The 144,179-nt window shown below is 39.0% G+C and overlaps 1 long non-coding RNA gene across 1 annotated transcript; it reads right to left on the reverse strand.

Annotated features, from left to right (window-relative positions):
- Nucleotides 1–54,069: 54,069 nt before the first annotated feature.
- LOC143679091 (uncharacterized) lies at nt 54,070–119,764 on the reverse strand. Its single transcript, XR_013173549.1, has 3 exons — nt 119,692–119,764; nt 83,520–83,666; nt 54,070–54,163 (listed from the first exon to the last, which is right to left on the reverse strand). It is a non-coding gene; the product is annotated as an uncharacterized LOC143679091 (long non-coding RNA).
- Between the last annotated feature and the right edge of the window lie 24,415 nt (nt 119,765–144,179).

Genomic DNA, 144,179 nt, shown 5'->3' on the forward strand with positions numbered 1-144,179 from the left:
TTTCTATTTTGTCGTTAGCAAAAACTTCTTATATTTATTCTTTTTCTTTGAAAGAAAATACTAAAAAATACAATATGCAGAAGAAGGTCTCAATCTAGATTTAATTTGCTGCATAAAAACAGCAACCACAATAATTTTGGTTTCTTTCTACTGTTAATTTCATTCAACGATTGCTAAGTATGAGCCACATAGCCAATTCTTGTGTATGGTTTGTAAGCCTTCTATGTAGCACCATCCAAACTCAATGGTGCCTGTCATTTGAAGGATTGAAATATGTAAAGCTTATATTGTCCCTTCACAGAATGGTTCCAAGCCACTCTGCTGTTTAAATGTGAGCATTTCCAGCCAGGCAGGGTAATTCCTTTAAAAGCAATTGAGATATGAAGGACTTCAACTGACATAGTCATCCCATGAATCAACTTTTATTGAGATCCAAGTATATGCACACTTTCGAAGCAATAAATAGCCCGTGATGTGATTTATGTCAATAAAGAGATTACAATTAAGTTGAGAACAATTAAGTTGATCGCATGTTTGTGGATCACACAAATGCTACATGAGCTGGAAGGCCACGGTCGCTTCATGTAGTCAGAAAATAAGAGCAAGGGAAGAGAAGATAAATTTTAAGAAGTTTAGAATTTTGGGGTACAAGAAATACATTCTCAATGTTGGGTGCCGCTTGAGAAAGAAATGGACACCAGCAATGCCAACCCCAAAGATGATTGATTAATGGCCCAAAAGGCTCAGAGTTTGATTTGTATTAAAAATGTCAGTGATCACCAACGCCACACATTTTCTTCCCACCTTCTAAAGAACCATCGGCACTCAGCCTGACGACCCACCCCCCCACCCAGCCGCAACTGATTGACTAAGGGCATGCAGCACCCAAACTGAGCCTATCTGATTTCGGTCCCTGAAGTTAGAGCAAAGGCTAAGAATTGGAGTTAGACACTTGATGGGGAGGGTCATGGGAACTTAGAAATTGGAGCTTCAGAACAAGTAGAATGAAGCAACAGTTCAGAAAGAGACAGAAAGACAGAGAAGGAGAAAGGGAGAGGAGAAGGAAGGAGGGAAAGAGAAGGAGAGTAGGATCTAGAGAGAGAGAGAGGGAGAAATGGAGCAAGTAGTTGCCTAATGACTTTTCAGTTACTGCGAAATCTTGCTGTATTTCCTTAATTTTACTTCCTTAAACTAGGCTAGCTTAAGTGTTGTGCTTTTTCTTTTTTTTTTTAAACCTTGCCCTGGATAATCCCTAAAGCAATACTTCTTTTCTAAGAACACTCTTATTTTTCACTGGCTTCACTCATTATATCTAATCTCTGCCATTATTTCAGCTATCACCTCCGTTCTTTATAAATTTCTTTTTTTAATCCCCCCTTTTCTTTATTTCTTCTCTTTCCTCTCTGGCACTTCTACAATGTTATCAGCATTGTTACTAATAAGGTAACAATGTAGTCAGAAAATAAGAGCAAGGGAACAGAAGATAAATTTTAAGAAGGGTTAGAAATTTTGGGGTACAAGAAATACATTCTCAATGTTGGGTGCCGCTTGAGAAAGAAATGGACACCAGCAATGCCAACCCCAAAGATGACTGATTAATGGCCCATTACTTACCTTATAATAGCCTTATTAGTAGCCTTACTTAACTAGGACGGGACTATTTGCCTTTGATCAAGGAATTGACTAATCACATCATCCTGTCAGTAATTTGCTTATCTTTGCACTTGGTTATTTTCATCATTGCTTAATATTAGAGTATTTTTTACTTTCTTTGAATCTATAATTATTTCAAAGTCCTAAAATTATTGGACATTCATTAACAATTTTTGTTGTTATGAATGAATAACAAATTTCATTATTTTTCTTAAGTTATCAAGAAAATTTAATATTTATCCTAATACAAATAATGTAGATAGAAAGAAGTGTGAATTATTTTTTACTAAAAATAAATAACATAGAATGAGCTCATTACCTTTAAAGCTGTTTAATTCTAGACCTTCCATTTCTACCACTAGACATTCATATTATTAGTGGAAAAAGAAGACGGAAAACAGACACAAGTTTGAAGTTATAGAAACCCGTTTTGTGTAAAAATAAAAGCATGCAAAAGGTGGTTTTGCTAATATTTTCATTAACTCATTCTTTCTTTCAATAAACAGGTGTATATTGAGGGCTTCCCATGTGCCAGGTAACAGTCTAGATTTTGAGCATATAGTAATGACTAAAACAGACAATCCGGGTGGGCCATGGTGGCTCAGCAGGCTGAGTCCTTGCCTGCCATGCTGGAGCCCTGGGTTCGATTCCCGGTGCATGCTAGTGCAGAAAACACAACACAACAACAACAACAGAAAACAAACACACAATCTTTTCATGGAGCTTAAATCATAATGACGGCAGAGAGAAAATAAATAAACAAACAAATGTATAATTTAACCAGTGATAATGGATGCTATAAAAAAATAAAGTAGGTTAGGGGATAGAGAGTGCTGGTCCTCTAGCACTACTTTCAACAAGGTAGAGAAAGAACCTCCTGATACACTGACCTTAAAACATAGATCGCTGGAGAGGGAGTCAGAAGTTCCTTTTTGGGACATTTTCTAAATGTATTTTCTAAAAATCCTTGTCGATCATTTGAGGAATCTTGGCAATGCATATTTTGTATTAGTCTCATGGAAGGGGTTTTATCAAGGCTCTATTGTGTAGGGTGGTGTGAGCCAAGAGAAAGCATTGAAAAGGTTATGCTAGATAGTCTGGAAATACACGCGCACTCATCCATACAACCATCAGCCCCAGAGCAACAATTGATTTTCTTTTATGTGGATAGTTGAGGATGTGTGAAAACACAACTCTTTAGGTGAGAACCACTGGAAATCTCAGGGTCACTCTTTCCTTGTGCTCATGTAGCAGACACTGTGGGCCACTATTGGGCCTTTCCTGGTTTGCCTCTCCTTACCACACACCAAGAGATATCTGGGTTGATAACATACGATTTTATCAGTGATGTTGAAGTACCATCTCTGTCCTTGCTACATCCACTCACACATACTTATCTAAGAAGCCAGGTGTTTGTCCTTCCTTGGAGATGCTCTGTGCAACTATGCTGCAGTGAGTGTTGTTTTCCAATGATGATTCCTTTCAGAACCTGGGTGCTGGCTTTCCCAAATGGTTCAGAATGGTAGGAGTTAGTTCTCCTCTAGGGAAAAAAGGAGATGAGGTTTACACCCTGAAAACATCCAGATGTTGTAAGACAGTGGACAAGGAGGAGAACTTATTGACACCAGTCAATGGTGATTCACCATAGTCAGGTTCTCTGTGCAAAAGCTGATGCCGAGGGAGTTCCTTTTTCTAGTGAGCATATGCCTTTCCGAGGCAATAGATTTCATATGTTGATGCTGCAATTAGGCCATCATGTAATTCAAGTCAGTAGAATTTCCCAGAGACTTTGATAATCTTGAATCTTTTCTACCTTCAATGAGGACAGGTCAATTCCATGGATTTTTGTCCCTCTGTTTAGGGCAATGTGATAGATTGTACCCCTGCTTGACATCTATGCCCTTTGCCATGTTACCTGGTAGTTCCTCCCTCTAGTAGAGAGAGAGTTTCCACTCCACTGATATATATATATATATATATATATATATATATATTTTTTTTTTTTTTTTGGCATTGGCAGGCACTGGAAATGGAACCCGGGTCTCCGGCATGGCAGCCGAGAAGTTTGCCTGCTGAACCACCGTGGCCCACCTTTCCACTGATATTTCAATTGAACATTGGCCCTACTTTAGTTAGTTGAATGTTGGCAGATTTGACAATTTTTAATTTGAGTCTAAGCCTTAGGGGGCCTCTTATGTTTCAGTTTACCTCTCTTGTGCTTCTGTCATCACTACGAGAAAAACATACCACAGCTAGCGATGGTCCAAAGATGAAAGACACATAAAAAAAGAAGTCCTAAACCCAAACTGCAGATTGGAATCAATCTTAGCAGAGCCCAGCCTAGAGAACTCAACTCCCAGCTGATACAAAAATGCATGAATGAGAATAAAAAATAGTTTTAAGCCACCGACTTTTTGGCTTTTCTGTTTTGCAGCATTATTGTGACAATAACTGATTATTACAATTGCGTTCTTATGAGAGAGATATTTTATAGAAAATAAACAAATTCATCATAGGTGAATTGCTCACGGTCATGGGGAGTGCATCTAGTCTTCTAGAAGAAAGCAATGACCAGCGGGTGGGGTTACTTTTCTGATGGTGGTGAGCTTGGTTATATAAATCACTCATCATCTCCAAGCTTCTTTTTCTTCGTTCATCAACTAACTTCCTCTCATCCCAGCATAGTTTGGAGAGTAAAATGTAAAGAAATCCTTTGAAATGTCTTAAGGGTCATATAAATATATAGTAATTAATCATTATAATCATCATAATTTTATTTTATACATTACTGATCACACTGATATTGTGATGGAAAAGAACACGATGGTGTTAATCAACTTTAAGTTTAAGTAACAGGAATTTGTAATAACGTCGATAAATTAGAAGTAATATTTGGGTTTATATTTTCCCCCTAAGTTTCTTATTTCAGTTTAATATTTTCCTTTAAGATTCCTGGGCAATTCTACATATAGGAAGATGAAACAACCTGATAAAAGAATGAGTTCACTAGAAAGAGATAAGCATAGGTAGTCCTTATCTGTAAAATGCCATAACTATTTCTATAAACAGAAAGTGATTATATTTCAAAAACTAAAGTTTACTTCTGAAGCAAATGTTTATATGTCCAGCAGTTTGCTTGAAACCATTATTATTAGAATAAGAATTTCTCTTAATGGCCCTTATGGCTTTGAAGTCTGTAGTTTTTATGAGTGATCTTTCAGAAGGCTCTTGGATTCTGACTACAATGGAAACATGATAGATCTATTATTTAGGTACCAGGGCAGAGCTGAGGAATTTCAGGCCTGGTGTTGGGGAAGAATCTTCCAAGCTTATCACATGGTATTATGGCTGAATTTTGTTTACTAATTCGTCCAACAGCTCTTTGTGAGCCTTCAGTTTGTGGAAGTTTCTATGGTAGGCCCTGAGATCAGTCTTGCCATGAATGACTTGGGATAGGTACGTGTCTTGTGATTATGACACTCAAAGTCATCTGCCTCTGCAAAGAGGAGCCCACTAGTCAGAACGGTTCTGATTTGCAAATCTTTTCTGAGGATCCTGACCCTGACCACTTTCTTATCTTCCAGTGATATTAGAAAATTAATGTATATATTTTCAGCACCAGTTACAATATAGGAGCAACTCAGTGGAAAGAGCAGAGTTCCCTTGATGTGTAAAGTGTGTGAGCATGTGGAACAAATCACATGGCTCTTTATTTTCGCTTCCCTTCCCCTAATTCTGGCCTGTGGATATGAGTGGGGATTTACATGAACAATATAACATCCCTGGAAAAATTTGCAGTGTACTGAAGGAGGCAGCAAAGCATTTAGCTGAATGGATTTGGGAGCTTTCTGAGCCAGGAAGAGATAACACCTAATATTTATGGGACCATTTAACGCCCATGTTATTTGGATTTATGAATCCAGAGCAATGTCATCAGACCATCAACCCAAGGCTCTTGAGTGGCATTTATCAAAGTCATGGTCCCTTCCAAACATGGACAATGGGACAGAACCAGAGTTCACCCTGGACTAGACCAGCATAACTCTTCCTGCTTCCTAGATGAAAGGATGTATTTCTCCAAGGGGGATGGATGGTTACTTTTATTTATTTATTTTTAATAAAAATCTTGCATTTGCTCATTGCCCAAGCAACTTTTAGAAGTCTTAAGATCTCTGAGGCCGGAGGCCCCCAACATAGACTTGCTGGGAAACAGCTGTGCAAGTGGCTTCATCCACTGCAGTATTACTCAAGTCAACAAGAGCAACTGTGGGAAAGCAGAACAAAGCTTATCTTCAAAATACTAGACTCTGAACCCAATTTACCACTTGGTAACTTTTTAACCTTGTTAATCTCATTCCACAGTCTGCATTCTTTCTATGTGCCAAGTGCAGTGCTGTACTCTAGGTGTATAATGGCGGGCAAAGCCCTCTTCGTTCCTGGTCTCATAGAGCTCATGGTTGGTGGGAGGAGAAAGACTGCACACATGTAATACATGTGGTGAGGTTGTGAAGAAAAATTCCTTGATATTGGGATGTTGGGAAGCCACGCCCAGGGAAGCGCTTGCATGGCAAAGCAGGGCAGAGATGAGAAGAGTGCATGTCATTCACAACACGCGGTTGTATGGAGATGAAATGAAAAACCGCATTTAGAAACTGTCAGGGGATTCTTGCCAAGGACCATCAGGTTTTCTCCAGAGCCACGAAAGGGACCCTGGAAGAGACTCCATTCACATAAACGCAGATGTATTTTTTTCAATTCACGCTGCTAAATTGTGAGTTTCATTTCTGGGATGGAGAGACAATCGAAGCCTGGGGAGTAATCACAGTGGGACTAAAACTGTGTCCTTCCCTGTCTCCAATATCCTGGCCTGAAAAGGTCACCATCAAAGGCATGAGTGATGGCCTCAGTTGCCTTACCTTTGTCTAGAGGTCCCCAGGGACTCTGATTTGCTCTCTTCCTCCTCAAGCTCCTAAGTGGCTCTTACCCTTCACCCACAGCTTGGGAGGTGTCCCTGCTGCTGCCACTGTTTCCTTCTCCCTCGCCTCTGTTGGCAACTCCAGTTTCTGCCTGATTTTCCCAACCCCAGTCGGTTTTCTGGTCCTCCCACCCTAATTTTCAGATTGTTCCAAGGAAGGGAAGGGTTCTCTCTACCTGTTTACAGCTTTTCATCAGCAACTTTCCAGATGAACTGTTTGTTTATTTTCCTCCATTCTTTTCCACTGCAGTCTATCAAATATATTGATACTTTGCCCTTCTGCCATTTACTAACCAGACTCCTAAGGCCAGACACAGTCTTCTAGCCTGTGTCATGCAGGGTGAGTGCTCTGTCTGCAGGTGCACCCCACCAAGTTCAGTGGTCTTTGGCCATCACTGAGAGTATTAGGCCCTAAGCCCAGTCTCACAAGCCTCTTCTCTGCATCCCCTAGGACCTTGTGGATTATTAGCCATGAATACCTGGGCAGTGGCCTTGATGGGGGTGAAATGAACTCACCTTTGCTCAGAGCCATGGTAGAAATTACAAAACACCATTTTTGGAAATCACATGAGGGATGTTTTCTGGTCTAGCTAGCTAACTCATCAGGTTGGGCTAGCTAGACAGAAAGACAGATAAAGATATAGATAGTTAAGAGACCAAATAGTAAATATTTTAAGCTTTGCAATCCATGTATGATCACTGTCCCACTGTCACATATTATTTTGTTTTTTAATTTTTTTGCAAAAAATTTTAAAAAGAAAAAACTATTCCTAGTTTAGCTGTACAAAAACTGGCAGCAAGCTGGTTTTGGTCTATGGCCTATAGTTTGCCAACCCCTAATCTAGATAAAGTTGCCTCAGGGCTAGCCCAACCTGATGAGCTTACCCTCCTTAACATCAACAATTGTCAAAAGAATACTGCTTCTCTAATAGGGAATATTTATTTTTCTATTTATCCAGGACAACAGGTCCCTTCCTCAAAATTTTGTTTGAGGATAACGTCAATAACTGTGAAGGGTCTGAGATTTTACCTTACTTGAAAGCTAGCAAGTTTGCCTGCCACAAGTTTCAGAAATCCTTCAGACTCTTGGGTCAGAGAGAAAAGCAGTTTATTACTTTTTGCCAATAATAGTAGCCCAAGGATCAGCACTCCTGTGTGTGCTGTTGCCTCAAACACCAATTCCTTTAGGGTGACTCAAAGGATCAGCTGACTCCTGCCCGTGCAGTGGGGTGCTTGCAGGAGAGGGACCCCTAAATTGAGGGAACCATAATTTTCATTATGGGCAGGAAGCGTACTAGATTTTTTGCTCCAGAGGAAACAAAATGTTTGTCTCCCCAGACTGGCAGCAAACCTGTGTTCTGGAAGGAAGCACTTCCTCTACCTTTCAAGGCTGCTCACCAGACAAACATCCTGGAGAAGATGGTCCAGAAATGAATGTAATCAGCACCTTACTTGAAGACAGACACACAAGAGATCCATGCAAAATTGTCTTTCAACAGATGACAGCGAGTATCTGTTTATGCTAAAGTGAGAGTTAATTAATTTTGGAGAAATAAAACATCAAATTAAACCATTTCTGATTGGAAGAGTCCTTTACCTCATGGCCTGTGTTTATGTGTCATTTAAGGACAGACCTAACATCCAATTTCAAGATTATATAGTTCTAGGATAACTAATCACTTTGACAGGGATTTTTCACTCCAATATCAAAGGAAGGGAATTACAAAAAAAAAAAAAAAAAAAGAATGGCTAAATTTGGTTAATTTTCAGGATAGTTGGAATTTGAAGGGGAATCAGAAGTACTCTTTAAATAAGAGAAACTAAATGATAACTTCCTTTAATAGGCAGCCCATTTTTCTTTCCACTGCGCCCCAAGAGATAAACAATTAGGCAGGATTAAGACAGGAAAGCAGTGGCAAGACCAGATGCTGTCCATGATTCCAGGGACGAGACTATTAGAGGGCGGTCAGGCAGGACCACAAGCAGTTAAATAGGAGCCACCAAGAGGTCCTCAGGGCTGTGCAGACAGTGGAAGGGAAATGTTAGTTATGGACAGAGTAAAGGCAGTTGGCAAATGAAGATGTCCACTAGGGACATCTAGGGAACAGCACTAGGGGTGTCCAGATTGATGACTCTCTGGCCCAAAGAAGTTTTGATTTTCTGTCCTCTGTTCTCTTAGCTACTTTGCTGTGTGCCTTTTAAAGATGTTGCCTCATGTAGAGCAGCTTTCCAAGTCCTGAGAATTAATGTGTCCGTTGAAGCTTTGGTCATTAAATACAATTTTTTCCATGGTCACGTTTCTGTTTCAGTGATGCTTAATCTTCATTTTATCAGGTTATCTTTCTTATTATTGAGGCTTAGCACATCAGAAGCCCCAGGCCCTTAAATCCTGATTCACAAATGCTGTCTCTAAACAAAAAGGAGGGCAAGACCCTACTTAAATTGTGAGAGGCAAAACCATGTTTGCAATATGAAAATAACAATTAATGAAACAAAGTAAAATGGATTTCTTCAATACTAATGCAATTTTTGTATTCTTACAATCATAATAAATGGTGGCTATAAAAGGAAATAGTAAACATCCAATCTCTTTATTGGAAATGAGGCTTCTCCCCTGATGTCATGGAGCAATGTGTATGCCTGAAATAATCCGAAGTAGAGAAGCAGTACTGTGTGGGTTTAGACAGCAGATTCCAGAAACAGAATATACTGGTTTGTGAAATAAATTTTTTATCTGTACCTCATAAAGTTATAAGACTGTATTAAGATAATGATTGCAAAGTGTTTGGAACTGTGCCTGATGCATAGTAACTATTGAACATTTAGAACATTTAATGACATAGGCCAATAATTATAATATAATGTTAAATTAAAAAGGAGGGAATAAAATGTTATAGATCAGATGTTCCCCACGCTTCAATCCACAGACATTCCAGATGATAGTATCTTCTAGAGAGAATTCACGTTACCTTCTATAAAGCAGCTAGGTTAGAGCAGATTGTCTTGTTCCTATCAGGTATTGGGCGGATTTGGGTCTGGGTTATAGATGTTACAAGGGTACTTCTACTGCTGGTTTGCCCTCCACTTGGAATTTAGTGGTCATGGTGCCAGGTAAGAGCCTGGGGTGTTTACTAGGAGCCATGTCATCTGGCACGTCTGAACTCCAATTGCATTTCTAACTCTTCACTGCTTTTCAATTGCTTTTAGCCTCTTGCCTTGAACAGCTTAAAAATCTGGCAAAAGCCTCAAGGGAGAGCTCCTTGATGATGCACTAACTTCTTTTCATCTGCCTTTTCTTAACCTCCCAAATCTCACCACCTTGGAAACTACAAAATGGCAATTTCTGTTTCATCATCCCCAAGAAATTACCGAAAGCTCTGTTGGTTTTTTGTCTCTTAGCAGCTTCCCTCTGCCTAGCTTCACAAGTGCACCCTTTTCTTGCTAAAAATTGACAAATGCCTATGAAGAAAAATGTCATGCAAAATGTTGGATTGACTGTAATAAGCTGTTCTTTCGGGGATCTTGGCATTTTAAGACATGATTGTCTTCCTATATCTCCAAAGCCTTCAAATATTTTTCTTTGAAGGGGGGCATATTTTAGCCAGTTTTTCTAGTTTTTTCAGTGGGATCATTGTTTTACTGTAAGCTACCCCATCATAGCTGGAAGTATAAGGGAGAAGACCAGGCAGATGTTGCTTTTGACTCTCTATACCCATTTTCTCTTCTTCTAACAAAAACACATACATTTTCTTATAGAAGTACCCCTGCTGATTAGCCATAGTCTTGGAGGGATAGCTAATCAAAGTGTCCCACCCTTTTCCCACCAAACAATGAGCAGTGACTCCAAACGAGATCTCAATTATAGCCTCTCTTCCTAGAATGTGAAGTCTGTGAGGAGGGGCGTCTCCCGGAGCTGATTTGTCGAGGCAGGGATGCTCTGAAGCTTTCTCACATGGGACGGTTTCCATAGCTGCTCTGGTTCAACTTCCACAAAGCCGAATACTCAGTCTTTCCTTCAATAAATTACTGGTAATCAAAATCGTTGATGGCTTATTAGTTACTGTCTCTTCATTGTGAGTAAGTTTAAGATATTTTCAATATATACATTCACATTGATATTTAAATCTATTTCTGTATGTATGTTTATATCTACCTACCTACCTACCGTGACAGTCTGCCTATCTACCTATTATCTATCTATCTATCTAATCTATCATCTGTCTGTGAAAGAGTTCAAGAAGTTTGGGGAATATTGAAAAGATATGAAACATGGGTAGAAATAATTTTTTTTAACAAGGAAGCTGAAACTTGTGTCACCTGCTGCTACTTGCCGCTGAGGATTTAGTAAATATGAAAAATATCTTGGTCTTTCTAGCTGATGCTTAAATAGCACATGCAGTTCTGCAGGTTGTCCCATTATTTATTGATCTTCTTGAGGAAGAGGTTCAGTTCTATCTGGGAAGCATAACTGACTCAGGGCTCTGCCAGAGGGCAACTGTGCCTGGTTTATTTTATTTTTTGTGATTTTTTTTGGCATAATCCTAGTCTCATTGCTGTCCAATAGAATTATTTGGGACAGTGAAAATGTTCTATCCAGCCAGATGACCACTAGGCATGTGTGGCCATTAAGCACCTAAAATCACGCTAGGGCAGCTGAGGAATGGAATTTCTAATTTTATTTAATTCTAATTAATTTAAGTGCAAATAACTACATGCAGCTATCAGCTACCCAACTGGACAATGTAGCTTGAGACCATAATTTTAGGTACACCCTTTGACAATTTCCATCCAACTAGAAAGAATGTGATATATACTGATTAGATCACTGAAGGGTTGATTTTTGTCTTGTAAGGCAACCTCTATGTGACAGCTTTCCTTGACTTAGAAGGGACTCAGTGAGGTAGCAGTATCCTTAACAAGATCAAGAGAGGCCAGTGGGCCTGTGGCAATAAAAGAGGTTGGGAACAGAAGAGTGAAGGGAATACATTTTCCCCATCTTCAGGGCTCTCCCTTCTCTCATTTACTTTCTTGCTGAAGTCTTACAAAGGGCCCATGGAAGTCAGCATGCAATGTTTTCATACCTTCTTGCTATTATTGTGGTTTAAGTGGCATAGTTTTTGTTAAACTAAGACTTTCATGAAACCTCAATATATTAAACAGGTAAAATCAGAGATACAGTAAACAATATTACACTCCACTTTCCCTATCTCCCCTTCAGGACGCTGAAAGAAAACCATGAGTCTAACAGACTGCTGAAACTCTACTGACAGTAAACTGGAGCCCAGAGTAATAGCTCCAGTCACTCGGCAGCTAAAATAAAAGGGATTAACTAATATTCAGTTTCCTGTCTCACAGCTCAGTATTCTTCATGATGTTTCTTCTGCATGAAGCTTTTCTAAATTCATCTCTCTTTTGACTATCTTTAAAAATAGAAGAGAACATAAATAAAATTTACAAAAAAGGAAAGGGCAGGCCACAGTAGCTCAGCAGGCAAAGTTCTCGCCTGCCATGCCGGAAGAGACCTGGGTTCAATTCTTGGTACCTGCTCATGCAAAAAAATAAAAAATAAAAAAAATAATAGGTGTAGTCTATGACATGTAACAGCAGATTATCTAAGTACTTTCCAGGGTTGTTCACTAATGTCTGCTGTGCATTTCTTTTGCTTCCTAACCCAGATTGCAAGTTTCTTGAAATCAGGAACTGTGCTATCCACTTCTGTTTGAGCCACAGCACACCTGGCAGAATGTAAATAAGCCTTCAGTCAATATCCATTTGAACAACGATGCTTCCTGCAAGTTGCTTTATTGAAAGCTCACTGGATGCCCAAAAATGTGCAGGTACCTTGGGTAAATATGAAATATAGAAAACAGGTTTTCCCCTTAGGAAGCTTAGGCCTAGATGGAGAAATAAGACAGCCCAAAAGGAGTAACTACAATGGTGTCTCCATGTGTGATCTCCATAGAATACTTGCATCAGAACTACTTGAAGAACTTATACAAATTTCACACTCCTGAATCTCATACTCAGAAATTCAGATTAGGAAAGACCAGGAGTTATCATTTATCACAAATGCCTCAGTTGATTTTGTGCAGTTAGAATTTTGAAAACCATTGAATGGAGAATATAAGTAAGTAAGTGATCATTTATAGTCGTCATGACTATCTAGATTGATGGTGGTATTAGAAAACTTTGACAATCTAAGGAGAGGATTCAGGCTCTTTTATGTTGATGAGGGGGTTGAGAAGTGGGAGAGAAGCTTCTCACCCTCTGTTGAAGCTGCCACTCTAAACCCCAAAGCATTAGGGCCACTGACCCCTGAGACGCAGCATGCTCTGTCCTGAAGGATGATGATGGGAGGTCCTTTGGTATTCTTAATTGCTTGCATTCCAGATAAACCAGATACCCACCCACTCAGGAAGGCAGAGTCTTACATTGAGGCTGCACTTTTGGACAGCTCATGTGGAGGAAAGCAGAGCATATGATTAGCGTGGGCATGGATTTGTCAGTTGTCATATTCGGTATCTAAGGATACATAAAAAATTGCCCCCAAAATTAACACCTTAAAACAACAAACGTTTATTATCTTACATAATTTCTGAGGGTCAAGAATTTGGGAGCAGCTCAGGGTCTCTTATGAAGTTGCAGTTAAGATGTTGACCAGGGCTGTAGTCATTTGAAGGCTTGACTGGGACTGGAGGATATGCTTCCAAGTTCTCTCATGTGGCTCATGGTGGGAGGCCTCAGTTCCTCACTGCCCACAGGACTGCTCATGATTGGCAGCAGGCTTCCTTAGCACAGGTAAGCCAGGAGAGAGAGAGAAACCAAGATGGAAGCTACAGTGGCTTTCATAATCTAATCTTAGACAGGACGTGGCATCACTTCTGCTGCATGCTATTGATCACACAAACCCACTCTGATACAATGTGGGAAGGGGATTACACAAGGATGTGAGCATCAAGAGCTGAGGATCATTGGGAATCATTTGGAGGGGCTATGACAGGAGTATTTCAGGAAAACGTGACTCCTACAACAGCTTCAGAAGTGCAGCCTATGTCCTCAAATTAACCCAAGTGTAAATCTTGCTTTATAATCTCCAGCTAGTGATGACTTCCCACTCATGCACAGATGGAAATCCCTGACACCTGTTCTTATCCCAAATTCAATCCCCATCACTTTCTGTTCCCCAACACTCAGTTCCAAAAACTTTCTCTATGCCCACTCTTACCCTGGCCTCACTGGACTGACAATGAGAAGAGTGTTTCTTTGAGGGAACCAGTTTTCCTTGTTACATTGTTTGATTTCTCTCTCAATTAGAAAACAATGAAAATTGTGTTGTAGTGCATCCTTACAAGAACATGCAACTAATATACATGCACGTGTTCCTTGGGCCATTTAGTGGTGAGAATTATTTCCAGAAAAACTGTCCCAGAGCAGTTCACATAACTGTAATGTGCCAGAGTTCCTTATTTGTTAAACAACTGCTGTTGTTGGTTACATACTGGAGTGTTGCATCATAAATTATATTTGAATAGAATAACTTGCAAGACCTACTTTATCCTGAAATATTGCCCTTTGCTAAGATGTTAGAGATTTGATGATCTCAGAAACATCTCAGGAGGCCAAGTTACTGCCATAATGCTTAGACTAAAATGTACAGATAATTTTTCCCTCCTCCTTCTTTGGAAGCAGGATTTTGAGGATTAACCCAGACATCTGTAAAATGTCCTCTTCTGCTTGGAATGCACAGACTCTGCAAGCCTTGAGACATTCAACACAGAGAGTAATTTATGCCACACTAACTATTCCTAACAGATGGGGTAAAAACACGAGGCAGATGGCGAAGAGATCCTGGAACCCAGAAAAGAGCAAGGAATATATAGGTGGGAGAAGAGTCCCTTCAAGCCTAGAGGTATAACAGCTTCTAACGCTGTTAGTCTCTTCTTCCTTAAATACATTTGTTAGTTCCCTTGGCCCTGTTTCCATTAAACACTCTGGAGACTTGTTTCCTGCCTGGGCACTGACTGATGTTATAGCAGCCGAAAGAAACATCCTCACTTGCTCCCGACATAACCCCGACCTAAATCAGCTTCATCCTGTCCTATCCTATGTCTTTCCCCATATTAAGTTCCTAATTCTGCCTGCGTTCTGGGTCCTAGACTCACCTGCCCTTTCAAGCACCTCACTCTAACAGTCATGCTGTGTCTCCTAGACCTTCTCTCTAGTTTACACAGTTTGAGTTCATAAAGTACCCAAGATGCTCCCACATTAAAAATAAAAACCAAACAAAATAAAAAATCAAATTCATTCTTCATCCACTCCATGGCCCCTACTTTCTCTCCATCATTCACAGAAAGTTTTCTTCAAAGATCTGTTTACCCTGTTTTCTCTAACCTAGTTCCTCATCTGCCATCCGTGCAGTCTGGTTTCTACACCGACCAATCCCCCAAACTGTTGACAATGGATAATTTTTTCATCATCACTTGCAGCTTGCAACATTTTTTTTTAGTGTTCATTCTTTTTTTTTTTTTTTCTCGGAAATACTTCCCTTCCTTGGCTTCCACGACTTCCTAGTTTTCTGGTTTTCCTCCTGCCTCTACACATTCCTGCTTAGTTTTATTTTTTGAATTATTTCCTCTTGAACCACCTCTTAAATGTTGGAATTTCTTTGGATTATTCTGGGGCCTATTTTGTTTCTCCTTCCCCACAGACTTCTAGAAGATCTCTTCTCCTTGCACTTCAGTTCATCCTACCTACAGATGACTCTCAAGTCTGGAGGTCCAGTCAGGACCCTCATGTCAGCGTGGCCAGAGCTGAAATGATCATCCCTCCTGCTTATCCAGCCCCATATCTCACCCTTCATGGATCTTTATCTCACTAAATAAATCACTAACTGCCCCAGGCAGAGTCCTTGGAGTCGTTCTTGACTTCCCCCTTCCAGTTAATCACCAAGTCCCATAAACTCCAGCCCTTAAAATCTCTCAAACCCTCTGTCGCCCATCTCTACTAACCTTACGTTCGTCTGAGCCACCATCAATATGCCATCAGCCTTGGTTTCCTACTAGAAAACTGCACAGTGTGGCTCCTAAGGCCCTGCTAACCTCTCCAGCCTTCCCTGCACTACCAATCCAATTCTACACTCTGGCTCTAATGGATGACTTCAAACTGCTCAAGCCCTTGTGTCTCTTTCCCTTGCCTCCAGCCATATCCTATTTCTTCTGCTGGAAACACTCTTCCCTTTGCTCATCCCCTTTACCTGAATAAACTCTATTTCATTTTCAGCTCTTGATTTAAAAATCACTTTATCCAGGAGTCTCCTCTGGACAGTTTAGACTTGCTCAGGTCCTCTCTCTTCCTGCTGTCTACTCCCAAGGCATGCTGTCCTTCCCCTACTATAGGTTAATGTATTATGCTTCTTTTACAATTAATAATCCATCTTTTCCATATTTATCTCTGGGTTCCCAAATACCTGGCACATAGTGGTTGCTCAAGTTGACTGCTGAAGGAAAATTAGGAGAGGTTTCCCAAGTATACGAGGATCACCTATCTAAAGCAAGTTTTGGGGCATTCAATTTGTACCTGGTTTGACCTAGGGCCAGAAAGATCCCATATTTGAAGTTGAGACTCTTAAAGAAAACAATATACATGTTTTTAATCCAGAAGGTGTTAAGGGATTGGTTTGCAGGTAGAAGAGAGGGGGTCACAAGCACAGAATCTGCCTCATTGTTGCTCCCGTCTCATCTCCTTTCACCTCTGTCTGGAAATGGGCAAGCTAACCCAGCCTTAGTTGTTTTATACCAGGATAAACCGACCTCAGGGCCAGGGATGATGAGGAAGAAGTTAGGGACCAAGGCAACTCATAATTAGGTTGCCCCAAGCACCAGCACACCTCCCTCACTGGCTCTGATTTTCTGTTTGCTTCTTTAGCCAAGTCTTTAGGTCCCTTTCACAAACTCCTTGAACTCTGCCCACCTCTTGTTTTTATGTTGTCTCCAAGATGTTGTCCACTTATCCTTTCACTCTCCACACTTGCCCTCTGTGACTACATTTGTGCCCATGATTTCAACTTCCATTTACATGCTGTTGACACCCAAATCTTCATCTCTAGCCCACAATACTCTCCAGAGTGCCAGAGCTGCCTGATCAACTGCCTACGAAGGATTTCCAGTGGGGCATCCACAAAGCACCTTAACATGTCCAAAAATAAATTCTTTAATTTTCCTTGCATATCTGCTTCCTTTTATGTTTTGTTCTATGCTTTCCAAATAGAAACTTTAGAGTCATGAAAATAACAATGGCACACATTTATTTAATGTCAACTATATGCCAGGCACTGTACATGTATGGACTCACTTAATTCTTAGAATAATAGGTACTATCACAATTCTGTTTTATACCTGGGGTGAAAAAAATGCAGAGGCATAAAGTTATCATTTTTTAATTAGAGAAATTGTGGGTTTATAAAACAATCACGTGTAAAATACAGGCTTCCCATATATCACCCTATTATTAACACCTTGAGGTATTGTGGTAAATTTGTTACAATTGATGAAAGCACATTTTTGCAATTGTATTATTAACTATAGTCCATGGTTTTCAACCTACGGTTCATTGTATAGTTCTCATGCAATTTGTTTTCTTTTAGGTAAAGTAACTTCATCCATGTCTAAGTGGCAAAGCTAGGATTTTAACCAAGAGACTTTGACTCCAAAGTCTGGACACATAATCCACTCTACCATATTCCTCCATAAGTATCATAAATTTTATAATGTTTCCTCCATAAGTATCATAAATTTTATAATGTTTCCTATCACCAGTAAGCAAGATTCTGGAGGAGTGAGTTCCTAACTTAATTAACTTTAGACTTCCAGCACCTGGCTCCATGCCTGGTATGTAGTAATATTTTCTGAATAAATGAAGGGAGTGGTGATTAGAAGGGATACTCTTAGGAACAGCAGAAAATATTTGCAAAGTAACCACAATACTAACCAGAAGTCCAATAAAATTTACTCACAGTCCTACTTCCTCTGCATTGCTCCTTATACTCAGGTATTTGCAGAACCTTCATAACTAGAAGGCAGTCTATAAAACACCATAAAAAGTAGGTGGGGTGGGGGAGAATGGAGAAAAGATAAAACATGAAAAAAAAAAAACAAGAAAAAGCATCTTCGCTTTTCTTATAGCAAGACCTTCTCCTTACTCAGGCTGTTATTGGTCAATTCAAACCAGTGTCTGTATTTTCATTGTTTTAGAAGGATAGCCAATCATTAATATCAAGAGGAATAACATATAGGCATGGGATTTGATCTGACCACAGTAGAATCAATAATAATAATCACTGTTTTTCATTGAACAAATTGTAAGGTACCAGATTCTGTCCAGGGCTGTTTCCAAGCTTATGGGTACTGTTGTCAGTTCCCATAGAGACAAATGGGGGCACCAAGGCAAAGATAAACGATGAGTGATTTGTCCAGGACAACCGAGCAAATATGTGGAGGATAGGGATTTGAACCCAGGCTGTTGCCTGCAGAGCCTTTGCCTTTAACCTCCAGATACTGGACAGTAGCTTCCCATGTAAACAGGCTTTTAAGGAATCTCAACACTGATGAGTTGAGGTAGGAGTTAATCCATAAGTGACAATATTTACCCATTTAATGAGGGGTTGCAAGAAGAATTATTTCTTGATTCCATGGCAGCATTTTTCCATTCACTTTGTTCTGGCCGGCATCAGCATGCAACATGGGGTGGCAAGAGGAAGAAAAAGCAGTTATGAAAAAATAAAAGCAAAGCCTAAAGAAAAGCCTGTTCAATCAGCTGCAGCTGTAATTAATTTCAATAAATATCCAATTAAATTCCTTGACAGACAGCTCATGAATCTTGGAGAGAAGTGGATCACTTCAAAGACTCTCATGTTAATATTAATTTTAATTTTCTGAATAGACTCTGGATAATTTGGAAAATCTCTGGGATTTGGTTTACAGGTTACCTCTCCCTTTAAAAGGGTGAAAAGTGAAAAAGCAGGGTTGATTAAAATATACTTTCCTTATAAACACACTGGCAGAAAATCTTTCCTTACTCATGACTACAAACATCTGAATACTCACTTATATCTGTGATCAGGCATTGCTTTGGGTTTAAGCAGATGCCTTGTGACGGTCTACGTCACTGCAGATTAGTCAATCTGGGCAAAGGGTTAATGGAACGTCTACCCATTTTCTCCAACTTTAATACCAAAGTCATGTCAGGATCAAATATACTTACAACTGTTTTACTAAACATTTACTTCTGTGCTTCGCTCAACAGACACCAGAAAAACAGCAGTCTTTGTCTATTTTAACATTCATTTTAAGAATTTCTGTTGCTGTGTCAGTTTACCAGGCTGCTATGAAAACACCACACACCAGTTTTAGCGTAATGACAGGAATTTATTGACTCACGGTTTAGAGGCCAGGAGGTTTGCTTCCTCTCAGGGTGGTGGAGCTGGCAATCCTTGGAGTCCCTGGTTTTACCTCCCCTTTCTCTTCTGGGTTCCCGCTGGCTTCTGGCTTCTGGCTCCTCCCTGTGGCTTCCTATCACTATGCCTGGATTGCTTCTGCTTAGAAAGGACACCAGTAATCCAGTTGTAGGCCCACCCTCATTCAGTTGGGCCACACCTTGACTAAAATAATATCCTCAAAGGATCTATTTACAATGGGTTCACACCACAGCTACGTGGCCCGAGATCAAGAATCTGTCAAAATCACAGTACATAATTCCATTCACTACACTCCATCGTAGCAAAACGTATCCGGGCAATGGAGGAATACTTAACTTTCTAATTATGATCTCTCACTGCACCTATGATTTAATTTTTTCCCCCAGTTTTCTAAAACCTTATTAGCATTCTAAGAACACTTTATAGTGCAAGCTCATATCGTAATCACATTACTTTCAAAGTAGCCAAAAACATGCAAATGTAGAAATGGTCGTATAAACTCAGTCTGCTACTACTTACTTTGGTTCGTCCTCAGGTCCGCTATTCTTCTGTGTAAATTAGTCTCTGTTTGGGGCTTCTTCCACTTGTACTCCACAAACCCATTTTGCTGAGCAGTGAGTTTTAGATTATTGGGTTAAGTCTGCTTTCATGTCATCACTTTGACTTTTAAAAGTCATATAAAAAAAAGTCACAAAACAAAATAAACTACCCTTAGTTAAGGCAATTACTTGTGCTTCTCCTCTTCTTGATATTTATTTACTGAAGATTTAGAGAAGAATCAAAATGACATGTTTGGTTAAAAATGTAACAATTACGAGGAAGGTGTATTTTGCTGGATTATTTTTTCTTGATACTCAGCATTATCCCCTTTTTCAGCTTTAACATGTAGGAGAGCGGCTTAAAGGCTAGAAACTACATTTCCCAGATGGCTTTACCAATAGAGACTTTAGATAAATTCTACCAATGAGAAGTGTTTACATAAAATATAGGACATGGAAGAGAAGAAGCTATTGTCCTAGAAGGGCTGCTATGGGCAGATGCAGGAGGGATTGGCAGCTGCTTTTCAAGAGGCCTTCTGAGAATCACTGATTTTGGTGCAATGGGCAGCTGTGATAATCAGCTTCCTCACTTGGTGTCCTGAGAATCCCCCACTTTGATGGTGCAGAAGGCTGAGACACTGGTAGCGACTTACCTGCTATCCTGACACTTCCATTTATCTGGAAAGCCATCCTCTTGGCCTTTACTCCAGTCCTCAAACCAGTACGTACACTTCTAACATGCAGTGTTAAACTTCTTCCATCTCTAAACACCTAGCATTATTCTGTTGTTGTTGACCAAACCTTCACTTACGTCAGGCTGATTTCTTAATAGATGAAAGAGAACTCATTACGAGGTAATACTTTAGAAAGAGAAACAGCTATTCAGGTCTCACAAAAAGGAACACGAAGTACTTTGTTTTGCACAAGTGAAATGATGTGAAAATTAACAGTGGATTGCTAAAACAGAAGTTTTTCAGGCTACAATTTCAAAATTGACATTGCATGTCGTATATAGGGTAGATACATGACTTGACGTGGATTGAGTTCTTGCTCTGTGTCAAGGTATTTTATCTTTTCCTGAGTTACCCTGCTTTCTCTACTTTTTGTTGTTATTATTGTTCAAATATTTCCTCTGGCTAGCTTATTACATGGCACTATAGTAGTTGCATAGTAAATGTTTATTGAATGAAGAAGTAAAATGAATGAATGTAGGAATAAAAGTTGATATGCTTCAAGTGCTAAAAGCATTTAAAATTTCTTCTAGTTTTTACAGTCTTCTTCGTTGACTTAAAATTCTGTCTTGGAAAGTCTAGGGATATCTAGCCAGCATGGGGATTGATTGTAACTTCTCATCTTCAGTTGGAAAACCTCCATATATTCTTCCCTTAATTCATCCATTCATTCCTATATTTATTTATTAAGCACACTTTCATTATGCACTGATAATGCCCATGCCTTGGACAGCGTAAAGGAAATAAAGTGAGAATGAGGTATAGTTCCTGTCCTTGAGGACTTTGGTAAACTCTAATATGGGGAATATAGTACAATTGAGCACACAGTGGCATGCAGTCCAATCCAGAGGTGTAATTCCTTACCCAACGCTCTTGTTAGACTAAGAATAGGCTTGAGTCTGCAGGATTTTTCAGATTGAGGAAGATAACCTGGAAACTATAAATGTATATTTTGTATTGCTTCTCACAGTGGGGTGAAAGGCAGCACTCCTAAGCCACACATATCAATTTTTCTGCAGCAAAATACATGACTATTGTCACCAAATGGGATGAGTAAAAGCTATGAATGATCTTATATCCATTCAGGTCAGGATTTCCTGACAAATTAATCTGTACTTAACCTAACAACTAAAATATCTGGTTTTCAGAGTTTTTTGTATTTTATGGTTGTGAATACAGTATTTTGGCATCTTCATGACTCATCATGATGTAATGCAAAGAACACAAGAAGGAAACAAATTGCTTGGGGACAGGGTATGTGTACTATGGATGAGGGATAATCCAATCTTAGTGGCAGGGAAAAGGCTTCCCAGAGCCCACAATCCTATCTAGGAATTGATCAGGTGAAGGGAAGGGGTGGTACTAGGGTAGAGAAAGATGCTCCCAGTAGAAGCAACATGACGTGTTAGGACATAAAATGGTTAATAAGGTGCCATGGAAAGCAAGAGCATTCATGGTAAGTGATATGGTAAATACAAAGCTGGGAGTATGAAGTAATGAGACTCCATCCTCCCCAGTAGGAGAAGTTAAGTGCAAAAAGTGCTAGATCTCATTCCTAAGAGAACTCCCTCTGACCTGGCAAAATTCCATCTTCTCAGCAATTGATCAGAGAAACTTTGCTCTTATCTAAATTGCAAACAAGCTGCCTCCCAATACCAGGTTGGCATTGCTATGAGCTAGAGGCATAGCCTTTCTTGACGACAAACTTTTCAGACTCAACACTGCATTGCAAACTCCTTCTTCTGCCTTCTTTCCCAACTGGTTATGTGCATAACAACCAGGCTCTGAGGTGGTCTTGTAATTTCAAGGTCCTAAATATTGAACATTCTAATTCATCCACTGCAATTTAGAACTATTGATGTATATGATTCAGTTCTTTAATCATCTTTTCTATTTTAATCATAGAGTTAGATTGTTCCATTTTTCCATCTATCCCATTCGCTTTGTGCCAGGAACTGCCTGTATAAGTCCAAGCCTTGTCCCATCTGCAGATAGAATTTCCACCCCAAATTCTATTTTTGTTTTCAACCTTCTTCTGCCACCTTTTGATTCATTATTGATAATTGAAGCTGATACCATTTTTGGTGTTTGAAACTGGGTCAAACATATATTTTACACTTAGAGACTGCAACATTAAACAAATTATTTATCCTCTTAGATTATTTCTTTGTTTTTACAATGGTAGCATGAAAAGATGGGATGCATCTCATTTGAGTTGTTATTAAGATGATGTATGTTAAGTGCGTGACATATGCTGGTACTCATCAGTGACAAGGATTTTTTATAATATCGCTTTACTTATCTTTTGAGTATAAATTGTATGGTTGTTATGCTCATCTTGTCTCATTGGGGTCATGGAATTAAGAGTCTTCTGAATTGAACATTCCTTGTGTCACTCATTTTGGGACAAATTAATTCCTCAGATAAGAAAATAGAACTTGGAAGACAGGATCTGTGTGAGAAGATATAGAAATTCTCATTTTGGTCTGGTTCTCATTCTCCGGAATTTGAACCTGTTGAAGTATCAAATTTCTGAGGGTCAGTCCCAAGTGAATGGGTTTTATGATAGCACATGAGGCAGATCAGGTAGATGGGACAGGGCTGATAAGAAAGCCATGTCTCTTAAGCGAGATGATCTAATCCTGAGTTCTGCTCATTGTGCCTCCTCTGAGGAGTGCTATTGTCATCAGTGCTTATGTGTGGGCGCCCTCTGAAGCTGAAACTGTGCACAGCTTCTGTAGCCATCATGTGGCAGTCCTGCCTCCATTTCTACTTTTGATTTATCCTCAAGACTTTGTATGGTCTTGGTTCATTGTTCCAGCCTTGGTTTGGCTGTGCTATAGGGAAGAAAAGGAAAGGCCAAGGAGTTGAATAAGAAATAGTCTTCCTTACAGTACCTCTTGAAGACAGGTAGATGGGAGCAGAGTGAATTAGTGAAAACAACAAACAAAACACATGAAGAGAAGGAGACTATGAATCTTGAAGCGCAATTAGAACCATGAGATGGGGCTGCTTCTTCCCACACAGAGACCCTCCCACCTGTTGGAGTTTTGTTCTTATTAGAGTGAAAGTGCTTTCCTCTTACACATCCTGTTCCCCAACTTTGCTCCTTTAGTTCTGTGAGTACTTCCCATCGGGAACCTCACCTACTTCTCACAAAAATCCTGCACAACTTCTTTGAGGGAAGTGGAGTTTTGTTTTTTGGATGGAGATAATTTCTATTTCAGGGTGTTAGAGCTTTTGAAAGGGGTAAGCAACTATGTCATGATTTGTACCAAGTCTTTGTTCTTTCCTCAGCTCTTATTTGAGTTTATTGTAGTCTTGCAATGGCTGCTTCTGTTTTTATGCTTTAGGGAATATAAAATCTTGAGAAATGACTAACTAGACTATGGCTATTCTCAGTGCAGTTTGGGTCCTTCTCTAAGTAGACTCTTTTCTTCCAGTTTCTAATGTGTGGAAGTATTTTAAGGGGAGATTTGGAGAAGATTTCCTCTTCCTCAAGGGCACTGTGAACATTACTGGCATTTTTTAGGTGATTCTCTCAGTAACATAGAGTTTTATTCATTAGAGGCTTCCGCTTGGAATATCCCTTACTCTCCTCCCTTTCCTTTTTGTGCTTCCTACAGCAGTGGTGTGTATCTTACAGCCACCCCAATATATGCACAAAATGAGAAATAATAACATTTATTCAGAATGCGTATTATTTTTCATGCACTATGTTGAGAGTTTTACATGCATTATTTTATTTAATACAAGCATCCTATGAAGTATGGATTCTTACTATCCCCAGTTCAGAGATCAGTGTTACATAAGTTAATTAACTTACAAAGTTTGTAGGAGGTTGAAGAGGAGTTCAATCACACATCTAATTGAATCAAACCCATCCTCCTAAGCCCTGTATTATTCTGCCTCTAAATATAGTGAATGAACAAAAATGATATGAATTTAAATTTCCCTGTTTATAATTGCATCCAATTGCATTTGTTTATATGACTGCCATGGCATTTAACAACATTAAAACCTCCAAATGAAGCTCACCCATGTGGATTCCATATCCCTGCTGTTTGTAGAATGAGTCCACCTTCTACCACCACCCAATATTTTAAAACTTGACCCTTCCCTTCTGGGGCAGTGCTCTGAGTCCTGTATTCCTTTTCCTTTACTCCGTTGTCTAAGCCTCATTTGTCTCTCTGCCTCTGGTTTTCTGGCACATGTGTAGCAGGTTTCCTAGCGTGGGCGATTATGGCGATGCACTGTGGATTCCGATATATCTGATGCCTCCTTGTGGAGGTGGTGGGGGCTCTTGTATATCTGTAAGAGGAACCAAGGAAAATCTTTGGGGAATAAAACTCATGGTGAGAGAAGAGAGCACCAGGACTTCAAACCTGTCCCAGTAACACTGCCTCAGTTATTGAAGAAAGATGGCGGGAGAGGGTGTGTGTACCAACTCTGAGAACTGCGAGGTATTCCATCACTCACTTCATCCTTTGACTCAGTCTTATGGAGTCCAGGGCAAGTGTGGGGAGTGTGGGGTAGATTCAGGCTCTGCAGGTGGCAAAGTCCATACAGATTGCTTTCACTCATATTTGTGAGGCCTGGAGTCCAAAGCACCATGGTTTTTGATACTCAGGGACAACATATAGGGAAAGAGAAATGCCCTCCCACTGCTTGGCTTTGCTGTATGGATGATTCCAGAGACCACAGGGCTGCTTTGTCCATGATAACCCTGACTCTTGGCAGCATACAAGGGATCTGGGGTGGCAGGGTCTGGCTGAGGCAACCGTGGCACAAGGTGCAGTACTGGCAAAGGCTGGTGTGAGTGATGGTGATTCTCGGTGCACCAAGGCGGGAACTGGATGAATAGTGTTGGTGGAAGTGGGTCCTTTGCACTCCCACATAGCTTTGCTGGCAGGAAAGGTGAGGGCGCTTTACCTGAGTATTGCTGAGACACAGGAATAAATGATGGACTTGGAGAAAGACTGAATGTTTGGTGGGACCTGGGAGATGCAGGAGCAATATCTGATAGAGTCATGTAATAATTATTTGCATAATTATTTCTCTTTGATCTTTACAGGTACTTTCTGAAATTTGGGTTGTTTTTTCCATTTTGTTTATGAAGGGTCCCAGACTAAGTAAATTGTTCACCATCTAATAGCTGGTAAATAATAGAAAGGAGAGCAAAACTCACATCCTCTCACTTCCCATCTTTTTCTGTATCCTTCCCACTTTTTGTAATCTCATGAGAACTGTCTGTCTTGAATATACATATGTCCCCTTTCACCAGCTAATTAGGCATATGTAATTATACTTTCCCCTCTTTGCACTGGCTGTTAGAAATCTGAGTCAAACATATTTATTTGATTAACAATATTAATAGAGACAATATATTTACCACATTTTTTTCTTTTAAACGGTTTTAGATTTTTTTTTTATACCTTTTGTTATTTTTCGCTTTTGTAGTAAATCATTTAAATCCTTCCTGGGAGCAAATGGAATTTATCTTTAATTAAATAAATTAAAACCTAGAGACTAAAATTGCTACTTAAAGAATGTGAATAAGGTTAATCATACCCAAGGAATAAACGGATTCCAGTTCGCCCATAAACTTTGATTTTTTTTTCTCAGTAGTGAATTTTGTTGATTTCCTTACATTCTTACATAATCTCTCCCTTTTATCAATATTAACTATTTGAGAGAATTTTGGCAGGGTTTAGGACCAAGCTTTGGCCAAAGAATAGAGAAAAGAATGTCTAATGGTCTAATGAATGCATAGAAATAAAATATATAGCATATAGCCCAATCAAAATTTGAAATACTAAAATGTGCTGCAGAAACACAGTTGAACTGAGTAAATTATATGCTTCTTTAACTTAATGAAAATTAGTCAGCAAGTATCTACTGTATGAGTTTTTAAAGGCATGCTTATGGGTGAGGAAAATAGCATTCACCAAGAAAAAGAAAGAGAAATAAACAAGTTATGCATGTGTGAAGAGCAGGAGTTGTTCCCAACTAGAGTTGAGAATGTGTTCCAAGAAGAAATAGGGCTGAAGACAATGAGGTAGTTAGAAGTTTCTGTGAAAGAGAAGAAGGTGAGAAAACTAAGACTTTGAAGTGCTTGTGAGAAAAGTGAACTCAAAATAAAAAACCTGAGAATGGGAATGCCATGTAGGAACATTATACTACCTCATGCAAGAAAGATGATTGGGAGGGGGGAAACTATTGAACCAGGAGCATTGTCTACTAATGAACATATCATTTAACCCTCAGAAGAAATCTTGGTGAAAATACATACCAGGCTAGGTAGGGTGAAAATACATATCAGGGTAGGCAGTGTTTTGCATTGAAGCTGTTTTCTGTGAGAGAGAAAACGAATATTCTTTTTAAATGAAGGATTTCATCGAGATGATGACAGTGGTGGCAGCACAGATTTTGGATCTTCCTGAACCTCCACACTAAAACAACAACAAAATCTCCCCAGTAGATAGCAAGTAAGCAAACATGCAAAACACAGAAAGCATTTGCAACATAACAAAGCATCCTCCAGAATCTCAAAATATAAGCAATTGAGCACAAATGGCCAAAAACCTGAGAACTGGGTAGTATCATCCTTTGTACAGGAAAAAAGCGAAGGGAGGCAGGGATTAGACCCAGGAGGAGAATGTCAAAATAGCCAAAAGGATTTACTGGGTAGTGGGGTGGACAATGTGAAGCTGAGATGAGTTGTATCCACTCCAAAAGATGGGAAATGCTAGGGGTCTCGGTTAAATTATCAAGGGGTTGACACAGCCTCGTTCCTGTAATTCTTCTATGATAGGGCATCGGACTTAGGTAAACTACTGGGTTTGAAATTAAAATTGACCAGCATAAAGACAAAAGCAACAAAGGAAGGAGAGGATTTACATAAAAGTAGGTGGGGAACAAAGCCACCCTATTTTTAATATTTTACAGAAACAACAGAAGATGGAGGCTCTGTAAGGTATTTTTTGTTGTTGTTGTTAAGCTATCTGAAGGGAGAGAGCCTAAAAATGCAAATAAATTAACTTCACAAGAAAATAAACAACAAAAAATTATCACAAGTAAATACCACACAAAGTATATTTTAAAAAAGAGAGAGAGAGAGAGAAAATAGGAAGCAGAATAACACCCCTAGAGGAAATGAAAGCAAAACAGAAAGATATGTTACAAAACCAGATTACACTATAATATAGATTTCAAAATAACTACAGGGATAAGAAAAGTATACAAACACGAATGACATGAATGATACTTAAGTCATAAGTAGAAAAACTCATAAATTAAGTGACAAAACTCAAGAAATACTTTAAAAATTATTTTTAGAATGTTAACTAAACAGGAAGGTATGCAGGAGCAAATAAACACACAAATAATGCCTTAGGAGAAGTAGAAAGTAAAAAGGAGGAAAACTTTAAAAATACAAAAGAATTGACGATAGCTATTAAAAGGGAGCTATTAATGTTTTTCACAAAAATATTGGAAAACAGCAAAGAAGATCTAAAATACAGAAATGGGAGTATCTGAAGAATAAAATTAAAGCAAAGAAACAGAGTAGTTACTAAAACCCATAGTTTAGTGATTATTATAAAAAATAAAAAGCCATTACGGGTGCACGGGTAGTTTACTGGTAGAATGTCCACCTTCCATAGGGGAGATGCGGGTTCAATTCCCAGACCATGCACCCCCCCAAAGAAGAAAAAAAGATATTGGCTGCATTTGGAGGGATGGGAGGGGCTGTGATTGAGATGTAATGCATAGAGGGGTTCCTATATCTATGCATTAACTGGCAAAGTTATATTTCTTGACTTGGGTGTGAGTTAAATAGGGAAAATGGCCTCTGCTCAGGAAAGAAAATGGCTCAGATCTGCTGGCCCAATCTCCTACATCCATGGCTCCCTGTTTTAAGTCCCGGTGACCACACGCTGAGATTCGGGTTCCACCCGGCCGGCCCATGGGAGGTTCGTGTCTCTTTCTCATTGGATTAGCTTTGGGGGTCAAGACGGCAAGCCCACAATGCCCCGCCGATGGGGGAGGGAGAGCAGGGGTGGGGGCAACTGCGTCTGTAATCTCTTTTACTGTGCAAAGCTGGTGAGCTCGCGTGCTTCCCCTTATCTGGTGGGTCCCCTTTCTCATGAGTCAGAAATAAAACAATGACTGTCTCTGATCTAACCTCTTGTCTTCAGAAATCTTCTTTTGGGTAAGAGACTGTTGTCCCACTCAGGTGTAGTTACAAGGGTCTTAGCCTTAAAATAATTTACTGGGCTATATATTTTTTGTGGTTTTCTATATCCATACTTTCATTTAAAATACAAACATTTGTTAAAAGAACTAAGGGAAAGAGAACTGAAGAACCAGAGAGAATGATGTCTAGCCATTTAATTATCCCTCCACCCTTAAAATGGTAAGATGTTTACTTGTGTGATGAAAAAAAGTCATTGACAGAAAAAAAAAACATTTACAAGGATTTTGACACCAAATTGAAAGAAGTCTCAAAGCCATTTGGGGATCGCTGTAGGCCAAAGATGGAATGGAAATGATCATTATGCTTAACTCTTCCTTATTAAAATGTTGACCAGGCACATTAGAAAATGCAGCAGAGAGCTTTAAGAAGAAAGTTTTAAATGTAAACAAACTACTTGAAAAGTAGGTACTCATTTATGTATTTCATATTATGCTGATTTTTAATAAAACACAAATAAAATATTTAGAAAAAGTATAACTCAGAGGTGTCCAGGATGTTACATTTGGGCTTTCCTCAAGTTTGGCATAGTTTGGGTTATGTTTTTTTTAAACATTCTCTCCCCTCGCCCTCTCACTGAGGACAGAGGGTACTCTTTTGCCCCATTGATGTTACATATGTCAATGGGATCTGCTTTGGCCAATGGAATATCAGTAGACTGGACCCAAGAAGAGGCTTCATATGTGCTTGTTCAGTTCATCTTGACTTATGTCCTCTAGTGATTCACCACGAGAAGAACATGACTGGATCAGTGCTGCCCCTTCAGCTTGGGCACTCAATAAAATACATGAGGAGAAGACCTGAACCCAATCTGCAGCTTGGAGCCATGGCCAGCCAGCCTGCAGCCTGAAGCAGGGCTACCTGACCGAGTTCAGCTTAGATCACCTGAAGCATGATACACCTGCACATTTATGTACTTGGGAACAAATGATCATTATTGAAAACCACTCAGTTTTGAGGTGGTTTGTCATACAATATTATGGTGACAAAAGCCGTAATAGATAACAAGGTCATTACGTTTTTGCTTTTAAATGAATTCACTACAACTGAAATTCTAAATAGATATTTTCTAATTCATCTCTTTTTTAATCTTTTACTCAAGTTGCTAACAAAGTCATATCATATATTTGATAGAGTATGGAATTAAAAACATGACTGCAGATTTCCACAAGGATTAATTTCTATAGGGTACAGAATATGGTATAGAAATATCTTTCAAATAAGCTTAGACATCTTTCAGGCATTTGAATAAGTGGTTTTTACTAGGAACTTTAGTTGGCTGCATGAAGGGCTTTGAAATTAAATAAGCTCACAGTCAGAAACCAATTGGTACAATGGTACTATCTATTGAATTCTGGGGAAAAGTTGAGTGGCTTCATTATTTCAGTCTTTGAATTTCTAAGAACATTTCTTCCACTTGGCTCTTGAGCTTAGGGATCTAGCAAAGAAGGGACAAAACAGCATTTAGATGGGCAACTGATGAGTGACTTAAACAAGGCCTATTGATTCATTATGATTGAAAACTCTCATATAAAATGAATAAAAATTAAGTTCCATCTTAATTGCGATCTCTGTTAATTTCACTTAATTTTGAAACAAGTTGGTAGCTGTAGTGCAAAGGCAATTGCCTCTGGAAAGGCTTTTTATTATTTTAAAATTAATTTTCCTCACTTTATTCACAGGAGGAGGGTGACAGAGCCCAACGTCATTGAACTAGCTTAGTGAACTCATGGGTGACTCTGGAACAAGTAGATTGACAGGAGGTCCGACAAGCTTAGGGAGGTGGCTAGGTCTAGTTAGTTGGCACTGGTGAATTTACAAATGTAGGGAAATGTAGAAGGAAAACTATATTATGAGCTATGGACATTCACCTTTAGTCAGATCTGTGTCACCTGAGGATGGAGTTTACAAAATGAGCTTGGGAAGCAGTAGCCTGAAGTCTGATTCATTTAAAATGAGAGAATGCTAGAGATTGAAGCCACCTGAGATGTTTGCCAGGCTAGTCTAACCCACTGCGGAAGAAAATGGAAGCCAGCCATCTACCCAAGCATGATTACATAGAAAATTCCAGAACCGGGTATTCCATTTGGATTTCCTGTGGTTCCTAATTCTGGGTATTGTCCAAGGCCCCAGGAAGAGCTGAGGAAGCATTATCTGGCTGAACAGAGGGATGGTTTATGAGGACCGTATATGTATAGGGCGTGATTTACTAGCTTTCAAGGGCAGAAGCAGTTGCGGTTTTTCCTTTGTTGTCACATCAGCACACTTTCAGGGGTCTGCTGTGTGGGAGAAGGCACAGCCACACTGTCTTTCTGATTGCTGACACCCGTCTGGAGACTTCTCTCCCTAACCCTGGTCAATTCTGGAGTCCATGTTTCCTGCATGATCTGTTCTGACAAAGCAGCCCTGGGGACCTCGGGGCATCACAGTTGTGCTTGTCGAGGTAATTTTAGCTGTTGAGGACGAGAGTGTACATCAGTGGCTCTTGGCAGATGATAGTTACATAAGTATCCTGCCAGCTACCCAAGTGGAAACGACAGCCCCAGCACTTCAGAGAGAAGAGAACATGCCGGGGGCAGTGTGGGGCTGGGGTGCAAATGTCCACATGCTCTCTGGCAGAAATCTTTTCCAGTGAAGTGATTTTTCTCATTCTCCAAGGAAACGTGAGAAAAGATGCTTTCATCTGCCAGACTCAAGGTGCCCTAAAACACATACAAACTGCTTCAATTTTGTTTGAGCTTCCAGGGGGCTGGGATTGGTTTATTTCTATACAATTATTTGTTCTTTACTCTCATTTCAAGTGGCAAGCACTTTATTCGGTTTTCTCAGTGGAGCAAGAACAGACTGAGTGGCCCTCTGGGTGTCCGGGAATGAAAGGTCATCCATCCACTCTGCAAACCCATACGCTTGGGCGGAGAAAGCCCCGACAGCCTGTGACCTGAAAAAGCTCCTCATGCAGTGCGCCCCTCAGCCAGGCCAGCTCCAAATGTCTTCCTCAGAGGACTGAGGGCCAGGAGGTCATGCATAAGGCCTTCTGGTGGGGCCAGGGCATGCACTGGGGTTTTAAACTAAAAATGGGGACAAGCTTGGAGAAGAGAGTTAATGGATAAAATTTGGAACAGAAGGGTGTTGTACTGGTTTGAAACTGTTGTGCATCCCAGAAAAGCCATGTTCTTTAATCCCGATTTAATATTGTAGGGGTGGGCTCTTTTTGATAGGTTTATGTCTATGGAAAATGTACACACCCAGTTGTGAGTGGAATCTTTTGACTGAAATGTTTCCATAGAAGTGTGATGCACCCAATTGTGGGTGTGGCCATTGGATTAGACGGAAGTGTGGCTCTGCCCATTCAAAATGGGTCTTGATTAGTTTAGTGGAGTCCTTTAGAAAGGGTGACATTTTGGAGAAGACACAGTTGTTTGGGAGCTGTTTTGGTTTGTAAAATATGCTGGAATGCAATATACGAGAAATGGAATGGCTTTTAAAAGGAGAATTTATTAAGCTGAAAGTTTACAATTCTAAGATCATGAAAATGTCCAAACTAAAGCATCCAGGAAAAGATATCTTGATTCCAGAAAGGCCGATAGTCTAGAACACCTGTGTCAGCTGGAAAGGCACATGACAACATCTGCTAGCTTTCTCTCCCGGCTTCTTCAGTGGCTTCCCTGGGGGCGATTTCTTTCATCTCCAAAGGTCTCTGGCTGTGTGGGCTCTCCTGGCTCTAAAGCTTTTTCCAAAGTGGTTCCTTCTTAAAGGACTCCAGTAAGCAACCCCATCTCAAATGGGTGGAGACACTTCTCCATGGAAACCATCTAATCAAAAATTACCACCCGCAATTGGGTGGGTCACATCTCCATGGAAACAATAACAAAGATCCCACCCAGCAGTACTGAATGAGGATTACAGAACATGGTTTTTCTGGGCTACATAATAACTTCAAGTGGCACAAGAGCCGACAAAAATGCAGGTATTTGAAGATACTTGGTGTGTTCACCATGTGCCTTCCCCTGAGATGTTAAGCCAGAACCCAGATTTATGTCCCAGCAAAGGCAGCAGATGCTTGGATAGGGAACCGCTCGCATCAGAAGCTGGAAGCAGTGGAACCAGGAACAAGGACCAGAGATACCTCCGTGCAGCAGACACTGGCCTTCCCTGAGCCAAGGTATCTTTCTCTCAAGGCCTTAGTTTGGACATTTTTATGATCTTAGAACTTTAACTTGTAACTTAATAAATTCCCTCCTTAAAAGCCATTCAATTCTGCAAGAGAGTTACTGGTTAACATAACATCATCAATATAATGAAAAAAATGAACTCTGCTGTAGCCTTCCACATTTTAAATCTTGAGCTACCAAATCATGGCAGATAACGGCACAGTAATTGTCCACTGTTGTCCTTCCCACCTGAAGGCAAGTGCAGGCTGGCTGGAGAGTTGTAAAGAAATACTAAAAAAGGCAGTGACAAGATTCAACACAAAATGAAATTGTCTTAATTGAGTGCTTATGTCCTGAAACAAAGTAACTATCTTTGCTACAGCTACAAATACAGGAGGAATTATTTTGGTAAGTGCTCTATAATCAATAGTCATCTGCAAGGCACCATCAGGCTTCTTCAGTGGTGAGAGTGGGCTAGTAAATAGGTTGTGAGTGGAGATTATAATGCCCACTCTTTCCAATTCCTTAATGGTAGCAATAATTTCTTGATGCCCCCTTAGTAACTTATATTGACTCACCACCACCATGAGCCTGGGGGTGGGTACCTTCTGCTGACCAATTAGCATATCCGCTTTGGATGGTTTTGACCACTGGCAGTGGAGATAGAATTCACCTACAGTAGTTTGCAAAGTGATATTTTGCAAAATATCAATCCCCAATACATATTCTGGAATATGAGATAAGAATCACCTTTTGAGTTGGTGTAGTAGTTAGATTCAGATGTCAACTTGGCCAAGTGATGATGCCTAGCTCTGTTGCTGTGGATTTGAATCATTAGCTTGTGAAACTCATCTATGAATGATTACATCTGCACTCCCTAAAGGGAGTGCCTTCCTCGGTGAGTGATGTTTAATTTAATTCATTGGAAGCTTAAAAAAGGGAGCACATCACAGCCAGCCCAAACAGCTTAGCATACCTCATCTCAGCACTCACAGCTCAGCCCAGACTTTGGAGATGCAGAAAGAAATCACCCCAGAAAGCTGTTGGAATCCCGAAACGTGGAGAGAAGGCCACCAGAGATCACCCTGTGACTTCCTATGTAAGAGAGAACCTCAGATGAATGTTAGCTGCCTTTTCTCTGAAGAACTATACATTTTTAACTAAATAAATCCCATTTTATTAAAAGCCAATCCATCTCTGGTGTGTTGCATTCTGGCAACTTTGGCAGACTAGAATAGTTGGTAACTGGTCAATCTGCATTGGTAGTGTTGTTGTGTTGCTTTAATACTTTGGCGCTTAGACCAGGCAATGACTAATGTAGGCCCACTGGATTGGGGCCATTTTCCATGTATTAAGATGCAGTCCACTCCAGTGTCCAAAAGTGCCAAAACTTGATGCTTATTAGTAGAGGACAAAAAGACACCATATGTGGCCTCTGATCTCCAGTATCCCCATACATAGCTCTTATTTTGGGCTCATGGCTAGTCCCCTATATGAGGGGAAAAGGACCTGGCCAGGCTTCCTCAGCAGAAGTGGAGGACTCTGTAAACTGTAGGGGTTTGTCTTTCAACCTGAGTTTCCTTCCCCATCTGCTGATCTGGTTTCAAGTTTAGTGTATCTTTGTTGTTTGGGTAAATTACTCAAGGGCCTGACAAGTATTGCATTTGGCTACCCACTAATATCTTCAATTTTGGTGCTGGCAGCTATTAGGTCAGACACATCTTGCTTGAATGATACATGGCTTGGACCATCATGTCCCCTTGAGGCATGGCCTGTAGCTCTTACTCTGGTTCCTCTGTGCCTTAGTCATTCTGACTCTGCTAAATCAGCCACAATTTGGGCAGGCTTTGGAATGGGTTGCCCTACTAGTGGGCTAAGGATGGGTACAAGAGTCCCATATCACTGATTGGGGGCATTATGCAAGATAGCATCCTTTTATGCCTTTTGTGAAGATTTTTTCATCTGGTCCAACAAAATTAACAGCATAAATGGGATGCTTAGTTCCTAGTCCCCTCGGTACACCTTGCGATTCATCTAGCATATTCCACTGGGGAGCAGCATGTGGTATGTCTCCCACATTGGGCCAAGTTTCTTTACATTGAGTTATAAGCCAATTTAACAATGGCAGCCATAGCATGTAGAGGTTGGGATGGGTGGTAATTGAGACTAATTTGCTTATTTTTTTTCCCTGAAAGTAACACTCCCTTTGCAACAGTGTCCCCAAAACAGATAACCAATTTGGCAGAACTTGTTTAGCCTTTTGTCTGTATTGATTCCCCATTTCACATAATTCAGTGGTGGTATAGCCAGCATGGTAACTAAGATCTTTTGGCCAGGAGGTAGTGCTTGGGCAGCCACAGAAGCAGTGGCACCCTCAGTGATTGGTCCCTTATCCACTTCTGTTTAGCACTTATACAAGATTCAATACTAGAAGATCACCCTCAGCATCACCTTCCCCTGCTGGGGATGTGAGGGTGATATATATGTTCTGACTTAACTTTTTGCTGGACGAGAGGATGAACAGGCATCCTTTCCTCATTTTCAATATCCCAGTCAAACCAGGGTTCATAATCATCTGAAGAGAAATCAACAGGATCCCATATTTCAGGATCGCGGTCAGGGGAAGTCAGGAAAAGCCTCATTTGCCCCCTTGGGCAGCTACGCCTTTTTACTTTAGCATACCACCGTGCCAATATGTTGAAATTCTCATCTATATGTTGTAGCCTCTCATTCAATGCATTCTTCAAGTCTGCTTGAATTATCCACAAGTCTCTCTTAAACTTAAGTTCTTAAGTTCTTCTTTTAGGCGGTGAACTTGGCTTTAGTGCCCAGGGCCTTTTCCATGATCAAACGTGCAGCTCCTAACAGGGGCCATGCAATGACCCTAGTGGCCTGACGTCTCTCCTTTTTTGATGAAATCCTAACTGCCCTGTGGCCTGCTGCAGGAATACTAACAGTCTGGCTGTATAGTCCTGGGCATCCCCATCTCCCTTGATGGTCAGCATTCAGCTAGGAGGGTAGCCACTTCTCCCCATGTAAATGCTTGCAGACCATCTCTGGATTCCACCTCAGGAGTCTCCCATTCCAGTACTGATGCCTTTTATAGGTCTCCCTTTCCAGTACTGATACCTTTTATTGCCAGTGGCTCTTTGATCTCCTGGCTGGCTCACCAAATGCAACCCAAATTAACTCCAAGACAAAGACACACCTGGCATGCAGTTATCCATGAGTTTAATTAGGAACTAATGAACAGGAGAAGATTCTTCCTGATGGCGGCCAATTGGGAAATGGAAATCAGTGTTCCACAGAACAAAGAGAGAGAGGAGTGCCACAGGAGCAGTTTATAAATGCTTAGGCCTACAGGATGTGATAATGAAGTTTCAGCAGGGTCTCATGAGATTTGATTGGGGAGGAGAGTTTTAAAAACATAGTCCCCACCCTGAGGAGTCTATTAACTTTTTTTTAACTTTTTTTATTGTATATCAAAACATATATACAAAGCAAAGAAATAAAAAATCTGTTAACTTTTAATGTTTGCCCCAGTCATGTGGGCAGCTGCGTGCAATAACTTGCTCTCATAATGCAGGAGGGGGCGGGGCCCAGGCCCTGGGTCCTCACATACAGTTAATCATCAACTGAATGGAATATATAAATTGGGATTAGAAATGGAAATGGAAGATGAATGTCTCCTAAGCCAGTGCTTCTCAAACTGTAATATGCATATGAATCACCTTGGGAGCTTCTAACAGTGTAGATTATAGCTGCATCCTGGGGTGGTTCTTCAGATTCTGCATTTCTAACAAGCTGCCTGATGATGTTGATGTCACTGGTCCTCAAACCACTTGCTGAGCAGCAAGGATTTATAGAGATGTGGGAGCGTGACCTGGGAAGCTAAGGTGCCTACCCGGCAACTAGTTCATATTTTACACCAACTAAGTATGAATCACAAAGGAGGAGAAAATGAAAAATAAAAAAGAGAGCCAAGAGAAACAAACCAATAAACCACAAAGTCCCTATTTATAAGGAGACCCCTCCCCCAATTCTCACTGATCAGGAAAACATCATCCTCACAACTACCATTACATTGCTTAGGGGAACAATATGCTTTGAGATAGCATGTGATCTTCTAGTATTGAATCTTGTATAAGTGCTAAACAGAAGTGGATAAGGGACCAATCACCATGGAGTAGGATTAGTCAGGGATCCTACTAGATCCCTGACTAATCCCATCACTAGATAAGTGATGGTCCAGCGGTATGTTATAAAGAATGACAGCAGGGAGTGGGAGTGGTGGATGGTGACAAACTCAGGAAAGGATCACCCAGTCCATACTTTTACTTCTTACTCTGTGCTGTAACACCATTACTTATGCACTCCTTCCCGAGTGTTTCCTGGTTAAGTCATCCAAGCATTTTTTGTTATAGGTTCCCCCAACTTTCCCCATACAAAGGAGATTATTTTCTCCTTATTTTTCTTGAACTTTCAGTTTATTATTAGACTAAAAGTAAACCCTTTTGCTTTTCCTGCAACAGGACAAAGCAAAATCTAGAGAAGTCAACCCCCGAAGTCACAGACTATGGAAATGTTTTTGATGTTAGAAGCATTTCAGAAAAGCAGACACAACGAGCACATTGTTCACGTGTGTTGTGTAACTCTAGGTAATGATGCTTATATTTGTATTTATAAAAATACCAGGAACGTAGGACGAACTTTGGTGAGAAAATGAAACCTGTTACGGTATCTTATACATCTGAATAGATCTTAATGCTTGTGCTTTGAATTTTCGTTCTCCCTCGGTATCGTCCCAAAGTTCCACAAAATGGTCACACACACTCATATCCAGGAAGTAAGTTGGGGGAGAAATTAGATGGTTTACTGAATCTTGGATTTATTCTGTGAACCCATGTATAGGGACAGGAAGGTCATCTTTTTTCTGAGACCAGAAGAAACAGAGGATTTAGAGAGGAGGGCCTGATTAATCCACAGGCGTAGGTCACTGGCAGAATAGAGGGCTGCCCAAATGGAACGATTTCAGAAGCATCAAGATGATTTCTTAGACTACAAAACTTCATTCTGTTTACTTATTACAGAAATACATGATATGGAACAAAGACTTTGATTTCATAATTAGATGTACTATGATCTCCTGATTTGTGAGCATTTTCACTTTTGATGGCCTCACAGCTGCTAAAAGCAACACAACTGCTAGTTTATTTTTTTAAATCACATTTTCCCCAGTATTGGCTTTTACATTATATAATGGCTTTTATATTTTATCACTATGTTGCCTCTTGTACACTGATTATTTCAGTTTTAATAATCAGTGCTTCAAAGGTCATGTTGAAAACTCCTTCAAACTCAAGTGGTTTGGATTTTGTTTTGCTGGTTGTTTATTTATTTAATCCCACTGACCACATCAGCTTGCTTGGGGGCTGGCTCCTAAAACCAAGGATCATAAACTCACTGACTAGCTCTGGCATTTGTCCTCTGCTGACCAGCCCTACCTTAAGCAATGCCAAAACCTGGCCTTTTGCCCGAGGAAATTTTAAAACAGCCATTTATTTTCAAACACAGGATTTCTAAATTTCTGATTCTTTTCAAATCACCTATTTTTTATTTTATCATTTTTCCCCAAGCAGACATGGTGTGGGGATAGAAATAGACATCCTGAAATGGGCGAGCAGTAGACTTCATCTTCTCAAGTACATTTTGTCAGTTTTATTGATGCAAACTAAATGAAAAGGAAAGTAACATTCCAAAGAAAAGGAAAAGACAATCATCCCCTGGTTTCCCAAAGGACAAGATGACTCAGATAATGGAAGCAGCACTTGGCTTGGTTTTCCCTATCCTCCCGAGTGAGAATTTGGAAAGTCAAAGACCACAAAGGTAAAGAATCAATAAACCGGCCAGATCTGGAATCTCTGTCGTCCGTTCCTCCATCTCATCACTGCTTGCTGCATCTGAGAACAAACAGGAGACAAATGAGGTCTAAGGAGTAGAGCTAACAAAGTGGAAATGATAGCTTAGGGTGGCTTCGAGACTATTTCAGCCAAGCTGGTGGGGAGTCCTTGAGCAAAGATTGCCTGTTGAAGGAGTGCAAGCACTGGCTGGGAATAGCTCGACTCTTATGGCCTCACTATGCTTAGCCGTCGGCAGCCTGAAGGAAGCCTGGCCTGGGATGAACACGGGAGTGGATCTGAAGATGCAGCAAAAGGAGGTCAGCTGACTGTGCCCCTTACAGCAGGCTCCCTGGAAGGGAAATCTGAGTGGCACACAGACATGGACCACTGATGAGCACATAACTATGCATAAATTTCATCCCTTAAGGTCAGGGAAGCATCTTCTAGAGATATCAATGTGAATCCATCTGAACAAAGCATGAGAAGATCATAAGAGCAATAGGATTTATAAAAAAGGCTACAACATGTTCAGAGGCAAAAAATCAGAAAAATGAAATCTTAAAAAATACTCAGCAGGGGAAAAAAGACAGTTTTAAAGAAATATTTGAAGCATGCATAAGAATGAGAAAACTGTAGCCCCTTTTCTTGGGAAAGAGGGAAGAAAAGTAAAGTATCCATTCACTCATTTAACGAAAATTGACTGAGTACTCCAGTAAATAATGAGAGTTTGCTGAACACCATAGATAAAGATATGAGACATTTTCCCACTTCCAGTAAATGCTGGAAGACGTCTTTGAGATTCTCATCCAGTTATAGACCAACCATAGTAAAAAGTTTAGGAGGGAGCAAGAGGAGATGCTGAGAAGTGAAGGGAAACAGGAAAAGGAGAAGAGTAGCATACAGTGAATATTCACAAAAAATTTGAATGTGATTTCAGAGAATTCATGGATACCCCACAGATTTCTGAATTTTTTAGATTATGAGATACTAATCTTAAACCTCTAACTCAAACCTGTCTTCTTTGATAAGAAAATGTTTTTTACAGACAGGAAAGAATAGCAGAAAGATACAACAGAATAAGTGAAAAAAATTGTAGGAGAATACAAGCTGCCCTTAGTATTTATGCCTAGTGGTTTTGGCAAATTTTATCTCAGGAAATTCAGAGTGTGTATATAAATAACACTGCTAAGTCACAGTTTTTTTCTTCAAAAAAACACGGAGAGTCCATGTTGGATAATTGTATCCAATGTTTTCAAAGGATAAAAATGTAACTAAATCGACAAACATATTAGTTATCCTATGTAGAATTCTAGGATGGATTGTGCACTTAGGAATGAAAAAGTGATTACTAGTCGCCAGTATGGGTTTCCTAAAAGCAGAGCTTGACAAATTGACTATATGTCCTTTTGTGACATGGTTTCACTAGAATATAGTAAATATCATGTGTTTGTAATTCAACCGAATTCATAGACCATCTCCTGTGGCCCTGTGGATTGGATAGAACAATTTAAACAGCATCATATGATTGGAAGAACATGCAAATGTTTGGGTGCCTGAACCCAAAGGATCTTTACTACAAGATTGATGTCTGCATTACTGCAAATCAGGGCGTCATCTGGGCAGTGACCAGTTCAACATTATGTCAGTGACTGTGATGAGTCCATAGACAGAATGTAGTTATGGCTGGTGAATGGCACCAAGCTAAGGGTGTAGCTAATATTTCAATGACAGATTCCGGATTTAAACCTGATGGATTGAAGCTGAGACATCTTGGTTTTGTTAAATTTAGTAACTTCTGTAGTTAGTCACCACAGAAAATGGGAAGTCATAGTGCCATTTTATGCCACATGGGTTAAGGTGAAATTTTCAATAAAGTTATGTGTGCTTCTGGTGCCATATTTTAAAAAGCATGTTTAGGGCAGTGAGACAGTGACTCAGGGGCAGAATTCTCGCCTGCCATGCCAGAGACCCAGATTCAATTCCCGATGCCTTCCTATGCAAAATAAATAAATAAAATAAAATAAAAAACATGTTTAGAGACTGAGCCTGTCCTGATGAGAAAGCTAGAATAATACAGTACCTGAAAATAACTCAGTGTGAGGGATGATTGAAGGAACTAGGGAGTGTTCGACATGGAGGAGAGGTTACTTAGGAAGTTCGACTGTTTAAATTATTCAAAAATTGCATAAATGGAAAATGACACATTCTCTGAGGCTCTGGAGGAAACAGCAGGGACAAAGGAACATGTATTGAGAAAAATATTGACTTAGCTTAAGGACAAACTTTTTAAACACTGATTTGCAGATAAAAAATGAAAGGAAAGTTTTGGAAATATGACAAGTTCTCCATTATTAGAGGTACCCAAGTAGACATCAAGTAGACATATCATAGACCGCCTGATAAAGTCTTAGGGATAAGAGCTGTGCCTCAGTATGTAGCTGGACTAAAGGTACTCTAAACTCTGTTAGGGGAGAAAGAACTCTGAGCAAAAGTGGGTGTCAGGGAACTTGGTCTTCTGTTTCCTTCCTGTAAGATTATCTCTTAGGTTCTTTCTAATTCAAGAATTCTGTCATCATGCTCTGTGACTTTTAAGTTCTTTTCTACCATTCTCTATCAGGATAAGTTAGGCTGTGCTGCAGTGACTAATGAGTCTAAAATATGAGGGACTTGAAACAACAAGGACATTTTTGTTCATACTACCCTATCATTTCAGGTTGACAGTAAACCTTAAGGATCCAAAACACCTTTTCTTGTACAGCAGGTGGAGAATGAATTAGGTAAATTGTGCACTAGCACTTCAGGTCTTCTAGCTTGGTCAGAAGTAGTACCAAGGTCATTCAAACACAAGGAACTCAGGCATTTTAGTCTTCCATGTGTTTGGAGGAAAGGAAAGTTAGTTATCAGTAAGCAGTAATGACTCTCTCAAACCAAACTGGATTTGTGCCCTCAAAACCAAAAGGAACTAAAGAAACAGAACTGATTTATATTCTGATGTCAGGTCTTGTCCCTCTCATTAACATTTTCTGAAACCCTGGGTGTACCGGTTTGAAGTTATTATGTACCCCAGAAAAGCCATGCCCTTTAACCCTCATTCAGTTTTGCTGGATGGGAGCTTTTTGATAGTTTCCACAGAGGTGTGACCCACTCAATTGTGGGTGGTAACTTTTGATTAGATGGTTTCCATGGAGATGTGTCTCCACCATTCAAGGTGGGGTTGCTTACTGGAGCCTTTAAGATTTTTGGAAAGAGCCACTAGTTCCAAATAGAGCCCAGCCATCCAGAGACCTTTGGAGATGCATAAAGAAAATGCTCCCAATGTAGCCATTGAAGAAGCCTGGAGAGAAAGCTAGCAGGTGTTGCCATATGCCTTTCCAGCTGACAGAGAAACCCTGAACATCATCAGTCTTCTTGAGCCAAGCTGTCTTTACCTGGATGTCTTAGTTTGGACATTTTTATAGGCTTGCCTTAATTTGAACATTTTCACAACCTTAGAACTGTAAACTTGTAACCTAATAAATCCCCTTTTTAAAAAATTTCTGAATTATATTGCATTCCAGCAGCTTTTACAAATACTAGGTAGGTCAAATCACCTTTATATACCTGAGTTTCTATAACACATGGAGAGGAATATCTGTCTTGCTATTTCTCAGTATTGTTGTCCCAAGACAATGAGTCCATAAATATAAACGCAACTTGAAACATATTGATAGCCATATAAATGGGATGGTTAGCTGTTAAATGCTCCATGCCCAAAACCTCACAGAAACATGAATACAGCTATGAATCCTGTATAGTGAATTAGTCTTTAATAATTTTTGAAGTTAGATGCATTTCTCCTTGTGCAGCTTAATGTTCTTTTAATTGTCATTTTTACTTACTAATGAAGTAAAAAAGTAAAAGCAGTTGCACCACTCCATGTCACAGATGGAGATAGGGACATGGGACATGGCAGAGACTCCCCTGAAGAGTCCCACAGAGTTCATTTCAGGGTCAGGAATAGAGAGCTTCCAATGCCAGTTTGTGTACTCTCCCTTCTTTGGCCTTGATCCCTCCTTTATTTCTATTTTAGTTGCTCCACACAGTCATGGCATGAGAATGGAGAATGAGGGGTACTTAGACAGTGGATGAGGAGACCTTCTCCCAGTGGCCTTCTCAAAAACAGCTCCAGCTCACTAGTGACCTGGCCTGCCCCCACAGGGAAGGACCATGAGAGAGGCTGGGCACATGACAAAGATGCTTTGGTCTGGAGACAGCCCAGATGTGCCAGGCGCCATAGTCTCCTTCCAGATGATTGAGTAATTACCAAGGCATCCAGGAATGTGGCCTCAGGCCATGTGCTTCCAACTGAGGAAATTCTCCACTCAAGAAACTGATTGTAACTTGGATGATGAATTGGAAAGTTTAGAGACTCAGGAGATGGACTAGACAGGCTGTAAGCAGACCCCGAAGCTTTACTCTTTCATCAGGATACACTGCCCTACCATAAGATAACAAAGCAATCCCAGGAGAGTTGAGAAAGTGTCATAAATTCAGGGATCTCTGCATGTCACGCAGGTTTCAGCAATCACTTGCCAAGCCAACATAAAAGGATTTACCAAAGACCCAATACGAGATCATTGAAACACAAGACAGTTATAGTCCCTGCCCTTAAAGAACTTACAAATTCATTGAGGAGAAAAGGCATGAACACATGTGACAACTAAAAAAATATTGCACGACAGTTTAGAATGCAACTGTGCCAGGATTTGAAAGGATTTATGGACCCTAGAAAGGCCATGTTTTAATCCTAATCAATCTTGTGGGAGCAACCGTTTCTTCTAATCCCTACTCAGTACTATAGGCTGGGAACTTGATTAGGTTGTCTCCTCCAAAATGTGACACACCCAATTGTCCAATTATGGGTATTACCTTTTGAATAGAAGGAGATGTGACTCCCCCATTCCAGGTGGGTCTTGATAAGTTTACTGGAATCCTTTAAAAGAGAAAGCTTTTTGGAGAGAAAGAGAGAATGACAACAGAACCATGAGATGTGAGATCCATGAAGCAGAGAGCCCATGTAGCTAGAGACCTTTGGAGATGAAGAAGGAATACATCCCCAGGGGAGCTTCATGAAGCAAGAGCCTTGGAGAGGAAGTTAGAAGATGTTGTCATGTTCACCATGTGCCTTTCCAGTTGAGAGAGGAACACCAAACTTCATCGGTCTTTCTTAAATGAAGGTCACCTCTTGTCGATGTCCTAATTTGGACATTTTTATAACTTGCTTAATTGGGACATCTTCTTGGCCTTAGAACTGTAAACTAGCAAATTGTTAAATTCCTATTTTTAAAAAGCCATTCTGTTCCTGGTATATTGCATTCTGGCAGCTAGCAAACTAGAACAACAACTAAAATAGTAAAATTCAACTGAAGTAGTGCTCAGAAGTGGGATTGAATTATTGAGGAAATTTTCATAGTATTGTTTTCATTTGTATTGTAGCCAATGCCTAAAATCTGTTCCTTCCATGCTATTTCAACTTCTTCAGTCTAATATGAACGTTTCTTCTCAACCACCTAAACAGCTTTCTCCTCCACACAAACCTGTATAGAGAAGCACCCTGTCACAGGGAATCAATTAACTACAGTGGTGTCAGATTACTTTAAAACACATATACACACCCACAGCATTAGAAAGAATTAGTGAATTTTTTCTTTAAAATTGATATTTTTCCTTTCCAATTTTCAATTGATACTAAACTGCTGCTCCATCCAACCGCTTCTCTTTCCTATGCTTTTACGTAGTAGTGAAAATAATGCTGCTAGTAGTATCATATCGGTTCAGATATGGATTATGAAAGCATGGAGATTTGGGATGTGACCCATGGAAGTTATCACTTGTATAATCTTAAAATCAGTGACTCTTTTTTTTTTTTGGTTGCTGTATGGCGGGGTCACATTTCATTATTTTTCCATGTGAGTGTCCAGTTATTGCAGCACCATTTGTTGAATTTTTGTTTGGTTTTCGTTTGTTTTCTGGGAAGGGCATGGACCAGGAATTGAACCTGGGTCTCCCTCATGCCAGGCGAGAATTCTACCACTGAACTATGCTCGCACCCCCAGTGACTCTTAACTCTAAATTAAGGATTTTGGTGTGCCTATCGCAGTAGGTGCTCAGCTAGATCCTTGCAAAGTAAACAATATTAGCATTTATTGCATACTCTGTATTCACGTTTTCCTCGAGCATACCAGAGCAAGATGCTCACCACACCCTAGATGTGAAATAGTGCTTCCTGTTTAGTTGTTCTGGTTTTAGAATTTACACCCCTTGCCCCCTGCCACCCAAGGCAACTCTTATAGGAAAAAATCTTTACTTCATGTTTGTCATGAAAATGGGATGCAGAGAACTATCAAAATGATAAGCAGAATCCTTGTCTCTAGGGAAGGTTAGCAAAATGATTTTTAAAAAGTCACAACTACCAAATGCTGGTAGGAGAGGAAAAACTCTCATGTAAAATTAACAACGAAAATTGACTGAACCATGTCTCATCCTGCAAAACGCATCCATCCTTCTCTCACTTTTTTACTTTGGGAGTTCCTTTATGATTAGGGATGCTTAAGAGAGCTTCATTTTACCATAATGATCAAATTGACTAGTTACTCTTTGAAAGAGCTCAGTACAGCTGTCAGTATAGACACAGATGAGGCCCTGTTGAGGTAGTGGTGCGTCCACTAAGTATTTACGAGGTGAACGTTTCAGCGTAGGCCACGTAGAGGGCTGTACATGAGACCTTTGTGTTCTCAATTTTATTTTTAGAGAGCATGTGTTGGACGTGGCGCTTGCACCTGTCACCAGTAGGCTCAGCAGCCAATGGCCATTTGTGCTGCTACTGTATGTGAGGCCACATGGGACAGCCAGGCTGTGGCCAAGGGTTGAGGCCATTCTGAAGGTCACTGCCGTCCAGGGCCTTTGGATAAGAGCGGTATTGGAAACAGCCACTCAAGCTGGTCCCGCTTACCTGCAGGTGCTCAGCTAAGAGTTAAACAGCAACATCCCGTGGCAATAATCACAGTTGCTTTGAAGCAAAGAAAATGAATTTATAAAAAAAAAACGAACAAAACAAGAACACACATCACAAATCTGCATTTTACAAATACATAGTCATATGCATTTACAATGTGTACTTACATTAAAAGGTTTTAAATCGTGTTTCAATTTTAACAGTTGCAACCTATAGCTAGAGAAGAATGGCATGGGAGAAGAGGAAGACATGATGAAGGAATATTTTAGATTTTACTCTATGAACCTCAGAATTTTTTGAATTTTTAACACCTAGAATGTTTCATTACCAATTGTGCGCTTTTTAAGTTTCTTGGTATAGTGACTGTTATAAAATAGCAACTTAAGAGAAGAAAGAAGGAAAGGGAATGGGGAAAAAAGGAAAAATGGAAAATGGAAAAGGGAAAAGAAAAAGTATGTGCAAATGGTCAGGAGCAAAATCCATGAGTTTTGAGTGAATGAAGAAGATAAAGTTAAATGGGGTTAATTAGGAAATGCTTTATGATACAGTTGGACTTTTTAGTAGAATTTTAAAATAATAGAACCAAAAAATTGGAGACAGTGTCTTACATTCATTGCAGAAAAATTTGGAAAACATAGATAGGGAGAAAGTCTCTTTCCTGGAGAAAGCCATTGTTGACATCGCAGTGGATTTCCTTCCACTCCTCTCTCTCTCCCATTAAAAAATTTCTTCTTAGACTCTATTTTGGAGGGTTACAGAGCAGAGAAACAGGAGGTAGGAGCGGGGACCTCGCTTTAGAGGAGACATGAAGCAGGGTTTATCTGCAACCATGAGCGGCTCTTCTATTCTCAGGCTGAGAGCTCAGTTAGCTTGTTTGGGCCAAAGAACCAAGCCAACTGCCTTTGACACTGGGGCTGGGTTCCTCCTTGCTGGAGTAATTTAGCCCTTCTGAACCTCAATTGCCTCCTCTGTAAAACGGAGATATACTCTTTATCCTATCTGCCTTGCCACTTTGTTGAATGAGTATTTTTTTAATATGAAAGGATTTTGAAATACAGAAGAGTACTGATAACAATTGCTGTTAAAGTCCCCCAGATGCAAACAAAACACACTCCAAAAGATCCTTTACAAATCCGTTGTCATTGCAGAATATTTCAGAGTAATAATATTATGCAGGTTTGTAGACTAGTTCACAAAAGCCTTTTTACCCAAAAGATGGTTGCTATGCCTTACTGTGTATTTCTAGCAGTGTGATTTTCTACTGTTCCTTCACTGGAAGTGTACCATGTTTAGTCACAGTATGTGCATGTTAATGCAGATTTTGTATATAATTCTGGGGCATATCCCAGCAACTTTATCAGAAAGAAAGGAAAATTAAAGTTCTGGAACAGGTTTCATTGTTGCTACCAGGTATCATACAGATCAATCTGGTAACCAATAGCTTGGTGCTACAATAGCTACAATAATGTGCAAAAACAGTAACGATAGCAGCTATCATTTACTGAGGGGTAATTAGGTTCCTAATGTGTTTTATAGGCATGGTTGTGTTTAATCCTCAAATTAATCCTATCATGTAGTTAAAATTATGTTTACTATTTTGCAAATGAGGAAATGAGCTACAGAAAGGCTTTTATACAAGGTCATACAACTGGTCTGAGGCAGGGCCAGCAATTTAACTCTGAGAGTCTGATTCCATAGCCCAAGCTCTCGTCAACTGCTAAGACACACACAGAAGCCAAATAGGGCAAACCTGTTTACTGTGTGTGGTCCACAATCTCTTGGAAGTTGTGCTGTACTATTTTGGAAGTCATCTCATGGGCTTGAGGTTTGCTAAACGCTACGAAGATGGTAACAGCAAAATCTAATCACTTTCCCAGGGATATTTAGTAGGCATTTGCCTGTGCTTCTCCTAAACCCCTGTGCCTAGGCAGTGTGGCATTGGAGGAATTTGCCAATCCTGTGGTCTGTGGTAGCTCTACCACTAGGGAAGTTCATTTCAGGTTCTGTGAACAAAGATTCCGGTTTTAGGATTGGAGGGGAGTGGAATTTATAATCATCCCCCTCCTGCAGGGCCCACTCTTCTGCTGGATTCATATTTCTGAATCATCTCCCAATTAGAATCAACGGCCCAGAGCACGCTCTATTTTGGAAATGTTTCCTTCGATTTTAGCCTCTACATTTGTTTTTTTCTGCTTTGCTCATATTGCTTATGATGTTTGTACAGCTGCTTTGAGAGCTAAATATGCAATCAGTGTGATGCAATCATGCTCCTTCGTTATCAGGGGCGAGAGAAAAATGCCTACTTGAATTTTAAGCAGTTTTCAAGAGCTCTGTGATGCAAAACGATAAGTTCATTTAATTGATGTGATCTTAGTTGGAATCATAAGGGAAACTGGAATGCATGTAGCATTCAGTTGTTTGTGCTGTTTGGCTGAGATTGGACCTTTATCCCTCTCTGCTTCCCAAATGCTGGAGAATTTGTGTTTCTAAAGCTTGCTGAAAATGGAATGCTGTATTACAGTATTTTTTCTAGCCATTTCTGTTAATGATGTTTCATATGAGATTTGGATTTTATGTATTATGTTTTGAGAATGAGCTACCATAAGTAGATACATATACTTATTTCTGCTCATGTTCTAGCACTTGGAAACACAAGGATAGTCATTCATGTTCATTATTATCACCTGCATTATTTATTTATTCACTTGTTTATTCAAACTTTATTCATCCAACAAATATTTATTGAACCCAAGTCATTTCCTTGGCTTTGTGATAAGCACTGGAGATGGAGAAATGAATAAGACACCATTTCAGCTCTCGAGAGCTCACCTGAGTTGGAGGGATGAACAATAAACCACGTGGTTAGTCTTCGATAGAGGTATGTACAGGGTTGTGGGAGCAGACAGAAAGATGAATCCTGGTTTGGGGATGGTAAAATGGTTTAAGATGTCAGGCTCAATTTTACCAGAGCATGAAGAATTGATGACCCCAAAAGTCAAAGAGATTTGAGAGATTTTTATAAATTTCTCTTGCCTATGTTAATCATACTTCAAGTATCTCATTGTTTTTTTTTCACCACTGATGTTCTTTCATCAATTTTTAGTGAAGGAGCTTTAAAAAAAAAAACAAACCAGTAATCTTAGGTTGTCAAGTATCAATATTGCATATTTCTACTGGGAGCACATCTGCGACAGAATCATATCATATATACTAGAACTAGGGTGTGAGGTTACCCATAGTAATGCATTCATTCAAGTCATCAACAGTGTAAGTATGAATTATACTTTGTTTCTGCCCTCTAGTTAAAATCAAGAAGGCATAGTATAATCAGTAACCCAAATTGATTTGTGTAACATTCAAGGAGACCCTTTTACAGAAATTTCAGGGCTATTCATCCGCACATAAGTTAATAGGAGAGTTTGAATACGTATGATGGCAAAGCTGTACTTTTCCAAGTGAGAGAAAGGAAGCAACGGTGAATCCTGCCTGATGTTCTGGGTTTTTCCTAGCTTCTTTTGGATGACGATGGACATTAGCCACATTCCAGAAGGAAGGAAAGGTTTAAACACTTAAATGACTGGAATATTCAGGAGATGAAACAACACTTTGATGGAAGAAAATTGGGCAAAAGTGAGCAAAACATTATATATTGGTTTTGTTCTAGCTCATCACTTCTCAGGTGACTTTGAAGAATTCCTAGAGATTTCTAATCCTCAGGTCCCTCATCTGATACATGTCAGAGTGGAATACATAATCTATCAATTCTAAAATCTAGTTTCTAGGAGAAAAACAATATATTATACAGCTCTTGATTACTTAGCCAGAGTAAGAGTTAGGATAAGGGAAATTCATTAAAAGTTCACTTGATAGACAATCAGCAGACTAGATTTCTAGTTCCAAGTCTCATATTAACTTACTTGTGTGACCTTGGATCTGTTACTTCCTTTTCAATAACTGCCTCATCTATGAAATTGTGTGGGTTGTATGGCAGGTAGAGAGTGGGGTAGGGGCAAGGACTATATGATTTCTCTGGTGCCATCTGTTCCCAATCCTCAATGCCCCCATGCTTTTGCTAATGCCATTTTGTTGAGATATGTTCACACACCATAAAATCCATCCAAGGTATACAATCAATGGTTCCCAGTAACATCACGTTGTTGTGAATTCATTACCATGATCAATTTTAGAACGTTTTCATTACTCCAGAAAAAGAAATAATTTTTTTTAAAAAGCAAAATATCCCATGTACCATATCTCATCTATTATTAACCCCTGCTATTGATGAGGTACATTTGATACTGTTGATGAAAGAATATTAAGACATTACTGTCAATTATAGTCCATAGTTTATAATAGGTATTTTTTTCCTGTATATCCCTCTATTATTAACTTCTTGTAAAAGTGTCATACATTTGTTCTAGTTCATAAAAGAGCTTTCTTATATCTTTGCACAATCACAGGCTTTGTCCAGTAGAAAATTCACTGTGCTATACCTCTCCATGTTTTAACCTTTAACTTTCTTTTTTCTCGTGGCATACATGATACTAAATTCCCCCTTCCCATCAAATTCACCCACAATTCACTACAGTTAATTATACTCACAATAATGTCTCCCTCATTTTTGCTGCTTCAAGGGCTCTGGAAGATTTTCCCAGTTTTTCTCTACTTTCCCTAAAGTAAAGTACACTTTCCTTCTCCAAAAGGGAGAAGCGCAGTGACTGTTTCCAAGTGAAATTTTCCAAGACAACGTAGATTTCCACATTTTAATACTACTGTAACTCAGCAGGACTGTTTGATTCTATTTTAGAGCTCATGGTAAACATTTTTATTTATGGGATCAGGTAGGAGGATTTTTCTTCCTTTGTCAATGATTATTTCCAAAACTACAGGGCTTCACATCCTTTGAGGATAGGTCACCTCCAGAAAGTGAACCGGTGTGTCCCACAGTTTGTTCTTCTCTGAGGGTCCTCATATTTGCAACTTAATGTGTGGAGACAGAAGACGGAGCCAATGTCCTTGCAGGCTGACTCTAAATTTCAGAAGCCTCTGCTGCAAATGGTAAACCAGTTTGATTTCCTTATTCAATGATCCGCTCGTAAGGAATGTTGGGAATAAATTGCAAATGGCTATGGAAACCTTTTGAACTTCATCTTTACTTTTATTAAGTATGCATTTCTTGTATACCTGGGCCCAAAAAGAAAAAGAAATAATTTAACAAGATTAAATTATTTAATCTTGGAATCTGGAATTAACAATAATTGCTGATATTTTTGCAGATATGATATATTTGCTAATAGTTTGCAGAGAACTTTCCTCTACATTAGCCTTTCAAAACATGCCGATTGCATGACAGCAGCCCATCGAACACATGAGAAACCCAAGGCTCAGAGCAGTAAGTGACCTGAGGACTTGCTAAGTCCAAGGACACACAGGAACGGGAGTAGGAACCCTGCTTCTGATGCCTAATCCTGTGAGGTTTCTACCAAACCTCCTGCATTTTAAGTGATGGTTAGTTTCGTCTCTGTATTTTAGTGCTCCTGCCCAAATGGGGGAGAACTCCATGGATTGGGGCCGTGACAGTAGCTTTTGCATCATGAATATAGGGATTAGTAAAATACTCTTTTTTAGCTATTACCCCCTCTAATCCCTTCTTTCTTCATCTTTGACAGGTATGTCTTTAACATGAACATCTTGAATGGAGACTGAAACTAAAGATCATCAAGCCACCTCCCTGTTACTGAACTGCTTTATAGTACTCCATTAGAATTGCTGAGTGGAAATAATTCCTTTGTGTTTTAGAATGTGAAAAAATAAGCAATGTATTTCTTCCGTCTTGTGCTGGAATCTTTGCAGTTCCATAGGCAGTGACAGGGTTTCTATTAATGCAAAGGTGTGGCTTGGATGGTTTGATATTTTTGGTTGATTTACCCACCCAGGAGTCATGACCAGAAGTGGGTTGATGTGGAACTAATCCAGTTGTATTTCAACTGATGAAAAGATAAACATAATGTGGTATAACCATAGAAGGCAATATTATTTAGCCTTAAAAAGGAATGAAATACTGATACCTGCAGTGATATGGATGTAAAATGAAAGAAGTCAATTACAGAAGACCACATATTATATTATTTCATTCATTTGGAATGTACAGAACAGGGAAATTTATAAAGCAGAAAGTAGATTAGTGACTGTTTACGGCTAGGGTGGAAGTGGGGATCGGAGGCTGGAATGCACAATAGCCAAAAGATATGGGGTTTCTTTTTGAGGTAATAAAAATATTCTAAAGTTGACTGTGGTGATGGTTGTACATATCCATAAATATGCCCCCAAATGAATGAACGTTACACTTTAAATGGTACATTGTATGGTCTGTGAATTATTAAAAAGATGATTTTCTTTAAAACAATGAAGTAGATTTATAATAAAATAACGTTCTTCTTTTGTGCCCCATACAACATGAATTTATCTGACACTCTGAAAAGTTCAGAACATGCTTTCTTACCTTTACCATACTTCTAGCCAAATGACCAATGATCATAAGCTATAGGAACTTACCGTCGAAAGACACTCCACTGTCTTTTCCTAAAATAAATAGTTCTTCCCTTGAACTCTTGTAAGCATTCAATTAGTACCTTAGTCTACTCTGTTTTTATTACAGTTATTCCTTTACTTCACAGCCTCCTATAGAGTCATGAGCTCATCGAGGGCACGGGACATTTCTTATTTGCCTTTGAATCCCTAACATCTAGCATTGTGACTTACAGCAAGTAAGTTCTCCATAAAGGGCAAGAAAAGGAAAAAGGAAAGGAGAACCAGCATCAATTCTCTTCATTTCATCAGACACCACTGAACTCCTAAACTCCTGTGGGTAGTGCGTGCTTTGGATGCAAGGCCCTGTGTGAGTTCGCACTGGTGATGGCCTCAAGCAGTATGCAATGGAGTAATGGCTTAGATGTGGGTTGAATTTATGCATAGCTATGGAAATACAACCATGCATACCATTGGAATGTCTGGATTTAAGATAAATGCAACCAGTCTTGGTCAACACTGCATATAATATTACTTTCAATTATTGTCTATATATATGGCTTACATATATGTAACTCAGTGTATTTCTCTTGATCTGCTTTGGTTATAAACTTGAGTCCAGAGACCTTAGTTCCTGCATCCTGTATATTTACCAAAGCATCTTATCAATAAATGCCTCTGAAAAAGTGACTGAATGTCATGATTAAATGAATTTTCTAGGAAATTTGATACTTCATGGCAATATTTAACAGTAAGGTTAGTTTCGTATTTTTTATCTACCATTAAGTGAGACAATGAGACTCTTCATGCAAGTTACTCCATGTATAAGTCTATATCGCAGGTTGTTTTATGATGCTAATGTAACAGAAAATATTTACATAAAAGAACTTTTGCATCTTCAATACAAGGAAATCTGGTTATAGCATCCATAATTCTTGGGAACATCAGTGACCAGGTGCAAAGAGAAACATTTTCTGTGGTGAATCTTGTGACTGCTCAGTCCCAGGAGCACCACCCCTTCCTGTCCTGGCTGCCAAACAGTTGCATGTGTGAGGAGTGAAGCACTGCTTAGCTCTTTCTGTAGTAACAGATTTGGTCCATGCCAAAAAAGTAAATCATTATCACCATTAAGCACTTATTAAATGTCTCTTATGCATGATGCCGGAAAGTGAGTTTCACAGCTAGAGTCTCTGCCTGCTGTGAGTTTATATAGCTGCTTGAGCAGGAAGCTGAGGATTGTTCTTGCTGCATATTGCAGAATTGGAAATTTGGTTGATACTAACACAGGGACATTTTTAGCAAGGACAGAAAGAGGAAAATTTGTCACATTGTCTACAGGGAACTGTTTTGGGAAATAAGCAAATTATTCAGTGAAGTGTGTGGATTTGACGGTAGAATTTTGGGGTATTGGAGCAGTCATATTAGTTCTCTACTGGGAAACCTGATCCAATGGAGACAGACTATGATGGGCTCAGGTCCAAGAATCACGGGTGCTATTTTCACTGCTTCCAACAACTCAGCAAGGCTGGTTTCACTGTCTGGGACAAAGCCAATCTCAGGGCAATGTGAGGCCACTTTTGGTGTCCTTAGGTGGCTTTATATGTGAGGAAACTCATCTCCTCTCTAAGTCCATGAATTTCTATACTGTACAGCTTGTCAGCAGACCAAACTCTAAGATCTGTGGTATATTATGGAGACATTGAGAAGAAAAGGAAACCAGCATATACAGGAATATTTGGAAGTCTATTTTTGTCCTGACTGGCTTTTCCACATCCATTCATTTGATTCAACAAATATTTATTGAGCATCTACTATATGCTAGGCATTATTCTAAATTGTGAGGTACAGTGAAAGTTCTCCTTCCTTGGGACTTACTTTCTGGTGTAGTAGATGGGAACACGTATTCAATGAGCTAGCACAGTTTGCTACATCCTCCCACGAATTGCCATTCTAGTTGGTCATTTTCCTAGCCAGAGAAATTAATAAGAGAAAGAGGGAACATAAGACAAAGAAGGTTGAAAGGGTCAAGAGAATGCTTATTTCCATGTAGCACAATTTTAAAGTCTTCATCCTGGAGCTTTAAATCTTATTCTTTAACAAGCCTTTGTGATAGAGCAGTGAGTATAGGCAGCTCCAAAAATGGACTTTCTGGGTTTGAATCCTGGCCCTGCCACTTACCAGCTGCAACATAAGTGGTAATTTACTTCAACTGTCTGCATCATGCCTTTTTAATTTGTAAAATGGGCTTAATATAAATAGCTATCTCACAGAGTTGCTGTGCCAAATAAAAGGAATAATGCAGGTAAAGTCCTGGCATATCTTACGTGTTCTTCTTTATTTTTCTGTATCACCTTATTATAGAAATGCTGGTTTAGTAAGTGTCCAAGCTGTCTCACTCTGCTGGTACTTTCAGATCTATTCCAGCTTCCTTGAGGGCAGAAGCCTTGTTTCGGACATCATTCTGCTTTCAATAGCGATCTTTTTCATGGTTCTATACATGGTATAAAATAGGAAGTGCTTGCTGACTGCTGCTGAGAAAATGAACTGGATGTCATTTCTGCCTTGGTATTTTTGAGAAAAGCATACAACATACAAAGTCACCTCATCTTCCATCTTCCTCACTTCTGCCCATGGTCTCTGTATTCTCCCAGGAAACCTAGTCTGCATCCCAATCACAGACTTCAGAAAGTATTTCCAGGTTTTTCCCTTCGTTTGTTCAAAATACCCAATTAAACTTCAATGGGAAGACTTTGTTTCTTCTATCTTTTCAATTAATATTGTTGTTTTTATTCCACTACTAGCTACCCTATCTAAACTCTTATCAATTTATGCCTTTTGTGAAGTTCTTGCACTTGGTTTAGATTATTGATATCGGATAATCAGTATTTACTCATAGCGAAGAGAAACCAGGAGCCATTTATCACAACAAATATATAATTGAGAATTCTCACTACTTATGAACCCCAAAAAAGTGTAAAAATGCATATGGAGAGAGATGATATAAGAATTGTTCTGCAATGTCTCCCTCTTTATTCCCCATAAACTAAAAAAACGAACACCACATCTTGTTCATCATCTAAAAGGAATGGATATCTACAGAATTTTGTTACACTTCCAAGTTCTTTCCCATCTGTGAATCATATTTTTGTGTAAAGCAAAAATATATATTTTTTAAAAGTCCTGTATAATTATGCTGAATTGATAAAGCTTAAGAAGATACACTTAAAACCCCTCTACAAATGAATTCTGAAGTTCTAGCCCTCTCACAGTGGTGTTTTTTTCTCACGGCTTAATCCATCTCAAGATTTATTTCTCAGTTCATTTCATTTGATTTTGTGGGCAAGTTCTTTCTGTACTTGTATACTAATAAGAAACATCTAGGAAAATTTAAATATTTTTCTTGGACTTCCAAAAAATATGGAGAATCAGGGAATAGATTTATCCTTTGTCTGCAGCAACTGAAAAGTAGAACAAAATATATTAAAAACTGGCATTCAAACTATTAGATATCAGACAATAAGGAAACAAATGAGATGAATCCTATGGTTCTTCTGAGAAAGGTCCAGGTAGTAGTGTGGGGAACCCAGGAAGAGCCCTGCAGTCTTCTTTATTGTGGATGTGAAGCTGAACCACCATAAGATTAAAGGAAAGAGTGCCTGGAGCTCATACAGGCCTGGAAATAGTGCTTGGTCCCAATAGCCAAAGGGGAAAGCATCATACTTTAGGAGAATTGGTTCGAGTACTAAGAATGGTGTTAAACTCAGTTGTGAAGGAAAATTAGTATTAGACTAAAATACAATGCTGGCCCAGCCTAATAAGTTTAAAAGTAAAACCCAAAAGTAACTTAATCATATCCTAAAACAAAATTCTAGAATAATTATAGGAATTCTAAAAAAATACAGAACCTAACAAGATAGAAATCAAAATATCTGGCATCCAATAAAAAATAACCAGGCATGCAAAGAAGCAAGAAAATACTATGAAAAATGAAGATAAAAATCAATCAATTGAAACTGAGTTAGAACCAACACAGATAATAGAGTTAGAAAACCAAGACACTAAAAGGGTTCCTATAATTTGTTCTATCAGCTCAAGAAGATAGAGAAAAATTGAACATGTTGAGTAGTGACATGGAAAATATAAAAGTCACCCAAATAGGATGAGTGGAGATGAAAACTACGTCTGAGAAAAAATACACACTGGATGGGAGTAATAGCAGATTAGACATTGCAGAAGAAAATATTAGCACTTGAAGATGCAGAAATAATAACTATATAAAATGAAACAGAAAAACACTGGAAATAAAATTAACAGGGCATCATTAAACTCAGGAATCCTTTAAGCACCCAGATATGTGTAATTAGAGCCTAGAAAAGGGATGGGGTGAGGTATCAGAAGAAATAATGGGCAAAATATTTCCAAATCTAATGAAAAGTGTAAACCTTCAGATTTGCAAAAATTGACAAACTCCAAGCCCAAGAAACTTGAAGAAAATTGACAATGTTATAAAATGATACCAAGAAAATTGTAATTAGATTGTTTAAGATAAAGGATAAAGTGAAAAACTCAAAATCAGCCACAGAGGAAAGATACATTAAGATAGAGGAACAAAGAAAAGATGATAGAAAACTTTTGGTGGGAACTATGTAAGCATGAAGACAGCAGCACAACATTTTTTAAGTATTAAAGGAAAAAAAATGATACACTAAAACTTCCTACCTAGCAAAACTTATGTTTAAAAAATGAAGGCAAAGTAAAGATTTTTTCAGGCATAGAAAAGCTGAAAGACTCACCACCAGCAGACCTGCACTACGAAAATAGTAAAGGCAGTGGTTCAGGCAGAAGGAAAACGATGCCAGATGAAAACCTAGTGTTCAACAAAGGAATGAAGAGAACTGGAAAGAGTAGCCACATGGATAACCATAAAGGTATCTTTTCATATTGTTTAATCTCTTCAAATGATAATCAGCTGTTTAAAGCAAAAATAATGTATTTTGGGGTTTATAATTATGTAAAGGGGAGTTGTGTGGAAACAGCAGCTCAGAGGTTGGAAGTGGAGAACTGGAAGTGTGCAGTTCTAGATGGTTAGGCTTTAGGTGAAGTGATGTGATGTCATTTGAATATAAACCATGATAAGTGAAGTTATGTAAACTAAAATCCCGAAAGCGACCACTAAAGTAACACAACAAATACTTGTGGTTAATAAATGAGAAAAAAATCGTCATAAAAGTGTCCAATTAATTTTAAAAAGGCAGAAAAAAGGAAAAAAGCAAACAAAGCACTGAAAAGGCAAATAGAAAACAAATAAAAGGGAGCATATTTAAATCCAACTATATTAATAGTTGCATAAAATGAGAATTTTCTTATTATCCTAATTAATAAGTTGGAGAAGAGATTAGCCCCACCAGATATTAGCAAATGCTACAACTGTTTTATAATTAAAACACTGTAGGACTCAAGTATGAGTAGATAGATGGACCAATCAAATTGAAAAACAAGTTCAGAACTAGACCCACCACAAATTAAAATCTGGTATATTATTAAAGTAGTATCACAACCACTAGAGCAAAAATAGTCTTTTTAGTTAATGATGGAAAAATAAAATTAGATACATGTCATACCATACACCAAAATAAAGTTCAAGTGAATAAGATATCTAAATGTAAAAAATGAAATAAGCAAGAACCAGAATAAAACACGATGAATTTCTCATTAATTTGAAGTCAATTAAAGAAAAGATTAATAGGGCGGGCCGCGGTGGCTCAGCGGGCAAGAGTGCTTGCCTGCCATGCCGGAGGACCCCGGTTCGATTCCCGGCCCCAGCCCATGTAAAAAAAAAAACAAACAAACAAACAAAATATAATAAAAATAAGAAAATGTTTCCCTTTCTTCCTTCCATCCTTCCTTCCTTCTCTGTCTTTCTTTCCTTCCTTTCCTCCCTCTCTCTAAAAAAAAAAAAAGAAAAGATTAATAAATTTATAAATTTGACTACATATATTTTTTAAATTTTAATGATGAAAAATTAAGCAAGGCCAAAAAGAAAATGACCAATTAGGAGGAAACATATGCAACATATATCACAGATAAAGGGCAAATATATATATATTTTTTAATTAACAAAGAAAAGGCAAGGTGGTGCAATGGTGGCTCAGTGGTAGAATTCTTACCGGCCATGCCAAAGACCTAGGTTCAATTCCTGGAGCCTGCCCATCCAAAAAATAGGAAAGAAAAGAAAATGCCAAAAATCTTACAGGAAAAGGGGCAAAGACTCTAAGCGGCAAGTTACAAAAAGAGATAAGAAAGATAGCCCATAGGCATATGAAATATACCTTCCTATACATTGCTGATGAGAATGCAATATTGATATGGAAATATCTGACAAAGCTACATAAGCATTTATTCTTTGACTCAGAGATCCCACTTCAGGAATTTAACCCAAACATAGACTTGCAATACTATGAAAATGCAGATGCACAATGTTATTCATTATGGCATTATTTGTGATGGCAAAAGACTGGAAACTACTCAAATGTCCAAGATGGGATAGTGATTGAATAAACTATATATATCTTATTTTTTAATTTTTGCTTTTTTTTTCTTCTTTTCTTAGAATAAACCATTTTGGTTTATAAACACTTTGGAGTATTATGCAGCTATAAAAAATAATGAAATAGATCTTATGCTGGTTAGGAAGGATTACGCACCCAGAAAATCATGTTTTAATCCTGATCCATCTTGTGGAGGCAGCTGTTTCTTTCAATCCCTATTGAGTACTATAGGTTGGGAACTTGATTAGATTATCTCGAAGGAGATGTGACACACCCAATTGTGGGTATTAACCTTTGATTAGAAGGAGATGTGACTTCAGCTATTCCAGGTGGGTCTTGATTAGTTTACTGGTTTTCTTTAAGATAGGAAGCATTTTGGAGAGAGCCACAAGAACCACGAGAGCCCATGCAACCAGAGATGCTTGGAGATGAAGGAAAATACCCCTGGGGGAGCTTCATGACAGAAGCTTGGAGAGAAAGCTGACAGATATTGCCATATTCACCATGTGCCTTTGCAGTTGAGAGAGAAACCCTGAACGTCCTTGTCCTTCTTTAACCAAGCTATTATTCCCTGGCTGCTTTAGACTGTACATTTCTATAGTCTTGCTTTAATTTGGGCATTTTCATGGCTTTAGAATTGTAAGCTTGAAATGTAAAACACTCGTCTTTTTAAAAGCTGCTCTGTTTCTGATATATCACCCTCTGGCAGCTAGCAAACTAGAACAGATTTTAGTACCAGAGAAATGAGGTGCTGCTGTGGTTTGCAAATACCGATCATATTGAAATGGCTTTTTATATGGATAAGGGGAAGATTTTGGAGGAGTTGTGAGGAGCTTGATAGAAAAGGCCTAAAATGCTTTGAAGAGACTGTTGGTAGAAATGTGGACTCTAAAGATACCTATGATGAGGTCTTAGAAAGAAATGAGGCATGTGTTATTGTAAACTGGAAGGAAGGCAATTCCTGTTTTAAAATGGCAGATAACCTGGCAAAATTGACTAGTGGCTTTGGCTGGAGGGCAGATTTAAAAGCCATGAACTTGAATGTTTAACAGAAGAGCTTTCCAAATTAAATATGGAAAGTACGGCCTGGTTTCTTTTTGCAGCTTATAGTGAAATGCAACGGGAAAGAGATAACCTGAGGACTGAACTCTTAGGTAAAAAGAAATCAGAAATTGATGTTCTGGAAAATTCTGGGCTTCCAAGAAGGGAGACCCCAGAGAATAGTGCCCTGTGTGAGGATTTAACTCAGTGTGGAGCTAGTCAACCATTTCAGAAAAGGCTAGGAATGGAGATGGAGTTATCCAGCAAGGATTTGTGGAAACTTCTGTCTGATGGGTACGAACCTTGTTGACTACATAGAAAGCCAACAAGAGTGCTGTGGGAACTGTGTAAATGGAACTGCTGCCAGTCTGGAGTAAAAGACTCAGTAAAGGGGCAAAGTGAAGGTAAAACATTTAGAGAGAGCCAGGAGAACCATGAGAGCCCATGCAGCCAGAGACCTTTGGAGATGAAGAAGGAATATGTTCCCGGGGGAGCTTCGTGAAACAAGAAGCCTGGAGAGAAAGCTGGTGGATGATGCCATGTTCACCATGTGCCTTTCCTGTTGAGAGAGAAACCCTGAACATCACTGGCCTTCTTTAACCAAGGTATCTTTCCCTGGATGCCTTAGATTGGACATTTCTATAGCCTTGCTTTAATTTGGACATTTTCACAGCTTTAGAACTGGATACGTGCAACTTAATAAATTTACCTTTTTAAAAGCTATTCTGTTTCTGGTATATTGCATTCTTGGATCTAGAAAAGTAGAACTGATCTCTTTAAACTTACATAGACTAATTCCAAGAAATACTGGTAAAGGAAGGAAACAAAAAGTAAATATCTTATGGAACATGCTTTTTTGTACAAGAAAGAAAGGGAAATTAGAAAACCTACACAGAGCTCATTATATCCACTAAAAGAAATGATATGAAAGAAAAACCAGAAGACAATAAGGTTGGTTGCTTACCTTTTTGAATAGTGTTTACTTTTGGAAGATGTTAATGATCCATATATTCAAAAAATAAAATTAAACCGATAAGGATGGGAATGGAGAGGAAGAACTAAAACTGAAAGCAAACTGGAAAAAAAAATTCACTTGTGTTTCAAATGAGTACCTTAACATCACTGATTGGGAAAACTATTAAAGAAAAACTAATCAAAATTATTTGAACAGCACTGGTTGGGGTTGGTGTAAAGAATTTTAAAATCCTGAACTATATTTAGTAGATTTGTTTTTTATAGTGGTCCAGTCAAGGCAATTAGGAAACCATTTAAGATGTATTAAAGGACTGAGTAAAACAGTTAATTTGGTAAAGCTGTTGAGAACAAAATTCTCACTGTGTAAGAAAAACAGGTGTTCTAGTTTGCTAGCTGCTGGAATGCAATATACCAGAAACGGAATGGCTTTTGAAAAGGGGAATTTAATGAGTTGCTAGTTTACAGTTCTAAGGCCAAGAAAATGTCCCAATTAAAACAAGTCTATAGAAATGTCCAATCAAAGGCATCCAGGGAAAAGATACCTTGGTTCAAGAAGGCCGATGAAGTTCAGGGTCTCTCTCTCAAGTGAGACGGCACATGGCGAACACAGTCAGGGCTTCTCTCTCAGCTGGAAGGGCACATGGCAAACACGGTGTCATCTGCTAGCTTTCTCTCCTGGCTTCCTATTTCATGAAGCTCCCTGGGAGGCGTCTTCCTTCTCCAAAGGTCACTGGCTGGTGGACTCTCTACTTTGTAGTGTTGCTTTCTCTGAATCCCTCATTCTCCAAAATGTTTCCTCTTTTATAGGACTTCAGAAACTAATCAAAACCCACTCAAATGGGTGGAGACATGTCATCCCGTAATCCAGTTTAACAACCATTCTTAACTAAATCACATCAACCAGGGAGATGATCTCATTACAGTTTCAAACATACAGTATTGAATAGAGATTATTCTACCTTTAAGAAATGGGATTTATATCAAAACATGACTTTTCTTAGGGGGCATGCTTCCTTTCAAACCAGCACATTCCAACTGTAAGTGTGAGGGGTGGACATGTGGTAGTTAGATTCAGTTGTCAACTTGGCCAGGTGAAAGCACCTAGTTCTGTTGCTGTGGACATCAGCCAATGGTAGGTGAATCTCATCTGTTGCTAATTACATCTGCAGTTGGCTAGGAGGCGTGTCTGCTGCAATGAGTGACGTTTAACTTAATTGGCTTGTGCTTAAATGAGAGAACGCAATGTAGCACAGCCTAGCAGCTCAGCATTCCTCATCTCAGCACTTGCAGCTCAGCCCAGGCCTTTGGAGAAGTCACCCTGGGGAAAGTTGTTGGAACCCAGGGGCCTGGAGAGAAGACCAGCAGAGACCATCCTGTGCCTTCCACGTAAGAAAAGAGCCTCAGTGGAAAGTTAGCTGCCTTTCCTCTGAAGAACCAACAAAATAAATCCCCTTTTATTAAAAGCCAATCCATCTCTGGTGTGCTGCATTCCAGCAGCTAGCAAACTAGAACAACAGGTAAATATGGAATAGGGGAAGGGAAGAAAGAATCCTGTGGGGAAGGATTAGAATTGGTGGTATCACTGTGAACTCATGATTTCTAAAATATGTGTGTACACACACATACATATATATATGTGTATACACATATGTTTGTATGAACTTGTGTGCATGTGTGTTTATGCATGAATTTCTTAGTGTTGTCCACTGAAAGGATCTTGAAATCTTACTAACCATGAGCATATCTGCCACTCAGATCTTGGGCTCTAATACTACTAAAGGAAATCAAGATTTCTAAAACAAATGGATGAATCTAGGGCTGGGCAGGGGAAAGAAAGAGGAGCCAGGAACATATTGTGGTGCCCAAAAGAAAAAATGCACTAAAAAACAGATAGGAGCATGTCTCAGGGACATAGGAACCTTAAATGGGGCTCCCGCTGGCCTGATCTGGTACTGTTTGAGCAATAAAAGTATTAAGGACAGTAATGAATTATCAAAAGAAGTCCATGAGTCTATGTGATCATGAATAGATGAGATGGATTATGATGAGGAGGAGATAGCTAGATAACTAGGTAAAGAGAGAGAAAGAGAAAGGAGAAAGGATGGTTCTCACCCTCAGTAAAATGCTATGTGCCAACTGATTAATGTGGAGAGTGCTGGAAGATCATCTTTTTGCAACCACTGTAGTAAAGATCAATTCAGAAAGAATCATCAATGGATGCCAAATATGAGAGAATTATTAATGAAGTACAAGGTACTTGCATGGTCTTAAAGCCTCTTTTAACAGACTGCTTATTGATTGTAAGGGTAAAAATAGTAACTATACAGTGGAAAAATTGGGCAAAACATCTAAGGTGTGATCTAAATTAGCAAATGCAGCAATGTGAGGCAGGTGAATGTAATGTGTCTCCAAATGTGATATCTGAGAAGGACACTACATCACTTTTGTCATATTATAGTTAGGCATATATAGATATACATGTATATATGTATATACATTCATATGTATATATATATGGATCTATTCATGAGGAAACATCAGATGAACCACATACATACACACATAAGGACTGTATCCTTCAAAAACATCAAGAATAAAAAGACCAAAAGATACTAGAAAAGTTCCACATTACAGCAACTAGTCAGTCACTACAACTACATTCAGTGAACTGACAACTGCATGCAATGCCTGACCCTAGACTGTATACTGTCTTGGGGGGAACATATACTATAAAGAGCATTATTGTATTTACTGACAAAACTGAAGTATGAATACCAGATTTGCTAAAATGATTCATCAATATTTTAAATGTACTGAAGTAGATCACCATACTGAGACTGTTAGAAAAATTTCCTTATTCTTGGAAAATATACACTGAGCTATTTATGAGAGAAGGACCAATAGATATGCAACTTACTTTCAAAAGATTCAGAAAAATATATATATAAATAGAGAGGTTAACAAAGCAATGGGATAAAATTTGGACAACAGGAGAATCTGGGTAAAGGGTTAATATTTTTTAGTACTATACTTATTCCCATAAATTTTATGTGTTTGAGATTATTTCCAAATGAAAAGTATTTTAAAAATCTTGACTACCCAAATTAAATGTTGGAATTAATTCAGCAAAATAAAATTGCACAAGGGAAGAAGAAAAACCTGCATGGGCCAAAGATGGAGGTGTAAGACAATCAGGGTGTCATTCACCCACATAACCTGTGAACAACTTATGAAAACCAGCAAAGCCGTCTTCCTCAAAACTCCAAAAACTGTTGAGGGGCTGCATTAACTTGGCGAGTGCTGAAACAAGAAAACACAGATTTATAAATATTAGGAGAAGCTTGTGGTGCCCTTGCTGGCCCCTCTACCACCCCCTCCCTGACACGGAGTAGAGCCAGTCTGCACTCCCATTGTGAGTCCATGGCTCTGGTCCCAAGGGAGCAAAGTAACCTCTATGCACATACTGGGTGTCTGTACATTAGCGACAATCTATCTGGTGGAAGCCTGAAAGTCTGAACCAGGAAAGTCATCCTCAAGTCCCCTTCCCAAAACCTGCCCTGCAGGCAGAAGCAGCTTGCCAAAAGCTAAAACATGCAAGAAAATATTAAGCCAAATCTGCCTGGAATGAAGGATTACCTACTTTAAGTCATTTAATTGAGTATTCCAGAGGAAGAGAATCTCTGTTTCAAAGAAAGTAGAGGGAACATTTGAAGTCCTGCAAAACAGGGGAATTCCAAAGACCACAGGCAAGCACAACCCCAGTACAAGGCTCAGGCTCAGAAAAGATGTGATCAGCAATCACATTCAATTTGGGCTGATATTCTTGACAGGAGGACTAATCTGGGAAGGAAGGCAGTAGCAAATGCACAGACAATTTGAAAAGACTGTAAAAGGTGTTTTTGGCATTGATTTGTTTGATTTTGATAGCTCCTGGCACTCAAAAAAATTCTCTGTCATATCACTATCTGGATGCAAGCTTAAAGAACAGATAGCTCAGCTCAGAGACTAAATCACAAAGTGAATACTTTAAAATACTAAAATGTACAATGCTTGGCAAAAGATTATAAAACAATCAAAGAAACAGGAAATGATGGCTCATCCAAAAGAGCAAGATAAAAATCAAGTAAACTTCAATGAAGAAGAGATTGTAGGGCAGGCCACGGTGGCTCAGCGGCAAGAATGCTTGCCTGCCATGCCAGAGGACCCAGGTTTGATTCCTGGTGCCTGCCCATGTTAAAAAACTAAAAAAGAAGAGGTTGTGGACATATCAGAAAAAGACTATTAAAAGATGATCCTCAATAGGCTCAAAGAAATAAAGGTAAACACCAAGAAAGAACTAAAGACATTGGGGAAAAAATGAATGCGAAATATGGGAATCTCAATAAAGAGATAGAAAATTTAAAAAGGAAACCACCAAAAATATTGGAGTTCAAGACCAAAATAACTAAAATGAAAAATTCACAAGATGGTTTCCACAGCAGATTGGAGCTGGCAGAAGAAAAAATCAGTAAATATAGAGACAAAACAATTGCAATAATTCAGGCTGTGGAGCAGAAAGAAAAAATAATTGGAAAAAAAAAAAGCAAAAACAGCCTAGGAGACCTGTAGTAACAGACACCATCAACTATACCAATATATGCTTTATGGGAGTCCCAGAAGGAGATGAAAGAGAGAAAGGATGGAACAAATATTTAAACAAATAATGGCAGAAAACTTTGCAAATTTAATGAAAAACATGAATATGCATATTTGAGAAGCCCAATGAACCTCAAACAGGGTAAACTGAAAGAGAATCACACCCAGATGTATAGTAGTCAAACTGTCAAAAACAAAGGATAAGGAGAGAATTTTAAAACCTGCAAGGAAAAAGTAACATGTTATGTACAGATGAATACAAATAAGATTTACTGTCAATTTCTCATCAGAAAAGATGGAGGCAAAAAGCAATGGAACAAAATGTCTAAAGTGCTGAAAGAAAACAATTGCCAACCAAAAAGATGGCAGGATCATCTTTCAAAATGAGAAAGACTAAGTAATTCCCAGGTAAACAAAAGCTGAAGGTGTTTGTCATCGTACAGCTTGCCCTGTAAACATACTAAAAAGAATCCTTTAGACTGAAAGAAAAGTACACTGATAGCGTATGTCATGGTCAGGTACATGTGTCAACTTGGCCAAGTGGTGGTACCTGTTTGTCTGATTGAGCAAGTGCTGGCCTGTCTGTTGTGATGAAGACATTTCATAGAATTAGATCATGATCATGTCAGCTGCATCCACAGCTGATTCCATTTGTAATCAGCCACAGGGAGTGTCTTCCACAATGAGTGATGCTTAATCTAATCACTGGGAGCTTTTTAAGGAGGATTCAGAAGAGACAGGCTCTCTTCCTACTTTGGCCAGCGAGCCACTCCTGTGGAGTTCATCCAGACTCTCCATTGGAATTGCCAGCTTCACAGCTTGCCCTGTGAATTTTGGACTCTGTGTTTCCATGGCTACATGAGACAATTTTATAAATTTTATATTTGTGAGGGTTTCCTGTTGATTCTACTTCTCTAGAGAACCCTAACTAATACACTTGGTACCAGGAGTGGTTCTTAAGAAACAGAATCTTAAAAATGGGATTTTATGAAGGGTTTTCTACTCTGACTGAACCCAAAGGCACTCAGGACTCTGATTCCCATAATCAGAATGACATTCCCAATGAATGGAGTGAGTTGGCAAAAGAGATAGTCAAAATATCACCATTCGATTCTCCTAATGCTTCAAATGCATGAAGCCAGGCCCTAGAGGATAATGTTTTTGACACCTTTATGGAGTTTTGTGGAAATAAGAGTTATAGAGATGTTGGCTGGTTGTTATTAGACACACTGGATGCATTAAGGAGTGAAAGGGATGGGTTTAAGGCTTCAAACAAGAAGCTTAAGCACCGTCTGACAGATGTAGGTATTTCTATGAGTATCCTGAAGGTAAATCTTATTTCCTGTAGCTGTACACTTCAGATATCTGAAAATCAGACTCAGAATCTTATTGTTAGAGTAGCAACTTTACAACATAAACTGAAATCTCAATGTTGCATGATGTCTGACGTTAAAGTGAGGGCATTGATTGGAAAGGAATGGGACCCTGAAAAATAGAATGGTGACATATGGATTCATAATAATGTCAGGGGTGAGGTTGGAACACTAGGTCATGCTGAGCCTTCTCTAGATAACGCTGTAATAGCCTGCCCTGAGGACATAGCCACCCCACCTCCAGCCTGCCTTGAGCCGTTGGCCATTCAACCTCCTCCTGAAGGGATTAGACCTAGACTGATTAATCCTGTTTCACCAGATGAAACTGCAAATGAATGCTCTGAAGCAAATGGCTTGGAAGATAATTCTAATTCTTTTCATGGTCCAACCCCACCACCCCTCATTTCTTCCAGACCTATAACTAGACTAAAGTCTCAACAGGCCCCTAAAGGTGACATACAAAGTATCACACATGAGGAGGTACATTATATTCCAAAAGAACTATGTGAGTTTTCCAATTTATGTAGACAGAAATCAGGGGAATATGTGTGGACATGGATTTTAAGGGTGTGGGATAATGGTGGGAGGAATATAAGGCTGGATCAGGTTGAATTTATTGATACAGGTCCACTAAGCAGAGATTCTGCATTCAATGTTATAGCTTGAGGGGTTAGAAAAGGTATTAACAGTTTGTTTGGATGGTTGGTTGAAACATAGATCAAAAGGTGGCCGACATTACCTGAGGTTGAAATGCCAGAACTACCCTGGTATAATGTAGATGAGGGGATCCAGAGGCTTAGAAATATTGGAATGTTAGAGTGGATTTATCATGCAAAACCTGCTCTTACACCCCAGGAATGTCTGGAGGATGCACCTTTCACCAGAATAGTGAGAAATAAATTTGTGAGACTAGCACCATCATCCCTGAAGAGTTCTGTAGTTGCACTTCTCTGTAGGTAAGATATTACTGTAGGAGCTGCTGTCACTGAACTGGAATCCTTAAACACAATGGGGATGACCAGATCCCAAGTTGGCAGAAGCCAGGTGGCAGCACTTAATTGCCAAAGACAGGGTAAACGTGGCTATTATAATAGACAGCAAACTCAAAGCAAGAGTCAAAATTATAGGACTCACAGGGATTTGTGGCACTGGCTAGTAAATCATGGGGTACCTGATAATATAATAGATGAGCAATCTACTAAATTATTGTTCAAGCTATATAAACAAAGGGGTTCTAGGTCAAGTGAACAGAAGTCTAATCTGAATTACAAAAAGACAGAGTCACGGCCCCTTAATCAATTTCCAGACTTGAGACAGTTTACAGACCCAGAGCTCCTTGAATGAAGGAGAGGCCAGGTCCCTTTGGGGGAGAACCCTGTTACACTGCCACAAAATTTATACTGTTAATCTTCCTCCAAGTCTTTCCCAGGGAGACCAACAGCCTTTTACCAGGTTAACTGTGCATGGGGGAAAAGGAAACAATCAGATATTTTAGGGATTATTAGACACTGGTTCAGAAAGTGACATTAACTCCAGGGGACCCAAAACATCACTCTGGTCCACCAGCCAGAGTGGGGGCTTATGGAGGCCAGGTGATCAAATGGAGTTTCAGCTCAGACCCATCTCACCGTGGATCCAGTGGGCCCTCAGACCCCTTCTGTATTTATTTCCCCAGTTCCAGAATGTATAATTGGAATAGCCATACTGAGAAACTGGCAGAATCCCTACATTGGCTCTCTAACTCATGCAGTGAGGGCTATTATGGTGGGAAAGGCCAAGTAGAAGCCACTAGAACTACCCCTACCTAGCAAAATTGTAATTCAGAAGCAATACCAGATTCCTGGAGGAATTGCAGAGATTACCGCCAGTCTTAAGGACTTGAAGGATGCAGGGGTGGTGATTCCCACCACATCCCCATTCAACTCTCCTATTTGGCCTGTAAAGAAAAAAGATGGGTCTTGGAGGATGACAATGGATTATCATAAGCTCAACCAGATGGTAACTCCAATTGCAACTGCTGTCCCAAATGTGGTATCATTGCTTGAGAAAATCAATACATCTGGTACCTGGTATGCAGCTATTGATCTGGCAAATGCTCTTTTCTCAATAGCTGTTAGTGAGGACTACCAGAAACCATTTGCTTTCAGCTGGCAAGGTCAGCAATATATTTTCACTGTCCTGCCTCAGGGGTATATCAACTCTCCAGCCCTGTGTCATAATTTTGTCCCCAGGGGACTTGATCGTTTTTCCCTCCCACAAGACATCACACTGGTCCATTATATTGATGATATCATGTTGATTGGACCTAGTGAGCAAGAAGTAACAACTATTGTAGACTTACTGGTAAGGCTTTTGTGTGTCAGAGGATGGGAGATAAATCCAACAAAAATACAGGCTCCTTCCAATTCAGTGAAATTTCTAGGTGTCCAGTGGTGTGGGGCATGCTGAAATATCCCTTCTAAGGTGAAGGATAAGTTGCTGCCTCTGGCCCCTCCTACAACCAAAAAAGAGGCACAATGCCCAGTTGGTCTCTCTGGATTTTGGCAACGACATATTCCGCATTTGGGTGTGCTACTCCAACCCATTTATTGAGTGACCAGAAAAGCTGCTAATTTTGAGTGGGGACCTGAACAATAGGAGGCTCTGCAACATATCCAGGCTGCTGTATGAACTGCTCTGCCACTTGGGCCATATGATCCAGTAGATCCAATGGTGCTGGAAGTGTCAGTGGCAAATGGAGATGCTGTCTGGAGCCTTTGGCAGGCCCCTATAGGAAAATCACAATGCAGGCCCTCAGGATTTTGGAGTAAAACCTTACCATCTGCTGCAGATAACTACTCTCTTTTTGAGAAACAGCTTTTGGCCTGCTACTAGGCCTTAGTACATACTGAATGCTTAACCATGGGCCACCAAGTTGCCATGAGATGTGAGTTGCCTATCATGAGCTGGGTGTTGTCTGACCTACCAAGCCATAAAGTTGAGGTGTGCAGCAGCACTCTATTGTAAAATGGAAATGGTATATACAAGATAGAGCCAGAGCAGGTCCTGAAGGCAAAAGTAAGTTACATAAGGAAGTGACCCAAATGCCCATCATCTCCACTCCTGCCACATTACCTTCTCTTTCTCACACCAGGGCTATGGCCTCTTGGGGAGTTCCTTACAGTGAATTGACTGAGAAAGAGAAAATTTGGGCCTGGTTTACAGATGGCTCAGCACCATATGCAGGTACCACCCGAAAGTGAACAGCTGCAACACTACAACTCCTTTCTGGGGTGTCCGTGAAGGACAGTCGTGAGGGGAAATCCTCCCAGTGGGCAGAGATTCGAGCAGTGCACCTGGTTGTTCATTTTGCTTGGAAGGAGAATTGGCCAGAGGTATGTTTGTATACTGACTCATGGGCTGTTGCTAATGGTTTGGCTGGATGGTCAGGGACTTGGAAAGACCATAATTGGAAAATTGGTGACAAGGAGGTCTGGGGAAGAACTATGTGGATAGACCTTTCTGAGTGGGCTAAAAACATGAACATATTTGTGTCCCATGTGAATGTGCACCAGAGGGTGACTTCAGCAGAGGGAGATTTTAATAATCAAGTGGATAAGATGACCCATTCTGTGGATACCAGTCAGCCTCTTTCCCCAGCAACTCCTGTCATTGCCCAGTGGGTTCATGAACAAAGTTGTCATGGTGGTAGGGATGGAGGTTATGCATGGGCTCAGAAACATGAACTTTCACTCACCAAGGTTGACTTGGTTACAGCCACTGCTCAGTGCCCAGTCTGCCAGCAGCAGAGACCCACACCCAGCCCCTGATATGGCACCATTACCCGAAGTGACCAGCCAGCTACATGGTGGCAGGTTGATTACATTGGACCACTCCCTTCATGGACAGGGCAGTGATTTGTTTTAAATGGACTAGATACATACTCTGAATATAGATTTGCTTTCCCTGCACACAATACTTCTGCCAAAACTACCTACTTCCCTGCACGCAATACTTGTGCCAACTATTCTGTGGGCTTACAGAATGCCTTATCCATCATCATGGTATTCCACCCAGAATTGCTTCTGATCAAGGAACACACTTCACGGCAAATGAAGTGTGGGAATGGACACATGCTCATGGAATTCTCTGGTCTCACCAGTTCCCCATCATTGAGAAGCAGCTGTATTGATAGAATGGTGGAATGACCTTTTGAAAACTCAATTATGGTGCTGGCAATACCTTGAAGGGCTGTGGTAATGTTCTCCAGGAAGCTGTATATGCTCTGAATCAGAGTCCTCTGTGTGGTGCTGTTTCTCCCATAGCCAGGATCCATGAGTCTAGGAACCAAGGGGTGGAAATGGGAGTGATACCACTCACTATTACCCCTAGTGATCCACTAGGAAAATTTTTGCTTCCTGTCCATGCAACCCTGAGCTTTGCTGGTCTACAGGTTTTAGTTCCAAAAGGGGGAGTGCTTCCACCAGGAGAAACAACAAAGATTCCAGTGAACTGGAAGTTAAGACTGCCACCTGGTCACTTTGGGCTACTCATGCCCCTGGATCAACAAGCCAATAAGGGGATTACATTATTGGCTGGGGTGATTGACCCTGACTATCAGGGGCAAATAGGACTGCAACTACACAATGGAGGTAAAGAAGAGTTTTCTTGGAATATAGGAGATCCCCTAGGGTGTCTTTTAATACTACCATACCTTGTGATTAAAATCAATAGAAAACTGCAACAACCCAATCCAGGCAGGAGAACCAATGGCTCTGAAACTTCAAGAACGAAGGTTTGGATTACCCCACCAGTCAAAGAACCATGGCCCACTGAAGTGCTTGCTGAGGGCAAAGGGAACACGGAATGGGTGGTGGAAGAAGGTAGCTCATAAATATGGTCATAGCTCATATATGGTACCACATGATCAGTTACAGAAATGGGGACTGTAATGCTGTTTTGTTCATATTATAGTATTCAAAAATTGCAAGATATCAAGTTTAAGAATAGCTATTACCCAAGGACTTGCACCTTATTCTGGATTTAATGTGTTTCTGGTTATATGCAGGACAGTTGAGTATTGTTAGGTAAAAGAAAAAAAGTGCATTGTATTATTTTTTTATTTAGAAATTAATTATAGTTTAAGGTGATATGTATAGCTGCCAAGTTGACAAGGGGTGGACTGTCATGGTCAGGTTCATGTGTCAACTTGGCCAAATGGTGGTACCTGTTTGTCTGGTTGAGCAAGTGCTGGCATGTCTGTTGTGATAAGGACATTTCATAGAATTAAATCATGATCATGTCAGCTGCATCCACAGCTGATTCCATTTGTAATCAGCCAAGGGGAGTGTCTTCTGCAATGAGTGATGCTTAATCTAATCACTGGAGGCTTTTTAAGGAGAATTCAGAAGAAACAGGCTCTCTTCCTGCTTTGACCAGCGAGACTCTCCTGTGGAGTTCATCCAGACCCTTCATCAGAATCGTCAGCTTCACAGCCTGCCCTGCGGATTTTGGACTATGCATTCCCACAGTTACATGTGACACTTTTATAAATTTTATATTTGCGAGTGTTTCCTATTGATTTTTGTTTCTCTAGAGAACTCTAACTAATACAGGGTATCAAAGTGGCATAAAGAAAAAGACCTCCTGGTAAATGTAACATTATGGGTAATTATAAATGCCAGTACTACTGTATTGTATTTTTTGGTCTGTAACTTCACATTTTGTTTCTTACATTTTCTAAAATTCAAATTCATAAAACAGAATGTTAAATATATAATTTTGGACATAGAATGTAAAAAGACATAATTTTGAAGAAATACCAAAAGGCAGGAGGACGGAAGTTTAAAAGAATACATATGCATATGCTACTTAAATTAAGCTAGTATCAAATCAAAAGTGATTGTTATAAATTTAGGTCGTTAAATTTAAGCCCCATAGTAACTAAAGTAAATATAAGGAGAATATTTACAGAATGATAAGAGAAGGGATTTTAAATGACAGACCACAAAAAATCAAAGAAAGTAGGTATTAGTTGAAAAACTGAGAGACAACAAAATAAGCCTTAGGAAGATCAAATAGCAAACTGGTAGAGAAAGTCCTGCATTTTCAGTAGTCATTATATATATAAATGGATTAAACTTTCCAGTAAAAAGACAGAGATACTAAGAATAGATTTTTAAAAAGCATGGCAGGAATATATGCTGTTTATAAGAGGCTCACCTCAAATACAAAGACCTAAGTAGGTTGAATGTGTAAGGGTGGGAAAAATGTCCCAGGCGAATAGTAACCAAAAGAGAGCTAAAGTATATACTAATATAAAAAAAAATAGACTTTAAAGTCAAGAACTGTTATAATGAACAAAGAGATCACTAAACACTGATAAAGGAATCGATTCAATAAGAAGAGTAAATAATTGTAAATATATATATATACATTTGATAAATATCTATCAAATGGAAAAGGCTCCCAAATTACAAAGTAAATATTGACAGATTAGAAGGAAGAAATAGACAGTTCTATATTAATAGTAAGAGAAATATTGTCCCAATTTCAATAATGGATATAACATCTAGACAGAAGATAAAGAAGAAAACAGAAGACTTGAACTAAAGTGTAAACTAAATAGATCTAACTAGTATTTATAGAACACTTCACCCAACAGAGGTCAAATACTTTTTTCTGTACTGCACATGAATTGTTCTCAAGTATAGACCATATCTTAGGTCTCAAAACAATTCTCCATATATTAAAAATATTTAAATCATACAGTGTGTCTTCTCTAATCATGATAGAATGTTTCTAGAAATAAATAACAGGGAGAACTGGAAAATTCACACATATAAGAAAATTGAACAATGCTCTCTTAAGTAACCAATGGGTCAAAGAAGAAATCATAAATGAAATTATGAAATAGCCTGAAGCAAATGAAAACACAAGCACAACATATCAAAACTTATAGGATGCAGCAAAAGCAATGCTGAGAGGAAAATTTATAACTTTAAATGCTTACATTAAAAAAGGAAAAGTCATCTCAAATCAAATACTTAATCTCTGAACTGGAGTATAAAAAAAAGAGCAAACTAAACCTAGACTGAGTGGAAGGAATGAAATGACAAAGATAAATGTAGAGATAAATGGAATAGGGAATATGAGAGAGAGAGAGAGAGAGAGAGAATAAATGAAATCAAAAGATGGTTCTTCAAAAGGAATAATAAATCAACAAACCTGAGGTAGACTGACAAGGAAAAAAACAGAGGGGACATAAATAATTAAAATCATAAGTGAAAGGGGGACATTGCTACTGACCCCTCAGAAATGAAAAAAGGATTATAAGAGGTTATCATCAATAACTATATGCCAACAAACTAGACAACCTAAAGAAAATGGACAAATTCCTTGATACCTACTAAATACTTATAAGAAACAGAAGATCTCAGCAAATCAATAACAAGTAGGAAGATGAATCATCAAAAATTTCCCCTAAAATGAAAAGCCCAAACCAGACGGCTTCACTGGTGAATTTTACCACGCATTCCAAAAAGAATTAATGCCAGTCTTGTACAACTCTTCCTAAAAATGGAAGAGTAAGGAACCACCTGTCTGGTAGTTTGAAGTTATATTAGCCTCAGAAAAATATGCTCTTAATTTAATACATTCTTGTAGTAGACCCATTGTAAACAGCACCTTTTGATGAGGCTACTTCAGTTAAGGTGTGACCTATCTCATTCAGAATGGCTCTTAATCCCATTACTGGAGTCCTTTATACATGGGATGAATACAGAGAAGAAAAAAAAGCCATGGAAACAAGAAGCTGAAATCAATGAAACCCACAAGAGAAGAGAGAAACCAGCAGATGTCATTATGTGCCTTGCCATGTGGCAGAGGAGCCCAGGATCACTGTCAGCAGTTTGGAAAGAAAGCATTGCCTTGATAACGCATTGATCTGAACTTTTTCCCAGTCTCAAAACCATGAGAGGATGAATTCCCATGTCTAAGTCAATGTATTTCATTATATTTGCTTTAAACAACCTAGAAAATAATATATTCTCTAACTCATTCTATGAGGTCAACCTCACCCTAAAACCAAAGCCAGATAAAGATTTTAAATGAAAGGAAATTACAGATCATTATCTCTCATGAAAATTGATGCTCAAATCCTCAGAAAAATACTAGGAAACCAAATCCAATAGCAAATTAAAAGAATTATACAACAAATTAATAGAACAAAGGTGAAAAACACATGTTCATCCCCATTGATGCAGTAAAGTCATTTGACAAACTCTGGCACCCCTTCTTGTATAAAAACACTTAGAAAACTAGAAATAGAAGGAAACTTCCTCAACATGGTCAAGGGCATATATGAAAACCCGCAATTAGCATTATATTCCATGGTAGAAGGTTGAAAGCTTTCCTTCTAAGATCAGGCACAAAACAAGGATGTCCACTGTCACCACTGTTATGCAAGATTTTACTGTAAGTTCCAGCCAGACATTTAGGTAAGAAAAATAAATAAAAGTTATCCAAATTGGAAAAGAAGAAGTAAAATCTTCCCCATTCCTTATATTCATTTATACAGAGAATCTTAGAACATCCACAAAAATGTGCTAGAATTAATAAACAAATTCAGCAAAATGGAAGAGTAGAAGATTAACATGAAGAAATCACTAGAGTTTATATATATCCTAATAATAAGTAACCTGAAGAGGAAATCAAGAAAACAATTCCATTAGCAACTAAAAAAATCAAATATGTAAGGATAAATCTAACCAAGGTTGTAAAGGTCTTATACACAAAAAACAACAAAGCATCGCTAAATGTAGTCAAAGAACACATAAATAAATGGAAGGACATTTCGTGTTCATGGATTGGAAAACTAAATATTATTAATATGTCAGTTCTACCTGAAGCAATTTATAGCATCATTGCAATCTTTTTTTTTAATTAATTAATGGAAAAAAAAGAAATTAACCCAATATTTAGAAATCATACCATTCTACATATGCAATCAGTAATTCTTAACATCATCACATAGATGCATGATCATTGTTTCTTAGTACATTTGCATCAGTCCAGAAGAACTAGCGACACACCAGACAAAGATATAGAATGTTAATATAAAGAAAAGAAATAAAAGTAATAATAATAGTAAAAAAAAAAAACGAACAAACAAAAACAAACAAACAAACAAACTAAACCTATAGCTCAGATGCAGCTTCATTCAGTGTTTTAACATGATTACTTTACAATTAGGTATTATTGTGCTGTCCATTTTTGAGTTTTTGTATCTAGTCCTGTTGCACAGTCTGTATCTCTTCAGCTCCAATTACCCATTATCTTACCCTGTTTCTACCTCCTGCTGGACTCTGTTACCAATGACATATTCCAAGTTTATTCTCTTAATCAAACCTCCAACAACAGTTTTTACAGAAATGGAAGAGCCAATCATCAAAAGTAAATAGCCAAATGCATCTTGAAAAAGAAAAATGAAGTTAGAGACCTCATACTTCTTGATTTTAAAACTTACTTCAAAACTACAGTGTGAAAACAGCATAGAATTGGCACAGGGACAAACATATATCAATGAAATTAAATTGATAATTGAGAAATAAATCTTCACATCTATGGCCAACCTTTTTTTCTCTTTTTATTTTGGAAATATCCATACCTCAAATTTTTATAATTTTAGTCATTTTTAAGTGTACAATTCAGTGATACGCTCTGTAATTTTCACCATTATATGCAGAATTTTTTCATCATTCCTAACAGAAACTCTATATCCGTCAAGCAATAACTGCGATCCTGTTAACCTCCCTTCTACTTTTGGTTTCTATGAATTTGCCTAGTCTAGACACCTTATATAAGTGGAACCATACAATGTTTATCCTTCTTTTGTCTTCCTTAATTCATTTAGCATAGTGCTTTTGAGGGTCATCCATGTCATAGCATGTATTAAAACATCATACTTTTTTACAGCTAAATAGCAGTCCATTGTATGGATATACCACATTTTGTTTATCCATCTGTTGATGGACAATTGGGTTTTTTCCACCTTTTGATTATTGTAAATAATGCTGTTATGAACATTGACATGCAAGTATTTGTCTGAGTTCTTGTTTTGAATTCTTTGGGTATAAACCTAGGAGTAGAATCACTGAATCATGCATTAATTCAATGTTTAACATCTTGAGGAACAGCCAAATTGTTTTCCACAGTGGTTGCAACATTTTATATCAGCAATGCACATGGGTTTATTTCTCCACATCTTTGCCAAGGCTTGTTATTTTCCATGCTTTTAATAATCTGTTTCCTAGTTGATACGAAGCGGTATCTCATTGTCCTTTTGACTTGCATTTCCTTAATTATGATGTTGAGAATCGTTTCATGTACTTATTGTCCATTTGTATATTTTCTTTTGAGAAATGTCTATCCAAATACTTTTACCATTTTTTAATTAGGTAATTTGTTTTTATGTTGTTAAGTTATAGGATACTATTCCGTTTTCAGATATATTATCTACAAATATTTTCTCCCATTCTGTGGGTTTTTTTTTCACTTGTGATAGTGTCCTTTGTTGCATAAAAAATTAATTTTGATGAAGTCCAATTTGTTACTTTTGTTGTCTTTGCTCTTGATGTCATACTTAAGAAACTATTGTGGGGCAAACTATTCCAACAAGGGTTCCATGTCCAGTCAATGAGGAAAGAATAGTGCATTTAACAAATGGTGCTGGGAAAACTGGATATGCATGTGTGAAATAATGAGGGTGGATCCTACCTCAAGCCACATATGAAATTTAACTAAAATGGATCAAGGACCTAAATATAAGAATCAAAACTACAAAACTTCTGCAAGAAAACATCAGAAGACTTCTTCAAGATCTTGTGTTAGACAATGGTTTCTTAGACTTAACACAAAAGCATGGCAACAAAAGAAAAAAAACAGATAAATGTGATTTCATCATAATTAAAAATGTTTTTAACCCAAAGGACTTTGTAATGAAAGTAAAAGAACAGCCTACAGAATGAGAGAAAATGCTTAGAAACCACATATTCAATAGGGTTTTTTCCCCCAAACTTTTTTTTTTGTATAATATAACATATATACAATGTAAAGAAAGGAAAAAAGCAATAATTTTCAAAGCACTCTTTTTTTTGCATGAACAGACCCAGGAATTGAACCTGGGTCTCTGGCATGGTAATGTGAGAAGTCTACCACTGAGCCACTGTGGCACTGCCCTCAAAACACTCTTAAAAAAGTAGTTACAGGATAGATCTCAAAGTTTGTCACGGGCTACCATACCATAATCTCAGATTTTTCCTTCTAGCTGCTCCAGAACATAGGAGGTTAGAAGAAACAAATATATACTTTTTTAAGTGATCACAATTGATTTTTTTCTCCTTTTTTGTGAAAAATACAAAGAGGCAATAAATTTGCCATAGCACAACAATTAGCTGTAAAACAGATTTCAGAGTTTGGTATGAGTTACAATTCCACAATTTTGGATTTTTACTTCTAGCTGCTGTACGATACTGAGACTAAAAGAAAGTAATTTAAGGATTCAACAATCATATTTGTTTGTTAAATCTTACCTTCTCTGTATAACTCCACCAACATCTTTGATCTTTATAATCAACTCTTTAGGAGTATTTGGTGTATGGCCATCATAACTTTTTCAGGTTGGGAGGGGCTGTCAATAATATGTGGGGTGGGAAGATAGAACTTGCTGATGCTCTGGAGAGGCTGGCCCTCTATTTTTCAGAACTTATCTGGTCCAGGGTCTCATCTGGAGGTTGTAGGTTTCTGGAAAGTCACCCTAGTACAGGGAACCTTTGTAGAATCTTATATATTGCCCTAGGTATTATTTAGGACTGGCTGGAATGGTCCTGGTTGGGGTTTGGCAGGTTATGATAGGTAGCAATGTGTAGCTGAAGCTTGCATAAGAGTGACCTCCAGAGTAGACTCTCGACTCTATTTGAACTCTCAACCACTGAATCTTCATTACTTACACTTCTTTTCCCCCCTTTTGGTCAGGATGACATTGTTGATCCCACATATACCTAGAATATATACATAAATGCTTCAACTCAACAACAAAAAGATGAAAAATCCCACTAAAAAGCATGCAAAATATTTCAATAGACATTTCTCCAAAGATGATATACAAATGGTTAAAAGCACATGAAAAGATGCTAATGATGATTAGCCATTTGGTAAATGTAAATCAAAACCACAATTAATATCATTTCACACCCACTAGTAAAAGAATAGAAAATAACAAATATTGGAGAGGATGTGGAGAAGTAGGAACACCCACTCATTGTTGCTGGGAATGTAAAAGGTAAAGCTACTATGGAAAACAATTTGGCAGTTCTGCATAAAGTGTAGAATTACCATATGATCCAGCAATCCCACCTCTAGGTATTTATTCAAAGGTATTGAAAGCAAGATCTTGAACAGATACTTACATACCAGTGTTCATAGCAGCATTATTCACATTTGCCAAAAGATAGAAGCAACCTAATTATTTATCAATGGATGAATGGATAACAAATGTGGTATATACATACAGTGAATTATTAGCCATAAAAACAATGAAGTTCCAATACATCTGACAATATACATGAATCTTGAAAACATCATGTTGAATGCAATAAACCAGACACAATAGGACAAATACTGAATGATTTCACTGCTACAAAATAATTAGAATAAGCAAACGTATAGAGTGAGACACTAAAATACAGGTTACAAGGGGCTGGGGAAAAGCAATGAATATTTAATGGATTGATACAGAGGCAAAACAAGATTATGAGAAGACAAAATCCAACAAAAGGGACCTGCTTCTGTACCCCATGAACTGCACAGACCACCCAGGCAGTGGTCTGTTTGGATCAGACATGCAGAATGCAGAGCTCTGTATTTCAGGGAACCATTCCGAAGTGTCATGTATTTTGGGGGCTTAGATCATTGCTGTTCCACTGGGGATGGGAGGGAGAATGTTTTAGCTTTTGGATTATGTCTTGCAGCTTGTAACATGTGGATTTGATCTATTTGAATGAGAACCTCTGTCTGTTTAAGCTAACATCATTTATGCAGTCTCTTTGGCACACAGGCAGTAAATTATCTCCCTTCAAATTTTCCTCTTAATTCTACAACTGGTCTATATATATTTTTTTACTGTTAATAAGATGATTTCTTCTCTTCCATAAATGAATATTTGAAGAACTGATGCTGAGGTTCAAAATTCTTCCCATATTGAGATTATCTATATGCTTAATCATTTTACTGAATTGGTTTTTGCTTTGTTTTGTTTTGAATAAATATGTTTAGATGTCTAGACCATTAGCTAGTTTGACTATTTGTCCCATTTTTATTCAGGCCTATCCAGTGTTATATGGGTAGCTTTGATGCATGTGAATGTCTATTGATCTTCCTTCTGTCACTTACTGGATGTGTGGTGGTGGACACATCATATACCACTGAAACTATCAGTCATTCCAACTGTGATTATTTCAGTTCTTACATTCTATGACCTTCAATGGTATCTGAGTACTCTAGGGGATATAGCCCTATTTCCTTTTAGTGATTATTTTATAAAAGTGTGCCAGTTGTCTATGAGAAGTCAATGCTGAGATGGAGTTAGGAGTGCAGAAGAAACTTTTGTGGAATGAGAACTGTGAAAGGAAAGAGGAGGAAACAGGATTGGAAAGTTGTTCATCAAACAAATACAGTCCTGGGCTCTGGAGCAAAGATGGTCCATTAAAACACCCTTGCATTGGGCACGTATCACTCTCCTACTTTCAGTCATAGGCCAAGAGCTCCCTCAAGAAGAGGGAACCTCAACTCAAAAGCTAAAGTGAACCTTGATAGAGTTAGTGACTGGAGATTGACAGTAATCACACTTCTTGATTGTGAACTTGGGCGACAAGTTCTTCCATGAAGAGGAAGACAAGTAGCACATCTCTGAGTCCTCAACATGCCAAATGGATCTCTTTGTATTTCATGGAAATCATGCTGTACAATCTACTTATCCACACTCTTGAGAGAGCAGTTCCTCCTTTCTTAGAAGAGGGTGGCTAGTAAACTAACTGCAGCCACTATGGCTGTCCTTGGTCTAGGGGCCATAGCTAGAATGAATGGTTTTCTTCCTCTGCTAGCCATTATAAATAACCCTCATTCTCAACTACCATCTCTTCTGGTCTCAGTGGTTTATCTGGTGGTGTCACCCAAATCAATCCTCTTTCTTGAAGGGTCTGAGCCAGGGTGTACACTTGTTCAGTCAGTTGCAGTTGGGCAAGGCATTACCAAGAGAGCCCCAAATAGGTCACCTTAGTTCCACATGTCTTCTTCTCTGCCCCTGTAGGTAATGTAGCTCCACTTCCTCATGCTGGTCAAGATCTGCTATTCCTGAGAAGATGGTGAATGTGCTTCTTACCTGCCAGGCCCTGGGCAAAAAGAGCTTGAGTAGCTAGGCCATAGAGACATATAGCTTGTAGTTTAATTAGACTCTTGCTGTGCATACTGGTGAGGATGCTACCCCTTTGGGGACAAGGACTTGCAACTCTGCACCAGCTTTCAGAAATGGGAAGCACAAGTCTCCCAGTCAATTTCAATGAATGATGATAAGGTGGTCTATTCCTTACCCACTTACCCATGCTTTTGTCCTCAAACCCATGTATTCTTTCAGTTGTGGACACCTTGCAATATAAATATTTTTAATACAATGATGCTATTGCATTCTGAAGGATGGCTGTTCTATTTTCACAAGGTATTGCCTCTGGGATGGCACTTCAGCTGTGCTTTCAGGAGGTCTTTCTATGCTTAATCAGGGTGGGAGTTTCAGGGTGGTGTGGTATGTGACACTTCTAGCAGATACCTCAATTTCAGATCCCCTCCCTATAGCTCCAGCACTCTACAGTGGGTTCTCTGTTCAAATACCATGTTTTGTGGGATTCTGTCCCCCTTGATCAAATATTATGTAAGTCCCCAGACAGTTTGTAAGTGGAGGCCATGCAGACAGAAAAGACAAACTCATACCTGAAATATGTGTCTACTCCTATGAGAATGACCCACCCACTGACTTCAAGGATGGACAGAACCTAATATAATAAAATTATTACAAAGGGGCCAGCTGGTCTCCTCAAAAAATAATGCCATACTGGGGGCTCAGACTTACTCTCTGTTGCTATTAGGGTGGGCATTCATAGGTGGTAATGGTTAAGTTGACCTCAGAATACGGGAGTGCACACACTTAGACCCATGTACAGTTTCTATCTCTGTGCCATGACCACTTTATTCATGTGTCCATTGCTCCAGCACTAGAGTGGTTGCTGACAAAGACTGATTAGCACTAATTAGACAAAATGTTTTGTTGTACGGCCTTATCCATGGCAGCTGCTTTTTAATGGGTTTTAACACATCATTGAATGTTATTAGAAAAACCTTTTCACACCTTCTGAATACAAACACACACACACACACATGCATATATATATATATATATTTTTTCTCTTCTGAATATATATTACTGGCTTACAATCTCTTTTCTTTACCCACTAGTACACCTCTGAAGATCTTCATGAATGAAGAGTTTTTTCAAATGACCCATGCAAAATGACCCTCTAGTTGGACTTATGGCCTCTTATAACATATCTATTCTAGAATGCCTATTTCCCAGAGCCTTTTAATTCCTCCCACTGTCACCTGCCAGGAAACTCAGTCACCTCAACCTCCCTCAAGATCACTTTTTTCAGGCTCTAGGAGATACAACAGCAAGTTTGTACCATTATCCAAAGTCTGGATAAATCCTGTACCCAGAAAGATTGTGCCAATGTCAATAAACTCTCTCTTATTCAGTCTAGATTTCTGGCCTCTTTGATTAAGCATATTCAGAATCCAGTCGTGTGTATGCTGACCTGGCCCCTGCCAGTACTATTCATGATAACTGTCCTGCTTTTTTCAAGACTGTAGAGTTTTAGCAGGGTGAGTCCCACATCCCAATCAATCCTGGTTCTAGCATAGTAAGTCCTCATCCTGGAAATCCTTGAATCCTGGACAAACCGGGGCATTTGGTTACCATATGATACTCACTAATTTTTGCAGCAATTTTCATGCCTCCCTTATCTGGACTAGCATGCTCCTAGATGGATTTTGCTGTGATTCAATCCTATTTATAGGCCTGGATGCCAGGAGAAGAGACGATAGGTCCTGAGAAGGGTACTATTTTTCCCTAGCTCTTATTGGAGATGGCCTGCCCATTTGTAAAGGCTCAAATTGTTCAGAGAAATCTGTGGAGTCACACTCTTCAGGGGGATCCCTCATATGCCCCTATCCCATGTGTCAGGGACTCAGGCTTTCCCAACCAGGGCCCTGACTTTGACATAACAGACTTTCCTCCAATGAGCATTCACCTGGCTTGAAGTTCAGCTACTCTGATTGTTAAATCCTGGTTTTGAGCTTCACTTTTTATGCTGACCACTGCATGGGAAGAGGGTTTTTTGTAGGCTGCCAAAGAGATTCTGTGGTTCTCATGCTTAATTTTCTATTGTTCCCATGGTTAATTGTCTTCAGAATTTCATTATCTACTTACAGGGAATCAATCAAATTAGCTATAATCAGCCAAATTCATTATCCTTATATTTATCATCACCACCACCATCCACTTCCAATGCTTAAAATTATGCCACCACCCAGTATGTATCCCTCTACTGGCACTTTCTCTCAAAATATCACCAGTGAAAGTTTTTGGAATTGGACCACCACCTTGTACCTGCTCATTTATGCTCCACTTTGTGACCAGGATGGGATCCTCCTTGCTAGTTGGGGAATGAGTGTTTCATTCTCCAAAATTACCACTTGCTTTCTTAGAACACTCCGAGTTTCAACCATGTGAGTCAGGATCTCTGGAAAGGTGTTTCTGAAATGGAGTTAAGAGTAAGATTTATGGGAGAGTATCACCTGTGAAAAGAAAAGGGAGGATGCTTGATTGGGCAGGAGAAGCTGCCAAACCATGACGCTGGCCTGACAAAGGCAGCCAGCCTGATGAGAAGCTCTGTAGCAAAAAAAAAATATTGTTCATTAGAAGAATCCCACATGGTGTTGAAATATCAAAGTCTTTGTGCAACCAGCTTGCTAACTTACTGGTGTGGAGCTGTTCTAAGAGTAGAAAGGCCTCAGCTGCCTCCACATTGTTCAGACATTGACTGAGGGTCACCTCAAAAGAGTTGATCTTGGTGTGAAAACCGAGGCAGACCCCAAAGAAGCAAACATCTGAAAGCTGTCAGCTAACCACATGCCTTACAGCTAGACAACAATTCCTTTCTGGAAGGGAAATCTGAGCAGCACTTTTCCATATACAAATTCATGGACATGTGCAACCAGAAGGAACTTTGAAGGATGGTTTTCTACATTCCTCTGCTTTTAGATGCCATTCATTGTGAGAGCATCATTATTTGTGTACCTCCACATAACAAAGAAACAAACAAACAACACCAAGTCCTAAAAGGCAACTAATTTTAATTGCATTGCAATCCAGAGGTGTTAAAATCTGGAAAAAATGCAACATAGAATCAATAAAAGATAGAACTTATTTTCATTTTGACAGCACTTCAGGGATGGAAACACCAGCACAACCCTGAATTGAAAAAGAAATCTGACTGCATTTCTCCTTTTCTGATCTCTATAGTGTAGATGGAGATTAAATAATCATATCACTTCTGAAAAATAGTCCTGATGGATCTCATGAAGTTCACACTTCTCTCCACCTTTTTCTCAAAAAAGACAACAATGAGAGGTTAAATTAAAAGAGACCAAAGGACGTAGTCAGGCTCAAAAAATGCACAAAAATTTCACCAATGAATATTCAAATTGGCCCAGTCACTTTGGAAAAATGTTTAATGGTATCTTTTAAAGATGAACATGTGCATGCTCTATGACCCTGCAGTTCTACTCCAAGGTATATAGCCAAACAAATATATGCAGATGCACACCAAAAGACATGTACAAGTATAATAAGGAAACATTATTAATTAGGTCTCTTTGATATGGATTGAATTGTGCCCCCAAAAATGTATGTTGAAGTTCTAAATTTTAGCACTTCAGAATGGAACCTTGTTTGGAAATAAGGTCATTACAGATGGAATTAGATAAATTAAAATGAGAAGTCCTCAATCCAGTACCACTGGTGTCCATATAAGAAGAGGAAATGTGGGGTGGACCATGGTGGCTCAGCAGGTAGAGCTCTTCTCTGCCATGCAGGAGATCTGAGTTCGTTTCCTGGTGCCTGCCCATGCAAAAAGAAAAAGGTAGAGTTATGCTACTGAAAACTAAATAGCCTCAAAGATTGTTGGTAACCACAAAAGGCCAGGAGAGAGGCATGGAACAAATCCTTCCATGGAGACTTCAGAGGAAGCATGGCCCAGCCGACTTTTAGAATTCAGATGTTTATCCTCCACAGCTATGAGATGATAAATCTGTTGCTTTAAGCCACCTAGTTTGAAGTGTTTTGTTATAGAAGCCCTAGCAGATGAAGAGAGTCTGCAACTAAAGCCAAATTTCCACTAACATGGACAAATTGTGAAATTGTCATATAGTGAAATATGGCCAGCAATGAGAATGAGTGAACCACTGAGAAATGAATGTGGATGAATTGCATGTAAGGCAAGAGTATATTCAGTAATATGATTCTCCTCACAAAAGCACAAAATTAGAAAACAAAATGTACTATTCACAAGTCAGGAGAGTTGTTGGTTCTGAGAGGAAGATGAAGTTGGTGGCAGGAGATATGATTGCTGTCCACCCATAGTGCAGGCAATGCTCTGGCCCCAATAGATGGGATTGTGTGGTGGGGTCCACCTTATGAGATTTCACCTGGGTGTACTCTGATGATGTCAAACTTTGCTGGAGGTATAGTTTACTTCAATAAATAGTTTATAATGAAGCAAAATAATATGAAGCACTTGTGACAAAAAAGTTAGGATTTGACAGAGCTATGGGCCTGAGTGGTATATTGTATATGACATGACCACATGACATGACAACATGACATGAAGAGATGAGATGACATAATGAGATGAGGTGATATGATGAGATGAGAGGACGAGACGAGATGAGGAGACAAGACTAGATGATGAGATGAGATGATGAGAAAAGATGGCAAGATGAGATGAGATGAGGAGATGGGATGACGAGACAGGATGATGAGATGAGATGAAGAGACGAGATGATGAGACGAGAAGATGAGATGAGATGAGACAATGAGACAAGATGACAAGACGAGATGAAGAGAAGAGACTATGAGACAAGATGACGAGATGGGATGACGAGATGGGACAACAAGACAGGACGATGAGATGAGACGAGATGACGAGACGGACGATGAGACAGGACGATGAGATGAGATGAGAGGACGAGATGAAGTTACGAGATGGGACGATGAGACAGGACGATGGAATGGGATGATGAGATGAGATGATGAGATGAAATGATGAGACAATGAGACGGGACAATGAGATGAGATGATGAGATGAGACGAGATGATGAGACAGGGAGACAAGACGGGAGGACAAGATGGAAAGATGAGAAGAGACGAGATGAAGAGATGGAAAGACGAGAAGGGATGATGAGATGAGACAAGATGATGAGACGAGGTGAGATGAGACGACGAGACAAGACAATGACATGAGACGACAAGACGGGATGATGAGATGGATGATGGGACAGGACGACGAGATGGGATGATGAGATGGGATGACGAGATGAGACGGGACAATGAGACGGGATGATGAGATGGATGATGGGACAGGACGACGAGATGGGATGATGAGATGAGATGACGAGACGAGACGAGATGAGATGATGAGACGAGATGATGAGATGAGACAATGAGACAAGACAGCGAGATGAGACAGGGAGATGAGACGGGGCGATGAGATGGGATGATGAGAAGAGACAACAAGATGAAGCACGATGATGAGACAAGATGAGATGATGAGACGATGAGACAAGACGATGAGATGAAACGACGAGATGAGATGAAGAGACAGGATGACAAGATAAGATGAGATGATGAGATGAGATGACAAGTCGGGACGATGAGATGAGACAAGATGATGAGATGGTATGATGAGACAGGACATCAAGAAGAGACAGGATGACGAGAAGAGACAAGATGACGAGAAGAGAAGGGACAAAGTGAGACGAGATGTGAAGACGAGAAGAGACGATGAGATGAGATGAAGAGACAGGATGATGAGATGAGACGAGACAACGAGATGAAATGACATGACGAGATGACTAGATGAGATGATGAGATGAGATGAGATGAGACGATGATACGAGATGAGATGATATGATGAGATGAGAGGAGACGAGACAACGAGATGAGATGACGAGACCAGATGATGAGACGGACAATGAGACGGGATGATGAGATGAGACAGGACGATGAGACAGGATGATGAAATGGGACGATGAGATGAGATGAGAAAATGAGATGAAATGACAAGATGAGACGACGAGTCAGGATGACGAGACGAGACTGGACGACGAGATGGGATGATGAGATGAGATGGGAGGATAGATGGGACGATGAGATGAGACAGGTTGACGAGACAGGATGACAAGATGGGACGATGAGATGAGATGAGACGACAATATGAGATGACGTCATGAGACAACAAGACGGGACGACGAGATGGGATGATGAGATGGGATGATGAGATGAGACGGGACAATGAGACAGATTGACAAGATGAGATGAGATGATGAGACGAGACAAGATGAGATGACGAGATGAGACAATGAGACAGGATGACGAGATGGATGATGAAACGAGACAATGATATGAGATGGGATGATGAGATGAGATGAGACGAGGAGACAGGATGATGAGATGAGATGAGATGCCAAGATGAGACAACGAGACGAGACAACGAGACAAGACAGTGAGATGAGACAGGGAGATGAGACGGGACAATGAGACGAGACTACAAGACAAGACAGGGAGAAAAGACGGGATGAAGAGATGGGATGATGAGATGAGACGAGATGACGAGATGGGACGATGAAGATGTGATGATGAGATGAGACGAGATGACAAGACGGGATGATGAGATGGGATGATGAGATGAAATGATGAGACGATGAGACAGGATGACGAGACGGGACAATGAGATGAGACGAGATGACGAGACAGAGAGACAAGAAGAGATTAGACGAGGAGATGGAATGATGAGATGGGATGACAAGATGAGACGAGATGTGGAGACAAGATGAGATGAGACAACAAGAAGAGACAACAACATGAGATGACAAGATGGGACGATGAGATGGATGATGAGATGGGAAAACGAGACGGGATGACAAGATGAGACGATGAGATGAGCCAAGATGATGAGACAGGGAAATGAGATGAGACAACACGATGGGAAGACGAGAAGAGATGAGATGAGGAGACAGGAATGATGAAATGGGATGACAAGATGAGGCGAGATGATGGGACAAGATGAGATGAGACGACAACATGAGATGATGAGATGGGATGACGAGATAGGATGATGAAATGGGAAGACGAGATGAGACGGGACAACGAGACAGAATGACGAGATGAGATGAGACGATGAGACGAGACAAGATGAGACGATGAGATGAGATGGGACGATGAGATGAGATGACGAGATGGGACGACGAAACAGGACGATGAAATGATGAGACAATGAGACAAGACGGTGGGACAAGACATGGAGACGAGACTGGAAGATGAGACGGGACAACGAGATGAGACAAGATGACGAGATGGGATGATGAGAGGAGACAACAAGATGAAGTGAGACAATGAGACGAGATGAGATGATGAGACGATGAGATAAGACAATGAGATGAAACGACGAGATGAGACTATGAGACGGGACAACGAGATGAGATGAGATGATGAGATGGGATGACAAGACGGGACAATGAGATGAGACAAGATGACGAGAAGGTACAATGAGATGGGACATCGAGAAGAGATGGGACAATGAAAAGAGAAAGGATGACGAGAAGAGAAGGGACAAGGCAAGATGAGATGTGAAGATGAGAAGAGAGGATGAGATGAGACGACAAGATGGGATGATGAGATGAGACGAGATGACGAGATGAAATGACGAGGAGAGGCAAGGAGATGACGAGACGAGACAACATGACGAGATGACGAGATGAGACAACGAGATGAGATGAGATGATGAGACGGGACGATGAGATGATATGAGATGATGATACGAGACAAGATGATATGACAAGACGAGATGAGATGACGAGATGAGACGACGAGACCAGATGATGAGACAGACAATGAGACGGGATGACGAGATAAGATGGGATGATGAGATGGGATGTTGAAATGGGACGACGAGATGAGATGAGAAGATGAGATGAAACGACAAGATGAGAGGACGAGTTGGGACGATGAGATGAGACTGGACGACGAGATGGGATGACGAGATGAGATGGGAGGACGAGATAGGACAATGAGACGGGATGACGAGATGAGACAGGTTGACGAGACAGGACAACAAGACGGGACGATGAGATGAGATGATGATATGAGACGATGTCATGAGATGACAAGATGGGACGACGAGATGGGATGATGAGATGGGATGAGGAGATGAGACAGGACAGTGAGATGGATTGACGAGATGAGATGAGACGGCGAGATGAGACGATGAGACAGGATGATGAGACGGATGATGAGACGAGACAGGGATATGAGACAGGATGACGAGATGAGATGAGATGACAAGATGAGATGAGATGAGATGAGGAGACAAGACTACAAGGTGAGACAATGAGATGAGACGACGAGACGAGACAAGGAGAAGAGACGGGATGAAGAGATAGGATGATGAGATGAGATGTGATGATGAGACGGGATGATGAGACGGGATGATGAGATGAGACGAGACGACAAGACGGGATGATGAGATGAGATGAGACGACAAGAAGGGACGATGATATGAGACAAAATGACGAGATGGGACGAGATGAGAAGACAAGACGAAATGACAAGATGAGACAACAAGACGGGACGACGAGATGAATGTGACGACAAAATGGGAAAATGAGAAGAGACGAGATGAAGAGACAGAACAATGAGAGGGAACAACGAGATGAGCTTGATGACAAGACGAGATGAGATGAAATGACGAGATGAGATGACGACAAGAGACGACGAGATGGGACAATGAGACAGACGATGAGATGGGATAACGAGATGGGATGATGAGATGGGATGACGAGATGAGACGGGACAATGAGACGGGATGACGAGATGAGATGAGACAACAAGATGAGACAATGGATGGGATGATTAGATAGAAGACGAGACGGGATGACGAGATGAGATGGGATGATGAGATGAAACTACAAGATGAGATGACATAATGAAGAGACAACACGACGAGAAGAGACGACGAGATGAGACAGCGAGGCGAGACAGGGAAAGGAGACGGGAAGACAAGAAGAGACAAAACTAGGAGACGTGATGACGAGATGAGACGACGAGATGAGATGAGATGACAAGACAGGATGACGAGTTGGGACGAGACGACAAGATGAAACTACAAGACGAGATGAAGAGATGATGAGATGAGGAGACGAGACAATGAGACGAGACAATGAAACAAGACTTCGAGACAAGACAGGGAGACAAGACAAGAAGACAAGATGGGATGATGAGATGAGACGAGAAGACGAGAAGGGACGATGAGACGGGATGATGAGATGAGATAGGACAATGAGATGGGACAATGAGATGAGATGAGATGATGAGACAAGACAAGATGAGACAATGAGATGAAATGACAAAAACAGGGGACAAGACGACAAGACAGGATGACAAGATGAGACGAGATGACGAGATGAGACAATGTGACTAGACAGGACAAAGACACAAGTCGACAAGATGAGATGAGACGATGAGACGGCTAGATGAGATGAAGAGATGAAACGAGGAAATGAGACAACGAGACGGGACGACGAGATGAGATGAGACGACGAGATGGGACGACAAGACAGGATGACGAGATAAGACAAGATGACGAGAATGGACGATGAGACGGGACGATGAAATGAGATGAGATGACGAGATGAGACGAGACAACGAGACTGGATGACAAGATGGTACAATGAGACGGAACGACGAGAAGGGATGACGAGATTAGATGAGATGACGAGATGAAACGACGAGATGAGATGAGGAGATGGGAAGATGCAATGAGAAGGGGTGACGAGTTGAGATGCAATGATGAGACGTGATGACAAGATGAGATGACGAGATGAGACGAGATGACAAGACGGGATGATGAGATGAGATGAGACAATGTGATGAAACTACGAGACGAGATGACAAGATGATGAGATGACGAGACGAGATGATGAGACGAGATGATGAGATGAGACTGCGAGATGAGACAGGGAGATGAGATGGGATGACGAGATGGGATGATGAAATGAGACAAGACGACAAGACGGGATGACAAGATGAGATGAGGCGACGAGATGAAATGACAAAAATAGAGGACAAGACAACAAGACGGGATGACGAGATGATATGAGACGATGAGATGGGTTGACGAGACGGGACGACGAGATAAGACGAGATGACGAGAAGGGATGATGAGATGAGACGAGACAATGAGATGGTATGATGAGATGGGATGACGAGAAGAGATGGGACGACAAGACGAGATCAGATGTGAAGATGAGATGAGATGACGAGAAGAGACGACGAGACAGAATGACGAGATGAGACGAGACGATGAGATGAAATGATGAGAAGAGATGACGAGATGACGAGAAGAGATGACATGACGAGACGATTAGACGAGACGACGAGGTGAGATGAGATGATGAGACGGGACGATGAGATGAGATGAGACGACGAGACAAGATGAGATGATACGACGAGATGAGAAGACAAGACCGGATGACGAGATGGACAATGAGACAGGATGACAAAATGAGATGGGATGATGAGATGGGGTGATGAAACAGGACAACGAGATGAGATGAGATGATGAGATGAAACAACGAGATGAGATGACAAGTCGGGACGACAAAACAAGACAGGACAATGAGATGGGATGACGAGATGAGATGGGACAATGAAATAGGATGATGAGATGGGACAATGAGATGAGACAAGACAATGAGGTGAAATGACAAGAAGAGATGACAAGACAATGAGACGGGATGATGAGATGAGACGAGGTGATGAGATGAAATGACGAGAGGACAAGATGACGAGACGAGACGATGAGATGAGACGAGATGATGAGATGAAACGATGAAACAAAGAGATGAGATGATGAGATGAGACAAGATGATGAGATGGGGTGACGAGATGTGATGAGACAATGAGATGGGACGAGATGAGATGACGAGACGGGATGATGAGACAGATGATGAGATGGGACGACGAGATGAGACAGGATGACGAGATGGGACAACGAGATGAGATGAGACAATGAGATGAAATGACAAGATGGGATGATGAGATGGGACGATGAGACAGGACGATGAGATGAGGTGACGAGATGAAACGACGAGACGATGAGACAGGATGACGAGATGAGACGAGATGATGAGACAGGGAGACGAGATGGGACGATAAGATGGGAAGACGAGAAGAGAGGAGATGAGGAGACGGAATGATGAGATGGGATAACTAGATGAGATGAGGGGATGAGACAAGACGAGACGAGATGATGAGATGAGATGACGACATGAGATGATGAGACGGGACGATGAGACAGAATGATGAGACAGGATGATGAGATGAGACAGAACAACAAGACGGGATGACGAGATGAGACAGGATGATGAGATGAAACTACGAGATGAGATGATGAGACGACGAGATGAGACGATGAGATGGGATGATGAGACGGATGACGAGACGGGACAATGAGATGAGACGGGATGATGAGACGGAACAACGAGATGGGACAACGAGATGAGATGAGATGACAAGATGAAACGATGAGAGGAGATGATGAGAAGGGATGACGAGACGGAACAACGAGATGAGACAACGAGATGAGATGAGATGACAAGATGAAACGATGAGAGGAGATGATGAGAAGGGATGACGAGACGAGATGGGATGACCTGGCAAGACAAGACGATGAGAAAGGACGGTGAGATGAGACAGGGAGACAAGACAGGACGATGAGATGGGACGACGAGATGAGATGAGACGACAAGATGAGATGATGAGATGAGATGACGAGATGGTGAGACGAGAGAGGGAGACAAGATGGGATGATATGTGGGATGACGAGATGAGATGAGATGACGAGATAAGACCAGATGAGATGATGAAATGGGATGACGAGACGGACGATGAGATGGGACGACAAGAGGGGACGAAGAGACAGTATGAAGAGTTGAGATGAGATGATGAGATGAAACAACGAGACGAGACATCGAGACGGGATGAGACGAGACGGGACGACAAGATGAGAGGAGACGACGAGACGTGACATTGAGATGGACTGAGACAAGACGGGACGACAAGACGAGAGGAGACAACGAGACGTGATGATGAGACGAGACAGAGAGACAAGATGGAACGACGAGACGGGACGATGAGATGAGATGAGACGACGAGATGAAACGATGAGACAAGAAAACTACATAACATTGCTAAAAGAAATCAAAAGAGATCTAAATAGGTGGAAAGACATTCCTTGCTCATGGATAGGAAGGCTAAATACACTTAAGATGTCAATTCTCCCCAAATTGATTTACAGATTCAACACAATACCAATCAAAATTCCAACAACCTACTTTGAAGATTTGGAAAAGCTAACTACCAAATTCATCTGAAAGGGAAAGAGACCCTGAATAGCTAAAAGTGTCCTAAAAAAGAAGAATGAAGTGGGAGGATTAATGGTCCCTGACTTCAAAATTTATTTTAAAGCTACAGTAGTCAAAACAGCATGGTACTGGCACAAAGACAGAAGCATTGACCAATGGAATCAAATTGAGAGTGCAGAAATACCAAATCTATGGTCAACTGATTTTTGACAAGGTCCCCAAATCCACTGAACTGGGACAAAATAGTCTTTTCAATAATTGGGCATGGAAGAACTGGATATCAATAGCTAAGAGAATGAATGAATGGAGATCCCTATCGTAGTACACCCTACACAAAAATTAGCTCAAAGTACTTCAAACACCTAAAAAAAAGCACCATAAAGCTTCTAGAAGAAAATGTAGGGGAACATCTTCAAGACCTAGTAATAGGAGGTAGCTTCCTAAACTTTATACCCAAAGCACAAGCAACAAAAGAAAAAATAGATAAATGGGGACTCCTCAAAATCAAATGCTTCTGCACCTTAAAAGACTTTGTCAAAAAGATGAAGAGGCAGCCAACTCAATGGGAGAAAATATTTGGAAATCACATATCAGACAAAGGTTTAATTTCCTCTATATACAAAGAAATCATACAACTCAACAACAAAAGAATAAAAATCCAATTGTAAAGTGGGCTAAAGATTGAATAGGCATATTTCTGAAGAGCAAATACAGATTGCTCAAAAGCTCATTTTACTGGCTATAAGTGAAATGCAGATCAAGACTACAATGAGATACCATCTCACACCTATAAGAATGGCTGCTATTAAACAAACAGGAAACTATAAATGTTAAAGAGATGTGGAGAAACTGGGACACTTATGCACTGCTGGTGCAAATGTACAATGGTGTAGCTACTCTGGAAGACTGGTGGTTCCTTAGGAAACTAAATATTGAGCTGCCCTATGACCCAGGAATAGCACTACTTGGTATATACCCAGAAGAGGTGAAAACAACAACACAAACAGACATTTGCACACTGATGTTCATAGAAACATTATTCACAATGACCAAAAGATGGAAACACACCAAATGCCCATCAACATAGGAGTGGATCAACAAAATGTGGTATATACATAACGGTGGAATATTATGCAGCAGTAAGACAAAATGACGTCCTGAAGCACGACAAGATGGATGAGCCTTGAGGACATAATGCTGAGCAAAATTAGCCAGACACAAAAAGGACAGATACTGTATGATTCCACTTTTATGACCAGCATAAAAGTATAATCAGAGACTTATAAAAGAGAATACAGGGGATCTAGAGATACACAGAAGCTAGAGATGGGTGAATCATTAGCTAATGAGGTTGAACTCTGTTCTAGTTTGCTAGCTGCTGGAATGCAACACACAAAAAACGGATTGGCTTTTAGTAAAAAGGGATTTATTTTGTTAGTTCTTCAGAGGAAAGGCAGCTAACTTTTCACTGAGCTTCTTTCTTAGGTGGGAAGGCACAGGATGGTCTCTGTCAGCCTTCTCTCCAAGCCCCTGGGTTTCAACAACTTTCCCGAAGGTGACTTCTTTCTGCATCTCCAAAAGCCTGGGCTGAGCTGCGAGTGCTGAGATGAGGAATGCCGAACTGGTTAGGCTGCGCTATATTGTGGTCTCTCATTTAAGCACCAGCCAATTAAGTCAAACAGCAGGCATGCCTCCTAACCTACTGCAGATATAAAGCAGAAACAGATGAGGTTCCTGTACCATTGACTCACGTCCGCAGCAACAAAACTAGGTACACTCACCTGGCCAAGTTGACAACTGAATCTAACTACCACAAACTCCAGTGTAATGGACTACGTAGGAGCAAAGGTGATTTTCTAGTGGGTCTAGAAGTAATATTACCATATTGAAGATGAACAAGATTGAAAAGGGCTGTATAGACCTACATGTCCCACTGACTCACACTAGAAAGATGAATGAGTTCTTGTAAGAATTACTTCAAAGATACAATTCTTGTATAAAGAGTGTTTGAGTCCAGGATACAGGGAGAAAACTGCTATTGCATGCTATGAACTATGTTCAGAAGGAAACCATCAGCACTACCACAGCAACAGCAGATGTCAATAATGGGGTGAGGGATAAGAGTTAACAGAAGTTTAGATGTACTATTTGGTGAGGATGTGTTTATTGGTTTTCTGTCTCTTGGGAACAATAACATTATCTAAAATTGAGAATGTTGATGGACTGTGGACTTTGGGCCCTCTACATGATGCCTGATGAATGCAGGTGGCTTAAGGATGCACTCACTGAGAAGTAGAATGATGAACAATGGTGTAAACTTATGAATGAAGCCTGTACTGCTACAAAAAAGGAACAATATTGTGATGCATGCAACGATGTGAAAGAACATGTGGGACATTTGGTGAGACAAAATAAGCCAGAAACAAAAAAGCAGCAATGGTTTGGTCACCTTGAGAAAATCCTTATAAGAAAACAGGGGCCTAGATTGTAAGCTTTTAGAACAGATGCATTAAGTCCGGAGTGGTGATTATTATTTCTGTATTTTGAGATGTTGTTATATATATATATAATCTGATATTTAGAGATAAGAACAAAGCTGAACAGGTTGGGGTTAAAGTAATTCAGAACATAGGGGTAAGGAAGACAGTGTCTATATTTTAGAACTACACATACTCTTTGAGACCAATGGAAGAAAGGTTTATTTGATGTGGAACTGAAAGTTTCAGTAGTGCATAATCTAATTCACCCTATCTATATAGTTCATTTGAACAATTGAAATACACGGAGTGCAGAATGAGAAAGAGGTCCTTTAATCCTGTAGAGATTATTGTAATGCCTGGAAACATCCTACAGCATATTAACCAGATAATCAAAAAGTATTGACAAAGTCCCCCGAGGGATGGGAGAAAGACTACGGAACTATTAAATCTTACCATCATAGAATCCCCTGATACTGTGTCAAACTTTAGGGACACCCAGATCAATAGGCCATACCCTCGATCATGAGACTTACTCTTGTGAAGCTTATGTAGGCAACATGAATGCTTAGCCTACATTTAGGCATGCCTAAGAGTTACTTCTGGAGGACCTATGTTGTTGCTCAGATGTAGCCTCAGTCTCTGTAAGTCCAACTCTGCAAGTGAAATCATTGCCCTCCCTGCTACGTGGGACATGACAGCCAGGGGTGAAAGTCTCCCTGGTGACATGGGAGATGACTCCCAGGGATGAATCCAGACCTAGCATCGTAGGATCAGCGATTACATCCTGACCAAATGGGGGAAAAGAAGTGTAATTAATAAAGCATCAGTAGCAGAGATAGTTCAAATAGTCGAGAGTCTACTCTGGAGGTTGCTCTTACACAAGCTTCAGGTAGATCTTACTACATATTATAACATGAAACCCCAACTAGGACCATTCCAGCCAATCTTAAAGAACACCTAGGGCAATTTATAAGATTCCACAAGGGTTCCAGGTACTAGAGTAACTTTCCAGAAACCTGTACCCTACAGATGGGTCCCTGGGCCAGATAAGTCCTGAAACCTAGCCCAGCTCTCCAAAACATCAGATAGTTCCATCTCCCTACCCCATATTAGTGACAGACCTTTCAATATCAAAAATTTAGAATTGCCATAGCCCAAACAACCCCAATGAGAGGTATGAAAAGATCAAAGGTGATGGTGGAATTGCACATAGAAGATAGGACTTAACAAATGAACATGGATGCTGAATCATTAAATTGATATCTCTTTTAGTCTCCAAGATTTTGTAGTAGTCAGAAGTAAAAACCTAAAATTGTGAAATTTGTAACTCATGTCAAAGTCTGAAATATGTTCTACAACTAATTGTTGTGCTGTGCTTGGAAATTCATAGATTTTTTGTATATATGTTATTGTTCACCAAAAAAGAAGGAAAAAAAGTCGACTGTGGTGATGATAAAGTATTTAAGCCCTCTAGTCTCCTATATTCTGGAGCAGCTAGAAAGAAAAATATGAGAGGATCACATGGCAGCCCGTGAGAAACTGTGGGATCTATCCTGTAACCACTTTTCTGAAGAGAGCTTTGAAAACTATTGCTTTTTATTTCTTTGCTTTGTATATGTTATACTATACAATAAAAAAGTTAAAAAAAAAAAAAGAGAGAGAATAGTCAAGAGAGTCTCAAAAAACAGAAGGTGTCAGCTCTTGTCCTGTGAGAGACCAAAACTTATTTTAAGCTATCATTATTAAGACATTGTTTCCCTGGCACAACAATGGATAAACAAAGGAGTGAATCAGAAGGGACATCCCAGAGATAAACTATGTATAGATGGACCTTTATTTATGACTGAAATGTTATAGAAGATAAGTAGAAAAAGATATACATTTTAACAAATGGGACATATTGCCACATTTGGGCAACCACTTGGAAATCTGAATCCGCATAGAAACATAAAATCCAGATAGAATGAAGATTTAACCTTAAAAGGCAAAAGTATAAAGCTTTTTAGAAAATAATATAGGATAATATTTTCATAACTCATGGTAGGGAAAAGATTTCTCAAAGAAGACACTGAAAACACAAACCATGTAGGAAAAATGGTAAACTTGACTACCATTAAATTAAGAACCTGTGTTAATCAAATGACAGTATTTAAAAAGTGAATATACAGGCCACAAAGAAGATATCCAAAAATATACCCCCAAAAGATAACTACCTTATATAAGAACTATGAATCAATAAGAAGACAAGTAAAATTATCAAAAAATAAGCAAAAGAATTGGATAAACACTTTGCAAAAGAGGAACTTGAAAGACAAATATACATATGAAGAAAGACTAAACATAATTAATCAGACAAATACAAATTAAACTCATAAATATATATTATGACGTACCCTCCACATTTGTAGAAATATAAATAACTGACAATATTGGCATTGGTGAGGATGTGGGAAAATTGGGAAGTCTCATCCACTGTTGGTAATTAAGGTATCTTTCCCTGGATGCTGTAGTTTGGACATTTCCATCAGTTTGGTTCTGTACATCTGTAACTTATTAAATTCCTCTTTATAAAAGCCATTCCAGTTCTGGTATATTGCATTCCAGCAGCTAGTAAACTAACACAAGTCTTAAAGGCTGTATTCTTTCTCAGAGCTTTAGCAAAAAGTTGACGGAATGCATTTCTGGGCAGGTGCCAAGACAAAAAAGTACAGCTTTGGGGTGCATGGGGAAGCTCTTGACACCTTCTTGGCTCCCCCTTCATTCTCTCCCCAGGGCAATTTAGAGCCTGCTACAGTTTTCTTGGTAGATACACGGCCTTGTTCTGGCTGGGAAAAACTGACTTAGGAAACTCCTCTCCTGCATAATGCCCCACACCCAAATTTTCCCTCCAAACAAAAGCAGCTTGAGAAACAATTGTAAGTATAATTACATGTAGGAAGCAATTGACTGGGAAGCCAGAGGTAAACACTTATTGGCTTTACGTCCTGAAGCATAACACCAGGGAAAGGGAGAAGGCCTGTCTTCTGGGAAGTAGAGGGGACAATAAAATTCCTGTAACAGGGTAATCTCTAAAACCACTAGCAAACACAAGCCCAGGAAAAGAAACAGGCACAGAAAAGAAAGTAAAGAGTCTGCACTTGGCATTTACCTTGGACAAACCTTCCTGATAGGAGGGCTGACACTCAAGAAAAATTCTATCATTTCACCAAACTCAAGGAACAGACATACCAGGATTATAAATCCCAGAATTAACATTTTAAAATATTAAAATAATCAGTGCACAAAATAGATGACAAGACAAATGAAGAAACAAGAAATAAGGATCCATTCAAAGGAAGAGGATAAAGTACAGAAAGCTTTAAAGAAGAAGCCCAGACTCTGGACATACTGGAAAAATACCTTTAAAAAAAATGACATTAAGTATGCTCAGAGAAATTTTTAAAAATGCAGAGAAAAAATTAAAGAATATCAGGAAAGCAATGAATGAAGAATATGAGAATCTCAGTAGATAAAAATTGTTAAAGGAACCAAATAGAACAATTGAAGTTGAAGACCACATAACTGAAGTGCAAAATGTTCAACAGTAGATTGGAGCTGGCAGAAGAATCAGTAAACTTGAAGACAAGACAACTGAAGTGAGTCAGGCTGAAGAACAGAAAAAAAAAACAATTATAAAAAGCAAAAATAGACCAAGAGACCTCTAGGATGCCATCAAACATACCAATGCATGCATTGTAGGGATCCCAGAAAGAAAAGAAAGAAAGAAAGGGACAGAAGGAATATTCAAAGAAATAATGATTTAAAAAACTATCCAAACTTAGCAAAAGATGTGAACATGCAACACTAAGAAGCCCAGAGAACATGAAACAGGATGACCATGAAGAAAAATTTGTCCTCTGATATACTGGTGAAGCTGTCAAATGCGAAGGACAAGGAGAAAGTTTTGAAAGCTGCAAGAAGAAAACAATGTATTATGTACAAGGGAATTCCAATTGGATTAAGTGCCCATTTCTCATCAGAAACCACAAAGCAAGAAGGTAATGGGTTGAAATACTTAAAGTGCTGAAAGGAAACAATTGTCAACCAAGAATTTTAAACCCAGTGAAGCTTTCTTTCAAAAATGAGGGAGAGTATAAGACATTCCCAGATAAACAAAAGCTGAAGTAGTACATTACAATTAGACATACCCTACAAACAATACTAAAGGGAGTTCTGCAGACTGAAAGGAAAGGACACTAGACAGTGGTTAAAAGTGGCATAAAGGCGGGCCGCGGTGGCTCAGCGGGCAAAGTGCTTGCCTGCTATGCCGGAGGACCTCGGTTCGATTCCCGGCCCCAGCCCATGTAACAAAAAAACGGAGAAACAAAATACAATAAAACAAGAAAATGTTTAAAAGATGTTTCCCTTTCTTCCTCCTTTCCTTCCTTCTATCCTTCCTTCCTTCTCTCTGTCTTTCCTTTAAAAAAAAAAAAAAAAAAAAAGTGGCATAAAGAATTAAAGAACCTCCAGGAAAGGTAACCATTTGGGTAATTATAAATGCCAGTAGTATTGTATTGCATTTTTTGGCATATAATTCCACTTCTTAGTTCTTAGATGGTAAAATGCAAATATTTTTAAAATAGTGATAAATCTACAGTTTGGGATATAAAATGTACAAAGATACAGCTTGTAATAAGGAAAAGTGTGGTGGAATGGAAGGGTATAGTAACAGTGTACATTTATGCTATTGAAGTCAAGTTGGTACTGTTATATGGTTAGGATACCAAATTTAACCCCATAGTAGTCACAAGAAAATACATTTAAACCTATTTTCAGATAGAAACGAGAAAGGACTCAATATGGTACAATTAAAAAAATCAAATAAATATGAAAGTAAGCATTAATGGAAGAATGGAGGGACAAAAAGGTATATGTCTTACAAAGACTAGACAACAAGATGGCAAAAAAAAGTCCTTCATTATCGGTAGTGACTTTAACTGTAAATGGTTTAAACTCTTCAGTCAAAAAGCAAAGATTGGATAAAAAAAAGCATGACCTAACTACATGCAGTCCTGAATTTTTATGTCTTTAAATTCAAAGATGTATTAAGGTGAAAGTAAAAGCATGGAAAAAAATATATACCATTCAGAGTAGTAACCAAAAGAGAGCTGGTGCAACGATATTACTATCAGCTAAAATAAACTTTGTCCCTTTTGCTGCAAGGGACAAAAGTGGTCATTATATACAGATAAAGGGGCTAATTCAACAAGAAGGCATAACAGTTATAAATATATATGCACCTATGAGCAGAGCCCCAAAATATATAAAACAAATACCGACAGATTTGAAGGGAGAAATTGAAGATTCTATATCAATAGTAGGAGACTTTAATAGATCATGTTCAATAATGGGCAGAACATTTAAACAGAATATCAATAAGGAAATATAGGGCTTGAATGATACTAAAAAACCATCTAGACCTAACAGACGTATATAGAACAGTTCACCCAACAACAAGAAGATATACATTCCTCTCCAGTGAACATGGATCATTCTCCAGGACAGACTATATATTGGGTCACAAAACAAGTGTCAGTAAGTTAAAAAAATATTGAAAGTATACTATATATTTTCTCCAACCACAATGGAATGAAACTAGAAATCAATAATAGAGGGAGAACTGCAAAATTCACAGATGAGTGGAAATTGAACAACATACCCTTAAAAACAGCAAATCAGTTAAAGAGGAACCCACAAATGAAATTAAGAAATATCTTGAGGCGAAGGAAAATACAGCATACCAAAGCTTACGGAATATAACAAAGGCTGTGCTGAGAAGGAAATTTATAACTCTAAATGCTTACATTAACAAAGATGAATCTGGAAGAACTAGAAAAAGAGCAAACTAAATCCCTAAATGAGCAGAAGGAAGAAAATGACAAAGATTAGAGTGGAGATAAATTAGGAAGACATAAAAATAGTTATTAAACCAAAAGTTGTTTTTTTTTTAAAAAGATCAGTAAAATAACAAACCTTCTGGCTAGAGAGAGGACACAATTAACTAAAATCAGAAATGAAAAGGGGGGCATTATTACTGACCTCACAGTAATCAGAAAGGACTATAAGAAGATACTATGAACAACTGTACACCAACAAATTAGATAACCTAGATGAAAGAGACAAATTTCTAGGAACACACAAACTACTAACACTGACTGAAGAAGAAATGGAATTTAAAAAAATCTGCCTACAAAGAAAAACCAGGACCAGTTTTGGCTTCTCCAAGCAGTCCAAAAAGAATGAACAACATTCCTGCTCAAACTCTTCTAAAAAATAGAAGAGGACAGGAACACTCCCTAATTCATTTTATGAGGTCAACATTACCTTCAGATCGAAGCTGGATAAAGATACCATAAGAACACAAAATTCCAGACCAATATCCCTTATGAATATAGATGTGGAAATCCTCCACAAAATACTAGAAGAGAGAATCAAACAGCACGTTAAAAGAATTATTCACCATGACAAACTGGGATTTTCCCAAGTATGCAAGGGGTAGTCAACATAAGAAAATCAATTAATGTAATATACCACATTAATGTAATAATGTAATATTAATGTAATATTAATTAATGTAATATTAATGTAATATACCACATGAAGGGGGAATAAAATCTCAGTTGAAGCAGAAAAAGCCCTTAACAAAATCTAGCACCTCTTGATAAAAGCCCTTGGAAAACTAGGAATAGAAAGAGACTCTCCACACAATGAAGGGCATATAGGAAAAACCAACAACTAACATCATAGTCAAAGATGAAAGCTTTTCCCCTAAGATCAGGAAGATGGCAAGGACGCCTGCTGTCATCACTGTTGTTCAACACGATGCTGGAAGTTCAATTAGAACATTAGGCAAGAAGAAGAAGTCAAAGTCATACAAATTGAAAAGGAAGAAGAAAAACTTTTCCTATTTGCAGATGACATGATCCTGTATACAGAAAATCCTGAAAAATCCACAACAAAGACCCTAGAGTTAATAAATGAACTCAGTAAAGTGAAGGGGTACAAGACCAATACCCAAAAATCAGCAGGGTTTCTATGCACTTACTTATAATGAACAATCAGCAGAAGAAATCAAGAATAAAATTCAATTTACACTAACAGCGAAAAGAAACAAATATCTAGGAATATATCTAACCAAAGATGTAAAGGATTTGTATACAGAAAACTGTCATCCTATTTTTGCGGGGGTGAAAAATCATATACAATATAATAAAGTCTATACTAAGACCTAAAGGAATATAAACCAGTATTATAGTGATTATTTTGGGGTGATAAGATTATGGGTAATTTTTACATTAATTTTGTCTGTCTGTATTTTCCTATTTTTCTACAGTAAATTCTTACTTATTTTGCAAATCAAGAAGGTAGTATAGTTAATTAAACTCTAATAAAATGTATATGTAGCTGGATGAAAAGTTTAGAAAGATATACAGCAAAAACTGTACAGCAATTATATCTGGTTATAAGATTGTGAGTTAAATTTATTTTCTTTCCACTTGAATGCATTTCTAATTTAATGCAAGAATCTCATATTACTTCTGTAATAAGAAAAATCCATAAAAGTCCATTAAATTTTAATAAAATGTATATAATTGCATAGAAAAAAATTGGAAAAGTATAAAGTAAAACATAAATAGCCATTATTTGTCTCCAGGTGTAACCTTAAGGGAGTTGTATATTTTCTTCTTTTTGCTTTAATATTTTCCAAATTTTTAGAGTGAGTAAAGAGTATGTCTTTCATGAAAATTAATAAAATGTTATTAGAAGGAACTTTTTTCCTTCAAGTTACAGGGACAAAACTCTCTTAGAATAACTGTGTGCTTTTGGAGAGTCACTAGGAAAGTTCTAAGAAGTTGACTTAATGGACGATTAAGATCATAGCAGTAACTTCTCTCATAAGAACTGTTACTGAGGAAAAGAGGACAGTAAATTTATTTCAGTGTATTTATCTGAACCCAAGTCAAGTAAAATTTGTTTCCCAAACATCAGAACTACATTCATAATGCTAGCTTCCATCTATGAAAATCTGGCTTTTAGCTTGCTTTTAAAGCCACATTTTTATAGACTTGCTTTTAAATGACAGTGTTTTAGTTTGCAAACAGTTGGAATGTGATATACCAGAAATGGAATGGCTTTTAAAAGGGAGAATTTGTTAAGTTGCAAGTCCACAGTTCTAAGGCCATGAAAATGTGCAAATTAAAGCAAGTCTATAAAAATGTCCAAATTCAGGCACCAAGAAGAGATGACCTTCACTCAAGAGAGGCTGATGATGGTCGGGGTTTCTCTCTCAACAGGAAAGGCACATGGCAAACATGGCAGCATCTACTAGCTTTCTCTCCAGCCTTCTTGTTTCATGAAGCTCCGCGGGGACATATTCCTTCTTCATCTCCAAAGGTCTCTGACTGCATGGGCTCTCATGGTTCTCATGGCTCTCTCCCATGGCTCTGAAGCTTTTTCCAAAATGCTTCCTCTTTTATAGGATTCCAGTAAACTAATCAAAATCCACCTGGAATGGGTGGAATCCCATTTCCTTCTAATCAAAGATTAATACTGACAATTGGGTGAGTCACATCTCCATGGAGATAACGTAATCAAAGTTTCCTACCTACCATACTAAATGGGGATGAAAAGAAACAGCTGTTCCCACAAGATGGATCAGGATTAAAGCATGGCTTTTCTATCATATATAATCCTTTCAAACCGGCAGAGACAGTTGTCAAGGAAAAATACTTGGTATAGTTGCTTTAGGAACTCATAGCCTTACCGTCTGCTAAAAGTCAGCACGTAAACCAAACAGCAGGAAATGGAAGGCCATTGCTTTCAGCAAAAAGAGCTGTTGCAAGAGATGTTTTTGTGTTCTAAGCACATCTTCACAAATGGGAGCTAACTGAGAGAAAGCCAGTTTGAACTGGTAAAATCCTGAAATATAGAAGATTCTAAAAGAACCATAATTGTAATGCTATTTCATGCAGTAACTGCAATTAATTGTGAATCGTTACCAAGTAGGGCCTGAATCAATGAATAAAAAAAAAAAAAAACACCACCACCCTTATATTACATAACATTTAACAATATATAAAGCATTTTAATATTTGTTTATTTTATTGCAACTCCGTGAAGTAGTTAAGAAAGCCCCGGATATACAGAAATTTCCCAGTATCACGCATAGCAGCAATACCTCGGAATCATCATCGGTGACCAATACTCTTCACACCACAAAACTCTGTTTCAGTTCTAATTAATGGTAGATCGTTGACTGAAATCCATAGAGCATTTCTTTTCTTGAGTTGTCTAGATGCACATTGTGATGTCTGGTGTCATATTTCTTCTTCTTAATCCTTCTACAAGGCGAGTGCAGAGGTATATTGCTGTCCAGTCTGAGATGAATTACACATTCCTACTGAATGAAATCACACTCCATAAGGCTTTGGTGTAATTTGGAAGTTTTTTGTTGTGTTTTGTTTTCGCGATGTAAGAAACCTGAGAAGAAAAAGAAAGCTGAAAGTAGAGGGAAGTGGATGGGAACTTGAATTGCTGAAGCTGGGAGTGTGACAGGAGAGGAGGCTGGATGAATGGCTCTGATGGGAAGAGGATAATGAAGTTAGAGAAGCAGCTGATGGTGTGATGCCAACTCAGAATAACATAAAAGGCCCACATACCACAGACTCATTTGGCAGTAGCGTGAGAGCGAAGTGCATTAATCCAATTACTTTTCTTGGCACCTCAAATCACCTACCTTCAAGCTTTTAGCTACTTACATAACACCAGAACTAGGATTAAAAAAGAAAAAAAATGAGCCCCCAGAATAAACAAATCCCACATTAGGGTGGGAGGCCTTTATGACCACAGAAAGTGTTTCCTTACCGGCATGAATGGGCCCAGCTTTTAGATCTGCACTTAGGAAATTGCTTCCTCCTTTGCAACTTTGCTGTACCCAATGCCCACAGAGAATTTTGTTTTTCTATACATACAATGGTAGTTGTTGCTAATTGTGCAGACAAGGTCTCTGCTCTCCTCAGATTTGTTGATGTGTACAATGTGGATGGATAAAATCTCCAGTGACTGCATTTCTAAACTCTGTTGACTTATGGAAGGAAAATTGTTAGGCACTACACGAAGAGAAATTGAAGAGAAATACCCTAGAATTCCAGAATTGGAACAAAGAATGCTGACAAATGATGTGGTCCAGCTCCATCCTTCTTGCAGATGCGTAGTTAAAATACATGAAAATAATCTTGATCCATTATTTCAGAAACATGGGATTTTAGATTTAGAAAAGACCTAATAAGGAGATGGCAAACAGTTTGTGTTTCATTGGCTAATGCTGGTTTATAGAGACCGTTCATTTCAACATTACCATGCTGAAATGAATTATTTCTCTGGACTCAGGGGAACGTTGCCAAGGTGGATTGCTAATGGCTACCCTGTATTTCACTACTTTAAATTTTACACGCAAATAAAATCTCCAGGTGGTCACATAAAGTGACAGAACTGTAGTAACTCAAGTTCCATTTCTTCATCTTTGCAAACGCTGTGCCAACATTATTTATTTCTAATCTACTGTTCAGACTCAGTAATAAGTTACACCACAGGGGTTAGAGACATGAACTGCAGCTGAAGTGAACGCAAATGATTCTGAACCTACACAAATTTACTTTCAAAACATATATGTGTAGCTGAGTCGACAGTGGTCAGGTGCTGACTGTATAACTGGGAGTGCTCTGAAGTAACTTCCATACAGAGTTCAACATTTATAAAACCATAAATCATGAAAATTAGCTAATTTGAAGCATATGTATATATATGTTTTTAAAACAAAGCAGTAACTGCTGCAATTTTTAAAACAGACCAAAAGAAGAATTATTTTTCGGGGAGGAGCCTCACTGGCATTTGTTACAATTACCTTAATTCAGTGACATAATCAGACCAAATCTTAGTCAGTTTTATTAGTGCTGTGCTGTTTTCTATAGACTGCGCATCTCCTTATTGCCTACCTCTGCGCAGACAGCTCCCAGGACCGACCTTGGCAGGCTGCCGATGGCACCTGTGCCCAGTGTTTAACTATCCTTGATCCTCTATAATTCTTTTCATTTTATGGGCTCCAGTGAAATGTTTAAGGCAGTACAGTTAGTTCTTGTCAGAGTTTGGATTAACACTTCAATCATTGATTCACAGGCTGATCTAATTTACTGAATAATCTCTACATTTGCCTTAGAACTGCAGTGTTACCTCTGTCAAGTACTGAAAATCTCTCTAGCTATGGATCTTTTACTATGCTTCCTATTCTGTCCAGTTAGTCAACATGTCAATTTCTATGCCAACACACATCGGCTTAATCAACATGGCTCTAGAACAACCCTGGATATGGGTAGGGTAGGTCCATGGTTCTTGTTGTTTTATTTTTTTCCTTCAAAATTGTCTTGCATTTTCTTGACGGTGAGTTGTTCATGAAAAATGTGTAAATCAACCCATCTAGTTCCATGGAGAAACTTAATGGTATATTCAATGGCTTATTTAAATTTATATTTGGCAAATATTCTGGGTGAACTTAAAGGGCTTGTTTATTTTCCATTTGTTAATGTACATCCTAAACAAATGATCAAGTTTGAACTTGATAACTGTTCTGTCACATCCTTATGCATACACTGACTTGTGTCCTAGATCTCACAGTTACCTAAAAAATATATTAAAATCCCATGCTGTGATGTAGATTTGTTAATTTTTTCTTATGATTTTGATCATTTATATATGCATAAACTTTTAGTAGCTATATAAAAGCATATAAATATTTACATCTTTTAGGTAATTGAATCTTTTATCACTAGTTGGTTGTATCTCTCTTTATGTTTTGTGTTGTAATGTTTTTTGCCCCAAAGTTTATTTTTCCCAGTTTATTTTCTTTAGTTAATGTTTATCCTGTATATCTTTTTCCATTCTTGTTCTTTCAACCTTTCTGAAGAGAACTCAGTTTTCCAGGGCTGCTATAACAAATACCGCACCGTGATTGGCTTAAGTAACAGGAATTAATTGGCTCACAGTTTTGGAGGACAGGAGTCCAAGGTCAGGGTATTGGCAGGGCTTGTTTTCTCCCTGAGTCTGGAGCATCCCAGAAATCCTCCATTACACAGTGATCTCCTCTCTCTCTCTCTTTGTGTCTGATCCTGTGATGTTCTCTAACTTCTGGCCCTTTTTTTTAATGTGACTTTATTGAGATATATTCACACACCATGTAATCCTTCCAAAGCACACAATCAACGGCTCACAGTATTATTGTACAGTTGCGCATTCATCACCACAATCCATTTTAGAACATTTTCACTGCTCCTCCCCCCAAAATAAATAACAATGAAAAATAGCACACAAAACAGCACATACCTCTTATTCCTTCTGTTCTAGTTTGCAAGCTGCCAAAATGCAATATCCCAGAAATGGAATGGCTTTTAAAAAGGGGAATTTATTAAGTTGCAAGTTTACATGTTCTAAGGATGCGAAAATGTCCAAATTAAAGCAAGGCCATAAAAATGTTCAACCTTAGACATCCAGGAAAAGATATCTTGATTTAAGAAGGTGAATGAGGTTCAGGGTTTCTCTCTCAACTGTAAAGGCACATGGCAAACATGGAGACATCTGCTAGCTTTCTCTCCAGGCTTCTTGTCTCATGAAGCGCCCCTGAGGGTGTTTTCCTTCTTCATCTCCAAAGGATCTCCAGCTGTGAGGGCTTGAGATCTTTTCCCAAAATGGTTCCTTCTTAAAGGACTACAGTCAGCAATCCCATCTTGAATAGGTAGAGACACATCTCCATGGAACCCATCTAATTAAAAGTTACCACCTACAATTGGGTGAGTCACATCTCCATGGGAACAATCAAAAAGCTCCCTGCCCAGCAATATTGAATGAGGATTAAAGGACATGGCTTTTCTGGGGTCCAGAACAGATTGAAATTGGCACATTCCACCCTTTGGCCCCCCAAAAGACATGTTCTTTCCAAATGCAAAATACATTCATCATAATATCAGAAACCCTTAAGCCAACCTTCAGTAACAATACACACAAAATACAAAGTCAGAACTTGTACAAAATCTCATTAAAGTTAGTTAGAGGTATGGTCTGTTCTAAGGCAAAATTCTCCTCTGGCTCTGAACCTGTAAAACTCAGAACAAGTTATTTTCTGCCAACATACAAAGAGGGACTGTCATTAGATAAATACCAACATATTCATAGGGAAAAATTAGAAGAAACACTGGGGTCGCTGGCCCAAGCAGTTTCAAAATTCTGCCGGGCAAACTCCATTAGATTTCAAAGTCTGAGAGTCATTTATCTTCCAGGCTTTAGAAAGCAGCAGTCCCACCTTTTCCAAGGACCTACACAGTGATTGGCCTCTTTCCAAATGCAGCCTTGGGAGATATTGGGGAGACCACATTTTTCTCAGCTCCACACTCTCCAAGCATTGCGGTCCACACCAGGGCTCTCTGCCATCTCTGAGCACCACACAACCCCTCCACATGGTGGTGGCCAGGCTCTCCCCAACCCCCAAGGAATGTGCTCTTCCCTCTCCAAGGCCTGATGCAGCACAACTCTTCCACTGCAATGAGATGGTGACCCACCCTCTGCCTTCCAGGCAAACTCACTCTCTCCAAGTGCTTGGGTGGATTCATTCTCCTGGCCTGAGCTCCTAACTTCAGGCTTTAGATTCCATAGTTCTGCATCTGAAGTTATTTTACCTTCATTTTGTCCCTTTTCTTAGACTTTTAGCCCAGACTGACAGCAATTGCATTTATACAAATCCCACACCACTTTTGTTGGCTTTCTATGCAACAGGCTCCAATCATGGCTATAAGACAGAAAGAGTTTCCACAGATCCTTCCTGGATAACTCTGTTTCCAATCCTGGCTTTTTCTGAAATGAATGACTGGTTCCACATTTGGTTAAATCCTCATATGGGACACTATTCTCTGGGGTCTCCCTTCCTGGAGGCCCAGAATTTCCCAGAACATCAATTTCTGGTTTCTTTGTACCTAAGAGTTCACTTCTTAATTTATCTCTTTCCTATCACATTTTACTATAAGCTTCAAGGAGCGGCCAGACTGCATTTTCCACATTTAGTTTGGAAATTTCTTCTGCTAAATTTCCAAGTTCATTATTCTCAAATTCTGCTCTACATCTACAAAGAATCCTTTGTCCAGTTTAGAACAACACATTTATCATTTCTGACTAAAGCCTTATCAGAAATATCTTTAGAGTCCACATTTCTACCAACAGTCTCTTCAAAACATTCTAGGATTTATCTATCAAGCTCCTCACAACTCTTCCAGAATCACCCTTATCCATTTAAAAACCATTCCAACATGTTTGTTTGCAAACTGCAGCACCCCACTTCTCTGGTACCAAAATCTGTTCTAGTTTGCAAGCTGCCAGGATGTAATATCCCAGAAATGGAATGGTTTTTAAAAAGGAAGAATTTATTAAGTTGCAAGTTTACATGTTCTAAGGATGTGAAAATGTCCAAATCAAAGCGAGGCTATAGAAATGTACACTCTAAGGCATCCAGGAAAAGATACCTTGGTTCAAGAAAGCCAATGACATTCAGGGTTTCTATTTCAACTGGAGAGGCATGTGACGAACATGACAACATCTGCTAGCTTTCTCTCCAGGCTTCATATGTAATGAAACGCCCCTGGGACTATTTTCCTCCTTCATCTCCAAATATCTCTGGCTGTGAGGGCTTGCAAGTTTTTTCCAAAATGGTTGCCTCTTAGATGGCTACAGTAAGTAATCCCACCTTGAATAGGTGGAGACACATCTCCATGAAACCATCTAATAAAAAATTGCCACCCATAATTGGGTGGGTCACATCTCCATGGGAACAATCAAAAAGCTCCCACCCAGCAATATTGATTGAGAATTAAAGGACATGGTTTTCTAGAGCCCAGAACAGATTCAAACCAGCACACTTCCCTTTTATTTTTTTGTCCTTATTTTATTAGTCGTTGTGCTGGTTTGAATGGATTATGTACCCTAGAAAAGCCATGTTTTAATCTTGAGTCATCTGGTGGGAGTGGCCTTTTCTTTTAATCCCTATTCAGTACTGTAGTTTGAAACTTAATTAGATTATATCAAGGGAGATGTGACACACCCAACTGTGGGTATTAACCTTTGATTAGAGGGAGATGTGACTCCACAGATTCCAAGTGGGTCTTGATTAGTTTACTGTAATCCTTTAAAAAAGGAAGCATTTTAGAAAGAGCTTCAGAGCCACAACAGAGCCACAAGAACCACAAGAACCACAGAACACACACAGCCAGACACCTATGGAGATGAAAAAGTAATACACCCCTGGGGGAGCTTCATGAAACAAGAAGCCTGGAGAAAAAACCAACATATGTCACCATGTTCACCATGTGCCTCTCCAGTTGAGAGAGAAACCCTGAACTTCATCGGCCTTTCTTGAGTGAAAGTAACCCCTTGTTGGTGCCTTAATTTGGACATTTTTATAAACTTGCCTTAATTTGGACATTCTCAATGGCCTTAGACGTGTGGAGTTGCAACTTAATAAATCCCCCTTTTTAAATCCATTTTGTTTCTGATGTATTGCATTCTGACAGCTAGCAAACTAAAACAGTCATCTATCCATATACTGGATAAAGGCAGTGTCAATCATGAGGTGTTTGCAGTCACATGGTCACATGATAAAAGCTATATGGTTATACAATTATTATCAAAAATGAAGACTACTGGAATACATTTCAACAATTTCAGGTATTTCCTTCTAGCTATTTTAACACACTAGAAACTAAAAAGAAATATCTATGTAATGAGTCCGTGGTCATAATCATTTATAGATCCTAATTTCTCAGTTACACCTCCTCCCGCTCATTTGATCGTTCTCTCAATCTTCAGGGATATCTGGGCAATGATCATTTTAGCTTCGTCTTGCTGGAAAAGGATGTCAACTTTATGAGATGGGGAACTACTGATGTTCCTTGAAAGACCAGTACCTCTTGGTTTCAGGCTTATCTGTCATAGGAGGAGTCTTGAGGCCTTAAGTTTCTGAAAAAATAAACATACTAAGAAAATTTTTACAGAGCTTTAGGTAAAGATCTGGCCTCTTTGGAACAGCACCTTGGAGGGTTTCTCAGGAAGCTAGGGGTGGGATTGCCATATGATCCCACTGCTCAGTACATACCTGGAGGAACTGAGTGTGGGGACACAAAACACTGGTGTTTGTGGCCACAGTGTTCATGATGCACCATGCATAGGCGTGGCCAAAGGGTACAATGACTGAGGAATGGAAGGGGGAACTGTAGTGTATACATACAACTGACTTCTGAGCGGCTGCAAGAGGGAATGAAGTTGTGAGGTATGTACCAAGGTGAATGAACCTTAAGGACAGCATGTTGAATGAAATGTCAGAAACAGACAAATATTGTCATGTCTCACTCATGTTGACTAACTATAGTAAAAAAAAACTCAGTAAACTGAAGTTGAAAGCATGGGGTATCAGTTGGGGCCATTGTAAAGAGTCCTGAATTGTAAGCTCTTAAGCAGTCACATATATTCAGATGTTGTAACTATTATTTCTAAATTCTGAGATACTGAGCTGTTTGTATATAATGTGATCATTCCCAGAAACTTAGGGTATTTACCTGACACCTAGACTCAGAGTTAGAATTCTCAACTATGAAAGTGAGCACTACCCCATAGGAACTACTTAAAAAGTTGAAAAAGGGATCAGACTTCGAGTAGAGATATGAATGAAGCTAATCTGGACAGGACTGGAGTAGATCAGAATACAGGGTAAAGGATGATATCATCTATATTTTATTATAGACAATATTCTGTATGAGATATTCTGTATGAGACCAAAGGGAGATGTAATTATCTAATTTAACTTGCATGGTCAGTTTAGTTGAATACCATAAGTACATGAAATCTTCAATAGGGTGTCAGATCTTGTTGGTTTGTCCAAGTTAGTGTGATCCCAGATATATCCCAGAGTAAACAGGGCAGTGAATAAAGAAGTATTTGCAAAGTGCCCTTGGGGGACTGAGGAGAAAGGAAGACATATTCAGCTTCCCCATTTGAAGAATTTCTGATATTCTCCCAAGCAGTGGGGACAACCAAATCAATAGGCTGAATCCTCGATCTTGGGGTTCACTCCTATGAAACTTATTCTTGCAAAGGATAGGCTAAGCCTACTTATAATTATGCCTAAGAGCCACCCCCAGAGAACTTTCTTTGTTGTTCTAAGCCGACTTGGCAGATGAACTGACCACCCTCCCCACTACATGGTACATGACTCCCAGGGGTGTAACTCTCTCTGGCAACATGGGACAGAAATCCTGGGATGAGCTAAGACCCAGCATCATGGTATTGAGAAAGTCTTCTTGACAAAAGGGGGGAAGAGAGAAATGAGACAAAATACAGTTTCCGTAGCTGAGAGATTTCAAACAGAGTGGAGAGATTACCCTGGAGGTTATTCTAACGCATTATATAGATACCTCTTTTTAGTTTATAGTGTATTGGAGTGGCTGAAGGGAAGTACCTGAAACTGTTGAGCTGTGTTCCAGTAGCCTTGATTCTTGAAGACAATTGTATAATGATACAGCTTTTACAATGTGTGAAACCCTTGTGTCTGGTGCTTCTTTTTTCCAGGGTATAGACAGTGGAGCAAAAAAGAAAACTGGATTAAAAAATAAATAATAGGGTGGTAATCGAGCAGATTGAAATACTAGTGGTCAATGAGAGGGAGGGGTAAGGGTTATGGGATATATGAGTTTTTTTCTTTTTTCTCTTTATTTCTTTTTCTGGAATGATGCAAATGTCCTAAAAATGATTATGGTGATGAATACACAACTATGTGATGATATTGTGAGCCACTGATTGTACACCATGAATGGACTATATGTGAAGATTTGTCAGTAAAAATATTTTTGAAAAAAGATCTGGCCTTTTTTGAATTCTGTCTTGGTGGTAGTTAGATTCAGGTATCAACTTGGCCAGGTGAAGGTGCCTAGTTCTGTTGCTGTGGACATGAGCCAATGCATGTGAACCTCATCTGTTGCTGATTACATCTGCAGTCAGCTACCAGGCGTGCCTGCTGCAATGAGTGATGTTTGATTTAACTGGCTGGTGCTTAAATGAGAGAGCTCAACATAGCACGGCCCAAGCAGCTTGGCATATCTCATCTCGGCACTCACAGCTCAGCCCAGGCCTTTGGAGATGCAGAAAGAAATCACCCCAGGGAAAGTTGTTGGAACCCAGAGGCCTGGAGAGAAAGCCAGCAGAGATCACCCAGTGCCTTCCCAAGTAAGAAAGAACCTCATTTGAAAGTTAGCTGCCTTTCCTCTGAAGAACTATATGTTAACTAAAATAAATCCCCTTTTATTGAAAGCCAATCCATCTCCGATATGTTGCATTCCAGCAGCTAGTAAACTAGAACGGTCTTCTACTGACTTCTCTGTCCAATTTCCTTTGCTTATAAGGTTTTCAGCAATCTGAATGAAGCACCCTCCCCACCCCATTCAGTTTGGCCGTACCTTAACTAATAGTAGGATCTTTAAAGGCCCTGTTTACAACATTCACAGGGACACAATTAAGACTTTAACATGTCTTTTGTAGGGGGCATGATTCAATCTACAGCACCTGGCATCTCTTTCCATCTTTTGAATGTCAACCTTTCTGTATTCTAATGATTGAAATATTTTCCTTAAACAGTATATACCTGGGGGAGTTCAGTCCACATGCATCAAGTATTACTGACATTTTTTTTTTACCTTAGTGTGTGTTTTTGTATTTATTTTCTATTTTTGTTGTTTTGTTTAATATTATTTATTTTGCCTCCTTTCTTGCCTTCAGTCATTGATTGTACTGTGGTTGTAGTTTTCTCATTTCATGTCTAATCCTCTATTGGTTTGGAAGTTACATACTGTTTTTCTGTTATTTGAATAGTTATCCTGGAATTTTTAAAACACTAACTCAAATAAACCTAAACTTAATGTTTCTTTTCGCTCTTTTACACACAATAGGCTCTTCCAACTCATTAACTCCATTCACTACTTCCTCCAGACTTATATACTTTCTTGTCTATAATTTTAGGTTTAAGTTTTTTTATTTGGAAGTAGTGATAAATAATCTTTTATTTTGTGTTGTAAGCCATTTGTGATTTTGTACTTGTTTTAGAAAGATAGCTTTTCTGAGTAAATAATTTTAGATTTACATTTGTTTTCTCTTCGTATCTTGAAGATTCTGTTTCACTGGCTTCTGGTTTCCATAGTTGTTCTTATAAAGCATGAGTTTAATTGATATTCATTTGTAGGCCATCTAATTTTTCTCTCTGGCTCTTTTAAAATTTACTGTTTGCCTTGGGCAAAGAAACATCCACATGTCTCTCAGTGTGGATGTCATATTTATTTAGCTTGAGTTTTAGCATACTTCCTCAATCTCAGAATTAGGTTTCTTCCTACTAGCTCTAAAGCATCCTCAAACACTATCTCTTCGAATATAGCCTAGCCTTCATTCTGCCTCTCCTCTTTTTCTAAACCAAATAGGTGTATATTATCATCTCAATATTTATGTTCACTAGATCTTTTGTCTCTGTTCATTCTCCCTTCACCTGTGTCTAAACTGTTTATTCCAACCAACAAGCCTTAAATTTGCACGCACATACATATATACTAAGTCTATGTATATTTATATATAAAGAACTATATATATGCTTTTGTTTGGGTCGTTTTCAAATTTGTCATGTTAATTTCTGAACAGTCTCTTCTTTTTACTCATACTTTTGTGTGTGTGTATGTGTGTGTGCTGTATGGTGGGGGTCACTTTTCATTCTTTTTCCATGTGAATACCCCTTTGTTGCAGCACCATTTGTTGAATTTTGGGGGGTGTTGGGGGGAAGTGCATGGGCCAGGAATGGAACAGGGCCCCCCAAATGACAGGTGAGAATTCTACCACTGAACCACCTGTGACCCCCCCTTACTCATGCTTTTGATATCTTGTTTCATGACCTTATATATAATATATTTATAATATACAAATATATTAAATACTTTAATTCTATGTTCAATTATTTGATGTCTTTATAGCACTGATACTGTGGTTGTCATTTCTGCTGAGCTTCACTCATGGTGCCTTGTCTCTTGAGATGCTTTTAGATTTCTGTATTGCAAATTGCTTTGCAGCCGGAGTCAAAACAGTATTATTCCACAGAAAATATATGTTTGTTTTTTCCACAAGAATGAGGACATTACCAATCTGGCACCTCTTAAAGCAACTAATTTTCTCAGTTTTTTTGCATCATGCACTTAGTGTGAATGCAGGCCCAAACCCAAAAGCAAGGGACAGATTATTAAGAATTCTCAAAGGAGATTTTTATTTCTGCAACCAAGAACTAAGACCTAGTCAGACACGTTTTCTCCTCATATCCCTTTATTCTAGTTCCCTCCTTCACTGAGAATATACCCAGTAGTTTGCACCTGGGGGTGTTTTGGTCCTCTGTGGTTATGTGTGGTTTTATTGGTGGGGGGTTCTATTGGCATTTACCAGAGTCCAGGAAATCTAGATGCTCTACAATGTGCAGAAAAACACATTTCACAACAAAATTCATCACTCTATAGGATGGGAAAATTTTTCAGAATTCTGTGTTCCAAGTCTATGGTTCCCTAAACATATAAACCTCAAGTATTTTTCACAGTTTAGAAATATCTTGATTTCTCCCAGAAATAAAGCTATCATACAAATCACTATTTTAATTTTGTTCAGAACTTTGCCAAGAGTTGGTCATGATTTCTAAATACCCCCACCAATGGAGCAGCTGCTCCTGGAAGTAGAGTTACCTTATAAAACACTGTGTCAGCTTCAGTCATGCCTGTCCCCTACAGAGTCGACATGTAAGGGCAAGCACCGGACTACTTTCTTATGCCGTATAGTGTAGTCCGATTTATGATTTACATATTCAAATACACATTAACTGGTTATGATTTAATTTTTCTTTTATTTCTTATTTATACTTTAGTTAGGGAATTGGTTTCTTTTAATTATGTTAAGTTATATTTTGAATTTTAATCCAGAATAGCAAAGGAGAAACTATTAAATAGAGAAAACAATTGTTTTCCTGATAGCAGATTCCCATCCTTAGCTCTCACCTTTAAAATCAAAGCTCTAAGTTGCTAGTAGTAACAGAGTCACTGATTCATTCTCCTGTTTTGTTTTCCTTCCCTAAGGATTTTCCTTTAAACTTTGCCAGCTCAGACACATGCATTTTAATAGATTCATTTTTAGTATTTGCATTTGTAAATGGAGTTGCCGTACCTAACCTCCTTGCCTCACAATGTTTTTCCTTGGGCCAGACTGAATGAATATAAATGCACTTTATAAAATATGAAGTCCTAAATAAATGCAACTAATTGTTAGCCATAGTACCCGTGCTGGTTTGGAGCTGTTATGTTCCCCAGGAAAGGCCGTGTTCTTTTAATCCATCCCCGTGAGGGCAGACCTACTGTAGGTACTACCTTTTGATCAGTTGTTTCAATTGAGATGAGACCGCTGAACTCAAGGTGTGTCTTAATCCTTTACTGGAGTTCTTTATAAGTGGATAAAAGAGAAGAAGCCCAGAGAGTTCAGAGAGAAACACCCAGAGAAGTCTGGAGAGAATAGAGAGAAAAGCCCTGAAGATGTTAAGAGAGGACCCACAGAAGCTCTGAGAGGAGGCCACTGGAACCAGAAGCTGAAAGCAATAAGACAGGGGAGCTAAGGCTCAGCAGACACCAGCCATGTGCCTTGCTGTTGACAGAAGAACCCCAGCAGCCCGTCTTTAGAGTCCAGGTATCAGCCTGTTGACATTTAACTGGGACATTCTTATGGCCTTAGAACTGTAAATTTGTAAACTAATTAATTCCCATTGTAAAAGCCAGCCCATTTCTGGTATATTGCATTCTGGCAGCTCTAGCAAACCAAAACAGTACCCTCCTGGCTTAATTATATAAACAGGATCTCTAAGAAAAGAACTTGAAAAATGAAAACCTCTTAGGCAGAGTGACTCACCATTCCATGGACTCAGAGTTTCAAGCCTCTCCTGTGACCCTATCATCCTATAATCCTACATAAGTGAGGGGAACAACTGATCTGTGAATTGTTTTGAGAAGAAATAGATTATTTCATAGCAGCTAAAGGTCTTTGAATAGATAAAAACTCTTTGCTAGGAGTTGCTTTGAAGCAAATACGATTATTTCAGATTAGCAGAAGTTCTCCCAAAAATTCGGTCACTGCCATCAGGCTCAGAGCTGTCCACCTGGCCTTTTTCCAGACTAGGTAATTAAGGTTTGCCTCCTGCCTGGCTCCTCATTCCCTGCTGCCCACAGTGCCAATTGCGCACGGTAATCTCAGCAGAAGGATCTTGCATTGTTGAACAATTGCCACCTTCTGGACTTGGGGAGTGGAGATGTGCCTTTTGAGGCAGGATAGAATGCATCTAATCCTCATGTAATTCTGATCCATTATTATATGGAATCATAACCTGTTCTTTAAAAGTGGAAAGAACCTTTGAAGGTCAGTAAGACAAACCTGCATTTAGATCACCTGTTCAGTAATGATAATAGATATTATGGGTGATTACCTATAATCACCTTTGGATGGACTTCTATACCTTGAGAGCAGACATTGATAAATAGATGCATGAAACCGAAGAGAAAGTTACAAAATAGCATAGCAACGAAGACTGAAGCCACATCAAACACAGATGCTGGCAGGTCTGCATATGAGAGTGTACAACGTGGAGCAGGACTAATTCTGGAAGGATTTCTGGAAGAGATAGACTTTTCAGAAGAGTTTGATGGATAAGGGTTAACGGTTAGGAAGCTGGAGTCCTTAAAGGAAGGACAAAGAGTGGGAATTAGCAGCCACACAGGAATTAAAGAGCCTTTAGAATTAGAACCCCCCACATTCTGGTTTTTTTGAAGGAGGAAACTAAAAGCCAAGAGATAAAATAGTTTGCCCAAATTTTCACACTGACTTAGGGACAAAACTGGACCAAGAACTCAGGAGCTGGGCAAAATTCCTGGCATTTCTTCCAGGAGTATGGATGGGTAAGGAACTCTCATGATGTCTGGAAAGATGCTGCAAGTTAAAGAATCCCTTTAGCTTATTCTTCAAAGCTGATGCTGAGGCACCTCAAAACATCAGCTCCACTCCTGGGAAATTTGGTAACTGGCTGTGGGAACCTAACTTCACTGATTGCACATCTAACCATTGCTCAATAAAGTAAACCACCATTCTTGAAACTTCTCGGTTTCCATGCACATGAGACTTGAAAAACAGATTTAAGTAGATTTTGCTACTTTCTATCTGAGGTTTCTTAGTAGCATACATTAAATGTATGAAGCTGCATCTCCCTGGTTCAAAGTCACTCCAAGAATGAGAAAGTGGGCAAACAAATTTCTAAACTATAACTACATACATTGGGGGTGCACATCACAAATATAATGTTGAGAAAGCTGTCAGACACAAAAAGAAAAAGCTATCTGATTCCCTTTATATAAAGTTTTAAAAACAAAAGAAACTAACCTCTGTATTAGGAGACTGGATAGTGGTTATCCTTGCTGGTTTAGTGACTGAGAGGGAGCCAAGAGAATTTCTGGGGGTGGTTTGTAAGCTTCTGTATCCAAGTCTCAATTCCAGTTCCATGGGTGTGGTCACTTTGTAAGATTCCATCAAGCTGTAGTTTGGATCAGTCCCTTTTTATCACGTATGCTATACTCCAATGAAATTTGCCAAGAAAATGCTGTCCAACAAGGAAGTCATGCTAATAGTAATATGATCACTTCAAATTCCTACTTTCAGTTTTATCTCTTTAATTTTTGGTAAAAGGATCAGAGAAAACAAAAGAAGATAAAAGAATAGTACAAATGTAATGCATCAGAATTGGGCTTGAGTCGGTGTAACAAGTACACATGCTCTAAAATGGAAAACCCAAGCGAAGTCTTTAAAGTTGTAAGTTCAAGTTAATTCAAACCAACCCTTCAAATATGCATTGTACTCTATTATATTCATTGAACAGTATGGAAACATAGGTACATGCCCAGCCAACGAAAGAATCTATTCTCAGCTTAGCTTCTAATCAGGAAGTAACTCCATACAAAAAAGAAGGTAAAATTCTCTTCCCTTCACTGCAGGGTGGCAGCAAAGACAAAGCAAAGAAAAGGGACACAGGGAGCTCAGAAGAGAACAAAGTAACATGTCGAAGAGAGAGGTAGAAAACCAACATTCTGAAGTACCTAATGGATAAAGCAACTCTTCTTAGCAATAAAGTGATATAGACTCTACCAGAATAAGCTTTGAATAAATGCACCTTTTGAGAATAAGGGCTTCAGTTTTCAAAAACAATATCTAAGATGGTTGGAATTTGCATGCACAGTATAGGACATACAGTAGCATGTTTCATGATTCGTTTGCTACGAGTTAAAAGTACTGAGGATATGACTTAAATAAAAGAGATGAAGTCTTGCTCTTATTGAGCTTCCAGTCCCAGTGTGAGTGTTAGGAAGAGAAAGCGAATATAAATAACTAAATAAATATATAGTATGTCAAATAGTCATAAATGCGATAGAAAAAAAGAAGGCAGGGTGAGGGAGCCAGAAGGTGCTGGAAGGTTGCTATTTTATAAACAGTGATGGTAGAAACTCTTACTGCTCAAGTGTCATATGAAATGAGACTCAGAGTAAGGGAAGAAATGAGATATGTAGCTATCCAGAAAAAGAATGTTCCAGGCCAAGAAAAAAGCCAATGCAGAAGTCCTGAGTCAGGGGTGTGCTTGTTGTTCAAAGAACAACTCTGAAACAGAGTAAGAAAGCGGGAGGGTGGTAGAAGAGGGATTGGAGGCTGCAAGAGCCATGCCACAAAGGGCACTGTGAACCATTATTAGGAATTGGCTGAGTATGATGGAAAGCCATTGAAGGGCTTTAAGAAGATGTGAGACAAAATGTAATGCATAGTTTTAAGGATTCATTTGTGATGCTAGGTTGAGAATATTCTGTAGAGGAGCAAGGACAGAAGAGAAAACAATTCAGAAGCGACTGCAATAGTCCAGAGAAGAAATTGCAAGGGCTTATTTCAAGTGACAGCTGTGGAGGAAGTAAAGAATAGTTGGATTTTAGGTGCATTTTGAAGGCCAGTCTATAGGATATTCTGATGGGTTAAATATGGGTGTGAGAAAGAAGTACTAAGGAAGAGACCAAACTTTTGGAGTTCAGCAGAGAGTCCTGGGCTAGAGTATAAATTTGTGGGAAACCAAAATTTAGATTCATTTAAACTCACGGTACTAGATAAAATTACGTAAGAGTTGATATAAGTAGAAAGAGATGTGCGTTTTAGACATTATAGGAATTAGGTCAAACTACCAGTGAACATGGGTTATGTTCTAGCTTGCTAGCTGCCAGAATGCAATATACCAGAAATGGAATGGCTTTAAAAAGGGAGAATTTAATAAGTTGTTAGTTTACAGTTCTAAGGCTGAGAAAATGTCCCAATTACAAGAAGTCTATAGAAATGTCCAATCAGAGGCATCCAGGGAAAGATACCTTGGTTCAAGGAGGCTGATGAAGTTCAGGGTTTCTCTCTTAAGTGAGAAGACACATGGTGAACACAGTCAGGGCTTCTCTCAGCTGGAAAGGCACAAGGTGAACACAGCATCATCTGCTAGCTTTTTCTCCTGGCTTCCGGTTTCATGAAGCTCCCCGGGAGGCATTTTCCTTCTTCATCTCCAAAGATCACTGGTTCATGGACTCTCTGCTTCATGGTGATGCAGCATTCTCTGTACTCTCTGAATCTCTTTTATTCTCCAAAATGTTTCCTCTTTTATAGGACTCCAGAAACTAATCAAGACCCACCCAAATGGGTGGAGACATGTGGTCACCTAATCCAGTTTAACAACCACTCTTGATTAAATCACACCTCCAGGGAGATGATCTAATTACAGTTTCAAACATACAGTATTGAATAAGGATTATTCTGCCTTTAAGAAATGGAATAGTGATTAAAACTTGGCTTTTCTAGGGGACAGACATCCTTTCAAACAAGCACAGGTTGGAAGATCAAGAGACCCAAAAATCTTGCCAAAAAAATGTTTCAAGACCAAAAGATTTACCAATCCACAAAAATGCTACTTAATTGAGGACTGAGATTTAGGCATTGGGTATGGCAATTTTAAGGCCTATAATTCTTTTCATGCGCTGTTGAATTCAGTTTCCTAGTACTTTGCTGAGGGTTTCTACATCTATACTCATAAGAGATCTCTGTCTGTAATTTTCTTTTCTCATGGTATATTTATCTGGCTTTCCTAAGAGAATGATGTTGGCCTCATAGAATGTGTTAGAAAGTGCCCCACCTCCTTCAATTTTTTGGAAAGGGTTAAGCATTATTTGCATTAATTCTTCTTGGAATGTTTGGTAAAATTCACAGGTGAAACTTTCTGGTCCACACTGCCAATTTCTGCCATTTGACTGCAGATTTTATCATTTACATTTGAAGTAACCGATAATACCAGACTTTCTTCTGTTGTTTTGCTATTTTGTCTTAGTATGTGTTATACCTTTTCCACTCTTGAATTACTCAAATAAAGCATTTATTCCTACTATTGAACTGCTCTTCAGTAAAGCACATGACCAAGTGAGATTTATTCCAGTTATGCAAGAAAATCAATCAATCACATTAACAAAATGAAGGAGAAAATGCACATAATCATCTCAGCTGAGGCAGAAAAAGGCATTTGACATAGTCTAGAATCCCGTACAACACTTAGAATGAGGAATAGAAGGAAACATCTTCAACAGGATAAAGGGCATGTGTGGAAAAAACATGGTTTATATTGTACTTAATGGTGAAAGACTGAAAGCTTTGCCTCTAAGATCAGGAGCAAGACAAGGAGAGCCACTGTCACCCTGTTACTCAAAACTGTACTAGAAGTTCTAGCTTGAGCAGTTAGGCAAGAGAAAGGAAGAAGTAAAATGTCTTATTTGCAGATTACATGATCCTATATACAGAAAATCCTGAAAAATTCACAATAAAGATATTAGAGTTAATAAATGAATTCAGCAAAGTGGTAGGGTACAATATCAATACCCAAAAATCAGTGGTGTTTCTATAAAACAGTAATGAATCATTTGAAGGGGAAATCAAGAAAAAAATTCCATTTATAATAATAACTAAAAAAAGAAACAAATATCTAGACATAAATCTAGCTAAGGATGTAAAGTACCTGTGCCATAAAACTTGAATTCACAGCTAAAAGAAAACCTAAGAAATGGAAAGATAGTCCTTGTTCATGGATTGGAAGACAAAATAATTTTAAGATGTCAATTCTACCCAAACCGATGTACAGATTGAATGCAATCCGAATTCCAAAAGCCTTCAGATGCAATTTGGTCAAGATCTCCCATCCCACTAATGCAATCCATGAGTGCTCACTCTGTACTGGGCACTGCTGGAGAGAGGAGCGAGTGCGACGGGCAAGGTCCTCGCCCTCCTAGAACTCACAACATTGAATGGATAATTGGTTGGTGAACAAATGCATCTGTGATTTAAGTTGGTAAGAAGCTGCACAAGGTAGTGACCACACCTTGGCAGAGATTGGAAATTGGAAAGGAACGGTAGGGGTGATAGAAAGAGAAATTACACAACTTCAGACCACAGAGGCTTTGTGTATTACAGATGAAATAATGTAAACACATAACTGCCCAGAAGAGACGATTATCCAAGGAACTGGTAGAGACTCTGAGACAATAGCCTGATCTTCAGGCTCCTAGCCTGCTTAGCCAAGACCCATGGCCAGGCCTGAATGGCATTGGCAAGTGGGTCTCCAGAATTCCACTGGTTCTGACCCCCTGTACTGGGCCCCAGCCTAACCCAGGTGCCCCCATCCCTACCATGTCTGCATTTCCAGACTTCATGAAGGGAAACACAGAAAATTCTTGGCCACAGTCACTTTGACAAGGGAAGAAGGCAACGATGTCGAGTCTGGGGTCCGAGAGACTGGGTCCTGACCGGGCTTTGTAATTGAGAATGCCGTTCCTCTGGATGATTGAGGAAACAACTCTTAAAATTTCCCTGCTATTGCCTTGAACAAAAGATAATTTTATATCTATCCCTACTATAACTCCAGGGAATCTGTATACATCTAAATTCCTCTCTAATATAATAAGTGAAAATCTTATCTCTGCCCAGAAACCAACACCTTGGAGTTGTCTCTGAACCTTCTCTGGATAAACAGGTGAGTGAACCCAGGGAAGGCAGCTTAGTATCTTCATCCTGAGCTTTGGGCATGCCCTGTGAGAGGACACCAACAACCCATCCTACACCCCTCTGAAGTAGACACTTTTTCTTTAGGCTACAAGGGTGTTTTTCTCCAGTTCCCATCCAGCTTGGTGTTGGCACTACAGTTTTACCAGAGCCTTCGCCAGATTATTGTTTTTCTCCCCAATGCAGCATTTTAAGCTCTTCCAAAATGAGGAATGCCTCCCCTCTCTGGGACTGATCTTTATTGGTCATCTTCATTTCGGTGAGATGGAAATTCCAAGTACCAACAAATAAAATCTACAAAAAGGTTTTATTGTCCCTTTTCTTTCCAGAGCCAGGGAATGGCCTGGTATCTCTTGTCTTGCTGCTGTGCTGTGCTTGAAGCTCGAATACCTGTTATCTGAATACTTTAGGGACTGGAACGGGACAGTTTGCTTAATCTTTAGGGGTAGCAGAGAAAGGTTCCTGCTACCTGCAGCAAAGCCCCTGCCACCATGACAAGAATGCCACTTTTATCAATTGACTTTGAACAGTAATGGGGATGTCCAGTCACAGCCTTCTTTTCTTATTTGGTGTTCTGAAAAGTAAGGAGCTTTTCAATTTTTCTTTAATAGAAACATTACAAAGCAGTAAGCTTTCCAGACAAAAAGGAACTTTCCAAAGGGATGTTGCAGCCATTATAGACATTTTTTATCCCTTGTTGAAAAATACATAATTTGTCTTTTGGGAAGGGACCCAGAGATAATTGTTTGAGACAATAGACAAATGACCTTAGGCTATAAATTCTTTCAACATCCCAGGAAAAGCAAAGAAACATTATTACATAGTATTGTCAAAACTTCCATGAAAAGAGGCATCTCCTAAAAGTAACCTATAAAAATGGTGAAGGAATTATATGACAGAGCAAACTGCCTTGTCTCTCTCACTCTTCATATTTCCATATCTATCCCAGATTTAAAAAATATTCTTAGTAAACTATGATAGATTAACCTGATAAAAAGATATGCATCTGAAGACACATGCCAGCATCATAGTAGCCAATGCAATTAGACAACAGAACTAACCAAAGTCATAGATATGGAAGAGAGAGAGAAAAAGAGAGAGGTAGACTCTTACAGGTACTCATATTCCATGCCTGGAAAATCTAACAACGATAACAGAAAATACAACTTATTTAAAAAAAAATGGTTTTATTGCTTTTGTTTTTCTATTTTATTAACATCTCCATATATCCTTAGAAATATCTTCCTTTGGCCTTCCTTAGGCTTGTTATTTTGTCCTTTTTCACATTTTTTTCTAAATAAATGTGTTGGCTTTCTATTAAAATTTTAAATTTTTTTAAATACCAAAAAACACCAAATGCAAACATTCTTAACTTTTGATCATTCCATTCTACATATATAATCAGTAATTCACAATATCATCACATAGTTGCATATTCATCATCATGATCATTTCTTGGAACATTTGCATCTATTCAGAAAAAGAAATAAAAAGAAAGCAGAAAGAAATTCATATATATCATACCCCTTACCCCTCCCTTTCATTGATCACTAGCATTTCAAACTAAATTTATTTTAACATTTGTCCCCCTATTAGTTATTTTATTCCATATGTTCTACTTGTCTGTTGACAAGGTAGATAAAAGGAGCATCAGACACAAGGTTTTCATAATCACACAGTCACATTGTGAAAGCTATATCATTATACAATTATCTTCAAGAAAAATGGCTACTGGAACACAGCTCTACATTTTCAGGCAGTTCCCTCCAGCCTCTCCATTACATCTTAACTAACAAGGTGATATCTATATAATGTGTAAGAATAACCTCCAGGATAACCTCTCAACTCTGTTTGGAATCTCTCAGTCATTAACACTTTATTTTGTTTCAATTCACTTTTCCCCCTTTTGGCCCAGAATGTTTTCTCAATCCTTTGATGCTGAGTCACAGTTCATTCTAGGGTTTCTGTCCACAGAAATTTCGGGTGTTGCCAGGAAGGTCCACACCCCTGGGAGTCATGTCTCAATAGACAGGGGGAGGGTGGTGAGTTTGCTTGTTGTGTTGGCTGGAGAGAGAGACCACATCTGGGCAACAAAAGAAAGATAGATGATAAAGACTGGATGGTATAATCTAGGAATGCCTAGAGTATATAATGATAGTGACTAAATGTACAAATTTAAAAATGTTTTTGCATGAGGAAGAACAAAGGAATGTCATTACTGCAGGGTGCTGAAAATAGATGGTAATTAATATTTTAAAATTTCAACTTATGTGTGAGATTAAAGCAAAAAAAATGTTCATTTGGTACAAAATTTATATTTTGACTAGTGCATTTCCTAATATAACTTATGTAGACAGCTTGATTGAACATCATAAATACATGGAATCTTGGGTAGGACATGAGATTTTGTTGGTTTGTCCAGAATGATGTCCCGATAAATCCCAGAGTGATTTTATCAGCGAATAAAAAAGTATTTGCAAAGTCCCCTTTGGGGAATGGTGAGAACGGGGAAAATTCAACCTCCCCAAGTTGAATTCTTGATATTCTCACAAGCAGTGTGGACAACCAAAGCTATAGGCTGAGCCGCCAGCCTTGGGGTTTGTTCATATGAAACTTAACCCCACAAAGGATACGTCAAGCCTACTTAAAATTAGGCCTAAGAGTCACCCCCAAGAAAACGTTTTTCACATTTCTTAAGTAGATCACTTTGCTTTCTTCTTTATGATGTCAGTGCTTGAGTTATGAATTTTTCTATATAGAAAGCTCTTGCTGTATTCCTTAAGCTTTTTGCCACATCTCATCAATTCTGAGATGTGCATTTTTTCACATTCTAAGATCTCTGAGATAGAAATATATCTTATAATATCACTGGCATCTTATTGCCCTGGCTGGGAAGAAGCTGCAGTGAGGCTGTCATTGTACCAACTTGATCAAAGCCCTTCACACTTTTGCATCTTCACTTGCAGTACATGCATTGTTGGAAATTGCCTTTTAAAATATCTTCCAAAAGCATCTCCTATAATTTTCCATTGAAATAAAGTTATTGCATTATACAGAAATGCATGGAAATATATCAGCAGGGCACGCATTTATATAAGTGACATAAATTTTGCCATTAGAAAAAGAACTACAATTCCGTATTTTCTTGCAAAGCAGCTACCAAGTGCTTTACTGGACTAATAAAGGAATATCTCCCCACGTAGATGAAACTGTATTACATTTTAACTCTGAGATGCATGAGAAAGGATTTTCCATCTCACACTAAACAATAAAACTGAAGTTAGAAGAACTTGACAAACCTCTTGGAACTGATAAAAAGAAATATCAAAGCATTTGAGATGTCAGGCTCATCCACGCATAATGCAGGACTATTGTCAAAGCATGAAATACCAATTTGACTGAAGCTTCCTGCTGAGTTTGAATAGGATCTGCTTTACTTCTAGTTACATCTGATTCAACTGAGAAAAAAAATTATGAATTTGGTCAAATAAGAAATACTGAAAAGACACCAGTATCCTTTGACGTGCCTTTAAATTATAATGAAAATGATAAGGGTGATAAAGAGATGAATAGCATAAGCAGATGATACAAGAGCAGTAATCACTGCTTTATGATGCTTTGAATAAACTGTAGTTAGCCAAATAATAACAGAACTTACTTAGTTATAAAAACCACAGAACAATACCTGACAACGATATACTCCTCAAAGATGTTATTAGGCATGCACACACACATAAAAAATACACAACAATGTTTGAGCAAATGGAGAACTGACTAAATATCAACTAGAAAAGACAGGCAGGTCAATCTTAAAGAATACATTGAAATTTTCCAGGAGGATAAAGAAGGATTCCAGGGAAGAGCTTTACAGAGATACAGAAGACCATAAACCCATTTGGAAAAAGACACAAATCCAGTTCGAGATGAGTTTTTCATGGCAAGGGATGTGTCTGCTTGACCACACTCTTAATAGGACTGGCTGAGCCATTGCAGGTGGCAAAGAGATCTGTTTGCTCATGGAGCCCATTGGTGAGAAGATGGACTAAATCATACCTTTTAAGGTGTCGCCTGTTTCCAGTTTTATTTCTCTTTGCATCTCCCCATGCCTAGCACAATGTTTACTGATTACTGGACATTGAAGAAATACGTTTGTGTTAAAAATATTATATGATTTGTGTGGCATCAGCATTGTCCTGCAGAATGCCTCACACGCAAGGCCTCAATCCATATTGAGTGGTGACCTTATCTGCCAAAAATTGCCATGAGTTTTGCTGGCAGGATTCACTGCCCAAAATAATATGTACTGAATTTCTTTCTCCTCCTTCATACTGCTTGTTTTTCCTACTCTATAGATGTGCTCCCCCAGGGTCTTTTTGTACTGCTGCCCCATGTTCCATATTTCCATGCTACCTTGACCTCTGCCTGCTCCCTTCCTTGCCATTTTGCCCAAATTATTGCAGTATTGAGTAGCTAAAGCAGCATTGCCAAAAGAAGTATCACATTTCCTCCCAACAATAGCTCTTTGAGCATCTGCTCATTTCACCACATTTTTGAAAAAATTCCTATAACTCATCTATATAAAATGAAAAGGCATGTTTGGCAGAATGTTATTTTAGATACTTTTGTTTCTAGCAAAAGCCATTGAGATTACACTTTCTCCCCATCACTACCAAATAAATTAAATGAAAAAGTGCAGCTTAGACTTTCGTACAGGAGATAAATTGCTACTCTTCTATCAACAGAAAATAATATTTGAGTTGTGCATTACAAATATTCAAGACTGGACGATTCATATTTTCAGTTGAAAATTTTCAGTGTGTCTAACACATGATGGTCAGATGCAGGAGGGAGTGTGGTGAGTTACAGATAGTCATACAGACAGACAAATGGACATTGGCTGCTTGGTTAAGCATATTTTGTGCTTTATCTTCAAACTAAAAATCTTGATAATGCAAAATATTGGCAGAAAATTCTATTTCCACATTTTTAAGATTTAGTTTATTGTTTAGACTGTGAGTGGTGCCTTTGATTTAAAGAGAATGTCCTATTTCACAGAGCTAGGATTGATTACCAACTTGTGCCAGCCAAGTATTCAGTATACACTGAATACTGCAACCCCGATTTACCATGTCACCAACTTTGACAGTTGAGGATTACACTTAATGGAGTCAAAGAAAGATACCATTTTTAACTCTGTGTCCTCAAAGACAAAGTTTATGTCACAAATTTTAAAACTTTAATACACACTTAAGAACTGGCAATGACATTAAAAGTACCACATCCAAACCTCTCATTTTAAAGATGAGGAAAAAAAATAAATGAAGTGACTTGTCTAAGACTTTACAACAAGTTGGTGACAGGGCCAAAACTAGAACCTAAGTCTCCTGACTTTGTAAGTAATAGGCATATACCTTTCTCACTTCTTTCTTAGAGCTGACTAAATATCATTTAGAAAATAGAGGCAGGTCAATCTTAAAGAATAGGTAGGAGTTTTCTAGGAGGATAAAGAAGGATTCCATATTCTCCTCAAAATATTTTATAGACCAAGCAGTATCTGCCAGAGGCACCAGTATTACCCATGCAGTCACAGGCTGGACTTCAATAAAGTTCCAGGATGCTTAGAGTCTCTCCTTTTGCAGAAATATATTGATTTAGGATCTACATGTAAAAAGTACTAAGGTACATCTTGCTTGGAGGAATTTGTAAATAAATCTGAGAGAACAGAAGTCTTAATTACTGCATCTCATACCTGCCTGGCCAAGGTAGTTCTAAGAAAGAGGTGAGAGAAGTTTGCATGCTTTTCCCCATTTCCCAGATGCAGAAATTGAGTTATGAGAAAAACCACAAAGAGCACAGTTTCCTCTTTCCTGGGCTGCAGGATACAGCTCAAAGTTTGTGTAATTCTATAAAGCACTCAAGATTCAGCAAGGACTTCAGCCCAATCAATAAATAATATGTAAAGTTGAGAGATTGAGGTCTCTTGGCAGCTTTACCAAGATCTATTAAAAGTAATTTTAGTTCCCTTTTGAATTGCAGTGCTTTTTCTCTTAACTCTGCCAGGAGATTTTTATTTTATTTGTTCCTGCATTTTGGATAGCCTTCTTTGTTGGCTGCAGGATGGATTTGACTATCTCATTTCATTTGGTCCTTTCCAGTTGGTTTCTGTGATTGGAGTGGGTTGAAATGGATTCCAAACTTGCTGTGTTAACAGGAAGGGGGAGCTTTCCCAACATCAATGTTCCCTCTCTTCCCCAGTGGACTAGATGCCTGCATCTCCATCTTGTAGAGCCCCTATGAACCAGGAACCCACATTCTGTTCTTCCCCAGCCATGCTGTCTGCATTTTTTGGTGTGGGCTGTAGGATATCCCCAAACCTGGCAGGTATTTTTCGGACTTACTTTGTGGAGAGGAAGGCCTGTGTTTCACAGGATTCCAAATCAATTGAAAAAGCCACAAAATCTATCAGCAAATAAAATCATAACTCCTCATTGAGCAGCTCCTGTGCATCTGGCATATAGAGAAGGCACGTAACAACCCAAAAGGAAACCCTGGTTGAAGCTTTCCTTTGCTAATGCTGACTTCCCTGTTCAAGAAGGGATCGACGGCATTCCATCTTGGACAAGGAGGTTGCATTGACCAACATCATGCAACCATTTTGTGACAGAGGCTGAAATCAAAGTAAGGTATGTCTACTACACCACAGCATTTTTTTCACTTACAACCATCACCCAGGTTGTTGTGATGCTCATCTGAATGGCAGGATAGGACTTGCACTTTGTGAAACAGCACCTAATTATATCAGTGCTCTGGACTTCGAGATGGCTTGCACTTTCCCAGAAGCTGACCATGATTCCAGGGATAAGAAGGGAGGACAGAGGCATGCTTCAGAGGCGCTACAAATTGATGGTCCCCTGCTAAGCAGCCAACACTGCACTTTATTTCACAGACTTAAAGATGGGTAACATAACTAACTATTCCTGGAAGTGGCCCAACCCTGCTTACATTTTCTCCCTCAACGCAGCATGATCGAAATTGTGCTGCTCTGTTTCTTTCAGATGGCATATCCTTTTACAACCAGAGACTCTGGAAACATTCTGGCCACTCTATCAGTGGAACTTACAAGGTTGAGAGGCTCGATGCTGGATTCTCAACTGCTATTCTGACCACAGGTGGAACATTGTGTAACTAAAGCAGGGACTTGGGAAAAGCTGAGGCCAGAGGACATAGTCTGAAACTGCTGGTCTACTGGGGATGCTGGTGAGATTCCAGAAAGGGCTGACAAGAGGATTCCAGGTACTTTCACTTTAATCCTCCACCATATTCTGACTAATAAAATAAGCAAAGACTCCCGCAGACCTTCAGAGCCTCTCTCAGACCTAGTTGTGATTTATTTCTGAATAGTTAGGAATACAAGTCAACAACTGTAATAGTTATTAACTTCCTACAAGCTCAATGTGGTTCTGGAGACTGCTCAGCCTCAGGACTCTACATGTCTTATTGTAGAGCCAAGATTTATGACATTGGGGGCAATAATAGGGGATAGCCAGTGACCAAATGACAAGTTAAATGATTTCAGCAATACATCCTTGAATTTGTAAAAGAGAAACTCAATGTGGATTATTTGGGGTGGATTATTTTTGAGCAAGGGGTTATAAAGAAAAAGAACTCAACCAGGTCAAAAAGCATCAGCTAACAGAGAGGAGGGGAGGGTTGGGATCTCAAGTCTTTGGAAATGAAGAAGGCAAGGGCTGGTTGGGAATAGTGGCTGGTCAGGTCCCGCCCAAAGCCCTGGCACCAAAGGAGACAGAGAGACCTCTTAGAGAACAGCGAACTGGAGTTAGCTGCCTACAAAAGACCCTTGAGGTGTTGGACTTTCCTTCTGTCAATTAGAAGAACCTCTCGATGAAGCTAAAAACCCAGTTTAGATGAATGAAAAGAATTACATTACATGACAAATGAAAAGGAATACCCTTTTCATATACAGATGTATTACAGCCACCTTCTCCTCTTCTGCATTAATTATAATTCTATCAAAAAGCAACACTAATTAAATTTGCTCAACATTATTCTTAAATAAAACATTTATATACCTCATGAGTTACTTATTTTCTAGTTATTTATGGATTTTTTTCAGTGTAAAGGTGAACTGTTATATCAAAGAAGAGATAACAGAAGAATCTCATAGAGCTAAGCAATTAGCTATAAGAAAAAAAGGAAGATTAACTATAGCTACACAGCTATAAGAGACAGATTAGCTATACAGATATAGATATGAATTCTAACTCTTCTTATCACCAGCTGTGAGAACTTAAGCAAGCAAATTATGTTCTCTGAGCCTCTATTTCCTGGACAACTAAACAAAATCCAGTACTTGCCTCATAGAGTTTTTGGAACATTTAAGTAAAATGGCATTAAAAAATACCTGGTATATGGATATCCACTTAATAAATGGGAGCTATTATTACTTATAGCTTAATCTGTAGTAGCTATGAGTTTCCTACATTAGTGTGTATGTGTGGCAGGATATCTTATAATTCTTAATTATTTTTTATTGTCTTTATTTTGTTTTTTTTTATGCTAGGAGCAATCCAAGCAACTATCGAAACTAATCCCAAACTCCAGAGTCTTAATGTTGTGCAATCCCAATAGACTGTGAAGAGACCAAATCTAGATCAAATTAACATAGCATACGCAGGTTAGGTAAAGCCAAAATCTTCAGTTACCTTAATACAAGGGAAAACGGTTCAACTATTCGCCCCAACAATAACCAGCTAGATTGACTAAAATTTTAACTTATCAACAAGCTGAACTGAAATTGTATCATTACCACTTCACATAGGATGGCCAGAATCCGTATGTTATCAAATCATGAAGGCCAGGGAGAGTCGATTTCTATCATTTGCATCTTTCTGAACTACTTACTAACTGCCAAGTAGTCAGAAATGTGAGAAGAAATAGCTGAAGCAGGCACACGCCTGTGGATGTGCTTAGAGTCAGCACATGATTGCCAGCCAGGAAGATTATAATGTGCTTTATGCTCTATAGTTTGCATCTCAAAAATAACTCCTCACACTTCAGTGTTGGGCGGAGCCACGGTGGCTCACTGGAAGACTTCTCTCCTGCCATGTCAGAGAAACAGTTTTGATTCCCGGTGCCTGCCCATGCCAAAAAAAAAAAGTATGCATGACCAGACAACACATACTATGTTAACATTCTGATATGTGCCCCTCCTCTCTTCTCTAATGAAGATACTGCATACAGAGCATTGTGGTTGCCAAGAAAACTAATGTTGTCTTGGGCCTCTAAAATGAGGAACGCCTTGGTTTTGCCTTACTGTCTTTTGGCTGGGCCACACCTAAATCACTGTGCTCAGTATTCATTTTATTTAAAAGGAATATTGGCAAACTGGAGGGAGGAAAAAGACTCAAAATCCTGTTTGATGACAAATGATGGAAGACACTGAATTGTTTAGTTTGGCTAGGAGTGCAGTGTAAGGAGGGAGAGCTTAATTCCTACTTGTCATTAGATGAAGGTCTGCCATGCCCCTGCCAGGGAAGCGTAATGATGATGATAACTATAGTCATTTACTAAAACTGAGCACTTACTAGGGTACAGACCCTGTCCTATGCCATTACATGCTGTTCTAGTTTGCTAGCTGCTGGAATGCAATATGCCAGAAAGCAAATGGCTTTTAAAAAGGAGAACCAAACAAGTTGCTAGGTTACGGGTTCTAAGGCCAAACTAAATGTCCAATTTAAAGCAAGCCTATAGAAATGTCCAAATTAAGGCACTAACAAGAGGTTACCTTCACTCAAGAAAGGCTGATGAAGTTCAAGCTTTCTCTCTCCGCTGGAAAGGTACATGACAACGTCTGCTACCCCCGGGGGCATGCTCCTTCTTTATCTCTGAAGGTCACTGGCTGGTGGACTCTCTGCTTCTCGTGGCTATGATGTTCTCAAGCTTTTTCCAAAGTGCTTTCTCTTTTATAGTATTCCAGTTAAGTAATCAAGGCCCACCAGAAGGGGTGGAGACAGATCTCCCTCTAATTAATACACACTTGGGTGAGTCACATCTCCGTGGAGATAACCTAATCAAGTTTCCAACCCAGGGTACTGAATAGGGATTAAAAGAAGCAGTTCCTTCCACAAGATCGGATCAGGATTAAAACATGGCTTTTCTAGGGTGCATAAATCCTTTCAAACAGGCACACATGTGGTGACACATAATTCATTGAAACCTATGGAATAGGTAATATTATTGTAGCCATTTTATAGATGAGGAAATCAAGATACAAAGAGGAAATTAAGTAAATTATAAGGTAGGACTGGCCCTTAACTCCAGAATCCATATGCCTAACATGAGTTTGGTATGGCTCTGGTAGAGGAAAGGGGTAACCATTTATTGGGAATAACCACTTGGAAATTTCAGCAGGTGAATGTTGAAACACACGGGAGAAGTAGTTACAAAGCCAGTGAGCTGACATGAGTCTTCTGTGCTTTCCTCATTCGTCTTTTTTCTGTCTTCCCTATTGAGGTTGCTGGACACACTCCTTTCTTTAAGCTGCACGCTGTATAAGTGGGGAAGTAGAGTGGAGAGAGTGTGGGCCAGGTTCAGTGCTGAACTGCTGTTTCTCAGCTATGTGACTTTGGGACAAAAAGTTACTTAATCTCTTATGCCTCAGATTCTTCATCTGTAAGTGTGCTTTAAAATATCAGCCTCTCGGGGTGGGAGGGGTGCGAGGGTAGTTCAGTGGTAGAATTCTCGCCTGCCATGTGGGAGACCCAGGTTCGATCCCCGGGCCCATGCACTTCCCCAAAAAAACAACCGACAAACAAAAATTCAACAAATGGTGCTGCAAAGATGGTATACTCACGCAGATAAAAAAAGAAAGAAATATCAACCTGAAGAAGGTAAACATTAGTCCTACAGGTGTTATCAGGAGATGAATGTTCACAATTTATTCTCATTGACATAAAGCTGATTTTCCTAGCCTGAGGGGATTGGATAAAGGGAGAAAGACATTTGAAGGAGCAGCTCTGGGAAAGTGTGGGGGTTCTACTGTGAATGGAATAGGAAAGCTCCTCTCTGGATTGTTATCCTTCTCCAGTTAAAGCTATCAACCAGGATACCACGTACATTACAGACAGATAGAATTATAGATAACAGTTTTTCTCACTGCTGCAGTTCCCAAACTAAGTTATGAGAGGTGTTATCAGGTGCTGCATAAAGAAGGGGTTCCGAGGTTAAGCTCAGCTTGGAAAGGCCCCTATTCAATGTCACTCTTAAGGGATCAAAGGATCATTAGCTTATGAAAGATTCCAAGAAGCCAAAGTAAGGTAACCTACTTCACCTGGTAACTACAGAGTTTTATTTTATGATTAAGCAAGATTTATTCCAGGAAAACAAGAGGGGCTCAATATCAAGAAATCTATCTGTGTAAACCGTTCACAGAGATATATATATATATTAAATCAGACCCATTGATTCTGAAAAGCAATTTGAAATGCATAAGCCATTATTATTAAAATATTATAGGAGATAGGAATAAAGAAATATTTTATATATTACAAATATTATTTACCTGAATAGCAGCAGATATTGTGCTAAATGGAAAAATAAGAATTGTTTCAATTTAAAAGGAACTGGACAGAGACACCTGCTATCATCATTAATTTTTCTGTTTTCTTGGAGATTCTTTAAAAAATCTTAAGTACAATAAGATAACAACATAAAATAACTGATATATATATATATATATAAACATTTTATCTGTTTTTACCAATCAAAACTTAAGAAACTCTGATAAAAAGCACTAGAATACTTTTGGAAAAGTACCTGGGTGCAAGATGAAATTAAAAATCAAGAATTTTCCTTAATCAAGTGGTAGGCTCTAGAAATGCTAAAGAGAAAATTAGCTCACTTTACAACAAAATCTATAAAATACTTATGTATAAATTGAACAAGGCATAGGACTCATTTGGAAAGAGATGTAAACCCTTATTAGAAATATAAAAGATAAGATCTGAACAAAAGGAAAAGCATACTATGTTTTTGAATGCCAGTTCTCTAAAACTTAATATGTCAATTTGGTTTGATTCCAATTGGAGTTTCGGCTTTTTAAAGTTAGATAGCATCTTTTTTTTTAATTAATTAATTTTTTTAGATAGCATCTTAAAGTCAATAATTTGAACAGATTTCTAAGAAGAGCGAAGGCAACTGAATAAGAAAGGTGAGGGAAGATTTACCTCATTAAGTATCAAACCAAACCAAAAAGCATAAACAGATCAATATGATTTCGATATTAGAAAAAAACAGATTAGTAAAGAAAAATAACTAAGTGGCATATATGGTATATATAAAGCATTAAATATAATTTCAATTCAGTAGAAAAAGAATGGAATATTTTTAAGTGTCAGCAGAATTGACTCACTTGCCAAGAAAAATAGACCTCCATATAAAACCATTTTCAAAGACCAATTTCAGATAGATCAAAGTTTTAAGCATAAAAAATTAAATAATACGATTTTTGTCAGAAATATTTCAGAAACTACAAGGGCAATGAAACCTAAGTCTTGTAATCCAAAGTTATAAAAGAACAGATTGAAATATTTAACAACATAGGGAGTGCGAGGGTAGTTCTGTGGTAGAATTCACGCCTGCCATCCGGGAGACCTGGGTTCGAATCCTGGCCCATGTGCTTCCCAAACAAACAAGCAAACAAACAAACAAAAACCCAAACGAACAAAAAATTAGCAAATGGTGCTGCGATAAGGGGATACTCACATGGAAAAAGAATGAAATGTGACCCCCGCCATACAGCATACACAAAAAAAAAGAATACTTAACAATACAAAAATTAAAAATTCGTACGTCAAACTGTTTTATGGTCTTAGACCTAATGTTTAGATCTTTGATCCATTTTGAGTTAACTTTTGTATAAGGTGTGAGATGCGGGTCTTCTTTCATTCTTTTACATATGGATATCCAGTTCTCTAGGCACCATTTATTGAAGAGACTGTTCTGTCCCAGGTGAGTTGGCTTGACTGCCTTATCAAAGATCAAATGTCCATAGATGAGAGGGTCTATATCTGAGCACTCTATTCGATTCCATTGGTTAGAGGAAAATGTAGGGAGATATCTTATGAATCTTACAACTGGAGGTGGTTTTATGGACCTTAAACCTAAAGCAAGAGCACTGAAGAAAGAAAGAAATAAATGGGAGCTCCTCAAAATTAAACACTTTTGTGCATCAAAGAACTTCATCAAGAAAGTAGAAAGACAGCCTACACAATGGGAGATAATATTTGGAAATGACATATCAGATAAAGGTCTAGTATCCAGAATATATAAAGAGATTGTTCAACTCAACAACAAAAAGACAGCCAACCCAATTACAAAATGGGAAAAAGACTTGAACAGACACCTACCAGAAGAGGAAATACGGATGGCCAAGAGGCACATGGAGAGATGCTCAATGTCCCTGGCCATTAGAGAAATGCAAATCAAAACCACAATGAGATATCATCTCACACCCACCAGAATGGCCATTATCAACAAAACAGAAAATGACAAGTGCTGGAGAGGATGCAGAGAAAGAGGCACACTTATCCACTGTTGGTGGGAATGTCAAATGGTGCAACCACTGTGGAAGGCAGTTTGGCGGTTCCTCAAAAAGCTGAATATAGAATTGCCATATGACTCAGCAATACCATTGCTAGGTGTCTACTCAAAGGACTTAAGGGCAAAGACACAAACGGACATTTGCACACCAATGTTTATAGCAGCGTTATTTACAATTGCAAAGAGATGGAAACAGCCAAAATGTCCATCAACAGAAGAATGGCTAAATAAACTGTGGTATATACATACGATGGAATATTATGCAGCTTTAAGACAAGATAAACTTATGAAGCATGTAATAACATGGATGGACCTAGAGAATATTATGCTGAGTGAGTCCAGCCAAAAACTAAAGGACAAATACTGTATGGTCCCACTGATGTGAACGGACATTCGAGAATAAACTTGAAATATGTCATTGGTAACAGAGTCCAGCAGGAGTTAGAAACAGGGTAAGATAATGGGTAATTGGAGCGGAAGGGATACAGACTGTGCAACAGGACTAGATACAAAAACTCAAAAATGGACAGCCCAATAATACCTTATTGTAAAGTAATCATGTTAAAACACTGAATGAAGCTGCATCTGAGCTATAAAAAAAAAAAAAAAAATTCGTACGTCACAAAGGTCAAAGGACACCTCACAGTTGTAGGTAAAAATGATTTTGTACCATACCGTAAAAGGAGTGATATCCATACTATGGTTAAGAATTTAAAGAATGGACAAAAATATATAAATGGATAATTTGTAGAAATGCAGCCGTGTATCAAATTTATAAGTGAAAAAAATGATCAAATGGATTACTACTCAGGAAAAGGCAACTCAAAAGAAATAATGAGATATTACATCACATCTATCAGAATGCCAACAGATTTTTTTAAACTGTAAACACACGTAGTAAACTTTTCCGCTAGAATGAAAGCTCCATTAAAAGAGGAATATTTTTGTCTGTTTCATTCACAGACATATCCTTGAAAGACTAGAATAGAATTTGAAAAAGACTAGCTGCTGCTCATTCAACATTTTGGAAATGAACCATGGACGTAGCCAACAATTCTGAAGCATTTCCTATGCACCAGGCTCGATCCACCGTAACTCATGTAACCCTCCCAGCACCTCGCAGGGCAGGTGCTGTTACTCCCGCTGTGCAGACACGCAACCTGAGTGACAGGGTGGCACGGTGAACAATGGGCAGAGCTGAGCAGTGAACTCAGGTCGTCTGGCACCAGGTTTTCTGCACTTCGTGGTAAGGCTGCTTTGCCTCTGCTCACACCCACACTGCTGGCGGAGGTGGGAGAAAGGCACAGCCCATTGTGAAAAGCAGTCTGGCAGGTGCGGCCTCAGTCTCTCTAAGCCACTCTGTATGAGGCAAGTGAAATTATTGCCCTCCCTCCTACATGGGACACGACATCCAGGGGTGAATGTCTCTCTGGCAGCATAGGAGAGGACTCCCAGGGATGAGTCTAGCCCTGGCACCATGGGATCAACAATGTCATCCTGATCACAAGGGAGAAAGGAAGTGTAAGGTATCAGTGGCTGAGAGAGATCAAATAGAGTCAAGAGGCTACCCTGGAGGTTGTGCTTATGCAAGCCTCAGGTAGACCTTGCTACCTATCATAACCTGCCAACCCCAACCAGGACCATTCCAGCCAATCCTAAAGAACACCTAGGGCAATACATGAGATTCTACAAAGGTTCCATGTACTAGGGTAACTTTCCAGAAACCTACAACCTCCAGATGGGTCCCTGGACCAGGTGAGTCCTGAAACCTAGAGGACCTAGCCTCTCCAGCACATCAGGTAGTCCCACCTCCTTACCCCAATTAGTGACAGATCTTTCCAACATGAAAAAGTTAGAACGGGCATAGCTCAAACACCCATAAAGAGTGGGACAGAAAGATCAAAGGTGACGGTGGGGTTATACAGAGAAGGTAGGGTTTAACAATAGAGTATGATTGCTGAATCATTATATTGATATTTCTTTTGGTCTCCAATATCATAGTGCAGCTAGAAGTAAAAGCCTAAAATTGTGGAATTGTAATCCATACTAAACTCTGAAATCTTTTCTATAACTAATTGTTGTGCTGTGCTTTGAAATTCATTGCTTTTTTTGTCTATATGTTATATTTCGCAAAAAATAAGAAAAAAGTCGATTGTGATGATAAAAAAAATATTCTTTCTAGCTTCCAGTATTCTGGAACAGCTAGAAGGAAAAATCTGAGCTGATGGTATGGTAGCCCAGGACAAACTCTGGGATCTGTCCTGTAACTACTTCTTGAAGAGTGCTTTGAAAACTATTGCTTTTTTTCTTTCTTTGCTTCGTATATATGTTATATTATATAATCAAAAAGTCAAATAAATAAATAAATGATCGTTAAAAAAAAGCAATCTGGCAGGATTCCTAAAAATACAAATACCAAAAAAGTAAGGATATTTATTAAAAATATTTTAAAGAAATGAATGGGCAGTGAGTGCAACGGTGGCTCAGTGGCAGAATCCGATCCTCACCTGCCATGCCAGAGACCTGGGTTTGACTTCCAGATCCTGCTCATGCCGGAAAAAAAGGAATGGATGAATAATTTACAGTAAATAGAAATGGTATTCAGTTAGAAAAAGAAGAAATGTAAAAAAGCAAGATGCAAAGATTTAAATATTAAATATTAAATATATTATATATATATTTTTTCAGTTAAAAATGTTAAAAACCTCGTCTTTGGGGAGTGGGTGTCTTTACATGATTAGCAGAGAAATACTTCTAGGTTCTTATCATGGGTAACCAGAGCATTAGTGCAGGTACTGATGCAAGTGGGGCAAGGAGAAGGATGTGCAAACCAAGCAAAATGAGGAAAAATAAAGATTGCGCTTTAAAAAAATATGCATGATCACATTTACGCAACTTGTATAAAATTATATATGATGAAAATAAACTTAAAGTTTGTTCAAGCTTGTCTTTTTCTTTTCAAAGTAAGTGAACTTTCTTCTTTTTGAATCATAAAAGTTGTTTATATATTCTGGGCACACGTCTTTTATCAAATGTGTTTATTGAAAATATTGTCTCACAATATCTGTGGCTTGCCTTTTAATTTAATCCATGCTGTCTTTTGAAGAGCAGAATATTTAAATTTTGATAAATTTATCAATTTCTTTCTTTCTTGGTTAAGTGCCTACACTCAAGGCCACAACAATTTTTTTCCAATTGTTCTTCTAAAAGTTTTATAGTTTTGCTTTTTTATATTTCATCTATAATCCATTTCAAGTTAATTTTTATGCATAGTTTGAGGTAGGGGCCAATGCTGTTCAAAGTGTCTAGTCATCCTCGAAATGGAAATTAGCATCACAATGATAAAATACTACGTATCCACCAAAATGACTAAAATAAGAAAGATGGGCAATGCAAGTGTTGACGAGGGTAGCTTAGCAACTGGAATGCTCATACAATATTGGTGGGATTAAGAGTGTCCCATCTACTTTGGAAAGCAATTTGACAATTTATTACAAAGTTAAACATACTTCTACTGATGTAATGGGTTGAACTATATCCTCCCCCCACCTCCCAAAAGTAGGTTTAAATCCTAATGCCTGGTACCTGTGACTGTGACATTTGGAAATAAGGTCTTTGCAGAGTTAATCAAGTTAAGAGAAGGTCATACTGGATTACGATGGGTCCTAAATTCAAGGACTGATGCTTTATAAGAGAAAGGAGGGGAAGATTTGGATAAAGAGACACAGAGGAGATGCACAAAAAGGCCTTGAGACAAAGGAAGCAGAGACTGGCGTGATGCAGCTACAAGTCATGGAAAGCCAAGAGTTGCTAGAAGCTACCAGAAGCTAAGAAGAGGCGGGGAAGTTTTCTTCTTCAGAGTCTTTGGAACTGTGAGAGAATAGATTTCTGTTTTTTTAAGCCACTAGTTTGTGGTAATTTGCTAGAGCAGGCCTAGAAAACAAATATACCAAGTAACCCAACAATTCTACTTCTAAGTTTTTACCTAAAATAAATTAAAGCATACCTTCACACAAAGATTTGTACATAAATGTTCATACAGCTTTATTCACAATGGCTCTAAACTAGAAATAACTCGAGTGTTAATCAGCAGGTGAATGGATAAATAGATTATGGAATATCCATTATGCTATTCAACAATTTTTAAAAAATATACGAACTATTGATTCACGTGATAACGTGGGTGAATCTCAACCTTTGTGCTGAATGAAGAAGTCAGATATGTGAGTGTGCATCCTGTGTATTTCATTAAAATGATATTCTGATCTATAGTAATAGAAATAAAAATAGAAATTAGGGGGGTTACCTAGGGCATGGGTTGGAAGGAATTGGTCACAAAGGATCACAGAGGGACTTTTGTTATGGAAACATCCTGGGATGACGGTTACACAGGCGTATACATTTGGTAGATTTATTGGACCTTTAAAGTGGATCTATTTTATCATAGGTAAATAATAATTCAATAAAGTAGAAAAAAGGACAAAAATAAATTTTAAAAAGAAAATACATGAATAAAATTAAGTCTCAACTGAAGACACTCTGCTCTGATTTTGTGGCTTCTCTGATTCTTGCCGAACTGCTCATAACTATTAAAGCTCAGTTGTTCTCCACATGGATTGAAATATCTATTGTTGTTCTTTAAAGAGGAATCCTCTACCTCTCCAAGATTTTAGACCTGTTTATTTCTTGGATATTTCCTATCCATACCAATGTTTGTCTTAAAAAGTTTCAAGTAGGCATTTGTTGGGCTAAGAAACTTTATGAGCAGTGGGCCTAATTTGGGCTCATCTAGACAATTATTGACCATTGCTATATAATTTCAAACACTTTGTAATAAACTGTCAGGAATAGGTAATAATTGATGTGGAATTTATGAAACAGTCCCTGCCCTTTGTCTCTTTGGTCAGCCTCTTGTCAATAGTTAAGCCGCAGGGTGGGCCACGGTGGCTCAGCAGGCAAGAATGCTTGCCTGCCATGCCAGAGGACCCGGGTTCGATTCCTGGTGCCTGCCCATGTAAAAAAAATAAATAAATAGTTAAGCCGCAGCAGCTCAATGTGAACCCTGGTCTGTCTCCCATGCCAGGTAAATGCAGTCAGATAAGAATCAGAGTGAGCCCCTGAATCACTTGGGGAGCTTTTTAAAAAACACTGCTTCCCAGGTCCAATCCCAGGCCTGCTCAAGTAAAATGTCCAGGGATAAGGCATAGTCATCAATATTTCTAGAAATGTCCCATTTCAATAAAATGTGTGGGCAGGATTAAATCACCACTTCAAAGGGAGAGGAAAAAGAGATGTCATCTGGCATCTCTAAAAAATCATGTATCTTGATGGTGTGAAACCATCTTTAAAAGAGCAAGAAACATGTGCCTTGTTGTTGGAAGAGAAAAGTATGTATTTTTTTTGAGCGAAGTTAAAGAAACAAATGCACCTAACCCCAGAATTTCCCTTCCTCATTTCTCAAAACCTCTCAACAGCTCACAAACAGACTGGGCTCCATTGAATGCAGTCTTGGAATTGCTGGCTCAGTGCAACACATCCAGATGCCACAAGGTGACCGCTGAAGGCCCTTGATGAGCTATTTAATTTTTTAACCTGTATGTCTCTACCTCTTTCTGAGCTCGTCTGCTTGTCGTTGACTTGTACCTGTGTTATGCGTTTCCACCTATCAACCATCTTGTTCCTTCACCTGGAACAGTACTGCCTGCCCCGGTAAACAATTTACATTCTTCTTCCTTCTAAAAAATGGTCCAAACTTCTCTCCTAGTGGAGCCTTCCCTGATAAATAGAGCGCCTGCTTACAAATCATCGAGAGCATTGCTATCCAATGAGGTCAGTATCATCCATTCCGGAGTGCATGAGAAAGGCAGAGCCTCAGGCCCCGCCTCAAACCTACTCAATCAGAATCTAAAATTTAACAAGATTACCAGGCGATTCACAGTTTACTGAGAACTTTCCCGTAACTTAAGCAAACCTCACACTAAGTGACTGCTGGAGGGCGAGACCACTTTACACATCAGGGCTGGTGTTTGTTCTGAGCTGCATTTTGTAGGATGGGGGTTGCAGACACCCCCATTGGGGTTCATCCTAAGTGCCTACTTGTTCTTTCCTAGTTCAAATGACAGAAGCCGAAATATGTTTCT

Source organism: Tamandua tetradactyla, chromosome 4 (genome assembly GCF_023851605.1).
Source record: "Tamandua tetradactyla isolate mTamTet1 chromosome 4, mTamTet1.pri, whole genome shotgun sequence".
NCBI classification, from domain to species: Eukaryota; Metazoa; Chordata; class Mammalia; order Pilosa; family Myrmecophagidae; genus Tamandua; species Tamandua tetradactyla.